The sequence below is a fragment of the Trichoderma evansii genome, assembly GCF_050947405.1.
Source record: "Trichoderma evansii strain SZMC 28006 chromosome Unknown GGI43scaffold_37, whole genome shotgun sequence".
In the NCBI taxonomy this organism is placed as follows: Eukaryota; Fungi; Ascomycota; class Sordariomycetes; order Hypocreales; family Hypocreaceae; genus Trichoderma; species Trichoderma evansii.
Genome location: NW_028145169.1, coordinates 1 through 134,806, shown reverse-complemented (window position 1 = coordinate 134,806; position 134,806 = coordinate 1). Strand labels below are relative to the sequence as shown.

General features: G+C 45.5%; 35 protein-coding genes across 35 annotated transcripts in view; 19 read left to right on the top strand and 16 right to left on the bottom strand.

Annotated features, from left to right (window-relative positions):
* Positions 1-1,574, top strand: part of GGI43DRAFT_388756 (glycosyltransferase) — a gene marked incomplete at both ends in the record, with an annotated part of 3,468 nt that extends 1,894 nt beyond the window's left edge. Inside the window, one exon of the mRNA XM_083204106.1 lies at positions 1-1,574. This exon is cut by the window's left edge and continues 1,894 nt beyond it. Within this exon, the coding sequence (XP_083055377.1) occupies positions 1-1,574 (1,574 nt within the window).
* A 4,374-nt stretch (positions 1,575-5,948) lies between these two features.
* GGI43DRAFT_418555 (uncharacterized protein) lies at positions 5,949-24,742 on the bottom strand. Its single transcript, XM_083207562.1, has one exon. It carries the CDS (start codon positions 24,644-24,646, stop codon positions 6,227-6,229), a length of 18,420 nt encoding a protein of 6,139 aa, XP_083055376.1. The 5' UTR covers positions 24,647-24,742; the 3' UTR covers positions 5,949-6,226.
* A 9,591-nt stretch (positions 24,743-34,333) lies between these two features.
* Positions 34,334-35,311, bottom strand: GGI43DRAFT_418546 (uncharacterized protein). Its single transcript, XM_083207561.1, has 4 exons — positions 35,239-35,311; positions 35,024-35,148; positions 34,690-34,798; positions 34,334-34,628 (listed from the first exon to the last, which is right to left on the bottom strand). Exons 2-4 carry the CDS (start codon positions 35,111-35,113, stop codon positions 34,582-34,584), a joined length of 246 nt encoding a protein of 81 aa, XP_083055375.1. The 5' UTR covers positions 35,114-35,148; positions 35,239-35,311; the 3' UTR covers positions 34,334-34,581.
* Positions 35,312-37,465: 2,154 nt separating this feature from the next.
* GGI43DRAFT_277946 (P-loop containing nucleoside triphosphate hydrolase protein) lies at positions 37,466-42,845 on the top strand. Its single transcript, XM_083201187.1, has 13 exons — positions 37,466-37,815; positions 37,921-38,440; positions 38,502-38,713; positions 38,776-39,055; positions 39,113-40,023; positions 40,076-40,238; positions 40,292-40,609; positions 40,676-40,871; positions 40,924-40,974; positions 41,037-41,708; positions 41,776-41,859; positions 41,926-42,306; positions 42,381-42,845. The coding sequence occupies exons 1-13, from the start codon at positions 37,600-37,602 to the stop codon at positions 42,613-42,615; spliced, it is 4,239 nt and encodes a 1,412-aa protein (XP_083055374.1). The 5' UTR covers positions 37,466-37,599; the 3' UTR covers positions 42,616-42,845.
* Positions 42,846-44,790: 1,945 nt separating this feature from the next.
* On the bottom strand, positions 44,791-47,986 carry GGI43DRAFT_426450 (major facilitator superfamily domain-containing protein; the record flags this gene model as incomplete). Its single annotated transcript, XM_083208653.1, has 4 exons — positions 44,791-44,861; positions 44,926-46,606; positions 47,260-47,696; positions 47,749-47,986. The coding sequence occupies 4 exons, from the start codon at positions 47,984-47,986 to the stop codon at positions 44,791-44,793; spliced, it is 2,427 nt and encodes an 808-aa protein (XP_083055373.1).
* A 1,339-nt stretch (positions 47,987-49,325) lies between these two features.
* On the top strand, positions 49,326-57,568 carry GGI43DRAFT_277933 (type I polyketide synthase). The gene is made up of 5 exons (XM_083201186.1): positions 49,326-50,799; positions 50,853-50,902; positions 50,954-56,108; positions 56,182-56,499; positions 56,563-57,568. The coding sequence occupies exons 1-5, from the start codon at positions 49,600-49,602 to the stop codon at positions 57,394-57,396; spliced, it is 7,557 nt and encodes a 2,518-aa protein (XP_083055372.1). The 5' UTR covers positions 49,326-49,599; the 3' UTR covers positions 57,397-57,568.
* A 1,305-nt stretch (positions 57,569-58,873) lies between these two features.
* GGI43DRAFT_388750 (MARVEL domain-containing protein) lies at positions 58,874-59,461 on the bottom strand (the record flags this gene model as incomplete). The annotated part of the gene is made up of 2 exons (XM_083204105.1): positions 58,874-59,301; positions 59,365-59,461. 2 exons carry the CDS (start codon positions 59,459-59,461, stop codon positions 58,874-58,876), a joined length of 525 nt encoding a protein of 174 aa, XP_083055371.1.
* A 411-nt stretch (positions 59,462-59,872) lies between these two features.
* On the bottom strand, positions 59,873-62,104 carry GGI43DRAFT_418535 (Aspartate/glutamate/uridylate kinase). The gene is made up of 2 exons (XM_083207560.1): positions 61,704-62,104; positions 59,873-61,652 (listed from the first exon to the last, which is right to left on the bottom strand). The coding sequence occupies exons 1-2, from the start codon at positions 61,835-61,837 to the stop codon at positions 60,230-60,232; spliced, it is 1,557 nt and encodes a 518-aa protein (XP_083055370.1). The 5' UTR covers positions 61,838-62,104; the 3' UTR covers positions 59,873-60,229.
* Positions 62,105-62,186: 82 nt separating this feature from the next.
* GGI43DRAFT_418533 (putative AMP dependent ligase/synthetase) lies at positions 62,187-64,855 on the top strand. The gene is made up of 6 exons (XM_083207559.1): positions 62,187-62,745; positions 62,798-63,178; positions 63,244-63,489; positions 63,569-63,731; positions 63,783-64,114; positions 64,178-64,855. The coding sequence occupies exons 1-6, from the start codon at positions 62,467-62,469 to the stop codon at positions 64,511-64,513; spliced, it is 1,737 nt and encodes a 578-aa protein (XP_083055369.1). The 5' UTR covers positions 62,187-62,466; the 3' UTR covers positions 64,514-64,855.
* Positions 64,856-64,967: 112 nt separating this feature from the next.
* On the top strand, positions 64,968-66,004 carry GGI43DRAFT_426446 (mitochondrial carrier; the record flags this gene model as incomplete). The annotated part of the gene is made up of 3 exons (XM_083208652.1): positions 64,968-65,042; positions 65,121-65,558; positions 65,603-66,004. 3 exons carry the CDS (start codon positions 64,968-64,970, stop codon positions 66,002-66,004), a joined length of 915 nt encoding a protein of 304 aa, XP_083055368.1.
* A 4,191-nt stretch (positions 66,005-70,195) lies between these two features.
* GGI43DRAFT_431921 (dihydroxy-acid dehydratase) lies at positions 70,196-72,159 on the bottom strand (the record flags this gene model as incomplete). Its single annotated transcript, XM_083209490.1, has 3 exons — positions 70,196-71,404; positions 71,455-71,666; positions 71,730-72,159. The coding sequence occupies 3 exons, from the start codon at positions 72,157-72,159 to the stop codon at positions 70,196-70,198; spliced, it is 1,851 nt and encodes a 616-aa protein (XP_083055367.1).
* Positions 72,160-72,425: 266 nt separating this feature from the next.
* On the top strand, positions 72,426-73,232 carry GGI43DRAFT_388746 (SDR family NAD(P)-dependent oxidoreductase; the record flags this gene model as incomplete). The annotated part of the gene is made up of 1 exon (XM_083204104.1): positions 72,426-73,232. One exon carries the CDS (start codon positions 72,426-72,428, stop codon positions 73,230-73,232), a length of 807 nt encoding a protein of 268 aa, XP_083055366.1.
* Positions 73,233-73,569: 337 nt separating this feature from the next.
* Positions 73,570-74,873, top strand: GGI43DRAFT_431919 (Ldh family oxidoreductase; the record flags this gene model as incomplete). Its single annotated transcript, XM_083209489.1, has 3 exons — positions 73,570-73,646; positions 73,703-74,019; positions 74,073-74,873. Coding segments are annotated over exons 1-3 (1,119 nt in total). The 5' UTR covers positions 73,570-73,645.
* A 244-nt stretch (positions 74,874-75,117) lies between these two features.
* GGI43DRAFT_418529 (Dabb family protein) lies at positions 75,118-75,884 on the bottom strand. Its single transcript, XM_083207558.1, has 3 exons — positions 75,676-75,884; positions 75,386-75,614; positions 75,118-75,333 (listed from the first exon to the last, which is right to left on the bottom strand). The coding sequence occupies exons 1-3, from the start codon at positions 75,692-75,694 to the stop codon at positions 75,162-75,164; spliced, it is 420 nt and encodes a 139-aa protein (XP_083055364.1). The 5' UTR covers positions 75,695-75,884; the 3' UTR covers positions 75,118-75,161.
* A 174-nt stretch (positions 75,885-76,058) lies between these two features.
* Positions 76,059-79,008, top strand: GGI43DRAFT_277865 (transcription factor domain-containing protein). Its single transcript, XM_083201185.1, has 4 exons — positions 76,059-76,329; positions 76,397-76,491; positions 76,552-77,590; positions 77,638-79,008. The coding sequence occupies exons 1-4, from the start codon at positions 76,189-76,191 to the stop codon at positions 78,694-78,696; spliced, it is 2,334 nt and encodes a 777-aa protein (XP_083055363.1). The 5' UTR covers positions 76,059-76,188; the 3' UTR covers positions 78,697-79,008.
* Positions 79,009-82,005: 2,997 nt separating this feature from the next.
* On the bottom strand, positions 82,006-83,560 carry GGI43DRAFT_418528 (uncharacterized protein). The gene is made up of 2 exons (XM_083207557.1): positions 83,117-83,560; positions 82,006-82,997 (listed from the first exon to the last, which is right to left on the bottom strand). Exons 1-2 carry the CDS (start codon positions 83,336-83,338, stop codon positions 82,179-82,181), a joined length of 1,041 nt encoding a protein of 346 aa, XP_083055362.1. The 5' UTR covers positions 83,339-83,560; the 3' UTR covers positions 82,006-82,178.
* An 876-nt stretch (positions 83,561-84,436) lies between these two features.
* Positions 84,437-84,940, top strand: GGI43DRAFT_388742 (cupin domain-containing protein; the record flags this gene model as incomplete). Its single annotated transcript, XM_083204103.1, has 1 exon — positions 84,437-84,940. One exon carries the CDS (start codon positions 84,437-84,439, stop codon positions 84,938-84,940), a length of 504 nt encoding a protein of 167 aa, XP_083055361.1.
* A 102-nt stretch (positions 84,941-85,042) lies between these two features.
* GGI43DRAFT_426440 (Zn(II)2Cys6 transcription factor domain-containing protein) lies at positions 85,043-86,757 on the bottom strand (the record flags this gene model as incomplete). Its single annotated transcript, XM_083208651.1, has 3 exons — positions 85,043-85,807; positions 85,856-85,990; positions 86,041-86,757. The coding sequence occupies 3 exons, from the start codon at positions 86,755-86,757 to the stop codon at positions 85,043-85,045; spliced, it is 1,617 nt and encodes a 538-aa protein (XP_083055360.1).
* Positions 86,758-86,874: 117 nt separating this feature from the next.
* Positions 86,875-88,620, bottom strand: GGI43DRAFT_418522 (uncharacterized protein). The gene is made up of 3 exons (XM_083207556.1): positions 87,564-88,620; positions 87,370-87,482; positions 86,875-87,308 (listed from the first exon to the last, which is right to left on the bottom strand). Exons 1-2 carry the CDS (start codon positions 87,880-87,882, stop codon positions 87,415-87,417), a joined length of 387 nt encoding a protein of 128 aa, XP_083055359.1. The 5' UTR covers positions 87,883-88,620; the 3' UTR covers positions 86,875-87,308; positions 87,370-87,414.
* GGI43DRAFT_277593 (uncharacterized protein) lies at positions 88,592-89,819 on the bottom strand. The gene has a single exon (XM_083201183.1). The coding sequence runs from the start codon at positions 89,618-89,620 to the stop codon at positions 89,267-89,269; it is 354 nt and encodes a 117-aa protein (XP_083055358.1). The 5' UTR covers positions 89,621-89,819; the 3' UTR covers positions 88,592-89,266.
* Positions 89,820-90,033: 214 nt separating this feature from the next.
* Positions 90,034-95,070, top strand: GGI43DRAFT_426439 (ABC multidrug transporter; the record flags this gene model as incomplete). The annotated part of the gene is made up of 14 exons (XM_083208650.1): positions 90,034-90,225; positions 90,288-90,992; positions 91,174-91,317; positions 91,401-91,626; positions 91,686-92,582; positions 92,641-92,997; positions 93,061-93,193; positions 93,468-93,538; positions 93,590-93,618; positions 93,654-94,207; positions 94,284-94,361; positions 94,474-94,600; positions 94,703-94,803; positions 94,872-95,070. The coding sequence occupies 14 exons, from the start codon at positions 90,034-90,036 to the stop codon at positions 95,068-95,070; spliced, it is 3,813 nt and encodes a 1,270-aa protein (XP_083055357.1).
* Positions 95,071-95,202: 132 nt separating this feature from the next.
* GGI43DRAFT_277815 (uncharacterized protein) lies at positions 95,203-95,896 on the top strand. The gene is made up of 3 exons (XM_083201184.1): positions 95,203-95,257; positions 95,331-95,489; positions 95,580-95,896. Exons 2-3 carry the CDS (start codon positions 95,407-95,409, stop codon positions 95,764-95,766), a joined length of 270 nt encoding a protein of 89 aa, XP_083055356.1. The 5' UTR covers positions 95,203-95,257; positions 95,331-95,406; the 3' UTR covers positions 95,767-95,896.
* Positions 95,897-96,664: 768 nt separating this feature from the next.
* GGI43DRAFT_388737 (uncharacterized protein) lies at positions 96,665-97,162 on the top strand (the record flags this gene model as incomplete). The annotated part of the gene is made up of 1 exon (XM_083204102.1): positions 96,665-97,162. One exon carries the CDS (start codon positions 96,665-96,667, stop codon positions 97,160-97,162), a length of 498 nt encoding a protein of 165 aa, XP_083055355.1.
* A 668-nt stretch (positions 97,163-97,830) lies between these two features.
* On the bottom strand, positions 97,831-100,040 carry GGI43DRAFT_431904 (HET domain-containing protein; the record flags this gene model as incomplete). Its single annotated transcript, XM_083209488.1, has 2 exons — positions 99,423-100,040; positions 97,831-99,365 (listed from the first exon to the last, which is right to left on the bottom strand). Exons 1-2 carry the CDS (start codon positions 99,970-99,972, stop codon positions 97,831-97,833), a joined length of 2,085 nt encoding a protein of 694 aa, XP_083055354.1. The 5' UTR covers positions 99,973-100,040.
* Positions 100,041-103,690: 3,650 nt separating this feature from the next.
* GGI43DRAFT_426437 (beta-glucosidase) lies at positions 103,691-106,517 on the top strand (the record flags this gene model as incomplete). Its single annotated transcript, XM_083208649.1, has 5 exons — positions 103,691-104,021; positions 104,083-104,479; positions 104,539-104,675; positions 104,725-106,232; positions 106,293-106,517. 5 exons carry the CDS (start codon positions 103,691-103,693, stop codon positions 106,515-106,517), a joined length of 2,598 nt encoding a protein of 865 aa, XP_083055353.1.
* A 1,146-nt stretch (positions 106,518-107,663) lies between these two features.
* GGI43DRAFT_277542 (uncharacterized protein) lies at positions 107,664-108,408 on the top strand. The gene is made up of 2 exons (XM_083201182.1): positions 107,664-108,003; positions 108,059-108,408. The coding sequence occupies exons 1-2, from the start codon at positions 107,817-107,819 to the stop codon at positions 108,289-108,291; spliced, it is 420 nt and encodes a 139-aa protein (XP_083055352.1). The 5' UTR covers positions 107,664-107,816; the 3' UTR covers positions 108,292-108,408.
* Positions 108,409-109,088: 680 nt separating this feature from the next.
* On the bottom strand, positions 109,089-109,642 carry GGI43DRAFT_418496 (uncharacterized protein). Its single transcript, XM_083207555.1, has one exon. It carries the CDS (start codon positions 109,396-109,398, stop codon positions 109,132-109,134), a length of 267 nt encoding a protein of 88 aa, XP_083055351.1. The 5' UTR covers positions 109,399-109,642; the 3' UTR covers positions 109,089-109,131.
* A 1,106-nt stretch (positions 109,643-110,748) lies between these two features.
* Positions 110,749-111,672, bottom strand: GGI43DRAFT_388733 (uncharacterized protein; the record flags this gene model as incomplete). Its single annotated transcript, XM_083204101.1, has 1 exon — positions 110,749-111,672. One exon carries the CDS (start codon positions 111,670-111,672, stop codon positions 110,749-110,751), a length of 924 nt encoding a protein of 307 aa, XP_083055350.1.
* A 548-nt stretch (positions 111,673-112,220) lies between these two features.
* On the top strand, positions 112,221-114,333 carry GGI43DRAFT_418494 (transcription factor domain-containing protein). The gene is made up of 5 exons (XM_083207554.1): positions 112,221-112,563; positions 112,620-112,937; positions 113,012-113,298; positions 113,367-113,627; positions 113,686-114,333. The coding sequence occupies exons 1-5, from the start codon at positions 112,530-112,532 to the stop codon at positions 114,256-114,258; spliced, it is 1,473 nt and encodes a 490-aa protein (XP_083055349.1). The 5' UTR covers positions 112,221-112,529; the 3' UTR covers positions 114,259-114,333.
* Positions 114,334-114,599: 266 nt separating this feature from the next.
* Positions 114,600-115,770, bottom strand: GGI43DRAFT_431895 (uncharacterized protein; the record flags this gene model as incomplete). The annotated part of the gene is made up of 2 exons (XM_083209487.1): positions 114,600-114,965; positions 115,018-115,770. The coding sequence occupies 2 exons, from the start codon at positions 115,768-115,770 to the stop codon at positions 114,600-114,602; spliced, it is 1,119 nt and encodes a 372-aa protein (XP_083055348.1).
* A 447-nt stretch (positions 115,771-116,217) lies between these two features.
* Positions 116,218-117,159, top strand: GGI43DRAFT_388730 (P-loop containing nucleoside triphosphate hydrolase protein; the record flags this gene model as incomplete). Its single annotated transcript, XM_083204100.1, has 1 exon — positions 116,218-117,159. One exon carries the CDS (start codon positions 116,218-116,220, stop codon positions 117,157-117,159), a length of 942 nt encoding a protein of 313 aa, XP_083055347.1.
* A 492-nt stretch (positions 117,160-117,651) lies between these two features.
* GGI43DRAFT_426433 (major facilitator superfamily domain-containing protein) lies at positions 117,652-119,184 on the top strand (the record flags this gene model as incomplete). The annotated part of the gene is made up of 3 exons (XM_083208648.1): positions 117,652-117,828; positions 117,882-117,985; positions 118,041-119,184. 3 exons carry the CDS (start codon positions 117,652-117,654, stop codon positions 119,182-119,184), a joined length of 1,425 nt encoding a protein of 474 aa, XP_083055346.1.
* A 701-nt stretch (positions 119,185-119,885) lies between these two features.
* On the bottom strand, positions 119,886-121,278 carry GGI43DRAFT_418492 (Zn(II)2Cys6 transcription factor domain-containing protein). Its single transcript, XM_083207553.1, has 5 exons — positions 121,245-121,278; positions 121,055-121,195; positions 120,980-120,993; positions 120,848-120,910; positions 119,886-120,793 (listed from the first exon to the last, which is right to left on the bottom strand). Exons 2-5 carry the CDS (start codon positions 121,124-121,126, stop codon positions 120,208-120,210), a joined length of 735 nt encoding a protein of 244 aa, XP_083055345.1. The 5' UTR covers positions 121,127-121,195; positions 121,245-121,278; the 3' UTR covers positions 119,886-120,207.
* A 21-nt stretch (positions 121,279-121,299) lies between these two features.
* On the top strand, positions 121,300-123,663 carry GGI43DRAFT_277489 (transcription factor domain-containing protein). The gene is made up of 2 exons (XM_083201181.1): positions 121,300-122,898; positions 122,969-123,663. The coding sequence occupies exons 1-2, from the start codon at positions 121,367-121,369 to the stop codon at positions 123,573-123,575; spliced, it is 2,139 nt and encodes a 712-aa protein (XP_083055344.1). The 5' UTR covers positions 121,300-121,366; the 3' UTR covers positions 123,576-123,663.
* Positions 123,664-124,933: 1,270 nt separating this feature from the next.
* GGI43DRAFT_431893 (uncharacterized protein) lies at positions 124,934-126,951 on the top strand (the record flags this gene model as incomplete). The annotated part of the gene is made up of 5 exons (XM_083209486.1): positions 124,934-124,995; positions 125,041-125,583; positions 125,636-125,824; positions 125,884-126,172; positions 126,283-126,951. 5 exons carry the CDS (start codon positions 124,934-124,936, stop codon positions 126,949-126,951), a joined length of 1,752 nt encoding a protein of 583 aa, XP_083055343.1.
* Positions 126,952-134,806: the final 7,855 nt, after the last annotated feature.

The window sequence follows — 134,806 nt, the reverse complement described above, 5'->3', positions numbered from 1 at the left end:
GTCCCTGGGATCCAATCTCCGGAGGCTTCACAGCATTCGTGAGGGCTTTCAGTGGGATGACGAAGGGGCTGGCTGATGTTCCGTCGGAGACATGGAGAGCTTTACAGATTCCCGGTGAGCGGAGCCGACAGCAGTCCCAAATATCGGCATCGACGACCGCGAGCGAGAATGAGTTGCCGCATGTGGCGGAAAGATCGAACAGGTCGATTTCATCTAGACGAAGTCAGCAGTCGTTTGTTAGAGACGACTCTCCCGCTCTTGCTCAGAACCCTTCCAACCTCTCTAATCGGTCAACTCCAGCTTCGGACATGCCCACACAAGGCAGGTCAGGCCCCAGACAAGACGACCCGAGCCGACGTCTATCCCGCAGTCGGACTGAGCTGTCGCATGTGGTGGAAAGATCGAACGGGTCAATTCGAAGTCGGCAGTCGTTTGTCATTGATGACTCTCCCGCTCTTGCTCGGAGCCCTTCCAACCTCTCTAGTCGGTCAGGTCTTGGAAAAGACGGCATGGGCCGAGTTCTATCCCGCAGTCGGACTGAACTTGAGGCCGGCAAACAACCTGACCTTCTCCGCCCGACTGGCGTGCATGTAAGCAGAGGCGCCGGGCGTTTCGTCAAGGCTGTTGTGCAAGGACCTGTGGATATGTCGGTGAATTTCGCGAAAGGGTTTCACAATATGCCTAGACTTTGGGGAGACGACACCGTACGCCCTCAAGAAAGGGTTAGCGATTTCAAATCAGGTGTCAAGGCAGTAGGGAAAGAGTTTGGCTATGGCTGGTACGATGGCATCACTGGCCTGGTCACTCAGCCCTGGAAAGGTGCCAAGAAAGAGGGTGCCAGCGGTTTCGTCAAGGGAGTTGGCAAAGGGGTCGGGGGATTTATCGCTAAGCCGAGCGCTGCTCTTTTTGGTATCCTTGGCCATACGATGCAGGGGGTCAGCAAAGAGGTGCAGAAGTTGTTTAGCACTGATGTGCAGAGCTACATCATCGCGTCCAGGGTAGCTCAAGGGTATGAGGAGTGGCTGCATGCCTCCGAAGCAGAAAAGCAAGACGTCATCTCTCGGTGGAAGCTGATCCAGAAAGATCTAAAAAAAAAGGAGATTCCTGACGAGATGACGCGAGAAGCCAGGCAAGCACAGCAAAGGATGGATTCAGACACCAGTGCAAGTGCTTGGACCCAAGATTTCACCAGTACCACGCTCGAGATGGGTCGTTCACACTCATCTCTGCATGCTGCTAGCACGTGGTCTGGAAGATCGCGGGAAGCGGTTGAATTGAGCGGAGACGCAGTACACGACGATGTGGAGCCTGTGTCTGAACTCTACCCCCGACAGCACGTTCACCAGACAGATAGCGGTTTGCGTGACGAGAAAACGCCACAAGAGAAGACAGAAGAAGAGATTGTGATGGAATACGTCAAGAAGCAGAGTCTCTTGGAAGTGCAACACCAAAATAAAGGCAAAGGTCGTGAAACAGCGATAGAGCATGAGGGCGATGAGAATGATGAGGACGATGAGGACTTGCAGAAAGCGTTGAAGTTGAGCATGCAAGAACACGAACATCGATATAGATAGATTTCGGGGACATGAGTAATGATTGCTTTCATACCTATACACAGAAGACCTGACCCATGTAACCGAAACTCAACCACGTGACCAGGCTTCTATTTTTCTCTATTGACCGTCTTTGTAATGTGCTGTCATCGAGAAGTTAGGCAATGTGTTGTAAAGATTTCAACAATGTGTGAACACCTAGGTGTAGAAGATGGAAGCGGGCGACATCTGGAACCCCGTGTCTGAAACCGTGGGCGAATTCCAAGTTGTAGGCGAGCTTCAAGCTATTTAGTTGCCTGGCATCTACAATTGACGACTGGAAAGAAAAGCAAGTTTCTCCTCGTACTTGCCCATAGGGGAACTGCATGACTACTTATAACTGTAGCTAGGCCGAGTAACTCCTACAATGACTTCGCCGCTGCTGGAAATCGCGCAATGTGCTAATTGGAGCTTTTGTATGTGCCATTAATAAAAAGCTTTATAATTGGCTACCGTGAGTTTTCATCTCGTTATTTACATTATGCTTTTAGTTTAGACTGCCTACTTATTAACCAACGTCACATCAGACAATTGTGTAGTTGTAACATTAGATTAAAGCTGCATCTCTGCGACCGGAAAAGAAAAAGCCAGAGGGCCAAGAGGTTACCAAAGACATCAGTTAAGTCTAACCAAGCAGGAAAATAGAAACAGTTTTCAAGCTTTACTAGAGCATCTACAGAATTAGGGATTGATTATAATACACGGCACCTACCTTCTAAGTCAATGGCACCCAGAACTGTGGCTGAGGTGGCTGATAACACTAGTTTCGGCCCTGCTTACATATTAATAAATCAGGGCATTGCTATCTAATAAAACCTAAAGCTTATATATTAATTTAAAATAAACTACCCCCACTAATAACTTTATTAATTTATTAATTATTTTTAAATTATTTTTATATAATAAAATTAAATTTTTAAAAAATTTTATAATTTAAAAAAAAACTATTAATTATATATTAAATAAATTTAATTATAATTTTTTTATTTATAAAATAAAATAAAAAATTTTATTTATAATTTTATATAATTATATTTTATTATATTTAAATATAATTATAAAATTTAATTAAATTAATTATTAATTTTTTTTAAAATAAAATTTTTAATTTATTTAAAAATAACAAAATTTAAAATATAATTTATATATTAAAATAAAATTTTATATTAATAATTTAAATATTATTATAATAATAAAAAAAATATTATTTATTTATTTTATTTTATAATTAATTATAATAAATAAAAATAATTTAAAAAAAATTAATTATAATATTTAAAATTAAAAAAATATAAAATGAAATAATAATTTAAATTAATATTAATTTTATAAATTTACTAATTAATTTTTTAAATAAATATATAAAAAAAAAAAATAATAATTAATTTAAATATATTAAAAAATAAATAAAAGTTTTTAATATAAAATAATTTTATAATTAATTATTAATATTAATTAAAATATTAAATAATAAAAATAAATTATTATATAATATTTTTTTTAAATATAAAAAAATAAATTATTTATTATAATTATTATTATTATTATTATAATTTATTAATATTATTTTATAAATATATATATATATATATATTTTAATTTTTTATTTAATATAATTATATAATTAATTAAATTTTTATTTTTTATTAATTTATTAAAAAAAATAAAATTAAATTTTTTAATTAATAATAAATAATTTAATTAATTTTTTTTTTTATATTTTATATATATATTTAAATTTTTTAAATTTATTAATTTTAATTTATTAATTTTAATTTAATTATTAATTTAATTATTAATTTATTTTTTAATTTTTATTTATAATAAATTAAAATTTTAAATTATTATTAATTTTTTAAAATTTTATTTAATTATTTTTATTAATTATAAAATAAAATTAATTATAAAATTATTTTAAATTATTATAAAATTATTTTATTATATTAAAAAATAAATTTAAATATTAAATTTTATTTATTTTTAAAAAAATTATTAATAATTTATATATTTATAATTTTTTTTATTAAATTTATTTTATTAAATTTTTTATTATTATTATAATATTTAAATTATTAATATAAAATTTTATTTTAATATATAAATTATATTTTAAATTTTATTATTTTTAAATGAATTAAATAATTTAATTTTAAAAGTTTTTAATAATTAATTTAATTAAATTTTATAATTATATTTAAATATTATTTTATTTATTTAATTATTAAATTAAAAGCTAAGTATAGCTTTTTATTATATTAACTTTTATAACTGATTTAAATTTATATAATTATATTTACAAATATAATCTAAATATAATATTTTTTTTTTAATTATTTATTAGGAGAGTAGTAGCAGTAGCAGCAGCCTGGTGCTAGTATACCTGGCCCCGAGCTCTATTAAAAAACTTACTCACAAACCCACTAACACCAGAACCCCCGGAGCCGGAATCACCCCGCTATTAAAGGAGCCTAGCAACCGACACTAGCAAACCAATTAATTACAGGGACTGGAGGCCTTATAATACCAATTGCAGAAGGGCAAACCCGCTAAGCTGGCTGCTATATTAAAGCACGCCGCAGCCAGCAAGCCGACCCTTGAAGGAATACAAGGATTAAAGCCCCTGATAAAGCCATGGAACCGACTAGAAGATATAAACACCTTGAGGCCCGAAAACACTAATTGAATTAACTATTAAAGGGACACAGTAGCCGAAGCCCCTGAGCAGATTGCTGCGTCAGGGTACACAGCAGCCTTCAGGCAGCCGATAGAGAGATACAGGACCGAAGCTTCTGAATATGCGGCTATGGCATGGCATATAATAGCAGGCCTGGAGCCAACCAACTGATAACCACAGGGCCTTAAGCTCTAAAGCAACCCACTAAACCAAAGAACATAGCTGGAGGTCCCAGCTTATCTAGCCCCGAGCCTAGCTACCAAGGACTATGCCCACTGACCCACTAACACCAGAGCCCCCGGGGCCGGAATCACCCAGCCATCGGAGGAGCCTGGCAGCTAATAACCAGCAAACTACATATAACTGCATGTAATTACAAGAACTAGAGGCCCTATAATACTAACTACCAAGATATGGAAGGGCAAGCCCCCCAAGCTTAGCTACCACATCAGGGCACGCAGCAGCCAGTGTACCAACTCATGGAGGAACACAGGAACCGAAGCCCCCGAAGAAGCCAATCGACCAAAAGACACAAAGCACGAAGGCATTGAGCAAGCCAACAATCCAAGGGACACAGGGACCGAAGCGCTTGAGCGAGCCGCTGCGGACGGCACGCAGCAGCAGCAGCAAGCAAACCTACTAACAAACTACAGGGCCATAGGCCCTAAAGCATTAAACCCACTGAACCAAGGAGCACAGGGCTTGAAGTCCCTGAACCGGCTGCTGCAGCAGAGCTTACAGCTGCCAGCACTCCAAAATGTTTAACTAGCCTAGGGGCCCCAGGCCCTGAAGCACCAACTATTACAGCGTCAGCTACAGGCGTGTTTCCCCTGTTCCCCTATGCTACCAGATCCGACTAGATCAGAAACATAGGGCCCTTCTGGATTGAATTCCAGGTAACCTCCGTACGGTTAGTACCCCAGGGCACTCAGAAGGGTTTATCAGAGGTTACGTACCGACCGCTAGCGAGGCCAGAGCCTGCAAGCCTGTTCAGAAAGACACTATAACTACTGCTGAAAAGATATGATATAGAAGGTTAAGCCTGCTAGGCGGCTGCCTCGCATCTGCTCCTCCTTACAGGTCCTCCGGGCATCAAGGCGGCCGAGGCTGCCAGATTTGGGTTCGTGGGCCAATCCCTATTTTCCGCAATATTAATTTATATGTAAAATCAGGCAAATCAACCCACGGCCATATAAAAATGAACTAAACTAGCCAGATTTTGCAAATTGGCTTGGAGGGAAAAGTAGCTACCCTGGAGCTACCTTGCAATTTGAGAAATATGCCCAAGGGTAAATAGGCCTATAACCCACCCTAGACTTAGTTCCAGTAAGACAATCCTGCCAGGGTTCTTACCCTACAGCTTGGGAAATAAGCCTATAAGCACAAGGGATATCCTTTTTCTAGGCTAAGAAAAGGTATAATTAGGAGTGGACTTATAAGATCTAGATAGAGCAAGTAAAAATATTGTATTTCTTTTATTAGCTATATATTATAATTAGCTAAGACTATGTGTATTATTTAAATAAAAACTAGCTATCTTTGACTAACTGTCAGGCCTTATTAGAGGATTTCAGCTAAGCCACGGTTACTAATTTAAAATAAACAAATAAACAAATAAACATATGCCTAAGGGTAGGGGGTTAAATCACGAGAAATGAAAAGTATTGGATTTCCTGTCAGATAAAGTAAACAATATTTTATTTGAGACATTTATAACGAAAGAAATCATATGTACTATAAATATAAATAAAAAGCTCCTATATACTATGCATTAACTTGCTGCTCTGGTATAATATTATATACTTAGCAAGCGAATCTCCTCTTGTCACTCGTCCCTAGTGCTTCCTGTCTCCTAATGCTGGCCATCTAACGAATTAACCCTATCTGCTTGTGACCTCCTTACTGCTTCCATCTCAGCTTCTTTTTTTTTGAAGCGTGCTCCTACACAATGGCAGTGCTCTTAAGAGCTCGCCGCCCCGCCCGTCACTTTCTCCATCAAGTGGCCGACACTACACTGTCGATTCGCCAGGATTATCTCCAAAGTGTCTCGGAATCGATCAAGCAGTGTTCTTGCTAGCTGCTCAGGGATCCTGTCGGCCGCAAATGCAGCGCCCATTGATAGCAAACCATCCTTCTCCTCTACTGTCTCGATGGCAAAGTCAATGGACGCGTAGGGTTGCTTTGGGCTGACTTCTGCCTGCTCGTAAATTGTACCACCTAGTGATAGCTCCTCCTTTAACGCCTTTAGATGATTCACCATGCTGGCTCGCAAATCTGCTGCGTCTCCTTCTGGCCATCCCATCCAACGCTGAGCAATTGTTGGGAATTCGAGACCTTCATGCCTCATACTGTGAACTTGTTGTTTCTTGAGCTGTTCGAGCAGCTTGTCCACTGTCCATTCAGGTTCATATGCGACACGGCATGGAACTGCTCTGGCACAGCATGCGACAGCACCTGCGGCTGATGGATGCACTGTGTTCCGTCCCGTATAGACGTCGGCAAACACAACATCACGAGTTGAAGTGTGCAGGCCCAATACTATGCCCCAAGCGGCTTTGACAGCCAGGGCAACTGGGAAGTCTGGTTGTCCGCTTCTTGATCCCAACACAATCGGCTCACCGGAAACAATACCCAGTCGTGAGACCTGGGGCTCGGTGTGTGCACTAATGGACGGAATGTGAGATCCATGAAGAAGCTCACGCCAGTAGTCTTCAGTTTCCTGTGTTGTCCGGGCTTGTAGACTCTGGAAATACGACCCAACAGGAATGAAATTGTCCGTAGGTTGACCCGCAATAATCTCTTCTAATGTTGTCCACACCCGATGTAAAGTCGCTCCATCGTAGAGCGCATGCGAGATACGGAACACGATGCGATGCTGATTCGTAGGGGCAACGACAATAGCAACATCGAACATTGGTTGTCCAAGACTTGGGGTTGCGAACATGCCGTTGTCCAGTGGGTCTCGACAGAAGGCATCGAGATCCATATCAGTGTGGAAGACACGGACTTCTGGCTGCCATTTGGCATAGACAACTTGGAAAAATTTCTGGCCGCCAGGTCTAGCGAATGCGGTGCGGAGTGATTCGATTTTCGTGACGAGATCAGAAACTGCCGACGTCACTCCGGATATGTCGCAAGGGCCGCTCGCATCAAAAGCAAAGTAATTCAATTGCCTGCGTTCCGGTGCCATATTTTCTCTGATAATCTGGGCTTGGAAGTCTGTTGTCGGCAGAATATCAACTACGTCTTGTGCCTGTTCAACCGGCACGCACTCAAGAACATTTGATCGTTCTTCAGGCGAGACCAGTGATAAGGGCTTGTAGTCTGCGACCTCGTCAGTGTCCATGGTGGCACATGCTGCCATGTCAGAAAGAACCGGGAAATTGAAAATATCGATGACAGAAAGCCGCAAGCTGTGTCCTCGTAGCTGTTGAACGAGGGTCATGGCGGTCATAGAGTCGCCACCAAGGTCGAAAAAGTTGTCCATTCGCGACACGAGCGTGTTGTCAAGTCCAATACAGGTCGCCCACAACTCGGAAAGAAGCTGTTCCTTGGGGCCGACAGGCGGCTGGTATAACTGAGACTTGGCCGTGTATTCAAGCCACTTGTCCGATGGTATGGAATCCAATAAAACGCCAACCGCTTTACGGTCCATCTTGCCACTGTCATTGAGAGGGAATTTGCTGATAGCCAAGAACGCGGAGGGTATCATGTACCTGGGGAGCGTTTCAAGGAGGGAGGCGTGGAGGGAATCGAAAGCCTTCTGTTGCTCGCGGTCGGGCATGAGTATCGAAGGCACAGTGGCGTGAGAAGTATGCAGGCCGGGTGAGGTTGATTCAATGATGCCGACCAGAGATTGTCCCTTTTTGGAGACGTAGGCGTGTGTCGCGTCCGGCAGCAGGCGGACAATCTCACTCTCGACCTCGCCAATTTCCACTCGCTGACCGCGGATCTTGATCTGCGTGTCACGACGGCCCACAAAGGTCAACGAGCCATCGGTGTTCTGCTGCACCATGTCTCCGGTGCGGTACATGCGCCGGCCGTGGCCAAGGCCCAATTCCTGCACAAACGCCGGGTCCGTCACAAAGACGGCCGCCGTCTTGACAGGGTCGTTCAAGTAGCCGCGTGAGAGCAGCGGGCCTTCGATGAGCAGCTCACCGGGCGCGCCAAGGGGAACTAGTCGGCCAATGTCGTCCGGATCGGCTACCCAAGCGCCTCCTGCGATGGGCTGTCCGACGTTTGCTGCAACTGCAGGATCCAGGATAGGAGGGCTGCAATGGAACACGATGGATGCTTCAGCAGGGCCATAGCCGTTGATTACTATAGCATCCTTGTTCCACCTATCTACAACGCCTGCATCAACAGGCTCTCCAATAAGCACAAGAGTCTTCAGGGTAGGAATTTGCTTTGGATCTAAGAGGCGGGCGACTGTTGGTGTCACATTGGCATAGGTTACGCGCAAATCGCTGGCTGACTGATTGAGTCTCGAGAGACGATCATCTTCGGAGAGCGCACAAATACAGCCGCCAAAAGCAAGGGTTGCCATAACATCAGAGATGCTAACATCGAAAGTAAAGGCAGCAAACTGGAGCGTGCGTGTTGAGGGAGAGAGCCCCCAGAGTGGCGCGTGTGCGAGAATGCTTGTTACGAGACCACCATGCTCAAGGACAACGCCCTTGGGCTTGCCGGTACTGCCAGAGGTGAAGATGACCCAGGCCACATTCTCGGACCGCACGGATGTGCAAGGCTCGTCGGACGGTGCCGGGTTCGAGGGGGGCGATTCGAAGAAGGAGTCGACGGCAAGCATCTGTGTATGGGCTGATAGCCCATCCAAACGTTGCTCGTGGCCGCGATCGACCAGCACAATCGGCGCGGCAATGTCCTGAACGATGCCGGCGATGCGGGCCAAGGGATGGCCCACACCGAGAGGAACCACGGCGCCTCCAGCCCGGAGGATGGATAGCATCGCCACAATCGTCCACTTTGACTTATCCATACATACGCCAATCTTCACCTCAGGGCCTACACCACGCCCGACTAGATGGTGAGCTAGCCGTCGGCTAGTGTGTTCCAGCTCTGCGTATGTCAACTCGCCGTCCCATGCGCAGACAGCCGGTGCCGCAGGCTGCGCGGCCACTTGGTCCAGCACTAATTCGTGGAGGCAACGTTCGACTCGTGGCGGCATGATCGAATTCCATGTAGCGAATTGCGCCTTGTCTTGTGATGACAGCAAATTGAGCTGTCGTAGCGACTGATTCGGATTCTCACATATAGCGCAGATGGCTTGTACAAAGCCCTGGGCGAACCTCGTGGCTGCTGCATCTGAGAAGACAGCTGTTGAATACTGCAGATCAATTACAAGCTTAGTTGGTGATGCGTCGACATTGATATTCAAATCATATTCCGTTGGGTCTTCCCAGGCCAGGCCCTCGAGGGAAATTGATGCTTGTTCGGAGCTCTCCGAGCCTTGCCGTTTGTATGATAGTGTGCTATTAAATAACGGCTGACTCCTTGAGAAACCTAGCTCATGCTGGATGGAAGCTAGCGAGGTTCGCTGATGCTCAAAAGCCTCAGCGGATTGGCTTTGTAGCTTAAGAGCTATATCTGACACGGTTGCATTCCAATCTACCTGGAGGTGACTGACCAGCATGTTAATCATAGGACCGACTAAATTCTCTACTCCTGGGATTGGTGCATCACGGCCGCTCGAAAGGTTACCGAAGCTGACATTGTTCAATCCCGTTCGTGTGGCGAGTACGAGGGCCCATGCTAGCTGACAGATACTGGCAATTGAGATGCCGTATGTATCCCGGAAGTCGTGCAGTGCACCAAGGTCATTGAGATGCGTGAACACCTTCGCAAGCTTTGTCTGTTCGTGTTCGGTATTGCGCGATGGCTCCTGCGGCTCTAGGATACATGGCTGGGCATCACTCAACAATGTCTTCCAGAATTGAAGGTCATCCTGTGGCTGTCTCCCCTCAAGGAATCCAACATAGGCACTGTAATGGGAACCGCCAGCCGGTAAGGCACCCTCGTAGGCGCCAATGAGGTCGCCAATTATTAGCGTCAGAGACGAGGCGTCAACCAGCGTATGGCTCACATCGAGACGGCAGTAGACCTCGCCTGTAGCTGTTTGTGCTACTGTCAAACGATGAGGAGGGCGGTGAAGGTCTGACAAGTCGAGTATCGGCCGTGAATCGAGCCATTCAACTACAGCTCCGTCTGCGATGTTGACCTCACTAACAATGCTGATATCTGGTTGTTTGAGGACGACTTGGATGAACCTCTCTTGGCCTGGTAGCGGCTCGAGCAGAATAGTCCGGAGGATAGAGTGCCGCATAACAACCTGATGCCACGCTTTTACAAGCCGCTCCATGCTGACAGGGTTGGCGGGGTCAGATGACTTGATGTGGCAAGTCTGTTGGATGCAGTAGGTTGAGGGCGATTGTACTTGGGTAAGCAGGATACCTTGCTGGATTGGCGAACAGGGCAGAATGTCTTCAATGTAGGTGGTTGAAGGAAGGCCGATGGTACGGAGGTATTGCCCTTCAATAACGCCCATATCCCTATCAGATAGACTCGCAAGTGGGAAGTCAGTTGCTGTAGCTCTCGGTGCCGCGACAAGCAGCTCATCCACAAGGCTCTTTACAGCTTTGCCATATGCTTGAAGCCACTCCTGGACAACCGCCTGTTGACGTACTTGACGGCTGAAGCGGAGGCTGAGACATAACTCATCATCCTCCACAGTGGCGGTGACATCAAGCACAGCAAATGTCTTGACCATGTCACCAACATCGGGTGTCGAATATTCGCCATCATCAATACGGAATAGTGTATCCTCTCGCTTTGTCTGCTGAAACCTTCCAGTATAATTAAAAAGGATTTCAGCAGGACCGTGACCCGCAAATTCTTCTCGTCCACGAGCGGTTAGGAAACGGCTACCGAAGTAGGGAACACCACGGCCAGGGATACGCCTGCGCTGGTCCTTTACACGTCTAAGAGTATCGATAGTGCTATCAGAATTAGCTTCCACGGGGACATAAAGTGGTGTCATTGTTGTGAACCAGCCGATGGTGTCAGACAGGTCCGTTTCATCATCCGTAGTCTCACGGCCATGCCCTTCAGTGAAGACGGCAGGGACAGGACGATCGGTAAAGACCTCTCGGAAGGAGAGGAATAGGGCTGCTAGCAGGATCTCTACTGGTTCGGTATTAAGAGTGGCGTTGGCGATGTCATATAGTAACGTCGTGGTGTCAGAGTCCAACTTCGTCTGGATGCTAGTGAGATTGCCCCATACATCCTGACCTGGGTTAAGGCCCCAGTACTCCCAATTTGTTGTGGGCACCGTTACCGGCAGGGTATCTGCCACGAAGGCTTCCGCTGGCGTACCGAGCTCGCCCACGAACTTGCTCAATGATTTGTATTGCCGCTCCAACCACACAGGGAACGATAGGCTGCTCGGGTTCGGCAGCTTGCGACGCCCGAGGAGTTCTTCGAGATCCCGTGCGAGAATACGCCAGGATACAAGATCGATAACAAGATGATGGGCAACCAAGTGGAGGACCTGCTTGCCCTGCAGTTCGATCAGGGTGGCCGCAAACACTGGCCCGTGCTCGAGGTTGAGTGAGCCCTGGGACTGCGCAATAATGTCCCGTACAGACTGTGCATCAGCGGCCGTATGAGAAGAGAGACGGTAAGAGCCAGTAAGCTCTCTCTCAATCCACTGTTGCCAACCATGCTCTTGGCTGTGCCGGAAGCGAGCGCGAAGCATAGCATGCTTCACAACAGCCGCATCCAGTGCCCATGCGAGTTGCGATAGCTCCATCTGCTTTGTGATATGCAGCGCAACTCCTTGGTTGAAATGGTACTCTCTCTCAGCACGAAGTCCGTCGGGAGCAATTTGGTCAAAGTACATGTGCTGAACGGGCGAGAGATTGAAGACTCCCTCTGGAACGTGTGATGCATCGCCTGTATCATTGCGTGTCTGCGCCTGGGCTGCCAGTTTGGGAATTGTCTGGCTCTCGAGAACCTTGCGAACTGTTATGAGGATACCACGAGCCCGGCCAGCTGATACTACCTGCATTGCTGTGATAGAATCTCCACCGAGACTGAAAAACTTGGCCGAGTATGTGACTTTGCGTAACGGAACACCAAGCACCTCGCTCCATATCTCTCGTAACGATCGCTCGATGGCTGTGGCTGTTTCCGGCAAGTCATCGTCTTCATTTTCTTCAGTGTCAGTGCTAGTTATGGCAGCAATATCATCTTGCGGTAATGATTGTATCCAGCGAGTGAGTGCCATCCGATCCGTCTTTCCTGACGCATTGATGGGAGCAGCCGCTAACGGCAGCCATATATTTGGGACCATATAGTGCATGACCTGCTGAGATAAATCTTCCTGGGCTTTAGATAAAAGTTTTTGAGCACTCTGCTTAAGATCATCAGAAACGGGTTCGACGGCGGTATTCTGATGGCGGCTCGCTACCGAGGCCTCACTGAGGATGACAGCAGCAATGAGCTGGCCACTAAGAGGTCCCTGGCGCATATAAAGTACAACCGCATCATGAACGCCGGAATTCTTCCCTATATGATACTCAATCTCGCCGACCTCCACGCGCTGGCCACGGATTTTAATCTGAGCATCGATTCGGCCAAGATAAGTCAGGGAGCCGTTTGGATTCTGCCGCACTAGATCGCCGGTGCGGTACATCCGCCGGCCAAGACTCAGGCCCAACTCTTCCACAAATGCTGGATCTTTGATAAAAGCAGCATCAGTTTTAACGGGGTCGTTTAGATAGCCGCGCGCCAATAATGGACCTTCAATAAGCAGCTCGCCAGGGGCACCGCGGGGGACCAGTTGTCCGACGCTGGCTGGGTTAACAACCCAGGTCCCACCGGCGATGGCCGTTCCAATATTCAGAGACAACGAAGTGTCTGGAATTTTCTGACATGTCGAGTGTATACAGCATTCCGAAGGCCCATAGGCGTTGATGACATTGGCGTGACCTATCCATTGATCGACAACCTTGGCTTGGACAGCTTCACCCATCAAGATCATTGTTCGTACTGATGGGGCGTCCTGCGGCCGAACTAATGCTGCCACAGTCGATGTCAACGTGGCTATCGTCACATTGGCTTCAGATAGGTAGGCTGAAAGCCGATCCATGCGATCCTCTTCAGAAGGAAGACAGGTACAGGCTCCGAACGCAAAAGCTGTGATAATCTCTTGGATAGCAGCATCGAATGTGAAAGCTGCAAACTGCAATAGACGGTCGTGAGGTTGTATATCTAGTCTGCGACCGTGGAAGAATATACTTGTCGCAAGGGCCCCATGTTGAAGCACAACGCCCTTGGGTTTGCCCGTACTACCAGAGGTGTAAATGACCCAAGCCACATGCTCGGGGCGGACGGTCGTGCAAGGCTCATCGGATGGTGTTGTCGCCATGGCTGATGGGGGTGCCTTGAAGAAAGAGTCGACGGCAAGGAACCGGGCATGGGCTTTAAGCGGCCCTAGGCGTTGTTCGTGAACACGGTCAACCAGAACCAGCGGCGTGGCTGCATCCTGCATAATGCCTTCGATACGGGCCAGCGGCTGTTGCACTCCCAGGGGAACGACAGCGCCACCAGCGCGGAGGATGGCCACCATGGCCACTGCTCCCAGTTTTGATTTATCCATGCACAGACCGACCATCACATCCGGACCGACACCTTGCTCGACTAGATGATATGCTAACCGACGGCTCGCTTCATCCACTTCGCCATATGTCATGTCACCATCACACGCGCTGATGGCTAATGCTTCTGGTTGTACGGCCATCCTTTCAACTACAAGGTCATGAACACAGCGCTCAAGGCGAGCCGGCATAGTTGAATTCCATTTGCAAAACTGTGCGCCATCGTTCGGAGATATCAGACTAAGCTGACCGAGCGAGCTACCCGCATTCTCGCAGATGGCGGATATGGCTCGCACTAACCTCTGTGCAAGTCTCGTAGCTGCTTCGTCTGAGAACATTGACGTCGAATACTGTAAGTCGATTGCAAGCTCAGTCGGTGCTGCATTGATATTAACGTTCAAATCGTACTCTGTCGGGTCCTCCCAGGCTAAGCCTTCCAGAATAATTGCTGATTGTTCAGAGCCAGCTACGGGTTGCCGCTTGTATGATAATGTGGAATTGAACAATGGCTGGTCTCTTGAAAAGTTTAGCTCGTGCTGAATAGAAGCTAACGATGTGCGTTGGTGTTCGAAAGCTTCGGCAACCTGACTCTGCAACTTGCGAGCTACGTCAGATACTCTTGCGGTCCAATCCAGCTGCGTGTGGCAAACAAGCATATTAATCATAGGGCCAACCAGCTCTTCTACTCCCGCAATAGGCGCATCGCGGCCGCTTGATAGGTTTCCAAAGCTGATATTTTGGGATCCCATCTGACTGGCAAGGACAAGCGTCCAAGCCAGCTGACAAATGCTGGCAATTGAGACGCCATATGTATCCCGGAAGCTATACAGTGTAGTGAGGTCTTCAATCTGTGCAAACACCTTCTCAAGCTTTGCTTCTTTGGAGTTGTGTGGAGGATGTTGAGGCGGCAGGAGACATGGCTCAGCATCTCTCAGCGATTCCTTCCAGAACTGAAGATCTTCCTGCGGCTCTCTCCCTTCAAGGAATGATACATAGGCACTGTAATGCGAGCCGCCACTAGCCGGCAAATTACCCTCATAGGCAGTAATAAGGTCATGGATTATCAGGGTTAACGAGGAGGCATCGACAAGGGCATGGCTCACATCAAGTCGGCAGTAGACCTCGCCCGTAGTTGTCGTCAGTAGCGTCAGACGATGGGGAGGATGTCGAAGGTCTGTTACATCAAGAACTGGCTGAGAGTTGAACCATTCAGCTACAGCTGCATTTGCAACGCCATTTTCATTAACAATGCCAATATTGGGCTGCCTTAAGACAATTTGGATAAACCTCTCCTGGCCTGGTAGCGGCTCAAGCAAGACGGTTCGGAGGATGGAGTGCCGCATAACGACCTGACGCCATGCTGTAATAAACTGATCCATGTTGAAGGGATGATTAACAGGATCATATGACTTGATGATGCATGTCTGTTGGATGCAGTAGGTTGATGGTGATTGTATTTGGGTAAGTAGAATGCCTTGCTGGATTGGTGAACAAGGGAGGATATCTTCAATTTCAGTGATTGAAGAAAGACCAATAAAACTGAGGTATTGACCTTCAATTACACCCATGTCGCTGTCAGACAGCTTTGCGAGTGGGAAGTCTGTTGCTCTACCTGTTCGTGCTGCGTCGGCCGACTCATCCATAATGTTGCCAGAAGACGTTTCTGTATCGTCTGTAGCCTCGATTCTCTGCGCTACAGCCGCCAGTTGGGGGATTGTCTGGCTCTCTAAAATCTTGCGTACAGTGACGAGAATGCCACGAGCCCGGCTGGCTGACACTACCTGCATTGCTGTGATGGAGTCTCCGCCCAGACTGAAAAAGGTAGTTGAGAAAGTCACTTCTTGTAACGGAATGGCTAGCACTTCGCTCCACACCTCCCGCAACGATCGCTCGAAAGGTGTGGCCATTGCCATCAGCTCTTCAGCATCTTCGTTATTCTCAGCGCTGCGAGTAAGAGCTACGATTTCGTCTTGAGGTAATGATTGCACCCAGCGAGTGAGCGCTAGTCGATCCGTCTTCCCTGATGCATTGATCGGCGCAGCCGCCAAGGGGATCCAGACACTCGGTACCATATAGTGCATGACCTGTTGCGACAAGTCATGCTGAGCTTTGCGTAGCAGGAATTGAGCGCTGTCCTTGTGTTCTTCGGCAACGTGTTTAACGTCTGCGTTCTGTTGGCGGCTTGCTGCAGAGTTCTCGGTTTCATCGAGGATAACAGCAGCAATGAGTTGACCAGCAAGGGGTCCTTGCCGCATGTAAAGCACAACAGCATCGTGAATGCCAGCCTGCTTCCCTATATGGTATTCAATCTCGCCGACTTCCACGCGCTGGCCACGAATTTTGATCTGAGTATCGCGTCGGCCGAGGTAGGTCATCGATCCATCCGCATTTTGTTGAACCAGATCACCGGTTCGATACATCCGTCGACCGGGGGCTAGGCCTAGCGCTTCCACAAATGGCGGATCTTGGATAAAAGAGGCGGCGGTCTTGACAGGGTCGTTAAGGTAGCCTCGAGCCAGTTGGGGGCCTTCAATGAGGAGCTCTCCCGGCGTACCACGTGGAACCAGTTGTCCAATGCTAGCTGGGTTTGCTACCCAGAATACGCTCGCCAGCGGCAATCCTATATTGCTTGCTTCTGATCTATGACTGATGTGATTTCCTGTGGCGTGTATACAGCACTCAGAGGGGCCATAGGCGTTAATCACAGTGGTATACCCAGCCCACTGATCAACGACTTTAGGTTGAACAGCTTCGCCCATCAAAACTAGGGTTCGTATAGTCGGGATATTCTGTGGCTGGATTAAAGCGGCTACTGTTGATGTTAAAGTAACGATAGTGATTTTGGCCTCTTCCAAGAATGGCGTTAACCGGTTCATTCGGTCCTCTTCTGACGGAATGCAAATGCATGCCCCCAGCGCCAGCGTCGTCATGATTTCCTGTATAGCAACATCAAATGTATATGCTGCAAATTGTGATAACCGGTCTTGGGGCTTGATATCAAATGCCCGCCCATGAGCAAGAATGCTGGTTGCGAGGGCCCTGTGTTCCAGCACAACGCCCTTAGGCTGGCCAGTACTGCCAGAGGTGTAGATGATCCAAGCTACATTGTTGGGGCGGACGGACTTGCAAAGCTCAGCGGATGACGTTATCGCTGGGGCTGACGAAGCTGCATCGAAGAAGGAGTCCACGGCAAGCAAATTGGTATGCGCCGCAAGCTTCGACAGCCGCTGCTCGTGAGCACGATCTACTAACACAATGGGCGCGGCCGTTTCGTTCACAATGCCCTCAATGCGGGCCACCGGATGTTGTACACCGAGAGGGACTACAGCGCCGCCGGCGCGGAGAATAGCCAGCATAGCAACTACTCCCAACTTTGACTTATCCATACACATGCCGACCATCACTTCGGGGCCGACATTATGCTGGATCAAGTAGTAGGCTAGCTGCTTACTTGCGCTGTCCAGCTCGCCATACGTCATCTCCCCGTCCCACGCGCTGATAGCAACCGCAGATGGCTGCTCAACCATCTTATCATTGACCAGGTCATGAATGCAGCGGTCAATCTGGGATGGCACTGTAGAGTTCCACTTAAATAGCTGGGCACTATCCTCCGCGGATAACAATTGCAATTGGCCAAGCGACTGCTCGGTCTCTGCGTTTTGTGCTAGCTGCTGCACAATGTGACCAAACTGGGTGAGCAGCCGTTGCACATCATTTGATGGAAGTACTGTACTATCGTAGCGTACTTCGACATCAACGTCCATGCCCTGTCCTATCGTACACTCGACTGTTAGAGCGTAGGCGTCAAATGCGCCCAGAGACGTATTTTCACGCTCTATATTCATATCAGACATTGGTGTTGCCTCTTCCTTTTCTGCTGCTGGCTGTACGACAAAGATATGACCAGGGTCAAACTCTGGTCCCAGCCCTGGAACCAGTCGCCGGATATTTTGGAGACCAGTATGTTCATACGGAATCATCTCAGCTGCCCGGTCATATATGTCAGTAAGGAAACCTTTCACAGACTGTTCCTTTGAAGCTGATACATGGAAGGGGACTGTGGTAACAGTTGGCGCTATAAGGTCCATAATGCCGTCTATCGGTGCCATACGACCCGAAAGCACCACATTAATGACTGCGTCATCAAGACCAGTATTGGTAGCGACAAGCAGGGCCCAGGCAGCGCGTAGGACTGTAGGTATGCCAGTTACCGAGGTCAGAGGAACCTGGAGGTGTTGCTGGAGTGCATCTCTTGGGCTGACGTCGTGCTGCGGGGACGGCAGGGCTGGATAACGAGCCCAGTTCGCGCCTTCAAGGTGTCCCTTCCAGAATGCTGCTATTTCCTCCTTCTTCTGCCGCTCCAGGTAACCAATAAATCGTGACACAGGTACTGTGACTGGCGGAGCTTCGCCTTTCAACATTCCAGCAAGCATTTCAATCGTCTTAGCAACACTCCAGCCGTCATATACGCTGTGATGCGTTGTCCATACAAAGAATCGATCCGCACTGCCCTCATTTGACACAATTGCTGCACGACTTAGGGCGCCGCCGTATGTGATGGGAGTGGCTTTATCTGTCGCAAGATAGTCTTCCAGTGACTTCCAGTCCTGCCAAGCTGACTCTGGCCGTATTACAACTTGCAATGCGTCAGTTCGGGCTGAGGGGATAATGCGGGTTCGTAATATAGGTAGAGCTTCAACCAGCCTTGTCCAGGCGGCTTTGAGATGTTCTGTAGAGAGGTTGGAATCCAGTCGGAAGACCCGCTGAATAACATAGGCCTCGGGACGCTGTGCAGTAATTGCCATAAGACCAGCTTGTAGAGGGGTACAGGGATAAATGTCTTCGATCTGGTCAATGGAAACGCTGCATTGAGCGGCAACATCTGATAATAATCGTGTCGTTGCGTCCGCATTATCGGCCTGGGCGGCGAGCTCCGGCCATAAACTCAGCGGAGCTGGATCTTCACTATTCACATGACCATTTTCAAGGCCGTGCTTCTCTTCCATGGCAACTGCTATATCCGCCAGACGCGGCCACCGGAAGATGTCAGCCACGGATAGGGGGATCTTTTCGGCTCGAGCCGCCGCCGTCAATTTCATAGCAAGGACTGAGTCTCCACCAAGACGGAAAAAGGAGTCGTTTATGCCAATAGCTTCAGGCTCTAATGCCAGAGCTATAGCCCAGAGACTCCGCAGGTTTTCTTCCATAGCAGTCGTTGGTGCCTGTTTTATGACGGATGAGCAAGAAAAGCTGGTCAGCTCCTCGCGAGACAGGAGGCGAAGCTGCTCCCGCACAGTACGGCGGTCTAGCTTGCCGGAGATGTTTATCGGGATCTTTGACGCAAGTAAAAACGCTGATGGGATCATGTATGCTGGAAGTATCTGGCCTAAATCCGTGTCTAATTTTTCAAGGGCCTTGCGCGCAGCTTCCGTAATCTTTGCCGGATTATAAAGCTCCAGTTCTCTGTCGCTAGATGGTCCAGCCTCGGGATATTCGATAACAGCGACTAACATCATGACTCCCTCATGTGCCTCACCAGCCGGCCGCACCACATCAACGACAGCTTCAGATGCACCTGGGAGTAGATGAACAATCTGACTTTCAATCTCTCCAATCTCAACTCGCTGTCCGCGGATCTTAACCTGCGTATCTCGTCGCCCAATATAGGTTAGTGAACCATCGGCATTTTGTTGAACTAAATCACCGGTTCGATACATCCGTCGACCGGGGGTTAGACCCAGAGCCTCCACAAACGGAGGATCTTGGATAAAAGAGGCGGCGGTCTTAACAGGGTCATTGAGGTAGCCTCGAGCCAGTTGGGGCCCTTCAATAAGCAGCTCGCCTGGCGCGCCGATTGGAACTAGCTGTGTACTGGCTGGGTTAACTACCCAGAATGTTGCAGCCAGCGGCTTACCAATACTAAGTGCCTCTGCTTTATCCTGAATCCTGTTTGCTGTGGTATGAATACAGCATTCGGATGGCCCGTAAGCGTTAATGATAGTAGCGTGCTGAGCCCATTGAGTAACCACTTTTGGTTGGACAGCTTCACCCATCAGTGCTAGCGATCGTACAGTCGGGACATCTTGTGGCTGGATTAAGGCGGCTACTGTTGATGTTAGGGTGAGGAAAGTAATACCAGCTTTTGCCAGGAAGGGTGTAAGTCGGTTAATACGGTCTTCCTCTGAAGGGATGCAAATACAGGCTCCAAAAGCAAGCGTTGTCATAGTCTCCTGAATAGCAACATCAAAAGTATATGCTGCAAACTGTGAGACTCGATCATATGGCTGGATATCAAATCCATGCCCATGAGCAAGGATACTAGTTGCAAGGGCCTGATGTTCAAGTACAACGCCCTTGGGTGTTCCAGTGCTGCCGGAGGTATAGATAACCCACGCCACATTTTCCGGTCGTACAGCCGTCAACGGCTCAAGCGACGTTGTTTCCAGAGTCGCTGGAGCCATATCGAAGAAAGAGTCGACGGCAAGCAGCCTCGTATGGGACGATAGCTCAGCTAAACGGTGTTCGTGGCCGCGGTCGACCAGAACAACTGGCGCAGCTGTATCTTTCACAATAGCCTCGATACGACCCACCGGATGCTGTACTCCAAGAGGCACCACGGCGCCGCCGGCGCGTAGGATAGCCAGCATGGCTACCACTCCTAACTTGGATTTATCCATACATAGTCCAACCATGACCTCTGGTCCTACGCCGGAGGTAGATAGATGGTGGGCTAGCTGACGGCTTGCTATATCCAGCTCGCTGTAGGTCATTTCGCCGTCCCATGAGCTGATAGCTGGCGCTGCCGGTCGAGCGACTATTTGTTCCTGCACCAATTCATGGATGCAGCGATCAGCCTTGGGTGGTGTTATTGAGTTCCACTGGGACAACTGCAGACCATCCTCCATGGATAGTACTTGTATTTGTCCAAGCGACTGTTCACCTTCGGTATTTTCTGCTAGCTGCTGCACAATATGGGCGAATTGGGCAAGAAGGCGCTGCGTAGCATCGACAGAGATGACTCCACTGTCATACAGCGCCTCAACTTCGATAAGACTGTTTCCCTGGCTCACTGTGCATTCGATATTGAGTGGGGTGGAGTGGAATGCGTCCGCAACAGTAAGTTCCTTCTTGAATAGCTTATCATATAAGAGTGGCGAGGACTTGGTTTCTTCGACCAGTTGGATAACAAACACATGGCCAGGGTCAAATTCTGAACCAAGGTCGGGAACCATACGACGGATATTCTGAAGACCAGTATGCTCAAATGGAATCATCTGAGTACTTTGCTCCTGTATAGCACTAAGGAAACCACGTATAGTCTGTTCCCTCAGAGTAGATACGCGGAAAGGCGCTGACGTGATTGTTGGTGCCATGATATCAACAATGCCATCAACAGGGGCCATGCGACCGGAGAGTACGATGTTGATAATAGCTTCGTCAGCACCGGTATTGGCGGCGATAAGGAGGCCCCAGGCGGCGCGCAGCAATGTCGGGGTCGTCACAGCACCACCTACTTTGCGTGAAATTCTGATCTCGCGGTTCAGAACATCGCGCGGCTCGACCTTATGGTGTAGGGATGGCAATGCCGGATAACGGGCCCAGTTGGCGCCTTCGAGGTGGTTCTTCCAGAATGATGTCGTCTGTTGCTGATCCTGCTGAGACAAGTAGGCAATGAAGCGCGATACGGGAACTGGGGCTGGAACCGCTTCATCGCGTAATAGCTGCACAAGTATGTTCATTGTCTGAGCCATGCTCCAGCCGTCGTATATGCTATGGTGTGCCGTCCACACAAAGAACCGTTCCGTTCCATCTTCACTCTCAACAACTGCAGTACGACTTAAAGCGCCACCATATATGATAGGGGTAGCTTTGTCTACTGCAAGATAATCCTCTAGTGATACCGAATCCTTCCAGATTGGCTGCTGCTCCCGGACTACCACTTGTAATGCATCAACTTGTACTGAAGGGATAATACGCGTTCGTAAGATGGGCAAAGTTTCCATCAGTCTCGCCCAGGCTGCCTTCAGCTTCCGAGTAGAAAGCTCGGCCTCTAGGCTAAATACACGCTGTATTATATAGGCCTCAGAATGCTGCGTGGTGATTGCCATTAGTCCGGCCTGCAATGGGCTGCAAGGATAAACGTCTTCAATCTGGCTAGTAGTTATGTCACACTGTGCGGCAACATCTGCCAATAGTTGTTCCCGATCTGCATCCTGGGCGAGCTCCGGCCACAAGCTTAGCGGGGCTGGATCTTCGCGTGCTAAGCCATTTGTTACATGGCCATTCGTGAGACCATGTTTCTCCTCTAAAGCGGCTGCTATGTCCGTCAGATGCGGCCATTGGAAGATATCGGCCACGGAGAGCGGGAGATTCTCGGCGCGGGCTGCTGCCGTCAGCTTCATAGCTATTACTGAGTCTCCTCCAAGACGGAAGAAGGAATCGTTAATTCCCACTTGCTCGGGGGCGAGTGATAAAACGGCAGCCCATAAATGTTGTAGTTTATATTCCATAGGAGTACTTGGAACCTTCTTTACACTCATTGAATAGGAAAATCTGCTCAGTGAATCGCGAGAGATCAGGCGTAGTTGATCTCGCACAGCGCGGCGATCTAGCTTGCCGGAATTATTGACCGGCATCTTTGGAGTAAGGAGATATGCCGAAGGTACCATATATGCCGGAAGGACTTGGCCAAGCTCCATATCCAGCCGCTGGAGGCTGTTTCGGGCAGGATCGGTGATGTTTGAATAATCATACAAGTCCAACTCGCCACTGGTGGATGATCCAGCTCCGGGGTATTCAATAACGGCAACGAGTATCAGAACTCCATCATGCGACTCCGCTGGCCGCACTACATCAACGATAGCCTCGGATGCCTCTGGGAGTAGCTTCATCATCTGACTCTCGATTTCTCCAATCTCAACTCGCTGGCCGCGGATCTTAACCTGGGTATCGCGTCGGCCGATATAGATAACGGAGCCGTCTGCATTTTGCTGTACCAGATCACCTGTGCGGTACATTCGTCGGCCACTAAGGCCTAAATCCTGTGCAAATGCCGGATCGTTGATAAAGGCAGCAGCAGTCTTATCAGAGTCATTTAAATAACCCCGCGCCAACTGCGGTCCTTCAATAAGTAGCTCTCCTGGAGCACCAATAGGAACCAATTGGTTAACATTAGTTGGGTTAACCACCCAGAATACACCAGCAAGCGGCTTTCCTACATTCAAAGCCTCTGATGTTTCTTTAATCTTATTTCCGGTGGTATGGATACAGCATTCCGAGGGCCCATAAGCATTAATAATAGTGGCATGGTCAGTCCACTGACTAACGACTTTGGGTTGCACAGCTTCGCCCATCAAAACTAGGGTTCGTACGTTTGTGTCTTGTGGTCGCACTAAGGCGGCGACTGTTGATGTCAAAGTAGCAATTGTGACATTGGACTCTAATAGGAATGGCGTAAGCCGGCTTACACGATCGTCTTCTGAAGGAATACAGATACAGGCTCCTAGAGATAGAGTTGTCATGATTTCCTGTATAGCAACGTCAAATGTATACGCTGCGAACTGTGATAGCCGGTCGTGCGGCTGGATATCAAATGCCTGTCCATGAGCGAGGATACTAGTTGCAAGGGCCCTATGCTCAAGGACGACACCCTTTGGCGTTCCAGTACTGCCGGAGGTGAAGATGATCCAGGCTACATTCTCCGGTTGCACGGATGTGCAAGGCTCGCCGGACGGTGCCGGGGTCGAGGGGGCCGATGCGAAGAAGGAGTCGACAGCAAGCAGCTGCGTATGGGATGCCAATGAATCCAAACGCTGCTTATGTGTGCGATCAACCAGCACGAGCGGCGCGGCAATGTCCTGGACAATCGCCTCGATACGGGGCAATGGATGCTGCACGCCGAGAGGGACCACGGCGCCGCCGGCGCGGAGAATAGCCAGCATAGCCACCACTCCCAACTTGGATTTATCCATACACATACCAACCATAACCTCTGGGCCTATGCCGTACTTGGCGGATAAATGGTGAGCCAGCCGACGGCTCGCTTCATTCAACTCGCCGTACGTCATCTCGCCATCCCACGCGCTGATGGCTGTTCTCTCCGGGTGGGCGGTCATCTCGTCCAGCACTAAGTCATGAATACAGCGGTCAGCTCGTGGTGGAACTGCTGAGTTCCACTTGGACAACTGCATCATGTCCTCCGAGGAGATTAGTTGCAGCTGTCCGAGCGGCTGATTATTATCTGCATTCTCTGACAATTGCTGCACAATATGACCAAATTGGGCAAGAAGACGCTGAGCCGCATCAACAGGGACGACGTCGTGATCATACCGCAGCTCAACCGCAACATCATTAGCATCCGCTGCCACAGTACACTCAACTGTCAGTGGATAAGCATCAAAATCATCCATAGAAGCAGCTTCCTCATCTACAACCATGCCCATGTTGAACGTTGGTATCGCTGACTCGCTCTCTCCGGCTGGCTGAACCACAAAGATATGGCCGGGGTCAAACTCTGGTCCGAGCCCAGGAACCATTCGACGAATACTCTGGAGACCAGTGTGTTCGAATGGAATCATCTCAGTCGACTGGTTTTGCACATCAGCCAGAAGGCTTTTCACAGACTGCTCCTTTAAAGCTGATATATAGAAAGGAACTGTAGTAACGGTTGGCGCTACAAGGTCCATAATGCCATCTATCGGTGCCATACGACCGGAGAGCACAACGTTGATAACAGCATCATTAAGTCCGGTTTTACTGGCAACAAGGAGGGCCCAAGCGACGCGCAGCACTATAGGGAGCGTGACGGCTTCTGATTTTAGAGAAACGTGGAGATGCTGCTGGAGTGTATCCCTCGGGTTAACATAGTGCTGTGGAGATGGCAAAGCTGGATAACGAGCCCAGTTGGCATCCTTTAAGTAATTTCGCCAGAATGACGTTGTCTTCTCCTCAGTTTGCTGGTTCAGATAGGCAATGAATCGTGATACCGGAACCGGGACTGGCGAAGCTGCGCCTTGTAATAGCTGGGCCAGCAATTCCATCATTTTAGCCACACTCCAACCGTCGTAGACGCTATGGTGCGTTGTCCATACAAAGTAGCGGTTAGATCCAGTCTGGATTATAGCAGTACGGCTGAGAGCGCCGCCATAGATGATTGGGTTGGCTCGGTCTGCTGCGAGGTAGTCGTCAAGCGACGTGCCATCCTGCCAAACAGGCTCCTTCTTCAATACAACCTGAAGTGCATTACAAAGGACTGAGGGGATGATGTGAGTACGCAAGATAGGCAGACTTTCAGCTAATTTTATCCAGGCAGCCTTGAGTTGATGGGTAGACAGGTTGGCCTGTAGTCGGAAAACGCGTTGAACAACGTAGGCTCCTGGGCGCTGGGCAGTAATTGCCATAAGACCGGCCTGGAGGGGACTGCAGGGGTAAACATCCTCAATAAGTTCAGATGTGACGCTACACTGCATTGCAACATCTGCCAACAATTTTTCTCGCTCATCGTCCGTCTGGGGGTCGAGCTGGGCGAGTTCGGGCCACATGCTGAGCGGGGCCGGATCTCCATCCACAAAGCCAAAGTCATTATTCCTATTTTCTATAGCCTCTGCCAGCTGTACAAGACGTGGCCAACGGAGTATATCTGCCACAGAGATGGGAATCTGCTCGGTCCGGGCAACCGCCGCCAGCTTCATAGCTACTACCGAATCACCACCGAGCCGGAAGAAGGAGTCGTCGATTCCTATTGCATCAGGTGAAAGTGATAAGGCTGCAGCCCAGAGGCTATGCAACTTTCGCTGCATAGCAGTAGTTGGAGCCTGCTTTGTGAGTATAGAATTGGAAAAGCGACTTAATGACTCGCGGGACAATAGGCGCAGTTGATCTCGTGTAGTACGGCGATCCAGCTTACCCGAATTATTCATCGGGATTTTTGAAGTAAGGAGGTATGCCGAAGGTACCATATATGACGGAAGGATTTGGCCAAGCTTAATGTCTAGCCCCTGGATGCTAGCACGGGCGGCATCGGTAATTTCATCGAACAAGCCTAACTCTCCATTGCTAGATGGTCCAGCTGTGGGATATTCAATGACAGCGACCAACATCAGAACTCCCTCATGCGCCTCACCAGCCGGCCGTACTATATCGACAATAGCTTCGGAAGCTTCTGGTACTAGAGATAATATTTGACTCTCAATCTCTCCAGTCTCAACTCGCTGTCCGCGGATCTTAACCTGTGTATCTCGTCGTCCAATATAAGTTAACGACCCATCTGGGCTCTGCTGTACCAAGTCGCCAGTTCGATACATGCGACGGCCAGGATTTAAGCCTAGTGCTTCAATAAATTCTGGGTCCGTAATAAATGCAGCATCGGTTTTGGCAGAGTCGTTCAAGTAACCCCGTGCCAACTGCGGTCCCTCGATAAGCAGCTCGCCCGGCGCGCCGATTGGGACTAATTGTCCAGCATTTACCGGGTTAACTACCCAAAAAACACCCGCAAGCGGCTTTCCTACATTTAAAGCCTCTGATCTTTCCATAATCTTATTTCCAGTGGTATGGATACAGCATTCCGAAGGGCCATAGGCGTTGATGATATCAGCATAATTACCCCATTGGTCAATAACCTTTGGTTGAACAGCTTCACCCATTAACACCAATGTGCGCACGCTTGGGGTGTTTTCTGGCTGGACTAAGCAAGCTACTGTCGATGTTAAAGTGGCGATAGTAACATTAAAGTCTGATAGGAATGATGTAAGTCGGTTCAGACGATCATCCTCCGAAGGAATGCAAATACAGGCTCCGAAAGCAAGCGTTGTCATAGTCTCTTGGATAGCAACATCGAAGGTATAGGCTGCAAATTGTGACAACCGGTCGCTGGGTTTAATATCAAACGCGCGGCCATGAGCAAGGATACTTGTTACAAGGGCCCTATGCTCAAGAACAACTCCCTTAGGCGTGCCAGTGCTGCCCGATGTATAGATAACCCAGGCCACATTCTCAGGTCGTACAGATATACAGGGCTTATCTAATAGTGTCGAAGTTGATGTATTCGTATTGAGGAAAGAGTCGACCACAACAAGCTGTATATGCTCTGCAAGCGTTGCCAGTGTCGCCAGCCGCTCTTCCTGATCACGGTCAACCAGTATGATCCTCATACCCGTGTCTTTAGCAATGCCCTCTATACGCGCCAGGGGATGTTGTATACCGAGAGGGACGACAGCACCACCGGCACGTAGGATAGCTAGCATAGCCACTGCTCCAAATTTCGACTTATCCATACACATGCCGACCATCGTCTCCGGGCCGACGCCTCGCTCTACTAGATGATAAGCCAGCCGGCGGCTTGCATCATCTAGCTCCTTGTATGTCATGTCTCCATCCCACGCACTGATAGCCACTGCGGACGGCTGATCTGCCATCTTGTCCAGCACTATATCATGAATGCAACGCTCTACCGGTAGGGGGGCTGTCGAGTTCCATCTAGTCAACTGCATACTATCCTCCTTTGATAGTAGTTGAAGTTGTCCCAGTGGCTTCTCGGTCTCTGCATTTTGTGCCAGCTGCTGGACAATATGATCAAACTGTGCCAGTAGGCGATTTGCATTGTCAACTGGAAGGACTTCGCGGTCATAGCGTATTTCGACCTCAACAGCATTTGTGCCTGTCGCCAGCGTGCACTCGACTGTGAGTGAGTATGCGTTAAAGGCATCGGCAGAGCTATCTGCATGCTCTCTCTGTATATAAGACATTGGTAAGGCCGACTCGCTCTCCTCAGCAGGCTGAACAATAAAACTGTGACCTGGGTCGAACTCTGGTCCCAGGCTAGAGACCATACGTCTAATGTTCTGGAGACCAGTGTGCTCATATGGGATCATTTCGGCTGCCTGCTTATGTGTGGTGTTAAGGAAGTCCCGGACAGACTGTGTTGGTGAAGCAGAAACGCGGAAGGGAACCGAAGTGATAGTCGGTGCTACCAGGCTAGTAATGCCCTCAACGGCTGCCATACGGCCGGATAGAACAACACTAATAATTGACTCTTCGGAGCCAGTGTTTGCAGATACCAGGAGCCCCCAGGCAGCTCGCAACAGCGTTGCCATTGATCCATCTCCCGGACCGTTCTGAATTTCGACACGTCGCTTGATCAAATCTCTCGGGTTGACGACGTGCTGTGGAGAGGGCAAGGCTGGATATTGAGCCCAATTAGAGCCTTCGAGCTGCTGCTTCCAGAATGTTGCAGCACGTTCTTTATCTTGCCGGCCTAAGTAAGCAATAAATCTGGAGACGGGTACCGAGGGCGAAGGAGTCTCATCTCTCAGCAACTGTTCCAGCAGCTTCGACATTTCTACCAAGCTCCATCCGTCATAAACGCTGTGATGTGTCGTCCATATAAAGTACCGGCCATCTCCATTCGCCACGATCGCCGCACGACTGAGTGCGCTACCGTACGTCATAGGAATACTATTATCAGCTTCGAGATACTCCTCGAGTGACGTCCAGTTTTCCCAGGCCGGCTGCTCCCTTACCACAACTTGTAGAGCGTCGGCGCGGGCCGAAGGAACAATACGCGTCCGTACTATAGGCAGGGCTTCCACCAACCTCGCCCAGGCCGCCTTCAGCTTCTGAATAGACAGATCAGCTTCTAGTCTAAACACACGCTGGGCAATGTAGGCCTCTGGACGCTGTGCGGTAATTGCCATTAATCCAGCTTGTAACGGGCTGCACGGATAGACATCCTCGACATCGTCAATAGATACGCCACAGTACGCAGCAACATCAGTCAATAGTCGTACTCGCTCTGCTTCGGAATTATCGGCATGGAGAAGCTCTGGCCAGAGACTTAGCGGCGCTGGGTTTTCATCCGCCAGACTGTTGTCTTCGACTTGTTTCTCTTCTATTGTGGCCGCTATATCGACCAGGCGGGGCCATTGGAAGATGTCCGCCACGGATAGTGGAATCTTCTCAGCTCGAGCCGCGGCCGTTAGCTTCATAGCTATGATAGAGTCTCCACCAAGGCGGAAGAAGGAGTCGTTGATTCCAATGGAGTTGGGGTCCAGCATGAGTGCTGTGGCCCAAAGGTTCTGTAGCCTCTGTTCCATAACAGTGGTCGGCGCCTGCTTTAAGCCTGCCGAGCAGGAAAAGCTGCTCAGCGACTCACGGGACATGAGGCGCAGATGATCTCGAACCGCGCGGCGGTCCAGCTTGCCAGATGCATTAACAGGGATACTCGGAGCTAATAGGAAAGTTGCGGGGACCATATAACTCGGCAGCAGCTGTCCGAGGTTGGCTTCCAAATCTTCAATCTCCTTGCGTGCAGCTTCGGTAATCTGTGCGCCACTGTAGAGTTTCATCGGTTCGAGGCTGCTCGAGGCAGGTCCAGCCTCAGAATACTCGATGACAGCGACAAGCATGAGTGGTGCGTCAAGCGCCTCACCAGCGGGACGCATTACATCCACCATAGCTTTATGTCCATGTAGCAGCAGATTAATCTGGTTCTCTATCTCACCTATTTCCACACGTTGGCCGCGGATCTTGACCTGCGTGTCCATTCGACCGAAATAAGATAGCGAGCCATCCGCATTCTGCTGCACGATGTCTCCTGTGCGGTACATTCGTCGGCCTGGAGCAAGACCCAATCCCTGTACAAAGGCTGGATCTTTGATGAAGGCGGCGGCAGTCTTATCAGGGTCATTAAGGTAACCGCGTGCCAGCAATGGACCTTCAATTAGGAGCTCACCCGGCACACCAATAGGGCAGAGAGAGTTGTAGTTTCCAGGATGTACAATCCAGAAAGCGCCTGCTAGAGCTTTTCCAAAATTTTTGGCATCCTTGGTTTCACTCAAGATATTGGCCGCACAGACGATTGCGCATTCAGAAGGACCATATGAGTTAATAAGTTGGACACTGCTGCTCCATTGGTCAATAAGTTGCGGCTCTATTGCCTCTCCACCGAGAGCGAGTTTCGTAAGAGCCGGCACCTGATCGGGTGAGAGTAGCTTGAGGGTTGTTGGCGTCAACTCGGCGTAAGTGGCATTGGTTCTTTGAAAACAACCAGCCAAATCATTCATACGTTCTTCCTCAGATATCAGACACACACAGCCACCAGTAGCCAGAGAGCAAAAGATATCTGTGATGCAAACATCAAAGGTGAATGCCGCAAATTGGAGGGTCCGAGATTCCGCCGTCAAAGAGAGGAATCGAGCATTAGCCAGCACTGCTGTAACGATTGTGCCGTGTTCAAGGACAACACCCTTAGGCTGGCCAGTACTTCCAGAAGTGTACTGTACCCATGCCACATTGCTAGCTGTGACTGTGGAGCACGCATCATATGCCGTAGGGGGAAGTGATTTGTGGAGGGTGGCATCGACGGTGATGATAGATGTAGCTGGCAGCACAGAGCCCAGTCGACTTTGCTGCGATGAGTCAACCAAGACTAGACGCATGCTTGTGTCTTGAACGATTCGCTCAATGCGCGTGAGAGGATGTTTCACTCCAAGGGGAACGACAGCACCGCCGGCGCGGAGAATGGCTAACATGGCCACCACCGCCCACTTGGATTTGTCCATGCACAGGCCGACCATCACCTCCGGGCCTACGCCTTGATCGGCTAAGTGGGAGGCCAGTCGGCGGCTGGAGTTGTCCAACTCGCTGTACGTCATCTCCCCGTCCCAAGCGCTAATAGCTGCCGCTGAAGATCTGTCATGCACGTTTTCATGCATAAGGTCGTGTAGACAGCGCTCAATGCGTGGAGATACGACAGAATTCCACTGGATCAACTGTGCACTGTCCCTCTCTGGCAACAGTTTGAGCTCCCCGAGCGGCAGCTCCACATCCGCATAGCGTGTTAGCTGCTTGGCAATGTGGCTGAATTGAGCAAGCAGGCGTTGTGCAGCATCAACCGGGACTACATCGCGGTCAAAGGACAGATCAATCATGACCTCATCGCTTTTCCCGCTAACAGTGCACTCGATATTTAACGCGTAGGCGTCAAAGGCATCCAAAGAAGCAGCCTCTTCATCCACATCCATACCCATATCAAACATCGGTTTTGCTGATTCACTCTCTGCGGCTGGCTGAACCAAAAAGATATGGCCGGGATCAAATTCTGAGCCAAGGTCGGGAACCATGCGGCGGATGTTTTGAAGACCAGTGTGCTCATATGGGATCATATCGGTGGCCTGCTCCTGTATATTGGAAAGCAAACCGCGTACGGTTTGTTCCCTCAAAGCGGATACACGGAATGGCACTGACGTGATAGTCGGCGCCACAAGATCTGTAATACCATCGACTGGTGCCATACGACCGGAAAGCACGACATTAATAACTGCTTCCTCGGCGCCGGTGTTAGTAGCGACCAGGAGGGCCCAGGTAGCACGCAACAATGTGGACATAGTCGCAGCTCCTGGTGTCAGAGAAATATTCAACTGGCTATTTAGCGTATCGCGAGGATTGACCTTATGTTGCACGGATGGCAAGGGTGGATAAGGCATCCAGTTAACATCTTGGAGGTGATTTTTCCAAAATGCCGCCTTATCTTTCTCATCCTGACGGGCCAGATAGGCAATGAACCGTGAGACTGGCACCGGAGCAGATAGTGGCGCCTCATCCCTCAGTAGCTGCCCAAGCATTTCTATCATTTTCGACTTGCTCCACCCATCATAGACACTGTGATGTGACGTCCACACGAACGTGCGGCTCCCATTGTCTTCGCTCTCTATGATGGCTGTGCGACTGAGCTTTCTGCCGTATATAATAGCATTGGCTTTATCCATAGCAAGATAGTCCTTAAGTGATGTTCCGTGATACCAGATTGGCTGTTCCCGTACCACGACCTGAAGCGCGTCGGCCTTGACTGAGGGAATAATGCGCGTCCGCAAGATAGGCAGGGCTTCAACCAGCCTTGTCCAGGCAGCTTTGAGTCGTTCTGTGGAGAGCTTAGAATTCAGTCGGAAGACTCGCTGGATAACATAGGCATCAGGATGCTGTGCGGTGATTGCCATCAGTCCAGCCTGCAGCGGGCTGCATGGATAGACATCTTCAATCTGGCTAGTAGTTATGTCACACTGCACGGCAACATCTGCCAATAGTTGTTCCCGGTCTACATCTGCGCTATCATCCTGGGCCAGCTCTGGCCAAAGACTCAGCGGGGCTGGATCCTTGTTATCCTCCAAGCTATTTTCTTGAATTTGTTTCTCCTCTATAGCGGCGGCTACATCGACCAGGCGGGGCCATTGGAAGATATCAGCTACGGAGAGGGGGATCCGCTCGGCCCGAGCCGCCGCCACCAACTTCATGGCCACTACCGAATCGCCACCAAGCCGGAAAAAGGAGTCGTTAATGCCCACTGTATTAGGTGAAAGTGACAAAGCTGTGGCCCAGAGACCATGTAGCCTTTTTTCCATGGCGGTTTTTGGCGCCTGCTTTATAACAGTCGAGCAGGAATAGCCGCTTAGTGATTCGCGGGATAATACACGCAGCTCTTCCTGTATAGTACGGCGATCTAACTTGCCAGAAATATTTATCGGAATTTTCGGAGTAAGCAAGAATACTGAGGGCACCATGTATAACGGTAGAGCTTGCACAAGGTCGCCATCTAATTTCTCAAGAGCCATGCGTACGGCTTTAGAAACCATATCAGGGCTGTATAGATCCAGCGCCCCGCAATTACTCAGAGCAGACCCAGCCTCAGCGTACTCGACGACAGCCACCAGCATCGATGTCCCATCATCATGAGCCTCGCCGGCTGGTAGGATCATATCGACCATAACCTCACGCGCATTGGGGAGAAGACGAGCAATTTGACTCTCAATCTCTCCAATTTCGACTCGCTGACCTCGGATCTTAATCTGTGTGTCGCGGCGGCCGAGGTACGTCAGGGAGCCGTCAGGATGCTGCTGTACCAAATCACCGGTACGGTACATCCGGCGGCCGGGATTTAGACCCAGCTCTTCCACAAATGCTGGATCCGTCACAAATGCGGCGGCTGTCTTGGCCGGATCGTTAAGATATTCGCGTGCCAACAGCGGGCCTTCGATTAAGAGCTCTCCAGTTGCACCGACCGGAACCAGTTCCGCGATATTCGCCGGGTTAACAACCCAGAATCCACCAGCAAGCGGTGTTCCTATATTATTAGCCTCTGAACTATCCCGGACGATCTTACCTGTTGTCCATATAGAGTTCTCCGAAGGGCCGTAAGCATTGATAACAATAGCTTGTTGTATCCATTGATCGACAACTTTTCGTTGGAGAGCTTCGCCTGTTAGAACAAGTGTTCGGATTTTCGGTGTGTCTTGCGGCTGGACCAGCGCTGCTACTGTTGATGTTAAAGTGGCGATTGTGACATTTGCCTCTGATAGGAAGGCTGTAAGGCGGCTTATGCGATCATCTTCGGATGGAACACAGATACATGCGCCAATCGAGAGTGGCGTCATAATCTCTGCAATAGAGACGTCAAACGTGTACGCCGCAAACTGAGATAGTCTGTCATTAGACTGTATACCAAGCGCAGGTCCGTGTGCAAGGATGCTTGTTGCGAGAGCCCCGTGCTCAAGCACAACACCCTTGGGTTTTCCAGTGCTACCGGAGGTGTACAGCACCCAGGCCGAGTTCTCAGGCCGTACGGAGGGACATGGCTCAGCGGACGGCGTTGGGGTCGACGAGGCCTCATCGAAGAAAGAGTCAACTGCGAGCAGTTGAGTATGAGCTCCTAGGTCTGCCAGCCGCCGCTCATGAACGCGATCGACCAGCATGACCAGCGCGGATGTATCTTCCATGATTCCCTCAATGCGTGCTACCGGATGCTGCACTCCGACAGGAACAGCTACACCACCAGCGCGGAGAATAGCCAGCATGGCAACTACTCCCAATTTCGACTTATCCATGCATAAACCAACCTTCACCTCCGGACGAACACCCAACTCTACCAGACGGTAGGCCAGCCGGCGGCTCGTCTCATTCAGTTCTCCATATGTCATCTCGCCATCCCAAGCGCTGACAGCCTGCGATTCTGGCTGGGCAACCATCTTGTCTCGGACAAGGTCATGAACGCATTGTTCCACGCGTGGCGGAATGGTGGAATTCCATTTCGAAATTGTGAGGCGGTCTTCAACGCCATAGCTCGGAAAGTCGCGGATGCTGCCTGCTCCTTCTAATAGAAATAAAACTGCGTCGTGGAACGCCGTCATCTGCGCCTTTGCAACCGGCCAGGCTACCCTAGAAGCCCAGTACTCAAGACTCAGGTCGATTCGTTCATCACTCAGTCTCACATTGGCTGTTATGTCAAACTACTGCTGCGTTAGTACTATTACAGTAAGTGCTGATTAAGAAAAGGTGGGGTGTCTCACATCTGATGCGCTTGTCCTCGCATCCAGGGTCATGGAGGTTCCTTCTGTGAGCACATGTATGTTTGATGCCTCTCGCTCAATCGAGAGCAGCGTGTTTCCAAGTCGCTTCAAGGATCGTGTTTTGGCGACGGCCAGGTCAGCTATAGCAACGTTCTGGAATGGGAGGCCCTCTTGCCAATCCTTCTTCATAAGGAGGAGTGCATCAGCCGCACTAGTCTCTGGGGTCAATGTCAGGGAGCATGGTAATGTGTTGATAAAAGGTCCCACAGTGCCGTCGGCGCCCTCGAGATCGCTGTTACGCCCAGAGACTATGTATGAAAATGTAATGGTGTCTGATAAGATGATGCGTCGAATGGCAAGCGCCCAAGCGACTTGGAACAGATTTGCCGGAGTAATCATCAGCTGACTGCAAACAGCGCGAAGTTTCCCGTCCGGCAGTGGCACAGAAGAACGAGCCGTTTCCAGGCGAAGCAACTGAGTATTGTTAGTGATAAGAGGCAAATGTGACTCAGTAGCGTTGTTTAGGTACGATGTCCAATATTCAGCGCCTGCAGGTGCCTCCTTTATGATAGCTTGCTGGTGAGATGCGAAACTTGTGTATGGAAGCCGGTTGTCCGAGAAGTAGTCAGATTGTAGATAGCTGGCACGGAAATCGTGCAACAGGATTCTACCAGAGTGTCCATCCACCAGGGCATGCGAAATTTCCACGTCAAGTCGAAGCTCATCTACGCTAACCTCGTAGACACAAAGACGCAGCGGAACTTCGAATTCCCGCATAGTAAAGGATGGGACGGTATCAACATCACTTTTTGAAGAGCATATGACAATACGGGGTGACATGTTAGGCTTGAAGACAAGCTGGTCAAATTTGCCAGGTCGGTCATTGCTCTCCACAAATGTCGTCCGTAGAATTGCATGACGTTTAACAAGGTCTCTCCATGCATTAACAACCCGATCTATTGTAGGGCGCTGACCATTGGTAGAGGTTGAAAGCAGCCTGATAGAAATATGGCTGATGTAGGAAGTAGGGTTGATCGCTTGACTGACAAAGAAGCCTTCTTGCACGGCGGAGCAAGGCGCTATAGATTCGATGTCGCTAAAGGCGATACTGTGCGTCTTCAAATTCGCAGCTAGGTCTTCTAGCGCGGAATCTTGCCAATTGACAAGAGGAAAACTGGTGTTCCCATTTTCATGGCCATTAATTCCATTTGTGTGGCCATTGACTCCATTTGCAGCGCCATTGAGTGTGGCCGCATTCTTTCGGTCTATCTGTTCGGCGATTACACCCAGGCTCTCAGCCGTCAACAGCTCCATCATATCCACGTGAATGCCTGCATCGCGGCATTTGACAATGAAATCAATTGCTAGGATAGAGTCACCACCGAGCAAAATGAAGGATTTGTCCCAATCTAGCGAGTCGACGTCGATATCGAGAATTTGAGCGGCAACCTTGCCAAGTGCGAGCTTCGATGGCTGAAGCCGCGCATCAATGCTGTTGGAAATTTCCATACTGATGAGGTTGGTAATATTAGTTACGAATTAGGTGCTCGCGATAATCTCATATCAAGGAGGGAGCATCAAGGTCAAGGAGTGTCGCAGCCTCGTCGTATAGCGAGATGCTGATAGTAGAGGTTGTTCCAGAGAAGGCCAAAAAGATAGCTTGAGGTCTACCAGCGGGTATGTCCCATTTGGATTAATAACAATTCAATAGCAATGGCCAACTTCACTGCATAAGCCGAGTAAAGTGGGTGTTGATCACAAGGCATCAGCGTTGTTATCAACTTGTCAATAAAAAGACCCAATAAAACCCGGTGGAAGCACGGCTGCTTACTGCCGTACCTAACCTATTCATCCAACCCTTTTGAGCATCCATGCCTTTCGTTAGTCTAAATCTGACTGGAATGACCATTCTCAACTACCCAAGAATCGGTCAATTACTGACTCATTTTGCCTCGTTGAAATGTGATGCAATATTCTAACTACAGAAGAAGAAGTTTACATGTATCCTACAGACTTTCCTGTTTCGTGCACAGACCAAGGTGTACGGAGGTCTCCCGCTGCAGTGGGTTTGGGAAACCCAGATGGATGCTCGCAGGACCCTGGAAGTTCATGGATATGTTCTAAAAAAAAAACTAGACCATAATCCATGCAGCGATAGGACTTCACGCTACGACAGTAGACGGACTTCCGGGCAATGATATCCCCCAAGTTCCGCTAGGTATTCAACCAGCGAAATAGACATACGCCTAGCTACCCTATTTTAGTTTCAGTTGTGGGCCCCAGAGAGAAGAATTTGGCCCTGAGGTTAATTGAAGATTTTGGAAAGGGAGAAAGGCAGAAACGCGAAATGGTCTCTATTCACGTCCTCTGTGTGGATTGTTAGCAGTATGGTGCATCCAGGGAAAAGTAACTTTGACATTGATGTAAATCTATAGGCACCGGATGTACCACGTCCAAAATAGGTCTCCCATTACGCACATTCAACCCCTGAAAATCATCCCGGGCGGCGCCTAAAGGCGTAAGTCTAAGCTTTTCGCCACCTGTCAACCGAATGATACGCAAAAAACAGGTAAAAGAAATGGGGACCCAAAATAAAAGATCTGTAGTACAGTCTCAGTGAAATCGTCGGCAAACGGCCACGTTACATGTAACCACCTGCATTAGCCTGCATTAGCGCTTCGTTTGGCTGATCAGGCTGGGGACTAAAGAAGCACTGCATGCTACACACTCATGCAGGCGGCTCTTACATCGACGAGACTCTACGGTATATCTTGAAGAGTACTTTCCTATTTTTTTCCCGAGGTATTTTCCCCCCTGTTGCGAAAAATTAGTAGGCATTCAATCCCAGTGGCGTCAGAGCCCCATTGGAGATTTTCCAGGGGGGTAGACTTGTCACTGTGAGAATATCTTTCCCAGGATCGTCAATAACTAGTTACGGCTAGAGTTCTGGGGCTGCGGGGATGCATGTAAATATCAAAAACAGAACCTAAGCTTACATGTCAATAACTGGCTGACACGCGCCAATAGCAGCAGGGTCATAATTACAAGCAGGCACTAGAGCGCTTACGATGTTGAAGGATTTGAGTTGAAGCTTTAACACTCCTAGGTCAATATTATTTATTATTGTATCAGTAGGCTGTGTCTAAAGCCTGACTAAGCGAAGAGCGACAAGTCATCCTTGTTGTCAAGACAATTTCGATCATCCAAGAACGCTGTTAGTCAGGCTTCGTTATATTCCAATCTTATCATTCCTCCTTGACACTTCCGATCCAAGCGTAGGTGGCCTTGCAACACTCCGGGATCTGCCTTTCTAAACAGCCGCAAAGATGCGCGGGGAGTGTGCGCGTGTGGACGAAGATGTCTTTGGCCCCGTGGTTCATGGATGCCAGGATGACTTCGACTTCACGCTGCTGTTCGAAGAGACGATCCTATTTCTGCTACCTGCCTTGTGCATGCTGCTGCTGGCGTTCGCATGGCGGGCACCTCAGCTCATCCGCGCCAATGTTGTCGTTCGTTCATCTCTGCTAGGACTCTTGAAGTCGGTAAGTTTTATGTCGTATCAGAATGCAATTCTAACAAACCTCCACCGCTGCCTACTCTCCCCCAAACCAAGAAGTTTGGTACGAGGCTGACGACTCAGCCGACAGGTCGTATACCCCCTTATTTTCATCTCACAAGTACAGTTCCTTGCCTTTGCCGCGAAGAATACTTCGGCCAACACACGAGTAACGATCCCCGTTACCGCAATTGGGCTGCTCGCGATTGTTGTTATGGGCGCCTTGTCATACTTAGAACATCGTAGATCTCCTCGTCCCTCGTCCCTCCTCACATTGTATCTTCTTGCTGCTGCGCCCTTGAATGCGGCCCGCGCTCGCACTCTATGGCATATGCCTAGTTCGAATGGCGTTGTAATAAGCTTCACTGTTACTGTGGTCCTAATGGTGATCGCCCTTGGACTAGAACTGACACCAAAGGATGCGCTCATGAAAAAAGAGATCACCGAAAAGCCCTCCCGAGAAGAGAGGCGCGGCATTGTGGAACGTTCGTTACTCCTTTGGTTTATACCGACTTTTGTCCATGGTTTCAGGAACAAATTCAGCTCTGCGACCCTGCCCTCAGTAGATCCTACGTTGACTACTTGCAGGCTAAAAGAAACTGCCATCACAGGTCTGAACCTCCCCAATCACTTGTCAAATGGGCGAAACGGCAAGCTGACTGTTCTTCACAGATATTGACCAATCACTGTTACACAACCTTGTCCAACTCCACTGGAAAGATTTGCTCAGTCCGATAATCCCACGGGCTTGCTTTCTAGCCCTGACTCTAGCGCAAGCTTTCCTTGTCGAGACGGCCACAGCATCCCTCTCCGATCCTGAGGCTACTCAACAGTCCCACTCAGGGTTAGTTGGTGCCTACGTGTTGGTCTACCTTGGATTGGCAGTCAGTCGCTCCCTGTTGTTCATTGATCGAAACTTCCATCCTTCTGACTCTTTAATTCACAGGTAACATATGTGCTTTATCGTCAGAATGCCGTGCGGGTTGCCACTGCCGTACGAGCCAGCATAACAGACTTTATATTCCAACGCCTTCCGCATCTGGATTCCGCGGTCGAGCTCGCGGGCTCAGCTACGACCTTGGTGAGTGCAGATATTGAGCGTATTCAGTTCGGGATTCGCGAAATTCATGAGATTTGGGCCAATTTCATCACTACAGCGATATCACTGTGGTTGATTGAGCGTGCCATCGGTATTGCCATGGTTCCCGCGCTTGGTGTCTCGATTGGTATGATGTTGACCCCCAGCTTAGAGGAAACGATGTGCTGATCTATAAAGGGAGTAGTCTGCCTGGCTGCTGTATTGATTATATCGATTAGCGGCAGCGAAGCTCAAAAGCACTGGTTTGAAGCCACCGAGATCCGCGTCGCTCAGGTAGTGAAAATCTTGGCTGAGTTTAAGAGCGCAAAGATGATGGGAATCACTGCTGGGCTCCTTAGCAGCCTCACCGCTGTAAGGGTCAATGAAGTGCAGCGTTCTCAAAGATTTCGAGCGTTCGTAATTGTGGTAGCCACTTTGTCACAAGGCGCCACCGCACTGGTCCCGGCTTTTGGATTCATAACATACGTGTGGCTGCGCAACTCTGGCGCTGGCGAGGTCTTGAATGCCAGCGTTGCTTTTGGGACATTGACGCTCTTCAGCATCCTCACTTCGAGTATAGGGCAACTAATCGATTCAATATTCGGCACAGTGACAGCCTTGGGTTGCATTTCGCGCGTACAAGAACTATGCACCAAGCACTACATGTTAGACCCTCGTCAAGCTAACAATTCAGCTGAGCCTCCGCAGCCGAGCGTGATCATGAATCACGCCAGTGCAAAATACGATAAGGGTGGCCAAGATGTCATCCAAAAGGCCAGCTTTGAAATCAAGCCCGGCATGATCGTTCGCGTTGTAGGCCCAGCAGCATCTGGGAAATCCACGCTTCTGAAAATGATACTTGGCGAGGTGCGGTACTGCTCGGGAGAGGTAGTTGTTGGCGACCACGTCATCGGCTATTGCGATCAGAACACCTGGTTGGATCATGTCAGCATCCGGGAAAACATTACTGGTCCCGCACCTTTTGACCCAGAACGATACGCTGACACGATTCGCATATGTGCGCTGGGACCTGACCTGGAGAGCATCCCTGGGGGAGACGCCTTGGTTTGTTTTGGCAACGGTATCACTCTGAGTGGAGGCCAGAAGGCTCGCATAGTTCGTCATTATCTGGGCTGCTGCATCGTGAAGTCTGCTAACAAGCCTGCAGTGTTTGGCTCGTGCCATCTACGCACGCCCGCGGATCTTGGTCTTGGACGATTGTCTGAGCGGACTAGATGCTAACACGGAGCATCAAGTGCTTGAGAATCTCGTCGGCGCCCATGGCTTTCTTCAAGAGCATTCCATCACTACTTTCTTGGTCTCGAGTTCGCGTACGTCCAGCCGATTGCTTACCAGATGATTGTCGCCATTGACATGAAAATAGGGAAACTTTTGCCCAGCAGCATCGCAACGCTTTCGCTAGGGCCTGAAGGGCCCTTGTTGACTGAAAGCGCGCCGTACCGGCAGCATATTCCATCTCCATTGCCCAGTGTTTCGAAAGCTGTTCGTGTAGCTCGTTCCGGAGAGTTCAGTGAAGACAGCGACACAGAAGCGCAACTCTTGATAGAGACGAGTCTTGAAGGGCATCAGGAGTCAGGGGAACTCTCTCTATACGTCGACTTCATCAAGATCTGTGGAAGATTCGGTTTGTTGATCTTCGTCTTCCTGCTTGCCATTTTTATAGTGGGAATAACTTATCCTCGTGAGTGATCTCTTTATCTACGACGATGGAGTTCGTTCAAGAAGTTGATAGAGAATGTCATGGCAGAAATCTACATGCAAACATGGGTCACGAAGAGTGCGGCAGAGCAGCACAGCACTATTTCTCTTTTTACGGGTCTTTACCTGGGTCTAAGCGGTCTGGGCTTGTTCGTATTCTCGATAGCCTGCATACAATTTACACTGGGAATCGCACCACGCATATCTATCGAATTTCACACATCGCTAGCCAAAGCGCTGCTTTCGTGAGTGTCCATCTTCGTCATATGCTTCTTCCACTGACATATTATACTCTAGTGCTCCTCTTTCTTTTCTCACTACAACTGATAGAGGTTCGATCACCAATAGGTATTATCACAACATATGTATCAAGTCATAGGATTATAATCGCTGACGTATCCCTTGATCAGATTTGCTCAAGACCTTGCTATAATTGATCAAGAAGTTCCCTTGGCCTTCATCGGTACGGTCCTTCTCTTGTTACAGCTGCTGTCTCAGTGCGTCACTCTCATCATTGGGTCGCACTATGCGGGAATAGCTATCCCCTTTCTACTGGCAGTGGTGTATTGCATCCAATATGTGTATCTACCAACATCCTCTCAATTACGGTTGCTGGATCTTGAGGCCAAAGCTCCCATTGTGTCGCTGTTTGTTCGATCTGTCGAAGGGCTCTCAACGATCCGGGCTTTCGGGTGGTTGAAACATACACAGATCCAGTCAAGGAGACATATACTCGCATCTCAAGTGCCGTTCTACCTCCTAGCGACAGCACAGAACATGCTCAGTCTTGTCCTCGATCTCGTGACTGCGGTACTGGCGATCGTCGTCATCTCAATCGCGATCGGAACGCAAGGGGAGGGCCTTGGACTGGCGTTGTTCAGCATAGTCGGATTGGGCACCTCTACCAAGCTCTTGATTGCGCAATGGACGGAACTGGAAACCTCCCTCGGTGCTATGAGGCGCATCAACATTTTTGCTAGAGATACTCCCTCCGAGGTCTCGCCCTCCAGAAGCGAGACGCCGCCCAACGACTGGCCGAGCAAAGGAACGGTAGAGTTCCGCGATGTTTCACTGGGATATAGGTGAGTCTCGCGACGCTGGTGACGTCGAGCGAGGCAGTGTATGAGCTGACGCATTTCGAATTGACAGTGATACTATGCCTCCCATCATATCTAATCTAACACTCAAGATCCAGCCCCGGTGGAAGGTTGGACTCTGTGGGCGCACAGGCAGGTATGAAAACCAGATCCCCGCTATCGCTGCATCCTCTCATCAGTTGTACTAATAATGGCGCTCCAGTGGCAAAAGCACCCTCGTCTCATCTATCCTCGGCCTCGTTCACATACAGGGGGGTAGCATAATCGTCGACGACAAGAACATATCTGTCCTCGAGCCGGACTCACTACGTTCGAGTATAACGGTGGTCCCGCAAAATCCCGTGTTGCTGCGCATGGATGTGCGGACAAATCTGTCTCTTGGTGCCGTAGTAGCTCCTAGTGACGAGAAGATGATCGCGCTCCTCGGAGAGTACGGGCTATGGGAAAGATTTCACGAGCGAGACGGCCTCGACACGCTCCTCGTTGATGATCTGCTTTCCCAAGGGGAGAAGCAGATCTTCTGCATCGTGCGAGCACTCCTTCACAAGAGTCGCTTGGTTCTGCTGGACGAACCTACGAGCAGGTAAGCTCCAGCCCCTCCGACGAATTTCTGTTCAGCATTTGATGCAAGAGAACTGACCTCTCAATTGCATTCAGATCCGATAGCAGCACACAGGAAATCATCGACTCTGCCGTCCTGAAAGGCTTCGAGGACTCGACGATACTCTATGTCGCGCACCGTCTCGAGATATTGTCGCAGTTTGACCGCGTCATGGTCATGGACAAGGGTCGGATCGCCGAGTTTGGTGATCCACGCGAGTTGTTGCAGAATCCTGACTCGCTCTTCACCAACATATTCAGCAAGGCAAACTTGCAGATCAGTACTGCATAGTATTGATTGTTACGTTGATATAGTAGACGTCACGAAGGCTCGATGTGATCGTCCTCGATTTCCGACCTCCCGTGATGTGAATAATATGGTGGGAAAGCTTCAAAACCGAATACTGCTTTCAGCCTAAAAAATGTTGAACATTATGCCCGCTCACATGGGGCAATTTATAGATTAGATTCCGAGCGTTATGAAATGTACTCGTGTACAATGACGACTTCGTCCAATATACTGCGTTGTTTTGCTGATGTCTCCATTGCTTTTGTGAGGTTGATGAACCACGTATGAGACACTGATACTTGACCCTGTAGTACGGCAAGCCCTTCCACATCCATAAAATCGCCCCCTGGGCAGCGGCGCAAACGGTTCCTCACACCAGCTCTATGGAATCACCATAGCTACGTTGAATACAAAATGCAGTTGTGAGATAAAGCTACGACATTTGACTTTGACATGTGGGCAAAATCACATTTATGACTTTTTGTAATTATAATCCCCCCATATACCATCGAAACCTTTCACAACTATCACAGCATATTATGCATTAGAATTGTTATGAAGCTAGCTGCAATAGTTGATGACTAATCGTTTGTCGCAGCTTGGTGTCGTGTCGTCGTGTTTGAAACTGTCGTGATAGCCTACAAAGTTCCTATGGTAGGTAGGGGTAGCCAAGAGATAGTGAAGGGGTATCCGGACCAGCAGGAGCCCTCGCTGTGTTAGAAACTTTACCATAAAGTGAACAGAGTGATAGGAGGAGGACATCCAAGCTGCCTACAAACTTGTGAATTACTCTCTAGGGTAGGACGACGATTAGAAGAGGGTTATAGCCGCTTCGCATAGTTTAACCGAATATATTATCTGGGGATACCAGAATCAGCAAAAGATGATGCGGTTTTTGTTCTCCTAGCAATAACGGGCTATATAGCCCCTGAGTTTACAACACCTAGGTAGCCTAGGATGAAGTCATGTCCTATAGGATTTTTAGCATCTTCTCCCCGCCACTTCAATACAATCATCATTTTACTAGCAGGGGTAAAGCAAAGATATCGGAGCTGGATAGGAGTCTGCTGAAGATCTAGAGTGGCTCCAGATGAAGGCTATGAAGCTGTTGCGGCGAATCGCTCCTCAACACGGCTCGAAAGACCGGATCCGATTGGGCAACAGGCCTCCGTAGTCGTGTATACCAGCACTGGTTAGACGTTCTTGCTAGGCCCAAACAAGTGGAAACGAATAAGACTATCCATGAATTACTCGGGTACTAGTCGCTCATCGCATGATGCATCGGATCTTTCATTAAACTACTGAATTATCTATAGTCAAGGCCTTCATTTTGTTGTTGAATGAATGGCTAGTAATTGTGATCGTTCGCACCAAGAGGATCAATATTAAATGCATTGCACTAAAGAATTCGCAGTTTATCAAAGTAGTCCATTTTGTAATGCTAGTATTGAAACTGATTTGTAATTATATATTCAAGTGCGATTATCATGCAGAGATCTATCTAGAAGCGTGGAGGTAACATTTACTGGCACTAATGAAGTCTTTTGTAATCTTTTCGGCTGCCCTCTGAAAGACTCTGAATTCTTGATGAAAAACTCCTCCACCTTTACCCTCAGATGAGCCAAGGACTCACTGAAAGACGGTTGAAGGAAAAAAGAAAAAAATTCTGTCCATTTGGGTATTCATTTATCTAAAAATAATATCCAATATTGATCTGGAGAAGGTAAAGCAACACCTGACATAACGAACCAAGAACATGACAAGAGTAATAGCTCTAGGAACTGTGGCAAAGATGCCCAGAGAGCGTTTTGATATGATTACTATTCGTGCGACAAATGCAGTCTAGAATCAACTTGACCAGGCTTCAATGAGAGTGAGAAATCGCATCGAATTCCAATTCTAGGGAACACAGCTATTGCTCCCAGTCACCTGCATACAACAGCTCTCGCCAGTAATTCATCGGAGCACTAACAACACATATACAAGAGTTAAAAGAGCTGTCTAGAGACGCATTGTACGCGTTGATATCAAATCATTTGCCTCACCATGTGTCTTGGAGTTGAATTGACGGCCATCGAGCTGCTAGTGTAGCAGCCAAACGAGACCAGCTGTCATGGATTCCTTTCGAAGATGGCTTATGGGCCTGACCGATACCGTGGATAACAGGAGACTCGTCCATCATTCCATTGACGCCGCGTTTGTCGTTAATGCCGGTATGGGGATAACTGCCTCGTCTGCCTCGTGGTATACTGTTGAATAGACTCGTTAGCTCCGTCAGCCTCCCGGGATAGATCTCCCCTGAACCATACTCACCATGAGGTTTTGCAAGCCAGCTAATGACGAAAGCCGATGCATACGCAATGGCCAGACACACAAAGACGGCCTGTGTAAACTTGCCCACGGTCGCCGCAAACATGGCATTGAAGACGATGGGCACGACGATCTGCGCCAAGGCATGAAGTAGTCCGTTAGCACCCAGGAGCTGTCCTGTCTGGTCCGAAGGAACGTGCTTGGTGAGTGCTGATTGCAAGGCCGGGGAAGTGACACTGCCTGCTGCTCCTACGACGCCGGAAAGAGTGAAAAGTTCACCTCGGCCTGCCAAGCTGCATCCGACCCAGCCCAAAGCCTCGAAGGCAATGCCGATACGCATGATGCTGAGGTCGAACAAGTCACTACCTTTGTCGGATGCAGCGTGGCCATACCATCGGCGGCGTACGAGGTGGGTGGCTGCAGGCAAGATGACCATCAGAAAGGCCACTCGTGTACTGCTCACGATAGTAAGGTATCGACCCGATTCGAAAGTTTCCCAGCCGAACTGGTAGTTAACGTAGATTAACAAGATATTGGCGCTCCCCATGGCGACCCCAAACATGATGGTGTCCATGGCAGCCATTACTACGAGGTTCCGCCGCAGGGCGGGAGAACTGCCCGGGCCCGTGGGATACAGGATCTTGAGTGGCTCCAGCAGAGTCAGTGGGTTGAGTTGTTGCATGAAGGAATCCCCTTTCCCACGGGCTGCCTTGGCCAGTGCTGCCTTCTGGCGTGCCTTTTCACGGCGACGCTTGGAGACGGACTCGGGGACGAAAAAGAGCACGAACAGAGCACAGCAGGCATGGACGCCCAACATTATCCAGAAAACGGTGACAATGTTACCCGACCACTTCACGACGTAGCCCGCCAAGATGGGGCCAATGGCGATGCCTATGTAAGCGCAGCCGTGGAAGTAGCTGAAAGCTGTGCTGCGACGGTGGGCAGGGACGCAGTCGGTGGCATAAGTGTTCACCATGGCCATGGCCAGAATAGCAGAGCCCGTTATGCCTTCCAGAAAAAAAGAGAGAAGCATCCAGTTGACGTTGATGGTGCCCCGGTAGGAAGCGGCCAGGATGGTGACGATTTCGCCGCCCATTGATCCAAGGCTGCCTATGATTAAAATGGGCTTGCGGCCGTGCAAATCCGACAACGCGCCCAAACGAGGACTTACTATGGCGGGGAGGATAGCACCGAGCAGGTCTCCCAGCAGCATGAAGAGGGAGACTCTTTGGGATACTTCGGGGATGCGGCATAGCTCATGGGCGCCGTCGTCGAAGGCTTGCAGGGTTGTACCCCCGGAGCTAGGGTCTGCAAGATGGTGGGCGGAATAGTATTGTTGACAGACTAGATCGACGATGAGATTGATCTTCGGGGAGATGATGCCGCCATAGATTAGGGCCAAGATGAGGTAGGGAACCAAGACCCATTCGATTGAGGGTCGGCGGTACCAAGGTAGATGGGCAAAGTCTTGTGCGTAATTGTCACCATCATCATTTTCATCGTCTTCTATAGAGGGCGGGCGGTAGTTGAGGAGAGGCGCCTGCTCGTGTTCATCATGGCTTGGATTGTGCTGGCAATCCTGTCTGGGACCCTCTTGCTGCACAGCTGGCTCCATGACGGCGATGGTCAAGGCGACGTTTGTCGGGCGGACGTCGCGGCCCACAATGAACGATGAATACCAGTACTATTGAAGGCTGGAAAACGTGAGTTGGGAGAGTTGCAAAACAACCTGGAAGCGAGTGGTACCGACCCTGTGCGTGTGGAGCTAAGACGTAGTGGGCAAAGGACGTCAGCTGGTCTAATAATAATACATCCATGGGTGTACCATCCGTTACGAAGCCGATAACAAGTCAATTACTGAATCTGGCAATTGAATAACTGTGGGTCTAGATGAAGAAATCGAGTTTTGCTATGCAACCTGCAAACTAATATGCCAGCTCACGACATTGCGCTGCCGCTTTACTATGTTGAGGCTACTTCACTTGGGATAGATGCGATGCTGTGTCATGCATGCATGCATGCACCTAAGAGTAAGAACGTGGATAGCCATCATGCCTGAGCGTTAAAGGACGAAGTAAAAATGATATACTACACGTAACTATGTACACTGAAAAAGGGTTTTAGAATTCTATTTGCCCCTAGCCTTATTCCCATACTCCATGCTTTGTAAGAAACCGAGAATTTGAAATTTCCTATTCTTCATTCGTCGTCGTCGGGACATGCCAACAGCTCCATGTCTTCGGCAACAATTCCCAATGCCTTTGTGACAGATGCGGCCTGCGTGGTGAGATCTCTTTTAGTACAGGTTTTGGATCGGGTGGACTAGATAAAACTTACGTTGCTGGCGTCAAAAAGGCTGAAGTGGTGACCTTGAATCGAATAATTCTTGTTCACAACTGCAAAACCAGCCCGCTCGTTCCACCCTAGGCTCGGACTGTCTCTGAATTGGTCGACAAAGGACAAAGCCGGGAGGGCTTCATGAATCACACGTTCGGTCGCACACAGCATGACAGTATACGGCTGTCGTTGTCGTCGCCACACAGGAGCCCGCCAATTGCGTAACATGCTTATCGTTCGCAAGATTGAATTCTCAAGTCTCTCCGTCGCGGTCATCGGGCCGTCCTCTGATATAGGAGAATCAAGATCGGGATTGACGACATGGCGATAGTCAGGGAAGGGACTGTCCACCATTATGATGCCGTCCACGTTTACTTTAGGATCTCGGCTGAATACCCATGCGACTTGCAGTGCAATCATGCCGCCCAATGACCAGCCTAAATCTTTGCATTAGTATCTTGTGGTCATGCGCGTCCAAATGTCTCTTACCACCGAGTAGGACCCTGCCTTCTGGGACGACAGATTTGATGGCAGCGTAGTATCGGCGACCCATCTCTTGAAGCGATCTGCATGCATCGCCTTTCATTTGCGATTCTGAGATGGCGTATACATCGCGCCCTATGGAACTAAGAGCGTAATAGCTGGAGATAGTGCCACTTGCATCGTGGAACAGAAACAGCGGTGTAGCAGTTGACCCCGGAGGACCCTTCTGAATTTGTCGAATCATGACGTTTGACACTGCACTTTCAAAGGTGAAGAGAATATGGCAGATCACAATGTGGGACTGAGTGGATTGCGAAGGTGTTCCTGTGGAATATAACAGGTTGAACAGCTGCTGCCTGTTGTTGAAATAAAATGTCCTGTTAAAAACTTGATTACATACATCACCTTCCTGAACGAAATATTAGTTATTAACGCTTACTCGTCTTACGTCTGACGATATTAGGTAATTACGGAGCAGGGGCATATAGCTGAGACGAGAGGGTATATATCATGTGGAAGGTACATGTATTGTTATTGCACTCCTTGGAAGATGGATGAATCAGCGTGGCAAAAGGAGGACAAGGTCTAAAAGACGTGATTTTAGTTGATTAAGGTAAGCTGATGCACATGTGCAGCCGAAGGTACAAAGGGTATAAGTCACGGAAATACTTGGATACATCTAATAATAACATCGTAAAAAACATAAGAACCTTGTAGTTGCACACTGAGGACTCAGACGAGGGATACTGTCAGGTAAATTGAGGGCTCTGAGACTGGAAAGCAGGAGAAACTTATTAGCTACATTATACATGAATGCTCACGAAGCTAATAGTTCGAAAGGTCGTTTTTGTTTGTGACAAACCTGTCGGTTGGTGGAAGATTGCTCGTATTCCCTCATGCTCTCTCGGATGGTCTTCTATAGATATGGGCCTTTACTAGTATAGCAAACACAACTAAAGTCACCGAAGCAAAATTTTCACTCGATAAACTATACTTCGCGCAAATAGTACGCATGAGGCACTTACACGATATGATCATTGACAGTACATTCCCCTGTAGTGTAAGAAATGCCAGGAACTACAGTGTATTCGTTCTCGCAGCCTGCAGCAGTTCGGAGATGGGCCGAATTAGGACGCACGTGGAGTAATGCAGTTGTGCCAGCATGTCTTGCCTGTAGACAGGGGCTGGGTAAATCTACAAACATGCTTGTATTATGACCTTTTCGCTGTTGAAGTTACACTGTCCCTGAAGATTATTGTGACTCCACAACTACTGCTACAGTGCCATAGCTGGGTCCAGTACATATAGTATATTCTTGTTAGGGTTTAGTTATTAAAAATCAGATTATTATTTATACAGATATCCACTTAAATTCAAAAGCAGTGAGATCGGACTTTTGGTAAGGTCCACTGTATAAAGCTCGTTGTTATTATAATTCTTTCAGTGGCTTGTTGAAAAAATACAGTGTAAATACAGTATTATTACTACTGTCTAACTAGTGGATCAACCCTGGTCGAAGAGGAGCCCTTCTTCCCGGACCAGCCCTTCGTGCCTTGCAACAACGTTAAAATGACCCGCCATTATGGTGGATATGCATCGATAATGGGTGTATACGTATCAAGAACGGGCGGATAGCTAGCGTCCGCCTTATCCCACTTCTCTCGATCCTGGACGATGATTATGTTGCCTGTGTAAGATGAATTATTTTCAAGGAGATCAAGGATGCTGACATTGTCGAGATCAAAATGAAGAGGTTCTTCTAGAGCCGGACCCGACGAGATACAATATGTGCTGTACTTCAACACACTGTTTCCACTCGTTCTTCAACACTCCAAACGAAAAGATCTGTTTAACAAGATGACTGCCGACACGATGCCCGAGCCCATTGCCATCATCGGCATGAGCTGTCGCTTTCCTGGCGATGCGTCTGAGCCATCCCGTCTGTGGGACGTTCTCGCGGCCGGGAAATCAGCGTGGAGTGAAGTGCCAGAAGACCGATTCAATATGAAGGCATTCTACCACAGTAGGGATCCTCATAATACCACGACCAACACCCCCGGAGGACATTTCTTGAGCTCAGATGTGGCCGCATTTGATTGCAGCTTCTTTGAGATCAAACCGACAGAAGCTCAAGCCGTTGACCCTCAACAACGTATCACGTTGGAGCTGGCTTACGAAGCTTTTGAGAATGCTGGCTTGACACTACCCCAGCTATGGGGATCTTCTACGAGTGTTTATGTTGGCCAGTGGAGTTCCGACTACAGCGAGGTCTTGGCTCGAGACCCCGAATCTCAGGAACGCTACCATACTCTCGGAATTGGTCCTGCAATCACATCCAACCGCCTCTCTTATTTTTTCAACCTGCGCGGCCCAAGTTTTACAGTCGATACGGGTTGCTCCGCCAGTCTTGTCGCATTACATAACGCTGTCCAGAGCTTACGAAGTGGAGAAAGCACAATGAGTCTTGTGGGCGGCGTCAACATTTTGTTGGACCCTCAGCGTTTCACTTACCAGAGCAAACTGAAGATGTTCTCGCCTGATGGTCGTTGCTTCTCATTCGACGATCGCGCCAATGGCTATGGTAGAGGAGAGGGTTGTGGCTGTGTCGTGTTGAAACCACTTTCGGCGGCTATCAAAGATGGTGACCGAATCCGAGCCGTTATCCGCAATTCGGCACTGAACCAAGACGGCCGAACGCCTCAGGGTATCAGTGTGCCAAGTGGCGAGGCACAGGAAGAGTTGATCCGCCGAGCATATGCCGAGGTCGGACTGATTCCGACTGAAACAGACTATGCTGAGGCCCACGGAACAGGCACGGCAGTTGGCGATCCTATCGAGGCCGAGGCTATTGCCAACGTATTGGCTCGCCCCAGATCCTCGAATCAAGGACCATTGATAATCGGTTCTATGAAGGGTAATATTGGCCATACGGAGAGTGCGGCTGGTATTGCCGGGCTGATCAAGGCTGTCTTGATGCTCGAGAACCAAGCTATAGCTCCTCAGGTCAATTACATAAGGCCAAATCCAAAGATCCCGCTTGACATCTGGAATCTGCAGGTATGAATGGCAATAAATAGCATAGAGCGGACGGTTTAGCTAAGTGATTACAGATACCTCTCGATTTTGAGAAGAAAGATCTTCGCCGTATCTCTGTTAACAGGTAAGACAATTCATTCTCCAGATAGATCCCGACTAATCCTGAGGTTGGTAGTTTTGGATATGGCGGCACCAATGCGCATGTCATCGTTGATCGTGTGGACGAGCATATTCGCCCTCAAAACGGCGTCAACGGTACTAACGGTGTCAATGATTCCCACACCGAGGCAGAGCGGCCCCGTGCTTTCATTATTAGCGGTGCTGACGAGCAGAGCTGCCATAAGAATGCTGAGCGTCTGGCGCAGTATCTGATAAAATCCCAGGATGATTCATCGGAAGACCCCAATGAGCTTCTGGATCGCTTGGCTATCACAGTAAACAAGCGTACTGTGCACGAATACAACGCTTCCGTCGTCGCTTATGACCCAGAAGATTTGGTGGAACAGCTCGAAGTCCTCCAGCAGACGACTATTGCTGTCCGAACACCAACCAAGGGAGGAGCTCGTGTTGGTTATGTGTTCGGAGGCCAGGGAGCCCAATATTATAACATGGGCCGAGAGATGATGAAGGATTGGCCAATTTTTCGCCAATCTCTGGACCGCGCCAACACCCATCTACAGACTCTGGGCTGTAAGTGGGATACTTTGACTGAGTTGAGTCATGAGAAAGCTGAAGACTCGCATGTGGATGAGCCAGAATATGGCCAGACGCTTTCAACTGTCATTCAGTTGGCTTTGGTAGACACGCTGGCCGCTCTGGGTTTGAGCCCATCATCCGTTGTGGGACACTCCAGCGGAGAGATCGCTGCCGGTTATGCCGTGGGTGCTCTCTCGTTTGAAGACGCATTGACTGTGGCATATCATCGTGGCCGTCTGACATCCAAGTTGATCGCTTCCGGAGTTTCTGGAGGCATGCTTGCCGTGGGCTCGTCGCCCGAAGTCGCGCAGGCTTATATCGACCAGGTCAAGGCCACTAATACGGCCGAATTGAAGATTGCCTGCTACAATAGCGTGGGGAGTGTGACGCTCTCGGGAGATAACGACAGTATCTCGGCAGTCGCAGCTCTATTGCAAGACAACGATGTTTTCCATCGCAAACTCAAGACGCAGGGAGCTGCGTACCATTCCCAAATGATGCAGAAAATCGAGGAGGAGTACCGATCTGCCCTCGCCCACATCCAACCACGTCCAGTGGCCGGAAACATGATGTCTTCGTTGAATGGGAAGAAGTTGTCGTCCGAGTTGTTGGATGGAGATTACTGGGCCCGCAATCTTGTCTCCCCTGTTCGCTTCTCGGGAGCTCTGAGAGGCATGATAGTTAGCGAGAAGCATGACGGGCAACATGATCTCGGCGTTGATATTCTCCTGGAAGTTGGCCCTCACGCGCAGATGCAGGGTGCAGTTAAGGACACGATAAAAGATTCGGGATATTCGAGTCGTATCCATTACTTGTCCTGTCTCAAGCGGAAGGCCAACGCAGCTGAAAACATGCTGAGCACTCTGGCCGATCTCTTCGCCCTTGGCGCGCCTGTGAAGAGCTTTCATCAGGCAAATGCCGGCTTCATCACACAGTTGCCAGCTATGTTGAATGATGTGCCGCCCTACGCGTTCAACCATGATCAGCGTCATTGGCACGACAGCCGCATTTCTCGCGAGTACACTCATCGCCAGTTCTTGCCTCATGAGCTATTGGGCAATCTGTCCTCTGATGTGAATCATACGGAGCCTAGATGGCGCCGTATCATGAACCTTAAGGAGATGCCATGGTTGCAACACCACATGGTGCAGGGGCAAATTGTTTTCCCAGCAGCCGGATATCTGGCGATAGCTATGGAGGCGATGCGTCGCTTCGCGTCCCTCAAGGCTGAGAACCAATCGAAAGCGACTGTTGGCTATTCGCTTAGTAATTGTAGCTTTGTTAAAGCGCTGGTACTTCGGGAAGGCGATACAGACACTGAGATGTGTTTGTCGCTTCGACCCGAGACTCAGAGTGCAAAGGGCTCGTGGCAGGATTGGAAAGAGTTCAGAATCTTCTCTACATCCCCTGGAAAAGGATGGAGCGAGCATTGTCGGGGTCGTATCCGTGCCGTTACAGACGATGGAATGCTTGCGGATCGTCTTAGTGACACCATCGAAGTTAAACAGCGCAACCTTGCATCTATCCAACACCACGCCACGCCGACTCGTTTCTACTCTGCTGCACGTCAGATCGGGATGGAGTGGTACGCGCCGTTTGATAACATCGTCAGCCTGGAAGCTCTTGCTGACTCAAGCGTGGCAACGAACAAGATGCCAAGCTTGGACGCCTCAGCCCACCCTTTTGGAGAGGAGTGCTACATCGTGCATCCTGGAATGCTTGATTCGACTCTCTTTCATGGCATATGCGCCAGTCTCTTGGTAGAGCGGGAATCTAAGTCGGCTATGGTGCCAGTTTTCATCGAACAACTGACCGTTTCGACTGCTCTGAAAGTCCCAGAAGGAACCGAATTGCGCACATATTCTCTGGCCCAAGACAAGGGAACTAGCTGGAGCGGCCAGGTTGAGTTGAACGAACGGCCCATGATGAGCTTTCATGGCTTAAGGATTGCTCAGCTACCTGGAAGTGACATGTCCACAGCGCCTCGGCAGCTGGCAACCAGCCCGGAGTGGGTTGGCCATTACCCGAGCATGACAAGGGAGCAGATTATTGCTAATTGCATGAATTCTCTCCCTGCTGGTTCTTCTCGTTATCGTAACATCGTACTCAACGCAGATGTACGTGCTCACGTGGAGAGGGCTCTCAAACAAATCAAACCAGACCAAGTTGCCACCGGCTTTCAGCAGTCATGGTACAAGTGGATGCAATCCTTTGCAGCCACAAAGGCCGACTCTCCTGAATTGGTATCGAAAGCCCGGTTGGCCGTAGCGTCAGATCCGAGCATCTCTTTCGAGGCAGTGAAGCGTATTGGCGAGGACCTTGAAAATCTTCTGACCGGCGCTACAAATTCCCTCTCCATCTTGACCTTGAATGATATGCTGGGTAAGTTGTACAGTGAGGAACGAAACGGCCGCTGTTATCATCAGATTAATGAGTACTGCAAGACTCTCGGCAAATACAACCCATCTCTACGAATAGTCGAGGTGGGCGGCGGTACAGCTTCGGCCACTCTGCCTTTGTTGGAAGCCCTGACTCATCATGGCCAGCCGTTGGTGGCACAGTATGATTTCACAGATCTGTCGACAGCTTTCTTCCCCGCTGCCCGCGAACGATTGAATCAGTATGGCAACATTGTCAATTATAAAGCATTTGATCTTGCATCCCCTCCCGATCTTCAAGAGTTCGAGCCCGGAACCTACGACGTTGTTATCGCCTGCAATGTTGTACACGCTACCCCGAACATTGCTTCTTCCCTGGAAAATATCCACCAGCTCCTTCGTCCAGGAGGAACACTGATTCTCATGGAAATTACTAACCCGGAGCCCTATTACCAGCTGATCTTCGGCTCTCTTTCTGGGTGGTGGTCTGGCGTTGACGAAGGACGAGTGTCCTCGGCCGTTCTCTCTGTGAGTGACTGGAAACGAGAACTATCGAAGCAGGGTTACGAGTCAGACCCGGTCATTGTATCCGACTATGCTGAGGGTGAAGGAGAGACAATCAGCGTTATTTTTGCCAAGACTCCTATTGAATCTCAACGGGATCTAAGCGAGATCTCTCTTCACTTTACGAGCGGCGGAAGTCTTGGCAAGGTGGCTGAAAATCTTCGCCAGAGTCCTGGACTCGGTCTGCGCCAGATCACGACAGGCAATCTCGACAGCATCCCAAACATTGCTAACACAGTGCTTGTGATCGATCCGGAGATGAGCGAGGCGCTCGCGGGCCGTATGGACGCTTCGGTGTGGCAGACATTTCAGAAATGCGCCTTGTCATGCAAAGGTCTTATCTTGATCTCGCGAGGCGCTACTGGCGACTCGCCTGTGCCTGAGGGAGCGCTGACCATAGGCTTCGCTCGGACCTTGAGGTTGGAACAGCGCGGTATTCGCTACGTTACGCTCGATCTCGACCCAGATAACTCTCATGCCACTGATGAGCGTTTGAGCCAGTGCCTAACTAAACTTTTAACGTCCGAGGCATTCGACTTCGACCGTGACTGCATTGGGCTCGACTTTCAGTTCGCCGAGCGTAGCGGACAACTCTACGTCAACCGAATGTTCCAGAACGACCAGCTCGATCAGCATATCGTCCGCAGTACGGCGAGAGCCAAACCAGAGCAGACAGCATTCCTGCAGCGCTCACGTCCTCTTAAGGTCGGGCTTGGCGTGCCCGGACTGATGGAAACCTTTAGATGGGCGGACGATGTCGAACACGCGCGCGCCCTGGCACCGGACGAGATTCGTATCGAGTGTCGTGCCGCCAGTATCAATTTCCGTGACGTGCTTGTTGCCTCAGGTGAGCTCGGCGCTTCTGCGACCATGATGAACGATTGTGCTGGCACAGTGGTGGAGGTTGGCAGCAATATGAAGTCGCGCTATTCGGTTGGCGATCGGGTCTGTAGCTACTATGCTCAGTCCTACAACAACTATCCGATCGTCGACGGACACCACTGTGCTCGAATTCCGGACAACGTCTCCTTCGCGCTGGGCGCATCTCTTCCGATTGTGTGGGCAACCACCTACCACTCTTTGGTTAACGTGGCCAAGCTTCAAGCGGGAGAATCCATTTTGGTACATGCCGCTGCTGGAGCTGTAGGTCAGGCCGCCGTCATCCTGGCCAAGCATCTTGGTGCCGTAGTCTATGCAACTTGCGGATCAGAGGAGAAACGCGCGCGTCTGGAGAGCCTTGGCGTCCCGCAAGAGAACATTTTCACCAGCCGATCTGCAGCGTTCGGTCCTGCGCTTCTTGCCGCGACCAAGAACAAGGGTGTCAATGTCATATTGAATTCTCTGGCTGGTGAGCTGTTCCGAGAATCTCTGGGATGCCTTGCGTCATTCGGTCGCTTCATTGAGATTGGCAAAAAGGACTTCCTGGACGATGCGCTGATGCCGACAAAGTTCTTGCTTCGCAATATCACCTTTGCTTGTGTTGACCTGGTACAGATGATCAATGAAGACAAAATGCTTGTTAATCGCCTGCTCCAGGATGTGGTTGAGTTGATCGCGAGCAACAAATTAACTGATCAAGTGAATCTCCGGCTATTCAAGATTGGCGAGATTGAATCTGCTTTCCGCCTGATTCAAGCCGGTAAGCACATGGGTAAAGTGATCCTGACAGCGGACTCAGACGAAACGGTCCCGGTACGTAAAATCCAATTTTATCATGTTCTGAAAGTGAACCAAAGGTAACATACTAACGTGGTGATACTCACAGGCACTGCCAGAGACTCCGGCCCTTACAAAGTTGCTGCCCGAGGCTACCTATATCTTGGTCGGTGGTTTTGGAGGCCTAGGAGTGTATCTCATCCGATGGCTTGCCTCTAAAGGCGCGCGGACTATCGTCGTCTTGTCGCGATCAGGAGCCAAAACTGCCGTTGCAAAGGCATGCATCGCGGAAATGCATAGCCAAGGCGTCGAAGTTCTTCCCAAGGCTTGTGACATTGCTTCTAAAGAGTCTGTGGAAGCTGTGGTCAAAAGTCTACAGGGGACAAGCAAGATTCGAGGTGTCATCAACGCCGCGATGGCGCTCGAGGTAAGTAATAGCATTTATACTGCAAACTGAAAAGCAAGTAACTGACCGCGCATAAACAAACAGGACGTATTGTTTGACCAGATGACCCATCAGCAATGGGATGCGTCGTTGGCACCCAAGGTTGCTGGAACCAGGAACCTGCACGAGATTCTGCCAGCTGATATGGACTTTTTCGTCGTCCTGTCGTCTATCGCCGGAATCATCGGTCACCCGGCCCAAGCGAACTATACATCTGCGTGTGCATTCCAAGACGCCTTTATGCACTATCGACGAGCCCACGGCCAGCCCGCGTTTGCCATCGATGTTGGAGTCGTTAGCGATGCTGGCTTTGTCAGTGAGAACCCATCCGTCTACGCCAACATGAAACGCCAGGGCTTTGCCTTCATAACAGTTGCCGAGCTCCTCGCAACTCTTGACTACGCTCTGGCCGGCAGCGGACTGGAGTGCCAAGCTGCCCTCGGCGTGGCCCCGGACGCCGGCAAGCCCGACTGGGTAGAACAGCGACACCTCTCACACCTGGTCCGAGACTCCGATCTCTTCGCGGGTGCAGACCTGAACGACGGTAGCGGTAACTCAGACCATATCGACAAGATCAGGCGTGCCCAGACTGTGGAAGAGGTAGTCGAGGCCGTTGGAGGCGCGGTACTGTCCGAGTTGAGTAAGTTGATTGTTACGCCAGTGGACCGTATCCTGCCTCACCGAACGCTCGACTCGTACGGTGTCGACTCGTTGGTGGCGGTCGAACTTCGCAACTGGATCGTGGCGATGCTGGCTGCTGACGTCTCGCTTCTTCTTATCCGCGAGTCTAGGAGCATTGAGAATCTTATCCATTTGGTTTCAGGAAAATCAAGATTGGTCCCGGCCAAGCTCCAGGAAGCCGTATCGAAGTTGGGTTGAAAAGGGCTATAAATATGGATACATATTTTGCTTGTATTGCACGCTACATATAATCTAGAATTACATTCGAGGTCACGAATATGAAAACGCGAATTAGTATGACCGCATCAGTATCAAATATCAGAAACCATTGAGGACTAAATTGCTACAAGCCTCCTGAATGCCCTGTCATCAAACTTTCCGATGCTGTGCCCCCGAGCAAGTGTGTGCAACCATGAATATTTGCCTATTCCACTTAGGATGTTCACTGGCGCAAGATAGGCGGCTTATCTACATCAACATACCACTCAAGTTGCAGCTGAGGTGAATTACCTACATATATCAAACGACTACGCTACACTATCTGGTAACAACGTTGTAAGTGCCTAAATAAATGTAAACTACACATATAAAGCAAGGGCAGATGCCTAGCCGTCCCAGTACCAACGATACAACACAGCTACGAGCTCTACAAGGTCAGGGAATAGTTGAAATCAGAGATATTTGATAGGCTGAATGTCTTTCATCACGTCAGAAAAAATGACTACAACACTGTCTACAGAGACGGCGATGGGGGAAATTACCCACATTTACGTAGCTAGGTGACAACATATTTACGCGGAAGTCTTGTCGCATAAAACATACCCGAGCCCAACGGTACACAAACTAAAGCTCTTCTATCCGTGATTTCTTGCTTCACCTGTCCTCCTCTTTTGTCATGCCCTTTCTGGCAGCCGTATGTATGTAAATTCTTATTAACTTTCCATACGTATTAGTAGTTGTAGAACACCCGAAGGTAGCGAGGATATGGGCGACGAGTTTCATTGCATATTCTTGATTATCGATGAGTATACCAGTGTCTACTGTGACAAGAAAATATGAGATAGGCCCCATTTTTAGTTACTTTTTGTCATACGTCGTTAGGAAGAACGTAAAAACTATAGGGATCATATATGTTAATTATAGCGACCGTGATACATGTAATCAACCATTCCAAAACCTCTGCCGTGCTCCAAAGAGCACCTATTTTATAATGTGACTCCTGAGCTAGGTTGGACTATTGTGAGTACACCAATAGCATGTTAATCTCCAGCTACGGTACAATCTTTCTTTTTGAGCTGAATGGCCCCCCATAGGACTAATCCGATTAGACGCGAAGCAATATAGTCCTCCTACAATAACCCGAAAATCTTTCATGTCTGTCAGAGCAGGCACATGTTCGTATTTAGCGCATGAATTGGAAAAAGAATTGCTGTGACTCTATTCTGGCGACGACTCGCTCAACCGATTATGACATATTTGATCGTGGTCCAGAGCAGAAGCTTCAACTTCGGGCTACCTTGCTAATACTGTAGCGGTTTGATAGCGCATAACTCAAGGATTAAAGACTGCAAACAGGTCTTCTTAAAAAAAGAAATCACTAGTCCCACATCTCTTCATGGAGCATCCTCAGGTTCTGATGTTCATGAAGATTCCGCAGCGTGGATTATATTTTCAATTAGGCTCTGCTCACAGGTTCCTTTGTGTCGCGGGAACGGTTAATGAAGGACAAGACAGCCGGAGTTGCGGTAATCATGAACAGCAGCCATTCGAATGCACCAAAAGCCGCCGCTGCCTTGAGCTCCGAGCAGGAATTTTGTCCCGATGCGCAGGCATTGGTCGTCGAAACGTTCACAGCTACGGCAATAAACCCAGCGAACCACGAGAGGACAGCCACGGCCTCGGCACCGATACGAACGTATCCAGTCATCGGGTGGCTTGCGAAGCCGGGCTCGACGAAGTGGAAGATGACGACCACGAAAGTCCAGGCGGCACAGAACATCAGGAATCCCCACGCAGCAGGGACTCCGACGTGAAGGTCGGCCTCGCCGCCAGGGAAGACGGGTGAGTCGACCTCCTCATCATGACCACGAAACACGTGAATAGCTAGGCGACGGGGTTAGTACTCCGAAGTGGACCATAGAGGGAGGGTGCATCGGCGGTGCGTACCATAAGCGTCTGTTCCTATGACGATGATGGCGAAGAGCAGCTGGAGCCCTCGCACGAGGTAGTCGAGGGGTTTCTTTTCGGTCATGTCTGCGGCCATGTCTACAGTCGCGATGTGCAGGATCTAGTGTTGGAGTTTGGGGGGTTATGGGCAGGACCAGTGAGTGATAAATAATAAAAAAAAGTGAAGAACGCGCGGCCTCGAAGGAAATAGAAAGTGTGGGAGGTAACCAAATTCGTCTTTACACCACTGTTGGGTGGTAATGAAGCAAGGGATGTGGGGCTATGACACAGGTAAATAATACGAAACAAAGAAACGGTGACGCTGTACCAGTCGATTAGGAGTTTTTTCCCCCACACACGTGTTTGGGAAGTAAGAAACCATATGATGGAGAGCTGAGGGGAACATTAACAGGAGTGGGGGTTGTTGTCTTGGATGAATACGTTACTCACATCTGTTGGCACGGTTGGCAGCATGCATTCTACAGTTATAGATTATCTAGGGTTACATTTAGACATGAAAGCAACAAACGCATACAGTTTACTAATCAGGCGGCGAAAAGAATCTGATCATCTAGCCTTCCTATAACCATGGCTATAATACCAATAGTACCCTAACAGGGGCATTGGCTACCAGGCACTTACACGGCAGTTGTATCTTAGAAGGCACGAGCTGCATCCTAAAAATTCAACTTTAACTAGGTCCCACTTGGTATAGTCAGGGTCTGATAATGGATACCTTAGCCACAAACTTAGGTGTGTGTTACTATACGGCGTTCTGCTAAGGAGATTGGTTACAAAATCTATCTCTTCAATCTTCGCCTTACTAATACTAAAGCTTAAATTTATTCACTCTCCCTTGTCTCTGTCAGTCAAGAAAGCCAAAAAGATTGGCATGTACGATATTTAGCGCACGAGCCGTTTCCCTTTCATTGATCACGCAGCCGATACTGATTTCGCTGGCCCCCTGGCTGATCATCTCGATGTTGATGCCGTTCTCGCCCAGAGTACTAAAGAAGTGCCCTGAGACGCCTTTCATACCTCGCATCTGGCGCCCGACTAAAGATATTATGGCCTGGTTCGGCACAAGGTCCACGTCTCCCCAGGTCTTGAGGCCATTGACGGCGCGCTGCAGCGCTTGAGATCGAATCTGCAGCTCATCCTCGCCCCCAGAGGAGGCAAGGAGGCCGTCCTCCAAATGTATGGCCATGGATATGTGCACTTCGGACGACGAGATAAGATCGACTGACAGGCCGTTCTGATCGAGTATAGAGAAGATGGAGGCGAGGAAGCCGTGGGCTCGGGCACGCTTCTTGGCGTGGATGTTGAGCACCGTGATGTTGGGTTTGGCCGTGACCGCCGTGGGCCGTTTGGGTTCGGGATCGAGTACGGAACGGGTGCGGAAGAGGCCCAGCGGCGCTTTTTCGGAGATGACATCGGCGGGGTCAGAGCAGATGACGGTGCCCGCCGAGCGAGGGTTTATGACATTCTTAATGCGAATGGGGATGCTTGCACGGACGACTTGGTCCATAGCGAAGGGGTGGACCACCTCGGAACCGTAGAAAGTCAGCTCAGCAGCTTCGGCAGGCGTGACGGTTTTCAGGAGGCGGGCCGTGGGGACCTTGGACGGATCGGCGGTAAAGACGCCGTTGACCTCCTTCCAGATCTGCAGCTCGCGAGCCCGGAGGCCAACGGCAGTGAGAGCGGCGCAGAGATCAGTGTAGCCTCGACCGACCTCCTTCAGTAAGCCCCCAGGAACTTTGCCAAAAAAGCCTGTGATGACGGGGACCACGTCGGGGCCGAGCGCAAGAATTTTGGTGCTAATATTATGCGCGAGGACCCTGTAGAACCCATCACCAACGCTGATAATGGGCGAGCTAAGATCGATGATCTCTCCGAGGTCGACGAAGACGGCATTGGCACCCTTGGTCCGCAGGAGGGCAGTCATGAGCAGGCAGCTTAGTTTCTCGCCTGCGCTGATAATCATGTCCTTGGTCTGATTGGTGACGGCCTTGAGGAAACGGGCGCTCTCCAGAACCTTGAATAAATGGTCACATTCCTTGTCCACATGAGCAATATACTGCTCCAACATGCCTTTGTCATCGATTACTGCTTGACCTGCCGTCACATGATTTATTCGCACTCCCTCGACGATATCGGCATATTTGCACGAGTCGGCCACAAGGACATCTCCAGCGGCGTGAAGGAGACGGTTGGTGGTGCCTTCACTCTTGGTCTTGGTGCTCCTTGCAGAACAGACGACAGCAATCCGGTGCTGCTGGAGGCCTGTCCTGTTGTGTTCAGCCCCTTGACAGTCAGATGGTGTCCGGCAGCAAACCTACAAGATGATATTCTCGGCGATGGTCACGATAGACTTGCCGAGACTAGTACCTCCGAATTTCTGGACGACCCAGCCTGTGCCGCCGGGGGAATTTCTTGCTTGGGCGTCAGGGATCGCGTCCCTTTGATGCTGCATGGCGGCCTTGGTCTGACGATCTAGGCAAACCGTAGCCGCGCCTTTGTCTCTCCCGAGCGAGGAGGCGGGGTGCGGGGATATGGGCGATTGGATCTCATATTTTACATTACGTCCTAGTGTAATGATGGTGATTGAGACTAGGGTTTATTTTCGAGCCTAGCGGGTGGATTACCATGTAAATAATAAATATGCTAGGTCAGGGGTAATCAACCCGTCAATTTCCATAAATGGCAGGCGCTAGAGACGCTCCTGGGCGTCCAATTAGAATCTCGCTCCCGCCCCCCCAGTAGGTACATGTAGTTCGCGACGAATTGTGTAGTACTAAGCTTACATACAACAATTCCCATGAAGAAGGAACGCAAGCCTGGGCGACTCCATGTAAGTGCTGATATTACGATGATAACTATTATGCCCATATATATCTAAATATACACATAAGCAACCTTAGACCGTGGATTTTTTTTGTGTTTGATAACCCAGTCATTCCTTATATCGATCGACCTGGTCTGGAGGCTAACCACAACCACAAAAGACACAACTAAAACATCGCGGAGGCACTTACATCACATTAAAGTGGTGCTTTTCCTAGCAAGCGTCTTTACGTGATTCTCTGCAGTTGGTAGATCATCATGATTTTCACACCGCCGACTTTCCTTCCTACTTTGCCTTCTGTCCCGCTCCAAGAGCCGGTCGGGGATTTTTGTCTAGCAAAAAGTCTCTCTAGGACCACCGGACCCGACTCAACACACAAGCAACACCCCTTCGTAGAGGCAGCTATCAATCGGGCATGGACACCGGACGAAGTGAGGGTTCGCGTCGCTCAGGTAGCGGCCGCCTTGTGCTCGTCATGGCAGATTGTTCCCGGGCAAAAATGGCATAAAATAGTCGCTATCTTGGCTTCCAACAGCGTAGGTCTCCTCGACAGCTCATCCTCATAACAGAAATCTGAGTGGTCTCTAGGTCGACACTCTCATTCTTTCGTGGGCTATCCACCGCATTGGCGGTGCCTGCCTCATGATGCAGCCTACAAGCTCGGCTGAGGAGATTGCAGGCCACTTCGACCGTGTGCCGCCGTTCGCCATGTTTGCGTCACAAGATTTACTCCCTCTAGCAAAAGAAGCCGTTCAACGGAGCTCACTATCAGAACTGCCACTCTACAGGCTTTCCGTGGCCGAAGGAGCTACTGAGCCAGACGAGGACCTGTCTAAAATTACTACCCTTGATGACTTAATCGCAGCAGCCAAGGGTCTACCTCAGGTTCAGAAGGTCCCTTTGTCCGCCAACGAAGCGACCCGGCGTGTGGCATACTACTGTACCACAAGCGGCACTTCTGGTTTCCAGGTAAATACCGAGCGATTCCCCACATGTCTTATGATACTGATCAGATTTTCCTTGTGGCACGGTAGCGTATCGTGGCCATCACACACGAAAACCTCATTGCCAGCATCTTACAGGCTTCAGAGTTTCTAACGACGACCAGAGAGACAGCCTCTGAGGTAGCTCTAGGTTTTCTGCCTTTCAACCACATCTATGGTCTTTGGACGGCTCATGTGATCATGTATCTGGGTGACAGCATGATCATCCATCGTGGCTTTAACTTCATGGAGATCATGACCTCTATCGCCAAACACCGTATCAATACACTTTATCTGGTCAGTGTGTTTAATGAGAACCTTCTCCGGCTCTGAGTCAAGTTTACAGAAACCTACGGAATGAAGCTGATTTGTTCAGGTGCCGCCTATTATCAACGCTCTGTCGCGGAATGGACCTATGTTGAATCGATTCGACTTGAGCTCCGTCCGCACAATTATATCGGGTGGCGGACCACTTAGTAAAGAAGCCTTTGCCAAAATGCAAACTGTACGCCCCGATGTGCGAATTCTCAGTGGCTGGGGTAGGAGTTTCCTAAGAATATAGTTTAAGTAAACATCTAACACTCGATCAGGTCTTACCGAAACCTGCGGTGTCGGATCCCTGTCTTCTTCCAGCGATATCTTCCCGGGCTCGAGTGGAATTTTGCTTCCGGGAGTTCGCATCCGATTGAGAGACGACAACGGCCGTGAGGTTGAAACACTAGAGGAGATGGGCGAGATCGAGATTGCCTCTCCTAGCCTCGTGCGCGGGTACATTGACTCTGCGAGCGATGCTTTTCTCCCGCACACAGACGACACGGACTTCTGGTGGGCAACAGGCGACGTCGGCCTTTTCCGCAAGGCCACCAGCGGTGAGAACCATTTGTTCATTGTAGATCGCATCCGCGACATGATCAAAGTTAAGGTGAGTGAACATATCAGAATAAAGTGTGAATCCGTGCACTCTGGCCAACCTTTTACTTTGTAGGGCAATCAAGTCGCTCCTGGTCAAATCGAGGCATATTTGATCCAACACGCCGCCGTCGCCGAGACTGCCGTTATTGGTATCCCTGACGAAGTAGCTGGAGAACGAGCTCTGGCCTTCGTGGTCCGGGAGCCGTCGTATAAGCCCGATATGAGTGAGGCCGATCTTCGACGCGCAATCAGAGATTACAATGACCAGGAACTGCCTGAGGTTTGTCGTCTACAGGACCGAATCGTCTTCATTGATCAAATACCGAAAAGCGCAAGCGGCAAAATGCTCAAACGAGAACTAAGGGCACAGTTGTCTAAGTTTGGTTTCTCCAGTCCCCCCCGTCCTTAATAAATAAGTAAGAAGTTACACGGTAGCCTTACAACAATTGCCCGGATCCTTGAGGCATAGACGACGTCAACCACCCACTTGACCAAATATAAAGCTCACTATTCCTATGATTCTTTCAGTGGCTGGTTGAAAAATACAGTGTTATACAGTGCTATTATTACTCACTTAACAGGGGATCAACCTGGTCGAAGAGAAGCCTTTCTTTCTGAACCAACCTTCGTAGCTGTTCTAGTCTATACTCAAGGAGAGGACTTAGTAAAATATTCTTTATCCTAATCTAAAATACTTCTCTTGTAAGATCAAACTCTATAAATATATATACAGCTGTTATATCCCCCTTTTTTCATTCACATATTTCCCTAGAAATTTACTTTAACAAAATTATAATTTTCATTTCTTTTCTTTTTCCTAGATAAAAGCTTAAGTTTAGTTTAATAAATCTTACGCTCTACTTATGACTACACTACAACTCAGTCCATTAGAAAAGCCATGGTTTGTCCATAATGCTGAAGATATTGTTCATGGATTGGTGTGTTATAACAAGCCACCCAATATTGGTTGACAGTGAAGAAACAGCCAGCTAAGATATTGCTTATCATACTCGCAGCTAGCAGGCATTGTGGGCAAATGTGTCGAGCACCCGTTTGACACCATCAAGGTTCGACTTCAAAGTCAATTAACAAATGCACCTCTAATCTATAGCGGCCCGTGGGACTGTTTCAGGCAGCTCGTCAGGTCTGATGGTGTGCTAGGGCTCTACCGAGGCCTCAGCATGCCGCTGGTCGCTTCGGCTGCGGAACATGGTGCTTTGTTTGTCTTTGAGCGATTGGGGCAGCGAGTCTTGTTCAACCTCGGTTGGGCTCGCCCCGACAGAGAACTTCCTTTAGGCATACTGTGGCTTGCCGGCGCCTTTTCAGGCTTCTTCACATCATTCTTCCTTACTCCCTTAGAGTTGGTAAAGTGCAAGATCCAGGCACCAGCTAGCGGTACCGTCGTCCCTGCGCGCGCAATACCCATCATCCGAAGTGTTTACCAATACGAGGGCGTCGCAGGTTTTGGCGAGGTCAAGTAGGTACTCTCTTCCGGGAGACTGCGGGCCGCGCTGCTTGGTTTGGCGTTAAGGAGTTTGTTACGCGTGCCTTTCACCAAAGGCAATCTGCATTGCTGCCCACGCAGCTAGGCGAAGCTCTTCCACCCGTCATGCCTCTTGCTCTATGGCAGCAGGCCATTGCTGGCGCATCTGGCGGGGTCGCGTACAACTTCATCTTGTACCCTGCTGACACTATCAAGTCAAGAATGCAAACTATGCCTGTGGGTCATCAGGCTAAGGAAGGTAGGGCATTTTGGAATGAGGGGATTCAAATCTGGAGATATCATGGCTTGCGAGGATTTTATCACGGTTGCGGCATTACTTGCCTTCGGTCTGCACCAAGTTCAGCTTTAATCTTTATTGTATACGACGAACTAAAAAGACATGTTCCATTTTCCTAAGATAGTAAGTGTTTTTTTCTTTTACTGACTAAATATATAATTAATATACATTTTCTTATATAATTCTACTTACCTTTGCTCTCTAGTCTATAGCCTCTCGAACTTACTATTATTTTGTGTTAGCGGCTCTTTAAGTTAGCCTGACTCTACCACAGCCCTTTCCTTCACGAAAAGTACATGGTCAAAATCTTGCACAATAACATCTGTGCAAATTCTTGCTTAATAATAGGCTACATCTTCTCATCCGTCTCCTTATCAACAGATGGATCAATGTCATCTAGTAATAAGAGACCACCCTTGGTCTGACAATCCTTTCTTTCTCGAATCCGAACGCGGTGGCGCAGAGTCGCGTGGACTAGACTACACAGCTGTTTCTGGCCCTGCGACAACGTCTCCATTGACATAGACACGTGCAGGCCTCTTTTGACCTCCACCAACAATTAGAGTTGAACCGCCAGAAATACACTGCGGCACTAATGGTCGGTCTCGGAATGAGATAAATATAAATTTCCCTTGACGGTGGAGGTGCTAGGCATGAATACTGAGACCTGAGGTAGTAAAATTATTCGCTGCCTTTGCGTATCGTAATCTGCTCGATCAAGCGCGATATTCCATCAATCACGATGCTGTCTTTAATAGATACTTTCACAGTGTCTATTAGCTTTACTAGAAAAAGAGTAGCTAATAATATATTTATTTATTTATTTATTTATTTATTTAAATACCCTAAAACTCGCCTATAAGTAAATACAAGTAGTTTATCTAGTCCTCTTATATATTCCTTATAAGGGAAAAGCCCTTATGTAACTACTAGAAAGAAACCCCTTATATTGTAATTCCACTACAGGCACAGCTCTTAGTTATATTATTTCTAGCACTTATATTAAAAGATATACTATTATACTTTAAAGTTATCTAGTATTTAATATTACTGCTATAAGCTGTAATATTAGGAATTCTTTTTTATAAATAACCCCTTATTACAGGGTAACTTAGCAGCCTAGTTTCTTAGAGTTACCCTAGGTAGCGCTGCTTGTTATAGTAAATAACAGACTTAGTTTTTAACTGTAAGCCTAAGTCTCTGTTATTATACAAGAAAGCGGCCTAAGAGTATATTAGCCTTAAATAGCAGTTATAAGTCTAGCTCAAGGACCTAGGTTTACAGTAATCTTAACTATTTAATAAGCAAGATAATTAGGTCTGCTAGCAAGGGGTTCTTTAGCTAGATTTAAATTAACTGCCTTGTAATACTTGCTTTAAAATAGTAAAAATAAGATTATTTAAGTATTATACTATTGTATTATAAGAGCAGCTAATAATATATTATTTTATAATTTATTAACTTTTTTTTTATATATTATTTTTTTATTAAAATTTAATATATATATTTATAAAATATTTATTATTAGTATTTTTATAATTTTTTATAAATTAAAAATATATAAATTATTTATTTATATTATTATTATTATTACTATAACTTATTAATATATATTTTTATATTTTATTTGTATTTAATAATTTATAAATTTATTATATAAAAAACCTTTTTATTATTTTTATTCTTATTAAAAAATATTATAAAATTGTTAGAGTTTTTTTTATAATTAATAATTAAATTATTATAAAATTATTATATTATATTATATTAAATCTTTTTTTAAGAAAAAGAATATAAATTTCAATAGCCAGTGGAAAATACAGTGTATATAAAGTACTATTATTACTATATAGTCAGGGGATCAAACTGGCTAAGCTTTTCTAGACAAATCTCTATATGTACTTGCAACAATGTCAAAATAACCCACTACAATAACAATAGTGGATATACACTGATAATGGGTGTATGCGTATCAAGCATAAGCGGGTAGCTAGCGTCCGCCTTCTTTGTACCTGCAGGCAGATCTCTTTATCTTCGACGATGTGTTTAGTGGCCTTGATGCCAAGACGAGACACGAGGTGTTTGCAAGGGTGTTTGGTTTGGACAGACTTGTTCAACATCGTCGCGTCACGGCCATCCTGTGCATGTACTCGGTCCAGTACCTTGACCAGTCGAACCAAATTATTGTTTTAAGCTCAAAGGTTCATGTTGCAAAGCAAGGAACTTTTGCAGAGTTTGACCAAAAGGGAAGGTTATATAGTAGGGGCCCTTGTAAGATCCAGGGATACGACGATGATGACATCTACAGATTACTATTGATACTATTGCTGCTGATATTACGGAGTAGTGTTAATAGCAGTTGTGCCTCTACGGAGCAGGTGTGTCTGTGATACTACTCCGTAGTATAGGTACTAATGCTGACATTGGCCGCGATATAGGCGCGGATATTAATATATATCAGCACTAGCGGGCTGGCAGTCCTAGCGGAGGAGCTAGTAGAGCCCTCTTGGCAGGTTAGGGACTAGAAAATATATAAGCACTATACAGGGTTATTATATTAATTAGTAATCTTTTATTTTTTTTTTTTATTTTTATTTAATTAATTTTGTCTTATATTAAGAAAAGAGATAAATATATTTTTTTTTTAATTTATTAAAAAAATAATTTATTTGTATTTTATATAATATTAATTAATTAAATAAATTATTATTAAATAATAACTTTAGTATTATACCCAGAGTATAAAAACTATAACTCTAGTTTCTATATTAATATATTATATTACTTTAGGGTTTTCTTAGAATTACCCCCTGGTATAGCTTAATTTTTAATTTATAGACTTGGTAATATTATACTATACTAGGCTAGTATTTAAGTATTCCTGTAAATAAGATACTTGTCTTGTATTAGCGCTGCAGTATTTATTATTTATATAATTATTAATACTTAGTTAAGTACTGCGCTGTATTATAAAATTTTATAATAATTTAATTACTTACTTAAATAATTTATATTTTTATTTAATATTTTTTTATAAAAATGAGAAATTATTATAAATATAATTATTAAAACAAGAGTATATTATTAAAAGTTTCTAGTTATTTAAAACTTTTAAATTAAAGCTAGTTTAATTAAATTTTAATACTCTAGTAATAATAAAAAAACTTTAGAAAATAATTATACTTAGATTTTAGAAAAATTATATTAAATAAATATTATATATTTTTTAAATAAAATAATTTAAAATATAAGTAAATTAAAATATTAAATTTTAGAATAAATATATATATATATATATATTTATAATTCTTAAATAATATTTTTTTCCCTGACTTGTTATTAAAATACAAAAGATATTTACTAGTATAATACTAGCCTACTGTAATATATTATATTATAAAATACTTTAAGAAAAATATTAATAATATTAAGTATTTAATATTTAAAGTTGTATATAAATAATAAATTAATAATATATAAATATTTCTTTTCAATAGTAAATATTTTTATTATCTTTATTTCTTTTTAAAAAGTTATTCTACTCTCCTAGAGTATATTCCTAACCTGATTCTTTACCTCTATTTTCTTATTAATAATTATTACTATGGTTACTGTTAACCTTCTATCTCTTTTAAGCATTTTTATTAACTATATGCGAGTTTAGTTAACTATAAAATTATTTTTTATTACGACGCTGCTTTAATATATTATAAGTGATACCAGTTCTAATATCTCTAGTGGTATTAATTTATTAATAGCTCTTTTAAAAAGGTATCTTTAACTTCTTTAAGAAATAGTGGAGAACTTTCCTAGTAGTTTGATGTCATGTATGTTATTTGATCTTTGAGTTTTCTCTGTGTGCTTGAGAGTTGAAGCAACCATCGAGGGTTTATATGCTTGTAACTTAAAATTGGCTTCTTTTGTTAGGTTCCTTCCCCTTGTTAGATTCCCTATTGTTTGTTATGTTCGAGTCATTGGGGTGGAACTTTGTTTTCTGTGTAAATCGTATCTAGAACTTTATTATTGTTAAGCTATCTAAACAATCTGGGGCTGGTCAAACCTTGATTTAGCTAGCCTGGCTGAACTTTATCACAGCTATATAAGCTTTTGGATATCATATTTATCCAGTCCTTGAACTAGAGGCTGGGTACAGCCTTTTACTGCACCGGTATTTGTGGTCTATTGGAACTATATTTATAAACAAAGGTTATATATAAAACTGATAATCAAAGTAATATATAAGTTAACAGAAAAAGAAAGTTGATCTTTTTATTCGAATTAATGTAATTTTATATGTGGGGAATTTTATGTTAATAATTTGTATATGCTAAACCAACAGCAGTCAAGAAGTCAAAATCGGCTCCTTCCTCAGCCTGATTTACACAGCGTTCATATAATCCCCGATATCCTCGTCTAGACTCCCGTTGTTTCCCTACTCCTGTCTCTCTACTTTTCCTTTTCCCCAATTCAACAAGTGCATGGTTTGGTTCAATTCTTTGTGCGATAACTTCCTCATCGACCTCGAGTTTTAGAAGTCGTTTTTCAATATCGCATGTGATAATATCCCCGTCCCTCACTACTCCAAAAACTGACGAAGGAATCGCCGACTCAGGTGAGATATGGAGCACAATCGTCCCTCCTGCCGTCCCTGACATCCGTCCATCAGAAAGACGCAACATATCTGATACACCCGCCGCCGCTAGTTTCCTTGGTATTGGGATAAGTCCTGCTTCCGGCATACCCGGGTTACCAATTGGTCCGATTCCTTGGAGCACTAGGACGGAGTCTTTAGTAACTGAGAGATTTGGATCGTCAATGCGTTTTGCTAGATCAGTGGAATTCTTGAAAACAACGGCAGGACCTGAGTGTTGGAGAAGACGCCGGTCTTTTGATGCGGATGCCTTCATGACTGCTCCTTTTGGCGCGAGATTTCCACGGAGAATAACTAATGATGAGCAGGGGTAGAGAGGGTTTGATAGTGGACGGATGATCTCAGAAGAGAATGAGAAGGTACCGAAGGGTGAAGTATCAAGCACTTCTCCTAAAGTCTTGCCAGTAATTGTCATTGCTGAAAGATGAAGCAAGGGCCGCAAGGTATGCAGTAGGCTAAGCATGCCGCCCGCATTATGAAAATCGGTCATATAGTTATCTCCACTAGGCTTTAAATCAATCAATAGAGGAACTTTCCTTCCTATTTCGTCAAAGGTCTCTAGAGTAATTTCGCTGTGGAGATTGGGGTGCCTGTTAACGATTGCCATGAGATGCACCACAGCGTTTGTCGAGCCTCCAATAGCTTGGAGAACAGTAATAGCGTTGAGAAAGGACTCCTTCGAGAGCATTTGTTGCGGAGTGCGCCCGGAAGCTGCAGCTGCTACCGCGTTTGCTCCCGTCTCTTCCGCGATCCTGAGGCGAGTTGATGACACTGCTGGTGCTGAAGCACCGCGAAGTGGCATGAAGCCCAGTGCCGCTGTGATACAGGCCATTGTGCTTGCTGTTCCCATTACACCACAAGTTCCAGCCTGTGAATTGTCAGTGAATTCATGTGGCCTACGCTCAGTTCAATACTTACAGTTGGTGCTAATTCTTCGTTGAGCATGCTAATATCTTCCATGTCAATGGTGCCAGCTCTGTAAGCAGCCCAATTGTTCCGGCAATCGGTGCACGCCCCAAGACGCTTGCCTTTGTAACTTCCTGGCATCATAGGTCCAGTCACCAAAGGTAAAACTGGCTTGTTTGCTGATATTCCACCCATTAACTGAGCAGGGACCGTCTTGTCACAGCCTGAAGATGTCAGGATGCAATAAAAACGTCGTTGAAACTGCTATAAGATCTGACTAAACATACCTCCAATCATAACGCATGCGTCTAGTGGTTGCGCTTTGATCATTTCCTCAGTATCCATACTCATGAGATTTCTGAGAAACATGCTGGTGGGAGAAGAGAATGACTCATGCACAGAAATAGTGGGAAAGTCCACAGCAAGACCGCCATTGAGCTGGACACCTCGTTTGACTGCCTCAATAAGTTGTGGAACATTTGCATGACAGGGATTGAGAGCAGAGTAGGTGTTTATGATGCCAATAATGGGCCTAGAAAGGGCATCTTCACTGTATCCGAGTGCTTTGATGAAGACCTTGCGTAGGAAAAGTGAAAAATGAGCGTCGCCGTAAGATGTCAGCCCCTGACGGAGACCTGAAGCAGAATCAATAGGTTTCGATAGATCATAATCGTCACTGAGCGTCGAATTCGCTGCTTTGTTCGAAGATTGAGCCATATTGAAAAAGATGAGATAATATTTGAGGCGAATGTGATAATGAAATGATATGTGGAAGGGTATTTAAGATCAACCTCAGAAGTATAGAAAAAGCAAAGCGGAGGCTCCGCGATTTGGGCGGGAACTCCGCCAAAGTTGAGTAAATATATAAAGTCAAAAAAGCGAGAAGTGAGTTGAAAAGGCTCATTCTCATTTTTTGTCATAGCCTAATATTGAATTTCTTCTTACTCACTATTATACCTCTTAAATCAGTGGAGCCGGCAAATATGTTGAGTCTTGACGGCAAAATCGTTCTCATTACAGGCCTTGGTCAAAGCCAGCCTGGCGGCTGGGGAATTGGCGCTGCTACGGCGGTTCTTTTCGCTCGACAAGGAGCTAAAATATTTGGTGGCAACCGCACTCTATCGTCAACCATCTCGACAAAGAAAACAATTGAAGAGGAAGGTGGAGTTTGCGACATATTAGAGACAGACGTCACCTCATCAGAGTCCGTTAAAGGACTGGTCGATGCTTGTATGGCAAAGCATGGCCGAATCGACATCCTCGTCAACAATGTTGGTCGTTCTGAACCAGGATGTCCAGCCACCATGTCCGAGGAAGTCTGGGATTCACAGGTTGAGATAAATCTGAGAAGTGTCTTCCTAACTTGCCATCATGTCCTACCAATTATGGAGAAGCAAGGAGCAGGGGCGATAGTCAGCATTGCAAGCATTGCTGGCCTGCGATATATTGGGAAACCTCAAATAGCGTACTCAGCAACGAAAGCTGCAGTGATTCAGTTTATGAAAGCGACTGCAGTCATTTATGCGTCCAAAGGAGTGAGGCTGAACACAGTCGTGCCTGGGCTAATGGATACTCCTTACACCAAGAAACTTATGGGCAGGTTTTCAGAGGACGGCGAGCAGGAGAAATACATGAATATGAGGAGTGCGCAGGTTCCGACTGGGAAGATGGGAGACGCTTGGGATGTTGCGAACGCAGCTCTGTTTCTGGTATCGGATGAGGCAAAATACATTGTGGGACAGAAGATTGTTGTAGATGGAGGAATCACGTCTTTCACGGGAAGAACGTGATTAGTTCATAGTGTATCTCCCACCGGTTTGTAGAAATAAAGTCAACATGCCGCAGAATAACTTCCTAGAAGACGTAGAATTCCTAGCCGTATTGGCGTCCTGACAGCCTAACATTCATTCCCCTCTGCTCCTTTAATCATCGATTTCCTAAATATAATTAGACCGCCAAAAATTACTTGTAGGCAAGCGGTTACTCCAGGTTTCCCAAGTCCACGGGCTGCTCCATCTCTGGGACGGAAGGTCCTTCCGCTGTTTGAGGAGGCTATCCAATCCCGATCGGCGACACCGGTATGGCCGACGTGAACTCCACAAATATCCCTTTCCCCAGAATCAATAAATGCAACAACTGCACCTAACCTTTCCGACAGGAACTTGCCTATTTAAACAGTATTTGAGAATAGTTTCAGATCTCAAGTTGGGATAGCCCCTAACTTTCTGTTTCTATTGTTCTACACTAACTCCGTACCCAGTGAGTCACTTACTGCATCACCTACAACCTCGAGCCCACATTCAGTTCATCAGCATGGATGTTTCTCAGAGCGAATCCAAGTACATTAAAGTCACTGCATCGAATGCCCAATCATTAGTGGAGGGTATCCTGACAGGAAATGGCGTATCGAAAGAAGATGCGACAATCATTGCAAAGTGTCTTGTGCTAGCTGATTTACGTGGCGTGGATACTCATGGCATAAATCGAATCCCATCATACATGGCTCGAGTCCGCCAAGGCGTTCTTGACCCAAAGGCGACACCCTCATTGACTATGGTAACACCTGTTGTTGCTCAAGTAAGTAGCCGAACCCTTCTCCTTGACTGCGAGAGAGCTGACAATTTTGTAAGGTAGACGGACAAAATGGCTTTGGGTTCCTGGCCGCTCACCAGGGCATGGCATGCGCGATTAAGATGGCAAAAGAATTCGGTATCGGCATGGTATCCGTCAAGCACTCAAATCACTTTGGCATGTCTGCATGGGTCGTACAACAAGCCCTCGACGCAGGAATGATGAGCATGGTCTTCACTAACTCGTCACCTGCTCTTCCAGTGTGGGGAGGGAAATCTAAGCTTATGGGAGTCTCACCAATTGCTTGTGGAGCCCCAGGAGGCAGAAAGCCGCCGTTCATCTTGGATTTGGCTCCATCCATTGCGGCGCGCGGCAAAATCTACAAGGCCAAACGACGGGACGAAAAGATTCCACTGGATTGGGCTCTGGACAGCGAAGGGAATCCAACAGACGACCCTGCAAGAGCACTCGAAGGTGTGATGTTACCAATGGGAGGCCCCAAGGGGTCGGCTCTTGCAGTAATGATGGATGTTTTTTCGGGCGTCTTGTCGGGATCTGCCTTCGCCGGACATGTGACAAATCCCTACGATCCCTCAAAACCAGCAGATGTCGGGCACTTTCTCATAGCCATCAAACCAGATCTGTTCATGAGCCTAGATGACTTCAAAGAACGAATGGATTACTTGTACCAACGCGCAGTTGGCTCAGAGAAAATGCATGGTGTCGATCGGATTTACTTTCCAGGTGAGATTGAGCAGTTGAGACATGAAGAGAGACTGCGTGATGGAATACCACTCGTAGACGCCGAGATTGTAGCGCTGAATACTGAAGCCCAGCGCGTTGGAATTGCATTGATTTGAGGGCACGAGAAGACTTGATGTAGTTTATATAATTGGTATGAAAAATCAGAAGTAACATTCAGGGTATTGAGGCCTTTAACTGCAAGCAGTGTGAGATTCTCGTACTGAAATTCAGTGACTGCGAGCCTGGTAACATTGTGATTGAGAGCCTGTAAGTTTGACTATGTGCTGAGTTTACTAGAAGCCTACATAGAAGCATTTCGATGCTTCTTCCAAACTATGAATGCCTAGGCACCGAGAGGGACGAGAGGGAACATTACAATTGTCTAGGCCAGTAATATTTATTCTCTATTCTCTCTCTCCGTTCTCATTTTTCCCTTCCTGCTCTGACGGCGGCGTCATCAGTCCTTTCAGAAGTGCATTCCCAATCCCTTGACACATATATTCATCCTCACTGTCAACTTCAAAGTCGAACCGAAACAGATCTTCCTTGTACGGGAACATATATGTACTCGTCACCCTATACTTCGTTAGCACTGCCTCAGCCACTAACCTTCAGGAATCAGATATGCCTATGATGTTCCTTGCTGGCCTGATACTCTGCCAGGGCTTCACGACTGCGATGATAACTGAGAAGAGCAAACTCAAATCCTTTACTCCTTTCGATCGGATCCGTAATTGAGGGCCCCCCGACTATCAAACGACCATCTTGGACGCAGGGTAAGGTTTTGAGAGTTTTTAATTCGGAAACAAATTTGGACTTGTGCGCCGAGGAGACCTCTGGACGGAACTTGAAGAGAACTGTAGTTACATGATCATTAGCGTAAAGCCAGATTTAAGAGATATTAAACTGTATACATACCAATGTGAATAACAGTCATTTCGAAGAGGCGAAGTTTGGAGGGGTGTGGTGCGAGGAGAAGTTATCAGAGTATCAGAATAGAAGGGTTTTGCGCCGTAGCTCTAGGTCATTACATGTTTTCGAATCAGTCGACTGGTTAACTACGTTGATCTGCGAAGGCGGACGGCTTTAAAATCCATCTGCGGACTAATAAGTTGACACAAAGCCGGCATCGCTCGTGCCCTGTAGATTTAGCGACCAGCCCACTATAATGCTCCATAGCTATAAGCCCTAAAAATGACGGAGGTGCCCACGGATCGCTTAGTCAGCGGACGGGAAGCCGTCGGCGGTTCCGTCTATCGGCCCCCCGCCCATCGGAGTTTCCGCGACGACATCAGGAAGAGGGTAAACAATCTTCACCATAACCTCACTCTCCTTGGTCTTGCTTCTGTTCCCCGTCTTTATTCTTTCTCTTCCTCCGTCTTCTCATGTTAGACTCTCGATATACGGAGCAAGCGCAAATTCCGTCGAATAATGGTACTATCGCCTGGCTCATCTCCCGCGCTCACGGCAGCGAATCCTGCCAATCCCGTCCAAAACGCTCCACAGCGCAGAACCCGTAGAACCCTCCGCATTCGAGTGGCCTGTTTGCGTTGCCAGCGCCGAAAAATACGGGTACGACCGCTTCTTCCTTCTGATTCTGCTATCAGCCCATTGATCGAGCTGACCGGGGCGTAATCAGTGCGACGGAGCCGTCCCTTCATGTGGGTCTTGCTCAAAGACAGGTGTTGAATGTATCGACGGAGGGAAATTTGATGGCATTGAATCACCACGCGCGTGAGTTCTTGTAGTCGTAATTTTCTGCGCTTTTAGATCAAATTTGACGTGCTTGTCTAGGTACATTTCGAGTCTGGAACGTCAGGTCCAATGGCTTAAGTCTGTCGTTCGGGCCAATTGCCCAGATATTGATTTAGAGCAAGGGCCTCCGGTTATGAATGAATCCGGTCAAGACGATCCAGTGACTGAACGAGAAAGTTCCCAAGACGGGCTGTCACTGGATCATCCGAATCCAACACCTGGGAATGGCAGCACTCCTGCACCTTCTAATCCGTCCGCGCCAGGTCAGAACGTGCAATCGATACGTGACATCTCAACGGTTCAGCATGAGCAGCAAACCGGGCTTGCACATGAGATTGGCCTTGTCTCCTCATGTGCCGGGGCTGATCCAAAGTATATCGGCCCTTCAAGTGGCTACTTCTTTGCGAAGTTGGTCCTCGCATGTGCTCAACAAGGGAAACGAGACCCACCCCCGAAAGAGCTTCAGCAAAGTGCAAAAAGTCGTACAGCCAGTCTACTCCCAAAAGGAGGGTTATCAATCCCTCCTACACCATTGCCATCAGACATGGACTATGCTGTCAAGATATCAGAAGCGTATTTTGAAACGATCCATCCCCAGTATCCTTTCCTTCATCAGCCATCCTACATGAAACTTATTGAGCACGTCTATGCTGAACTGGAGCCCAATCCAACGGCTGCATTCCAAGTTTATCTCGTCTTGGCTCTTGGAGCAACAGTCCTCTCCCGACGCCTGAAGATTCCTCTCTCTGGAGAAGGTTTCTGTGCAAGTGCAATGAAATATTTCGATAAATTGTGTATCGAAAATTCTCTCAAAGGTTTACAAAGTCTCCTATTGTTACTCGTATACACACTAAATAGTCCTTCTATGGGTTTGAATGTGTGGTATCTCAACTATCAGTGTATAGCAGCGTTGCTAGATCTGGGGCTGCAACGAGATGTAAAATCTGGGAAGACAATGTCAGTGCTTGACCAAGAACTGAGAACGCGAGCCTTTTGGGTTATCTATAGTCTTGATAGGTCTGTTGCGACAATGATGGGCCGGCCGATTGGATTGAGAGATGAAGCCTGCGAGCTGCGAGTGAGTCATATCTTCAGGTTGTGATGCAAAATTTCTGACATTCAAAGCTGCCTACGGATGTCGAAGACGGCAAACTGACCGCAACGGGCATTCAACCGCGGCTTGAAAACGAACAGCCAACACAGATGAGCAGCGCGATCCATCTCTTCAAGCTTGCACGGCTGAATTCCGAAATTAAATATGTTCTCCACAGCATTTCTCATGAGGTGCCACCATATGCCTACCCACGCATTCCCGATGTACTCCAGTGGCAAAGAGGAATCATGGCAAGACTTCAAGCATGGTTAACCCAAATACCCCAATTTACCGGCGAGCGGATATACATGACCCATCTCTGCGAGATCAAGTATCATGGCGTCATGATGCTTCTTTTACGTCCCAGCCCAGCAATTCCAAATCCATCAGTCAATTCACTCAAGTCTTGCTATGAGAGCGCCGTTGCAAGTATACGACTCTATAACCAGCTTTATAAGAGAGATCTCTTGGTTTATAGTTGGGTTACTGTTCATTCTGTTTTCCTGAGCACAATCACCATGCTTCATTGCATATGGACCGTACCCGAAGTATCTGCGCAGATCAAGCTAGAAATCCTAATGGCAGATTTAAAAGCGGGTTCGAATGTGCTTAGTGCTACAGGCGAACACTGGTCAGAGGCAAAGCGCAGTAGGGACGTTTTGGACGAGCTCTCAGGCACTACTATCCGCTGGATCATAGAATCTAGAGCACGCAATTCGGAAATCGGAACTCGCAGTGCTATTAGTACAAAGGACGTTGGATCCTCTAATGATAACAATAGTCTGAGCAAAGCTCAACCTGCGACTTTATCATTGCAACAAAACGAGAATTCCACATTATGGAACGATGGACAGGACCAGCAAATCAGCTTCAATCAGTCACAATCACTTGACCTGAACGCTGACGGCCAATCCTTCGAGCCCAGCTTTTATGCTTCCCTGTTCGGTTCTGGTACTCTGACCGATCAAATTGATTTTACTAACCCCGCTGCTGTCAATGCTATCATGCATGGCGTCTTCACAGGCTTCCAACCCATCTATGATTTCGAACAAGATTTTGGAGGGGATCAGATTATTGGTGGCCAGCTTTGATATTATACACCTAACAAATAAAGTTCGTTCTTTTATGCATCGCTAAGATTACGGATGAACTCCTCTCAACCAACTTGAAAATGCCAATCGATGCTCAAAACTATACCCGACTCACTTTCAGTAATGAAAAGGACATTATTTGTCGGTCCGCCCCGGGTCAGATTCGTCGCACCCTTCCCTTCGCTGCTCACGATCTTTGCAAACGGTTTGCCAGTGTTTTTATGTACATATATAACACCCAAAGCTGAATGTGCAACAAAGGCATTACCTGCATCATGCGTGGTCATTCCATCGGGCTCACCAAGTCCGTAGTAATTGGAGAAGCGCTCAGTCCGCTGCACTGAAGAGTCTAGATATAGAGGAACATTCTAGATGCTATTGTCGCGAGTCATTGCCACAAACAGAGTCGTCTCGTCCTTAGTGAGAGCTAGGCCGTTTGGTGAAGGGCAATTACGCAACAAAACCTCCATACGTCCATCTTGATGGAGGCGATAAATGCGACCAGTCGGGTCTGAAAGGCCCGTCATTCCCTGATCAGAAAAGAGGATAGATCCATTGCTGTCGACAATGACATCGTTAGGACCCTTGAAGTGTTCGCCGTTGAAACGTGTTATGACTGGCTGAATGGTTTTGGTGGTGGGATTCAGTGCAAGAATACCACTTTTAAAATCCACGATGATAAGCTTCTTTCGTTTGGGGTGTCATACTAGCCCATTTGTCTCCCCGTCATACTCAATAACAGAGGACCATTTCTTGGTGCTTAAGTTAATCGCGAAGGGCGGACTGTAAGGGATGTCTGTAATATATGGCTATTTTGTTTCTTTGACAATAAATCGGGCCTTCAATGAAGGAGTTGAGTAGATATCTGCGCTTCTGGTTATTTGAATGCTCCGATGTGCCAAGCTTTCGAAACTCAGCAGGAAAAGACGTGAAGTCTTTTTCCTTTGGAACAAGGGTCATTAGAGGAGCATCAGACGGCCAGTCCGCGATTTGTGGAAATTGCTAATATGAAGTTGAACATGGGGCTTTGTGATGGAGATTTAAGGACATTGTAGGAGCCCGTGCTTTATTCCAGGTTTGTGACCTCAAAAATTGATATATATTGCGGGAAGTTGGCCCGCCCCTAGAGTTGCGGAGAATCCGCACCAAAAGATTCCACACTGCCACCCCCAGTGGGGTCTCCGAACCAGAAATTGTTCCGTAGTAATGCAGCAGACCATATAAGCTATTTTATAATCAGGTATCTGCCTATACCTCTGACGGGAACCCCTGCGAAGCATATATTTATGCTGGATCTTCCTTTAATAGAATCTAAATAATGGAAGTGCTCACGACCTCTAAACTTTATTTGGCAACCTGTACTCCCAACACTTTTAAAGATAAGAATATATCTAAACATGTTAAAGAGATTGTCATTTAGTCTTGAGGTCGGATGTATATTGATAAAGAAGTAGATAAGAAGGCTAATACTAGGGTCCCGAATACCTCAACCGTAGAGAGTGAGAACCGCCTTCTTCAAAAGCTAGACATGACAATTATGTCATGGATTATGCTTATGTATTTTTTATCATTTATAGACCGGCTAGTTTTGTTTTTTGCTGAAATGTAAGATCATAGCGGACATATTATCTCAGAAACAACATCGGGAATTCCTATAACATCGGCTTTGCTGAAGACCTTTCACCCTACCGATGCCTGATATTCTATAGCCTCTTTAAGCTACTCTATCGGCGCCTTTTGCTTTGGCACTATTGATGGCTTAATGCTCAAGGTGGTCAAGTCTTTAACTTAGCTTAGCTGGCAGTTTGCATGATTCGCTGGGGTACTATAAGCACTCTGAAGTCTCCCCTTTACATCCACAGGTAACCCGCCTTTTAATACCGCCTCATTAAAACCTTAATAGTATATAGGAGGAAGAGGAAGAGGGAAAAAGACATAATAAAAAAAGAAAAGAATAAAAAGAGGTAATGTAAGTGAACAGATAAAAAGGAGGAAGAGAAAATAAAGAAAATAAACCAGTCCCTCTCTTTTATTTATAATAATATTATATAAGGTAATTTTTAATATTAATTTTTGTCTTTTGTAGTCACTTTATACCTTTTTTTTTAATTAAGTTGTAATATAACTGCATGCGGAATAATTTGATAAAGGTTATATGTAAGGGACTGTCAGCATAAAATAATGGTTAGCCGAAAGTACAATCTCCAGAGCAGTACTGGCCCGTCTCGGTATAGCCGCAGCATCTGAACGAACTAATGACATCTTGAATCCCTCCCGTAATTGATTGGCACGACAGACGTAGTTGAAGTCGACGCCACCGGACTGTCGGTCAGAATGATCGCCTTGACAGCCGTTGTTCCTATTCCACATATCGGCTTCCTTAGCGCAGACTCTTTCTCTTGTGGGCAACAGCAGTAGGGAGAGATAGTTTTCATCTCAGTTCGACTGCTCGCGTCTCCCTTACCTCCAGAAAATGCAAGTCCCTCCCTCGATGATCGCTGAGCGTACCTTCTCGTTCATATTCGGGGGCACAGTGTCTTCCGGGTCCTGGTCAGTTCTTCATCACACGAAAGTTGTGCTGGACACGTACAACACGCCCTGTTGGCAAGTTCAGCATCGCCTACGGTTTTGCAATTGCCTTTATAGCCTGTCTGGTCGCAGAACTCAACACTGATAGCCTGCGCCGCTGGATAGGCGCCAGCAGCCAGGAGAATGGTAGCGAGAGAGACCTTCATCTTTGCGAGTTCAAACTTGGAGATTGGAGAAAATAGAATTGTGCGGATGATGAAGAAAATTTGGATTCATAGAAGGAGAGGGTGGCTCCTTATATAGTTGATCTGGAGGTCAATCTTACACCGAATTCGACTCGGCATAGATTGCTAAGCTATGAATCTCACCGGCTCATCTAATCAACAAGGCTCTGGACAACAAAACCCCATGCCAGTACTTATTATTAGCGCTCGCATCAATGCAAGTAAGTTTGCTAAGATATACCACGTGCTAATGTCAAACCTCTCATAGGAACAAGATGGTGATGTTCTATATAGGGTACAAGGGGGGGTCTCAAAAACAGCCCATCCATCCCCTGTAGTAGTTCTACATGGGTTATTTTTGAGACCCCCCAGCATTGCTAGGGAATACGGGGTTGTTCTATTAAAACATGGTGTGTCTCTTTAGGAAGATCTTAGCCATCATTGTAACTCTTGAAAAAGGAATAGTAGGAAGCAATTTGCTAATTGTCTGTAGGGTTAGGCCGAATCCATACTGATTCTTGAAATCAGCTTAATAGTATGTAAGACACTCGTCATGTTATTATGCAGTAGAATGTTTATTGGCTATGGAGTACAAGTGGAATATTATATAATATACTTTTGTGTTGCCTACTAATGAATACCTATTTATTGGCCCGACGCTATGCTAACATCTCATGCTGGTAGCTTCCTCATAGCTTGGTGCCTCACTTGGGATTGTAGTGCTTAAATTTATCGTTCATACTTTGGCAATTGCGTTCGAATAGATGTGTGTTCCGATGGCCTCCTCTCTACTGCCGCTTGAGTTGTCCTTGGCTGTCGATTGCCATCGTATCTAATGCCTGCTAATGCTAGCACAATCTCCCACTCGGTCGTTGCCCTCCACCGTCGGTTTAGCCACAAGCGCGAACAACTCGTCAGGCTCCCCAGTACTGTGGCGGTAAACCCTAGCCATACAAGTCTCATGAAACCACTCCCTATCGACAAATTCCATACTAGATCTGCAAGCTCAGGTATGTTGTGGAGATAATTTAGCACCTGTGTTGCCACTGCCGTTACACATGCGGCAGCCACTAGATGTATGCCGGGTATAATGGTGTATATTGCTAGCAAACTGGGTTCTGATGTCAACAGCCATAAAGTGTGTCGGCGTCTGTTTGTATAGGCAGGGGTGTAAGGAAAAATCAAGTTGACCGTTAGTATAAATGATGTTAATGCAGCGGTCAATACATAGAAGGTGAAAGCCGGGGCAGTAGGTGCATCATATCTCGGTGCCGCGTCAAAACCTGCAATGCTTTTGTTGTCGTATTTGAGCACGCAGGTGGGTTCTGCGTGGGCGGAGAATGTACAAGATTCCCAAAAGTCTGTGTTGACCGTAGAGTTAAACCCACGGAAGAAGCTATTCATAACACTTGGGAAGCGGAGGGTTTTTCCAACTCCACGATAGGTCCACGCGGCGCTATGTGCTTGGCCATCTGTCATTAATTGCCAGCCAAACGCATCAAGGAACCAATATAATGTCGGCGAACTTGACGAGATATTTGTAGAAAACTGTGATAAGAGGCAATACGTCAGTCACCGTGTATATTGGGACATTGTAGAAGCGCAAATCCTGAGTGACAGCGTGGCTGTTTATTTCTGTTGTACCCCCATGATAGTCGCGAACGTACTTGAACTAGTGCAAATTCTCGGTATATTAAGGCTTCACTTCCAAATTCCCACAGAGCAGGCCCTTGACAGCCCCAGGCTGTGTACGCCGTGCCTGCTGTTGCCAGCAATATAATACAGATCAGAACGACCAGGTTAAAGCAGCACGAGGTGTAGGACAGTAAATACAAAACTCTGCGTCGCTGAATTGCCTCGCGGATTCTTTGCTGTTCTTCAGTAACCATCTTAGCCCGGTGAGGAGAATTAAATTCAGTAATGTCAGAGCTTGAATTCCGCAGTACTCTCAATATTTTTATTATTATTAGCCAGACACCGCCAGCGGCATTGTTTATCTTAATATATCAGCCAGATCAGCCTTCTACTAGCTCAATTAAGTTGCGTGCGAATGGCATTGCTCAATTTAGTGCCGTATTCGTGACTATATCGGAGATAGAAGTGGGGCCAATATGCCTCCAGAGGTAGAAATGGGGGGAAACAGCTGTTATATGATAATTTAACCTTGCCTAGCAAATCAAGACCCTGAGGTGTAATGCTTAGATATGGTCTGACAACAGTGCGCCGGCCTTTTTTTTTACGGTCTTAATTTATAATTGAACTCTTCTTCTATCACGCTACACTGCAACTACCTGCTACTAAACCTTTCTTAGCTATCTTTTTATTCCTCTTAAGACTGTCATGACTAACGCCAACTCTTTCTACTATTAACGACTCTAAACCCGAATTCCGAACGCGAGATCCGTCGTGCCTGATTATTCGCCAGCTAATCTGTAGACGTCATCCGACACGGGACAGCAGTGCTCGTGATACATCTTTGAGCCGTTGTTCGTTCAACTTTCCATCTGCGGTTAGCGGCGCGAGCTCGGGCCCTGAGCTCTCGTCCAAGTTTCCATATTCAGAAATCGCTGCGAATATGATCGCGAGCTTTGCGTTTAAGGTTACTTTCGGTAGGCTGGAAAAGCTTTGGATTTGGCATGGTGGAGGCACATTTTGTCTATATAAGTGAACTGGATTTCCGGTAAAGAAGGTGAATTTGGCTCAGCACCATTTCCCATTGCTGACCCAGCAAACCAACCTTCAGTTGTGCGATATTATTAACTTCTAAATATTTTACTTTTAGTTCAGAAACGCTGAGAGAATTAACTGCCAAAATATCCAAGCTCGCCACCTATCTCAAAGCCCAAGGCTACCTAGCAATCAGCCAACGCAGCCAGAGTTAGACAAGGACCCCTCAGCATACGCCTACCTCCAACCCCTTCAAGCACTTTAGCTGCTTCCACGAGTTTTCTATACTAGTATTCGGGACTTCTTCCATCACCTTCGCCATGTCATCCTTCAACTCCAATCCCCGTATAGTTATCACGACGCATGACGCAGCAGGAACCGCCATTTTTGGCTCCGACAGTGAAGTTCCCCTATTTCGCCCCATGGGGCCGGCGGGTTCATCCTTTGCAGTATTTGACGTGCGCAACTCGATACCGGTCAACAACATCGAGCCTGCACAAAACTACCCAAACACGATACCTCGCTGTCCGCCTAATGGCGCCATATTCTGTATCAGCAACATCGCGCCTCACTTCAGCGTGCCGATGCACCGGACGCTGAGCCTAGATTATGGGGTCGTGATTAGCGGCGAGATAGTCATGAAGCTCGATAGCGGGGAGGAGAAAACCGTCAAAGCGGGAGAGTTCCTCATCCAAGGAGGTGTAAATCACCAGTGGATTAACAGGACGGATGAGATATGCCGGATTTGCTTTGTGACGCTAAGTGCAGAGAAGATCAAGTTGGCGGATGGGACAGAACTGAATGAAATTGCCACCAAGAAATGAGATGTCAGAGGATCGTTGCATATCGGGTCACACATTAATGTTGGCCTATCTTTGTAGTTAGGTATGCGCGCTTTTGTGTTTAGGTAGAGTGGGCTCGGTACATCAAATGATACTCTTGTCACCCAGAAGATCTTTCATTCCAGTACATTCGCGGATCTTTTCAAACACCCTCCACGCGCGTTCTTTTTGATCCACGCTTGTCGCAGAAGTTTCAGCCTTGACGATGCGGGTTGGCCAAAGAAGCAGGTACCCGCCGACGGCGCGACAGCGAGGTGGGCCGTCCTTGCAGTCGTGGAGCCGACCCATGTGATTAATATCCCCGAAAGACTGAGGAACGGTAGCGAGGAACTCGTCAGCTAGCCATTGAATCGTCGAAATGCACTCTGCAATCGTATTGTTTAGCGTCTGCCCATCGACCTCTTCTAGATCCGGGGTTTCCAGAGCAGCTTTCGAACATTGCAGTAGTTGTTGTAGAAAGATGATACGCGCTGCCCTGTGATAGTTCCATTCGTAGGCCATCCATACATCCGAATGCAGCTGGATAGTCTCCGTAATGCCACGCGCCGCTGAAGAAAGATCCGGTCGTTCCGAGACAGTTAAGCTGGTAAAATACCACTGTGATGTCTGCCGCCAACTCACTGCTTCTTGGTCCGACGAATGCAACTCCTTGATCATGTCGACAATTGTCGATGCCAGTAGCCTACCTGCAGTAATAAGGTCTAACAAGACCCGCGCCCGCTTGCATATCTCGCTAATGTCGTCGGCATTCTTCTCGAGGCGTACGGAGGGCTCGCTGTCATTCAAGTCCTTGAGCAAGTATGATGTCTCAGGGATCTGCCACATGCCATACGCTAATCGATGCTTTTGCTTCGCGGTGTTAGTGAGGAAAGGCCAATGGGAAACTTGAGTCCTTACAATTCGATGGTGTGCAAGTCGAAAGAGACTCCAGCCGCGCGAGTTGTAGACCAGATCACTGCCACGCAAACGAAGCAATTGCGCCATTCCTTGGACGTGTGATCCTTTGCTAACTTTGTTGGGTGTATATAATGTCTGAAAATATCAGTAAAGAACTGTATGCGTATATCGAATTATATATCTACCTCGAAAATATCCAGCACAACCACTGTCATTAGATCATAATCGTCTGGCTCTTTGCTCGGTGTAGAGAGCGACTCGCCCAAAGCGCTGAGTGCCATGCCATAGCACTGTAGGGCCTTGCTTGCAACCGCGTTGCTATCTTGGTTTTTTGAGATGTCTGCATATGCTGCCGCTTGCACAGCCCAGCGTAGCGCGTACCGGCCTTCGACGTTGACCTCGTTGAACATGCAAGGCAAATGCTCGAGGAAGCCGGGACAAGACGTCTGATTGCAGGGATAAATGACATATTTATCTATGAATTGATCTACAGCCTGTTCTTCCAATGGTGGCTGTAATCGCGCCGGCAGCCCTTTCAGCCAAGGTTGGGGGTTGCGCAACGTGATGCCCGAAGCTTTCTCTGGACCGAGTGACGAGAGATCCGCGCTCGGGCCTGAGATAGAAGACCGCCGTCGAGAAGCTGAGCCCGCATAAATAAATTTGCTTTGCTTCTGCAGGGAAGAATGCGAGGAATCCTTGTAACTTGATGGAAACACCATTTGTTTTGCGCGCGAGTATTCAATTACTTTTTCTGTCTCATAGCGAAATATGAGTGAAGATTCATCGCGGTAACCCTCGCAAACCTCGTCGCGATGGATGCAGCGCTGGCAAGACGGCCGTCCCTCATCGCAGCGGACACGACGCTGCCGGCAGCGCAGACATCCACGACTAAGGCGCCCCATATAAATTCAATAGTCGGGAGATTAGCAAAAAGCTGTAGCACGGCTGTTGATGTGGAAGTAGGAGACAAGATTGAACTGTAGCTACATTGTAGATATCACAAGGAGTATATGGATTATAATTACAGTAATTACATTTACTGCTCTTTACTGTTACAACCCCAACCTCTTATGGTCGTAAAGAATGGTACGTACCTCGGAAAAGGTACGGGCCGACCAGCCAATCAGGCAAATGTCGACAGAAGCCGACCACAGCTTGATACTATATAAGGCTGCGCTTAGGCGTGTAGTAGACAGATAAATATCCAGTTGTTAACACAGAATCAAGATCGAAAGACCCCTTTACTCTTATACACTGGTGACTCACATTGCGATATTGCCCATAAGGTTAACTCAACCATCCGCTATTAACATAAACCCAGATTAGGCTTGTCCCTTGGAGATGCTACCCTATACTAGGCTCTGGGGAACCAGATCGTCACATGCCGGGATTAGCGCTTCTGTGTGCTATGTGGCCCATAGTGCGTGAATGGAGAACTTTTCTGGCCAAAAACCTTTGTACGCTTGTCAGAGAATGGCTGGTAAATTGTAGCTTGGGGAAGCGGTTGGTCTTACAGATGATTCTTACACACGCACCAGTCATGGCTATGCCGAAAGTACTCAACAGGAGAAACGGTTTCTGTCCGTAACGGTCGGCAAGTATTCCATATGCAGCACGGTGAGAAGTCCTTCGGTGGTTGTCAATAAACTGTTAATGCAGATAGAGCTTAAAAGATAAAATTGTGGGGGAGGGCCGATAATTGACAAACCTGGCAGTATCATGACAGTATGATACCATCCCATCAGGATGGCTAGGGAGCTTTGCACATCGTCATCCGCGCCACAGTCTAGTGCTCCACGCATCTCGCGGCAAAGAGCCTTTTCAACAGCTTGAACCAAAGAATTGGCGGGCACAGAGTTGCCCAATTCCATTACTAGAAAAAGACAGATATAAAGAAGAAGGGACGTGACGGGGATATGATATGTAAGCAGTGACTGAAACCCGCGACTGGAGCGGTCGCCTAGCAATGGAGTGGCCTCGACAGCCTCGACATCTTCCTGAGATCGATCACTGTCGGGATTTTCCATGTCAGACAAATCGTATCGATGAGAAGGCACTGGATCTTGGAAAGTCAACCACACGCGAACATCTGTCTGGATAGAAACGAAGTCAGAAATTGCGCCCGTGCAATAGCCACAACCAACAAGAGTTAGCTGCAGGGAACTTTTGCACTCCCAAAGAGGCACTGTCCTGAGTTACATATTATTATTTATGAATTTATAAGCTAATCGGCATAACATACATAAAATCATAAGAAAAATGAAACGCTCACGGGCGGGGAACTAATTGTCTCTTTAGCAGCTTATACAGATTGGGCTGTTTCTCCTCCTGATTCCTCCTGCTGCTCCATGGTCTCCGACAGTGGATGGTACATAACTTGCTAACAGGACCACTGAATGACCGAACTTGCTATAGCTATGCAGCTGGCATATAGCACTTCCTCAACTGCGACACATGCAAGCGTGAAGGAAAAAGCCTGTATAAGCATATTCCAAAATACCCATTGTGCAAACACTGCCAAACAGCAGCTTTTATGGATTTTGCCAGGGTTTAAAGGGCGGAGCATATGAAGTATCTGGCACTTGGGTAAGGCAAATAACATTTTACTGCGGCATTTCGATCGCAGCTCGACGACCCCGCTTACACTAGGTGGCGGGCGTCCATGGCCGCATAGTAGTTTTATGAATTCTACACTTTTTATCGATATATCAGCAGTATAACATCCTCATACTTATGTCTTGATCCTCAAATCTATACTATTCTAGCGGAAAATTATTTTGTTCAGAACTCGACCAGTATACAACATCTATTCTTCAAGGGTCTTTAGTCTTTAGGGTGACCATAAGACTAATGCACTAACCTGCCGCCGTGACACATGCAAAGCAAGATAGCGCTATCCGACGTCTTTATCCTACCACACACCCTTCGTGGCAAGCGCTACTTTACGCTGTAGAAAAGAAAGAGACTAACAAAAGTGCTTCTACGGCTCTAACCGCAGATAGTCTCTAGGCTCAAAGCGAAAATATCTCTTGCTTGGCGCGGTTGCATATAACCTATATTAAACGGTATTTTACACATTTGAACTAATTATTAAGTAGAGTAGAGTCAAAATAAAATGCAGTAAAAATAAAATACATATATATTCACTAGACGACGGCTGAGTTTGTAAACGTTTGCGCAACCTAGCCTAAAAGTTTGATTTATCCATCTCCTACTGGCAATATTGCATCTGTATGCTCGAAACAAGACCAAAGGTTTTATAGAAACTTTCACCGATTTCGTAGGTTCAAAAACAACAATTTTATAACTAAAAATAAAAATAAAATAGAGAACTGAGAAGGAAGAGATATAGCTCCGCATAAAGCCCCCTTTTCGATCTGTCTAACGAATATATACTGGTGCAGGTCCAACTCATTTCAAAACAACATCCGGCTGCGGATCATCCTCTCCATCCCAGGGAAACCCATTTTTGGACATGAGCTCATCTCTCGATAACTCTGTCGAAATAATAACAGCAAGCATATGTTCGCTCGCGTTCAAGCTCACAACTTTGTACAATCCGCGTGAAATGTGCTTCGCAACCTGCAAAATTGCATCCTGAACGGATTTGTCAGTTCCCGATCGTATGAAACGAAAATCTGAGCCGTAATTGATATTTGTGAAGATGACATCGACGTTGTATACGGCTTGGTAGGTGCCGTCGGGAAGTCGTTTAAAGCCCGGTGGAGCGTCTTCGGTGGCGCTTACAGAAGCAGCGACCAACATGATTCCAAAGCCGCGAGAGCTCTGTCAAGAGCCTTGTGTGATTTGATTGAAAAGGACGGGTACCAGTTTGACACACACTGCGAGAAATATTTAAAGCTGGAAAGTGGCAGAGCAGGGTGCGGGGTGGCGGGGTGTTGATGCTTCGAAATCACTCTCAAGCGACCAACAGGCAGGGGCCAAGTTCTGGAGCTAAGCAGATCGAGCAGATCAGGCGAGGGCACGAACGAGTGACAACAGATCTCTCCTGGACTGTATGGCGGCCTGCAGTCAAACGGGTCTTTGCAAACATTTTCTACATACACTAGATTTCTCACTTAAAGTCGGAATTTACCTACATGTACTCAGTAGGTGCCCATGATGGAACGTGGGTTATTACTGACGTAGAGAGAGCGAGAGCGTCACTGCTGAAAAAAATGGCGAATAAGATTTTCAGGCTGTCGCCAAATGGGCAATTCGACTTTTCTCTGGAATTTGAGAATGTCATATTTGCAACTGTGCCCACAAGCTGTGCGCTGCTTGCAGTGATCCTTGATGGCGTTTGCCGCATGCCATGGCGGCACGGTCGTGGCCAACGTCCACTTCTGAGAGCAGCAATTCAATACATGGTATGGTAATCGTTGTTTCAGTGATTTCTGACCTCCTAGAGACTGATCAGTAATTTTTCTAGACCGTTCTGGCGATACTTACCGTCCTGCATGCGATTTCTCTAGCTTCATATTATCGGCATTCGGATGCCTCTGCCCTACACTCGGCCACCGGCGCTGCAGCTTATGTACTTCGGCTGATTGCTTCCTTTCTCGTCTTTCTCAGCTCTATTCCCCCATTGACAAGTTCTGAACTTCGAACGGACATATATTTGCTGGCAACATGCGTTCCTGATGGCTTTCGCCTTCACACGCTTTGGGTCATGGCCCGGCAGCCGGGCGAACCTATCGGGATCGCTCTTCCTGCGCTACAGGCAGCTGTGGTTGCCGTGAGTGGTGCTGCCTTGATCCTTTTTGAAGTATTCTCGAATTTCAAGGCGCGCGCCTCTAGAAAGCAAGCCGGCCTAGTGCATGTGGATGAGCCAGGAAGTGGCATCTTTAGCATGCTCTTCTTCGGCTGGCTCTGGCCGTTGCTCCGGTACGGACACAAAAACACCATTACCACCAGCGATTTAGAGTCCGTTATCGCTCGCTCCACGGCGACTTTTAAGCTCGGCAGCGATTGTATGTCTACCATAGAGGATGAGAGGAAGTTCATATCCGGAATCGCCCTTCCTTTTCTCGGCGCGGTTATTATCCAAATTCTCAGCGCTAGAGCTACTTTAGCACAGCCGTTCATCGTTCAAGGGATTGTATCCTATTTACAAAGTGAACAAAAAAATCAGTTGGTCTCTAGCTCGTTATTGCCATGGTATTTGAGTACGTTGAAAACTAGAACTCTGTGCCCAAGTCTGCCCATTTCATTCTAACCCCGTCTTCTGGTCAGCTTGCCATCAGCATTCTGGAGGCCCATGGAAGTCATGCGTTTAATCAACTCTCTTTCAAGACGAGATCATTTCTCATACACAGAATGCACTTCGAAGTCTTGGTGGCTTACCTCCCACTGGCGGCTGGAACGTGGTCAGCGACAGAGTCGTTGTTCACGTTTCACAAGTCTCGGTGGCGATTGCTGGCGCAGTGCAATTGTTGGGCATGATCATTCCCAACATTTTTGTGATTGGAATTGGCTCGTATATGCTCTTTTGACTCATCAATCTTGCATTTTTAGGCCCATTAATAGCTACAATTGCCTGCAGTTACTTCCTACTCTACTAACAGGGCCGCTCTCGCGGAGCGAGCACCGTCTGTTACAAGCTACTGAACATCGCATTGCAAGTGTAAAGCATCTTATCTCAGAAGTTAGAAGCCTTCGCTTCAGTAATATGCAGCATACTATAGAAAGTCAGGCGACTGATAACAGGAGGCAAGAGATTGAGGCGGCAGCTACGTTTCGCCGCATCCTTACTATGGTTATTGTTGCAGGTATATTTATATGTCTCATTTCATACACTATATGCTTTGCCATTGACTGTTTCATCCAGCCGTATTTCTCTCGAGCCTTGCTACGTTGGCCGCCTTTAGTGGCTTTTCCCTGTTGCCGCGACATAGCTTAGACAATGGTGTCCTCTTCACTTCCTTGTCTACCATGCAGATTATGCTCACTCCTCTTCTCTCAATCATCCAAATGTTACCAGAATTTGTTAGCTCTCTTGTCAGTTGGAAGCGTCTTGTATCCTATATCAAAATAAACGAAGAAGATCTGCCATCTTCCAAGTCTCCTCAGAGTCTCTCTTTCATTTCTGAAAAATCAGCATCACCACATGATACTTTAATCGAGATGGTGAACCTCACTGCCAAGACCGGAGATACTCTACTGGTAATGGAAGATGTGACTGCTGAGTGGGCATCTGGCTCAGTATTCATTGAGAATGCTAGTTTATCATTGGGGATGGGATGTATGGCAATAGTGACTGGGGCCGCAGGCTCTGGAAAGTCAAGCTTTTTGAAGGCCATCTTGAGGGAAAATACTGTGGTTAAAGGCCGCCTTACAATCGGCGCACATAAATTGTCGCTATGTGATCAAATGCTCTGGTTTTTTCCCGAAATGTCGATCAAGGAAAACATCGTTTTCGGAAAGCCCTTTGATCAATGTCTCTATAACAAAGTTATCGCTTGCTGTTGTTTGGATCGAGACTTAAGGGTGCTTGATGACGGAGACGGCATGAGGCTCAGCATCACCGGCTCACCACTCAGTAGTGGGCAACAGCACCAAGTGTCATTGGCACAAACCCTCTATGATTCTGGAGATCTGTTTTTGTTTGATGATATATTTACTAAACTGGATGCCAAGACAAGAGTCAAGGTTGTTATGAATGTTTTTGGCACAAATGGATTTATTCAAAAGGCAAACACTGCTGCCATTCTCGTTTGTACTGAGCGTATGTTGCCAACATCATTAGCTCGTTTCGGTTTCTCTTTTCTGACGACTATTGTCAGCGCCCGGTATCATCTCATCATTTGTTCGCACCGAATTCTACACGATACAAAACAGCCGCCTCAATGTTGTGGAAAAAAGCGCATTTGTGGAAAATGAGATCCAGGATGCAAGGCACCAAAGCTCCAAGTCGACTAAAACAGCCACAATAACGGAGGTCTCTTCATCCGACAATGTAGAGAGACGGCAGTCTACCCTGACTGAAGAAGAAGAAGCTGTCGTAGATCATTTTTCATTGCGCGAAAGGTCAAAGACTTGGGAAGCCCACTGCATATACTTCAAGTCTTTGGGCTCTCCGATTATTGTGGCCATAGCCGGCGTATTTCTATTTGCTTGGGCTGGTATTGACAGAGCTGGGTGTGAGTATTGAGGGGAATTATGTGATTCTTAACTGCCATTGAGCAAAATACTGACGTGGCTAGATTTCTGGTTGACGCATTGGGCAAGCCGGTATTCGAACCTGAACCATGATATCGAGAATAGTTACTACATCGGAATATATATAGCATTTTCGGTGGCAAGTGTTTTAGCGATCTTTATTTCGGTTTGGTATGCGTCCAGCAACTTTGGTCCGCTGATTGACGCATCTAACTAAAGATACTAGGATCATTTTTATGCGCATCGTCCCTGAAAGTAGCAGCCGCCTCCACCGAGACATGCTTTCGGTTCTAGTCAAGTATTACACTTTAGTTAAATAATCCGCTGTCGATTTTCTAACTTTTTATGCTTACAGAAGCCCCTTTTACACTATTGAACAGCACCAATCCGAAAATCTCAATAGGTATATTCTATAAGCTCTCAGCTGGCAGTTCTGCGTCATACTAACAAGATGGATGTTCACGAATGATATCGAATCCGTCGATCTACATCTTCCACAGTCGCTTCAGAATCTTATAGCCGGTATATAATAATGGCGCGCTCCATTGATAGATGCTTCTGATATAAATCTAGCGATCGCATCCTGCATCGGCCCTATAGTCGTCATCGGCGTCGGCTCACCTCATACAATGATTAGTCTTCCTATCTTTCTCCTATGATCTTCATTCTTCAAAATTTTTATTTAAAGACATCATTTCAGCTTCGCTCGCTCCAAGTTGAGGCACAGGCGCCTATGCTCCAAATGGTGAGCGCTATCCTAGAAGGTCGCGTCACCATTCGCGCTTTCAATCAAAACCAATATAGGGCTCGTCTCATGTCAGATTGTATCAATCGAGCCTTAATAATGGGATATTTGTTTAAGTCGGTGCAGATATGGATTACGTTGATGCTGTGCTTCCTTAATGGATGCTTGGCCAGCGCACTCGCAAGTCTGTTGATCGGTCTTGGTGGGTCAAATAGCGTTACTTGGGGGTGCCTCGCGCTGGTCAATATCATTCGGCTAGGACAAGATGCCATGCTGCTTCTTATGTGGTGGACAAGGTTTGAGACGACTATGGCTTGCATGGGTCGCATCTGCGATTACACTCATCGTACGCCGCAAGAACATGTTCAAATTCCCGAAGCTCCTATTGACTGTATTTGGCCCAAGCATCGCAGAATACAACTCAAAGATTTATCACTTGCTCATCAGTATGTTTTTTCTTTTCTCTTTTCCCTTTGTCTTTTCGTTGTTTAAATCATGGTTTAAGCTAAAGAGCAACTATAGGTCACGCTGCGTTATCAAGGACTTGAGTATCAATATTCCCGCTGGAACTAAAGTGGCGATCCTGGGTAGAACTGGCAGGTAAGACTCACTTAGGATAACGAGTGCAGAGGCATTAATAAACACTAATTGATATTTTCAGTGGTAAAACATCTTTACTGCAGTCTTTCCTTGGACTAATTCGGCGTACAAGCGGCACCCTTGAAGTAGACAGCATCGACATCTGTTCCGTTAGAAGTGATGTGGTGCAATCACGTCTAGTCGGGCACTCGCAGAGATTTGTGGCGGACTCCAGCGCAACTATCAGGAAAAATCTCGATGTTGAATCCAGAATTGCCGATTCCGACATCCAGCACTTGTTGTCTTCCCTTGCCACTCCGCAGATGACTGCAGACATCATGTCCAGACTGGATTCAACATAGAACAAGTGCAATTTCTCAGAGGGATGGCAGCGCATTATAGGCCTCTCTCGAACTTTGCTACGTGATTCGACTGTGTATGTGATGGACGAGCCCACGAGCGGGTATGTATCGAAATTTGGTCTGATTAATACGACCTCCCCGGCGCACTGACTTGATAGAATGGATGAAGTAACATCTCCGCTATGAGGGCTATATTTAACATCTTGTCTAACAAAACTGTTATAAATACGACTCATACACTAGTCGGTATTACTATGTTTGACCAAATTATTGTCATCGACGATGGATGTCTCGTCGAGCAAGGTTCGCCAGCACCCTTGCTAACCGACGAAAGCAGCATGTTGAGTCAGCTCCTTCACGCAGAGTAGATGCCTTCGTTTATTTTCTTCTCTTTCTTCTCTTTACTCTCTTTCAACCTCCTTCGTCTTTGTAATATTTTCATTTGTTTCTATTTCATTCAATATGTGCTAGAGTATCACTGGTTTTTTTGGTGACAACTTCTGATAGTAGGACAATAACTTACTAGCTGCATAAAATTTCTGTCCGCTATTTAAGGTAAAAATGCCTCCAACCGTTCCCAATGATGGTACACATGACTAGGAGCTAAGGGAACTGACTGTACATAAAGACTTGCATCTATTCCGGCCAAGAAGAGCTGATCAATATCAGGCTTCTCACCTTAAGAGACAGCTAACGGCCACGTTATGCTGGGAATTTTACGACTGCACGGCTGTCTGTTTCTCCACACTTTGCTAAGAGCCATGATTACATTACTCTTTATTGTTAAGTCAGTCATTAATACCCCTCGAATCATAAACAACAACCCAAGTTAAGACTTTCCATGTTCAGTAAGCGCTAATCCAATAATAGAGTCTAGATCACGGACCCTCAACCTGTCGAAAATAGAAATATCTAGGGTCTATCGGGTCCATCTCTCTTTTTTTTGTCACGCCTTGATGCTGCTACCCTACCCATGCACTTGTCAGGAGCCACCTCAAAATCCTCCACCAGCCCGTGTTTTTTTAGTCCTAGTCAGCTCAGGCAGAAAATGCAAAGACGCGTAGCAAATCAGCTTTTGTCTACGTCAACTGCTACTACTAATCATGTTTACTCATGCCCTCCCCCTTGCACCAAACCAGATCATACTTGCAGGCAAACTGCATTGCATCGCAACTAATAATACTACTAATAACTAAGAATAATGATAATAATACTAATAGACACAACGTAGTTGCGCTCTTGTGGCTTGGCGATTGAGGGCCTAAGTGTGCCTAAGTGTATTTTCCCACAACTACCTTTTCCAAGGCATGCCCACGTTGGTTTTCACAACGGCTCACCGAGCCTTCCTCCCAAGTTCTGAACTCGCCATTCCACGCCACTAAGCCCTGTCCGTGCCTTTTTACCCCAACCTAGCGAGACCGATTCCAGCCTTCCAAAACGTGTGAGAGACTCTGCTTTTCTTTTGCTTCTTTCAGCACCCCCTCGATCCACAATAAGCTGTGTCCCCAAGCTAAAAGCTGCGCTAGACGTACTGCTAGTTGAAATTCTCTCAAATTTAGCCCGCCAACTCTTTTTGTGCTCCAGGGGAAGCGCGATATTAAACAGGGTCGAAGGCATTGCGCGATGCCTGCATTCGGGAAGTGAAGCACAGATGGAGCCAATTGGGCTGAGCAAGGAGTTGAGATTCATTCGGCTAGAGTGTTGTTGGACTAATGATTTAGTTTATAAGCATATGAACATAAGATGCGACCTGCATAGCATAGGGATGTGTGAATATATATACGCCGCCAAACCCGAGATTCACCAAAGAGAATATTCGCATTCAGCACCAGCCACTCGCTCCAACTCGTGCTATCAAGGAACAAACACATACGCTCACTTATTTTTACCAACTTGATATATACTCCTTCGTCGGTGGAAGTAATTATACGCAACACACACAATCTAATTCCTACCGTCAACATGCATTCCAACACCGCCATCCTCGCCCTCGTTGCCTCTGCTTCGGCCGTCGACTTGCTTCCCCGAGCCACTCCCAACGCCAAGTGTGCCACTGAAGTTCTGAGCCTGGTCGCGAACCTCCCTACGGCCGCTCCTGCGCTCGCCTCCGCGCTCATCGCACACCCTCCAACCGACTCATGCAAGGTCGACCTCCCCTCAAGCCTCAGCGCCGACTACTCATCCTACACTGATCAGCTCGTCTCTTGGTACACCAGCAACTCGGCTGAGATCTTTTCCCTCGCCTCCGACTGCTCCGTTGGCTCTCTCACCAACATCATCCCCAGCTGCAGCAGCACTGCCGCTCCCGCCGCTGCTCCGACCGGAAAGGGCGGTAACTCTACCGTTCCTACTGCCCCTAGTGCCCCCAAGTCTACCAAGAGCAGTACGGCTGGCAGTGCTCGCGAGACTGGAATGGGCTTTGCTGCCCTGGCCGCTGCTGGTCTGGCTGCTATTCTGTAAACGAGCGGTTTATTATGAAATTATACACACTGGATATTTTTCAATCTGATGGAATGGGATATATCTGATCCATGCTTGTTGCTGCGTACGGATATGGTCTTCAAAGTAGATTAATTAATTATTTTAATTAGTAAGTAAAACTGACCACGAGAATCCGTCGTCAATTCCGATAAGTTTTGTCTTTTTTTCTTTCTCCCAATTGAAACTAAAATTCGCTTGTAAAGGGGTTACCGTTATTGTACGGGAATTGACTTCCTACCGTGAGACGTTCCTGCCTTGAGAAGTGGTGCAAGCGTTAGTCAAAGTCGGGCATGGTTAGAAAATGGCGGTCCGAGTGTCTCTACGCGTACAGAATACAAATCGTTCTGCAAGGTAATAAGCACACGTTGCAACTCCTGTCAAGTTATTATGCGAAATACCTAAGCACTAAACAAATACGAGCAACTTACTATTATTAAGTAATACACGTAGGCAGCAGAATAACAGTTACACGTGCTCAGCACAATATCCAAACGCTCACGGCTTCATTAGCTTTTAAAATGAAAAATGACCGTAAGAGCAAAATATTCTCAAAAATGAAACAAAAAGCCAAGAGTCTATTACTTCAAAAGCAAACAAAAACCCAAAATGAATTTCTTTTAAAATCAAGACCTCAAACTATGATATATTTATACTACATCAATGACATATATTTCATTGCCCTCGTCATCTTCCTCGACAGTCGAAAATGCGTCAAGACGTCTTTGCTCAATACAATTTGCAAATGCTAATGATTCTATAAAAGAGCTCTCGAAAGTGAAAAACGACCCTATCCGCCTATACTGTCCGGTTGCCTGAGCTGTAGACTCTAGAAGTATTCCATGATTTTCATCTACAACTAAAACATACACAGGAATGGTCTGAGCTTTGTTGGCGGTGTCAGGATTGTCGATCTTCAAGTAAACTTCGTCAAATTTTTGTTCTCCGAATCTGGCCTTGTAATAAACGTCGGGCGAGTTTCCAATTGGCTCAAGAACTGCCTGGAGAAGGTGGCTGCAGCGAAGGTGAATCAAAGAGCTTTTGATGTCCCGAAAGGTATTCTTTGTGAAGTATTCCACTTGTAGATCATGAAGTGTAATATGTGTGGGTGAGTTGGGTTTACCATCAAACCAAATTAACGGGAGGCTCACACGACCAGTACCAGAGGCCCATGACCAAGAAGGGCTTGATGTATTGGGAATGGGCCTGAATTCTTCGGAAGGAGACCAAGCCAGCTGCCTCTCGATCCGTTCCTTCCACATTCCGGCGACATATTGGTCGTTCGTAGTCACTTGTATAGATCTTGCGAGACCTTCTATAGCAATGAGTCTGTCACTGGATTGCGTGAGATGGGCTCCTGAGTACTGACTAACAAGGTTGTCCCAATTGGATCGGTCTATGCCTCTTCGTTTGAGCTCATAGGGGCAAAAGTCGGTCGCCCTTCTTGGGTACCCACCAGGGCAGGTCTCACATGCTGACTCTCCGTCGCATTCCCAGAATACTTGCTTAGTGGTAAAGTGAAGAGTCCGTCTTGACAGGTAGCGCTCTTGTACAACCCAACCGCGGTTATTCAATACGTCCATCTGCGGATTTATCAAAGGCGATGGCAGAAAGTCATATATCAAGTTATCTTTTCCAAGGTGCGGCCGTATTTGAACTGCCCAGTCTTTTGGCCGGTCAAAAAAGCACCCAACGCTGCCGTCTTCAGCAGAAGTAGCTGCAATATTTAAATCACATTGCCCATATATCTGGGCCATCAAAGCTGACTGTAGTGCCCAGTCCTCTGGGCTGTCCTGGATTATGCATAAAGAGTCTATCCATAAGTACGGAAGATCAAGATATCTGCAAATGTCAATAGCATCGCGGAAAGTTTTTGTTAGAGCTTCCGATGGAATTCGTTTTCGAAATTTATTGATATTGTCTTTTTTGAGGGTCATAAAATCAAGGGAGCCCCAGCGGTGGCTAAGGGCTGCATAAGGGCTATTAGGGCTCAGCTCCTCAGGGAGACAAAGCCGAGGGTCTCCGTTGGAGACTGCAATAAGTCGTGCAGCAGTAGGGCTAGCCTCAGCTAAATTTGCATGTGGAAGGCCACATTTAATATGCGAACCCCGGCAAATTTGGAACCAGATTCTACAGATTGCTAAAGCATCCCGAGTGTTTGGCAATGCAGAATCGTAATCTAGACCTATTAATTGAATAGAAAGTTTCAGCGATAGCCGTCACAACAGATAGAGTATCATACTCTGTGAGCCTGCCACAAATGATTCTGTACCAGCCGTGAAACAATAATGATCCTCTGGATCACAATGTTCCAGATGGGTGACTCCTGGAGTTGGATCGCCATCAATCCAAGGAATCGCCACATTCCACGAAAAGGAAGACCCAGAGGCATGTAGCGATGCAGTTTTCATCATTTTATGAGACTTGTCTCTGTCTTTCAGCTGAATTCGGAACTCGCGGAGAAACATTGAACAGATCCCACATCCATTCTCGGCGGATAATTTCACAGCTGCGTAGGTTTCGTAATATTTGCTGTCAAAGCCGCTACCTGTTGCTTGGACATTCGAGTTAAGCTGTATCACGCGTCGACAAAGTTTGCAGATCTCTGATGGAGCCCGGTATTTTAACAAAGGTATTGAACCATGGGGAAGATCCAGTTTCTTTACCGATGCATTGTCGGCTCGATCAAAGAAACTCCACCCAATTGCCGGCTCTGAGAGGTCTGAGCTCTCTGAGCTCTCTGATTCGTATTGCTCATCAGGATATGGCTCGGAATTATGATTGGAATCCATAAGAAAACTGCGGCACTAAGGGATAGATAGGCCAGGAGAATGTAAACCTCCAGTGATCTCAAGGTAGCCAGCAAGGTGGTTATTTGTTGCTGGGTATAAAATTTTGGTGGAAATTTCGGCTTTAGTATTATAGCCTAATTACATAGCAGCAGGGTTGCCAAATTAATTAGTAATCTTTCGTTATTCGTCTCGCTACTACGATTAATTTCATATTTCTTTAACAAAAGACGAAATTACTGTAATTAGGTAGTTTTATAACAGTTGATGTGCTTGTGTTCTGAGCGTAGATCTGTCGTGACCAGTTATATTAAATATGATAAATAGCGGTGGCAAACCATGTATAGATAGCTATTAACATTTTTGGCAGCTTTGGCCCTTGGTTCCACGACAAATCCAGGCATATTTAGAGGGATGCTGGTTACCCTTTTGCCAATTAGTGAACATGTTATTGGTGATAAATTTAGCGAAAAGTTATTATCCACACCACATTTCTGTTATGTCCCAAATTTTACTACTGAATGGGAATAACTATAGGTACTTGAATGTAATAGGTAATTTCACATTCTTTACATTAAAAAGAGGCATATAATATAAAAATGTTTTATCTTGTATTTTATATATTATGAAGCTTGGAATATTAAATTTTAAATGTAAATATTCTTCAATAGAAAACGCTATTTATGCTACTAACTAAAATGTAAACCAAGTACTGACTGATAGATAAAAGTGCTTTGTCATCCGCTTTCTTACTCAGTCATTTCAGTAACGGGTACTTCCTTCTTCCATGGTCTTACCATAGTGTAGGTAAGTACTTGTAGTGCTGGATAACATAAATGAGGTGCTGGATAACTTTTCCCTAAATTTAACTGCCTAGCTTATAAGAATCGTTTACCGTGGCTAAGCTGTAATCAAGGCGGGCGGAATGGTCTGAGCTCAGAGGCCATGGCTCTGACACAGTATCATGCACCCTCCAGTTACTGTTCCCGAGTAATGCAATCCCCCATTATATAGGTATGTATATATATTATGTGAGGGCCAAAGTAGTCAACAGTGCAAACGTACCGATAACGGTGCTTGTGACAGGTGTCTCGAGGTACCTCAGAATACGCGCTTTCTATGTTTACACGCTGACCTTCCTGTAACCCAGTTTCCTGACGCCTTTATAGCTAGGCTTTTCGTGAAACTGAGAGCTGATACTACGCGAGATCAGCGTCGCGATATTAAGCTGATGTACCGGCTGGGTTACACACAAAATGCGATCGGTCTTGGACTACACCTCTCACGCAACCAAGTGCAATACGCTATTGCCCACGATGAGACTCCGCAAAAGCGATCCGGCCGGCCTAGCAAGTTAACTCAAGCCCACCTAGACCAATTGGTGGCGTTTGTCTCAGACAGCAGAGAGAACCGGCTAATGCCATACAAGAAGATTCCAGAAGCTTTAGGCTGGGAAGATATAGGGGAATACGCAATCCGTCACGCGTTCCGGAAGCTAGGTTACCATCGCTGCGTTGCCCGAACCAAGCCACCTATCAGTGAGAAAAATCGCGTTGCCCGGCTGGCTTGGGCGCAAGAACATCGCGACTGGACTCTCGCACAATGGGCAACGGTCTTGTGGTCTGACGAGACCTGGGTTAATCCAGGGCATCACTCACGGGTCTGGGTGACAAGAAAGGTCGGCGAAGAGCTTGATCCAATGTGTATCGTAGAGCAAATCTGAAGGAAGATGGGCTAGATGTTCTGGGTTTGTTTTTCTGGCGTTAGAGGCAAAGGACCTTCTGTATTCTAGGAAAAGGAATGGGACAGCATTACAGGCGCCGGATACCGCGAGAGAATTGTGCCTCTAATCCACGGCTGGATACGACTCAACCCGGGCCACAAGCTCATGCAAGATAACGCGTCTCCTCACGTCAATAAAGATACTATCCAAGAGCTGAAAGATTGCGGCGTCTGCTACATCAAAGACTGGCCCGCCAACAGCCCTGACCTCAATCCTATAGAACACGTGTGGAACTGGATGAAGGACTGGATTCAAAAGCATTACCTGCAGGAGTTAATAGTTACGATCAATTACGGGTTGTTATGCAAGAGGCCTGGGACGCGGTGCCTATAGAATTCTTACACAATCTCATAGCTTCTATGCCAGCCCGTTGCGAGGCTGTAATCGCCGCAAACGGGCTACACACAAAATACTAGGCGTTTTTGTCCCTCTATACCTAAAGAAAACTAGCTCAGATACATCAGACCTCCCTGCCTAAGCCCTTGTCAGAATCCCTGTCGATACCTCTATGCTGATGCCTACATACCGCTATATACCAGCAGCATAACGACACAGACCATTCAGATAGGTAATATTTGCCGTAGCACTTGACGTGTACAAAATAATGCGTCGAGTTTGGCCACTGTACCAGAACACTGTCTTTATCCTCTACATAAAGACTTGGCCGCGCTCTATGTTGTCGGAAATGACTGTACTATATGCTGCTTATATCCAATTACGGATCTACCCGGCCAGGCACGAAACCCTCCATGAAACCCTGGGGCGCACACATTGAACCCCAAAACCATTGTAATGCTGCTCAAAAGTCGGGGAAGAACCGAGACTAGAGGGGCTGAATGGTCAAGGCGACAACATAAACCACGTGGGGGGATAGATTAGATATCCATTAAAAGTTAACGAGCTCCCCAATCACATACTAAAAATATTATAAACGATCGTTAACTATTTCTTTCTTTGTTTCTTTTTTTATTCCTCTTGGTACCTCATTGGCAGTGCTGGTTATTATCACTTATAGTCAGTTCGGCATATGGCTTAGTTATTTAACAGCAAATAACGAACTGTGTCTTTTTATCTAAACATGGGGATATGCCGATCCAGAGTGTTGTAGTATGTACTTCTACGGTAGCTTTGCAATATGTTCTAACAACAGCACGGACCAATTCCCCAGATTCTGACCCTAATAAAACCCTTGGCCTAGTGAAAAGGGAGCCAATTTAAATCGTTATAGTATATAACGCTCCTTATTCCCCAACTACCCCGCAATAATTCTGCGGTCGGCAATCCGGCAGTGGTATTATGTACTATATCCCCGGCCTTATTTCGGAGACCTTTGTAAATTTGCTGTGCACGATCCCTGAATTGGCTCTGGAATCGGACAAACTCATGTTCAAAACATCCACTAATGAGATCTCTCCTTCTGCATATATCCTAGTGGCTAGAGTGCCAACCGCAGATATTTTACTAAACAACTAGGCCTAGTACCTTGCAACCTGGGGTATACTGGCAAGCTAAAGTGCTGTCGAACTATGTATGCTGTAGCTTGTAAGAAAAGAGTAGCGCCGCGGAAGCTCGCCTATAACTGCTCGCAACAGTTACTATTTATCTGCACATACCCTACTTGTCGGCCTGAATATATTATTTCGGCGTGTTTATGAACAGCATCGGTCCGATTACCATGGATGGTATTGAAAAGCAGATGTGTAAATCATGGTTGGACTCCTGGATTCCTGGACTCCTGTTTGCACTTCGTAGAAGCTGACAGCCAGGGTAGCATTACTTGCACGGCTGTTCGGCATGTAACCATACCTTCGGTGGAATTACCCTATTATTCAAGGGTATATATTCAGCTGGTGTCTCGGATGTGAGGACAAGTTTTCGGTAGCAGCAGTGCCAAGTCTCTTCCTCTTGGCACAATCTACTGATAGCCGGGTCTCAGTCATGTTGCCAAAATCCATCGTCGCCGTTGGCACTCTCCTGACGGGTGTTGCCTCTGGCCAAGCGACCTCCCCGCCCAAGTATCCTTCACCATGGATCAATGCGGATTTTAACTGGGAAGATCCTTCCCCCGTTCCAACCAACGGTCGAACTTGGGCGCAGGCCTATGATAAGGCTGTCCACTTTGTTAGCCAACTCACTCTTCTGGAGAAGGTTAACCTCACGACTGGTGTAGGATGGGAGGGTGGAAGGTGCGTAGGAAATACTGGATCAATTCCTCGACTTGGATTTCCAGGTCTATGCAACCAAGATTCGCCTCTCGGTGTTCGTGACAGTAAGACTAGCCCCTCTCCAATTGGCCTATGTGAGAACAATTCTAAGATGACTTGGTTTAGCGGACGAAAACTCCGCTTTCCCAGCCGGAGTCAATGCGGCGTCAACCTGGAGCCGGAGCCTGATGTACGCGCGAGGTGCGGCTATGGGAGCTGAGCACCGGGGAAAAGGCGTCGACACTCAATTGGGACCTGTAGCAGGACCCATTGGCCGTACGCCTGAGGGTGGTCGAAATTGGGAAGGCTTTAGCCCTGACCCTGTGCTTACGGGGGTTGGTATGGCTCAGACAGTTCAGGGAATTCAAGACTCTGGTGTAATTGCCTGTGCAAAGCATTTCATTGGTAACGAGCAAGAACATTATCGTCAAGGTGGCGCTTCCCCAAAATCGAACGGGCAGAGCAACGCGCAAGCGGAATCCTCCAACATTGATGACGTTACACTACATGAGCTATATCTCTGGTCAGAAAAATCCCCATGAATACTGTTGAACAGTTGCTGACTTTTTCTATTCTTTCCAGGCCCTTTGCGGATGCGGTTCGTGCTGGAGTAGGATCCATCATGTGCTCATACAACCAGGTCAATAACAGTTATGCATGCCAAAACAGCTATATGCTGAATTACATTCTTAAAGAGGAACTGGATTTCCAGGGTTTTGGTAAGTTGCGCCAATGCTTTCTAACAACACAAAACCTTACACATCTTAGTCATGAGCGATTGGTGGGCACAACAGTCTGGTGTTGCCAGCGCCTTGGCGGGCCTTGACATGACCATGGCTGGAGATCAGGGTCTCGCGTCTGGCAATACTTACTGGGGAAGCAATCTTACTGCCGCCGTTATTAATGGAACCATTCCCCAGTGGAGACTCGATGACATGGCTGTGCGAATTATGACTTCTTATTACAAGATTGGTCGTGACGTTACCAAAATCCCTGTCAATTTCGACTCCTGGAGTTTGGAGACCACTGGGCCCATGTATGCACAGGATCCAAACAGCAAAATGACGACCATCAACCAGCATGTCAATGTGCAAGCCGATCATAAGAGTCTCATTCGCCAGATTGGTGCTTCTTCAACGGTCCTTCTCAAGAATACTAAGAAGGCGCTCCCCTTGAAGAAACCCAAGAGCATTGCCGTCATTGGGAACGACGCCCATGATAACCCAGCTGGCCCCAATGCATGCAGTGACCGAGGCTGCCAAAACGTCCCGAATGGCTATCCCATCTGGACCCTCGCTATGGGCTGGGGAAGTGGCACTGCCAACTTCCCATACTTGATCAGTCCCGTTACTGCTCTTGCCGCCCAGGCCCAGCAGGACAAGACCAGCTTCAGGAACGTGAGCGATAACTTTGATACAAACGCTATCATCAAGGCAGCTTCGGGTGTTGATGCTGCTATTGTTTTTGTCAACGCTGATAGCGGTGAAGGCTATATCACTGTCGACGGCAATCAGGGTGATCGAAACAACCTCACCGCCTGGGGCAATGGCGACGCAGTGGTCTCATTGGTTGCACAACATAACCCAAATACCATTGTTGTCATGCACACTGTAGGACCCATCATTGTGGAGGCCTATAAGAATAACCCCAATGTGACTGCCATTCTCTGGGCTGGTCTTCCTGGCCAAGAGTCCGGTAACTCCATCACCGACGTTCTGTATGGCAAGGTCAACCCTCAGGCAAAGTCTGTTTTTACCTGGGGCAAGCAACGCACTGACTGGAGTACTGATGTCATTTACACAACTGCCGAAGATCCCGTGCAGATCCCGTATACCGAGGGAACCTTCATTGACTATCGTCATTTTGATGCCGCTGGTATTGAACCAAGCTACGAGTTCGGCTTTGGCCTCAGTTACACCACGTTCACCTATTCTGATCTTAAGGTTACTAAACATAGAGCCCCCAAGTATACTCCCAATACGGGCAAGACGCCATTTGCACCCACATTTGGGGATATCAACAAGAATCCTGCAGCAAACGAGTTCCCCAAGAACATTGATCCAATTCACCTCTACGTCTATCCATATCTTGAAGGCCCCGTTCCTGAAGGACAACCCGAAGACGTCCCTGCAGGATCTCAGGATGGATCGCCTCAGAAGGTTGCCCCGGCTGGTGGTGCTCCTGGCGGAAACCCTGGCTTGTACGATGTTCTCTATACTATTACGGCCCAAATCGAAAACACTGGAAAATTGACGGGTACCGAAATTCCGCAACTAGTGAGTATTTTGAAAGCCATCAATATCTGAGCATATAAAATTGCTAACTCATTATCTTAGTATGTGAGCCTCGGTGGTCCAACTGATCCCGTCCGTGTTCTGCGAGGATTTGACGATATTGAGATCCTTCCTGGCCGATCTGCAACTGTCACTTTCCAGTTGACCAGACGTGATCTAAGTAACTGGGACTCGGCAAGCCAGAACTGGGTTATCTCTAACTATGCCAAGACTGTGTATGTGGGAAGCTCTTCAAGGACTTTACCCCTGAGCCAGATTCTTCCGTAGACATCGTAAGGCCTCAAAGATATTAAAGGGTAGCAGTTGCATAGTCATAGGAGAGGCACCGGAGGTGTCTGGGTGGGGCCAGAACTTAATCCAATTCCAGCAGTCTTCAAGAACAAAATTTATCTATAATCCTAAGGCAGTTATCTAAATTACTTCTAAAAATATAATAATTCCCAGAGGTTATCCGCCCAAGCCCATCCAAGAATTTGATAAGAGTGGGGCAATAATACTCGACTGTGAATCGTTTTAGATCTGACGTCCGACGGTACCAAAATTAAGAATACTCGCTCTCTGGGAGCATGTGCAATAAAATAAATTTTACTCCATAATCATGCTAGTCCCTCTGTTCCATCTAGATTACCACTACCGTTTGTTCAGCGTCGAATCACGACAGATTAAACGTTTGGCTGACTCCACTTGTCGAAATGGAACACTGTTACGAGAACCTTTTTCTCTTTAGTCTGGTTGTTTTGCCAGTGCTATAACTCGTTCGCCTAGCGTCTAATAGTACGCCTTTCGGAATGGGATATGTACATGTGAGCTCTTCATGTTGGAATCAGGCACGAAGTTGAGTTAACCACCCAGATTGATCATTAAAAGACCCACCGAAAATTGAATCAACACGGTATTAAGCGTTAGCACAAAGCCATTCTTGGCGCTGCGGACGGGAAAGGTCCTCATTGTACGCATGTGGGGGGTGCACAGGAACTGAGCTACTGCAGGTGTAAAATCGCTTCCAACAAATCCGGCTCAATCACTTTTCGCCTCATGCGAATCAATCATCACGGCGCCCATCTTTTTACCTCCTGAAATCATTGAGCATGTCATATATTTTCTCACTCATAATCACCCTCCGAGCTCCCGCTCTGGTTATTGGGAGCGCCCCCCCGGATGCCGGCCAGTATGCCTGCGTCAACCGCGCCTGGCAAGATATAATTGAACGAGAGACTTTTGCCCGCTTGCGTCTCAACTGGCCTAGGCTCTCACACTGAACGTCATCGTAGCGCCACGGCGCCGTCAATTTGTTCGCACTTTGAATCTTTATATTCAGCTGCGGCCTGGGCCACGGGACGACCCAGAGACTGAGGATGAGAAGCTGTGGAATAACCAGGTGCTCCAAGCCACGCTTGAAGCGTTTTTGCTTTCTTTGAGCCAGTGGACTGCGGACGAGGTGCATCAAGGTGGCGCCGAGCTCATATATTGCGCATATCTACCACGTGAGGAGTGGCCCTTTCCCCAGGGCAGTGGGCTAGAGCAGTGGCATGGGAGCGCATATATAGGGAGTCGGTGCTGCAGTTAATGGATCCCGAGCGTATTGCGCAGCTACCCCCTGCTTTAGTTATAACTAAGCTCATGAGATCTTATCCGTCGCACCAGAGGAATACCTCTGTATTGGCCATTTCTGCCTTTATAGCGAAGCTACCAGCTGTAAAAGATGTGGAATTTGATTGGTGGGAAGCTTTGCGGTTTACGAGAATACGAAATGGTATTGTTTTAGCCTCAAAGCCCAACTCACATGACACTAATAGGCAGTATGACAGATATAGCCGATGCTCTGCCCCAGGTCAAATATCCAATCGATAAATTTACCTTACGCGAGACCATATACAGAAACGCCGGAGAGTATCCTTTGACTTCTGAGACATTATGGGAAGAGGAAGATAAGCTATTAAAATCCATTCACACCTTTTCTCAGCGCGTTGAGGAAGTTAAAATCGATCATATCGCGATCAATGAGAAATTTTCTATCCTCAGGTGCTCACTGCCAGTGTGAAAGAACCGCGATGGAATTAACTCGTCAAATTCATCGTGTTCTACCTGCCGATTGACCCTTCGTGGGAATTACTCTACCTACGAGACCCCAGTGAACCCGAACATTCTGATATGAAGGCTCAGTAGATTTTTTGGGCGCCTAGTGACATCACAGAGCCTTTCGACTATACATTAAACATTGCGACTCCGGCCATACAGAAGCTTTACCTCTATGCAGCACGCGCGGCCCTACAGATGCCTGCACTGAAGGAAATGGAAATTGTTGCTGCTCTGGGGCGTGGTGACTATTTGTACCAATTCTTGTATCTGGCAACAAAAGTTTCAGCAAAAGCAACATGGACGAATAGCTCTGGCTTTGTCCCGGAAGATGATGTGTTGGAATGCTGGCGGAGGGTACCGAGGAAGCATATGAACCTCGAGCTTGAGGTGTAGCTTTTGGATAACAAATATGCTATTTATGGCCTCCAGTATCAACAATGATTAATGATTTTCTATTAAGAAAAATCTGAAACTAACTGCCGTGTTAATCGTTGACCTGGAACCTATAATATACCTGTTATTGCGTACTCTCACTGGCTTCTCACGCAGAGACAAAGCAGGTATACATCCATTACCTCAAACTTACTCTCCTCTGCACAAACTATCTAAGCAGGGTCGCTGATATAATACGCATCCTTAGCCCAGAGGCTGCAGCAGAGCCAAATAAGTTAGCAGTTTACTTGATTTTGGCGAGAAGTGAATATTTTAGTTACTTCTTACATGCATTCTCTGAAACAGGATTCTAGGAATCTATATTAAGGCAGATACTGGTTAGTCCGCTTTTATAGCCCCTTGGTACTGATTAAGGCAATATACATAGCTGGGCTAGCGTAATTTTGTTCCCAGTCGTCAAAGTCTCGCATCCATCTCCATCTTGCATAAGAGCACACTTGTTACACTTAGGAGGCATTCTTGATTGCGTAGGTCCAGGTGGGGTGACCTTGATAGTTGTTGTTGAAGGCTTTGACGTGGTCGAAGTCGACTTTGAGGTGCTCGAAGTGGTTGGTCCCTTGATGCAGTAACCGTAACCAGGCCAGAAGCCATCGCAAGTAGTAAATGGTATATCCATCAGTTATTCTGCATTGCCATCACTTATGAGGGAATTTTTCTTCATATGTTTCACGTCCGTATTCCAGGCTACAAATCGGGCGATGATGGTGCCATTTTGGTGGCTACGTCGCCGCAGCTATCGCCTGATTTAACAACATACTCCACTTCTGGCGGCTGGTCTTATTGAAGCTGGGGCGCACCGCTTGTTGTTTTTTGTTTGAAGGTGTACGAGCAGTAGTTGAGCTTGTTATGATCTGTTGGGGTCTCTGGCCGACGCACAATACTATTGTATCGAATATCCATAGGCTAAAGTCTTGGTTCACCATTGCAAGTGATGCGCAAGTCTGAAGAAGCAGTCTAGGGATAAATACATCTATCAGCTAACTTACTGAAGTGCCAAGCCAAGGGTTCTAGCAATTATTCCCTCGGTGCCGAGAGTTAGACACAGGCTTGCCAAATAAGGATAAATCTCCACTAAGAAACTCATCAAGAGCACGATTACAGGCGTAGAATTGATCGATTATGATCCCTCAATATTTCATGAATGTGATACACATCCTCAGCAGTAGCTAGGGTTAGATTTCAGATATAGCATTCATCTGTAGCGCCCTGCAGTAGCATCTGATGGCTTGGGTGAGCAGGGGATTCCATGATATTTCAGGGCGGCGCAACTGGTAGTAGAGGGGAAACATTAGTATGTTGCTTACTCGACAGTGGATTTCTTTTATTATTGACCTACGAGTAGGACCCCAGAAGAGGCCGCAATATGTAAAAGCAACCCGAGAGTAATCCATTTGCCATCCATTCGCTAGCTCATATTTTAGCGTATAGGAGGGATCGCCCGTCGTGGACGTCTCTGTTGCCAGCAGCTCGTTAGTGCAGACTGTGAAGACATGCAGCAAATCATCGAATCCCACTACATTCCCTGGTACAAACTCTTGCCGTTTTAGGACCTACTCTCGTTTTTCCTGAAGGTGTGTACATCAGAAGATTGTTTACGCAAATTACATATCTCACCATGCGCGCAACATCTCAATTTTAGCCTTGCAGTCTGAACATGGCAATCCACAACATAAACTTCACATCAACGATGGCTGCCTTCTTCACAATGGACAAATATATGTCAACTTTGCTGACTGTGCATGTATTGCAAGGTTTTACAATGTAGTGCATTATATATATTGGGTTGATATCTAAGCTAAGGCCTAGTCCACGAGACAAGCTACAAGGTACATGTATGTAATAATTGTGAAAGCTTCCGTGTTCAGATTGCCTCTTTCGTTGCTTGTGCTTGGTCCACATACCTCAGCCTTGCATACTACTCCGGAAAGGGAGCGCTTATGCAAAGCCACTACTATGCACAATTTGGCTATTTCGCTGGCAAACACTCCAAAAGGCGAACTTTGTCCCTTTGCAATGCCATTTCTAGTGAAGTAAATTCTATACCAAACTTTGCTTGGGTTTCCTTAACAACACTTAGATAAGGGCTTAGATCCTTTGTGTTTGCCCAAAGGTGAAATAGCATGCCGTGGAAAGCAGTCCTCATCTCCTCTATTTCCTCGGGGTTCTGTCGTCTCACTCGCACATCTCTGCCGCTAACCTTGACAATGATGTCGCGTACTTCTTCAATAGTAAGAAGTTCATGGCCCAGATCGATCTCTTGGCTAGCGAATCTAGCTGGATCCTCCAAGGCTGCTGCGGCGTACTTTCCAACGTCGTGCACGTCTGTATAAAAGATTCGAACGCCATCATTGAAGGCATGGTCTAGCTCTCCAAGTTTCGGAAGCCCAGGAAAGTTCATATGGACGCCTGGCAGCAAAAGATCCGTATGAAGGACTGCAGGCCGGACGATAGTGTAGGCTTTGAAATTACCACCGCGGACGGCCTTCTCGACCTCTGCCTTGGATAGGAAATACTCGCGTAATCCAACTTCCTCTGTTGCAGCATCATCCCACATTGCTTTATTGCCGACAGTAATCGTGGTGGCGGCAACAATACTCTCTATTCCTGCCTTCTTACATGCCTCAACAATTGTTTTGGCTTGCTGGGCTTCCAATCCTGGCACTGGGAAAGTGTTCAGGAAAGCTCCTTGGCAGCCTTGTGCTGCCTGGAAGATCTCTTCAAAATTCGTGCTCTCACCCTTGAAGATTGTAATACCTTGTTTTTCTAAGGCAGACGGAATTTTCAGAGGATCGCGTACTACTGCATGAACCTTGGCCCCTGCTGCAAGCAGATAGGCGATAACCGCCTGGCTTTGCTGGCCGGTTGCCTGTGTAACTAGGTAGGTAGCCATTTCAAAAGCGTCTTGCTCAAAGAAGAGAAAAAGAAAATCTCTTGTTAATACAAAGAAGGAGAGTACAACGATGGTCTAAAACGGGCGCTGTGTCATTGAATTTAAATTTTATATTTTATGGTACTAAAGGGGGGTTATATATAGACTGACAGGTGCAGGCTGTCAGCCATCATCACACAAAGAATCAAATTATTGCTTGAATAGATTCTTCATTATAGGCTATTAGAAATGCGCCATTCTGTCGATGCTGGCTGAGTAACCAGCGTACAAGTCTAGTGAAGATGACAGGAATTGGTAGGCTCGATAATACTTGCTTCTGGTGGGGCCAGCGTGAGGAGTTAAAGCCAAAAGGAACATAACCTATCGCCGTATCAGGCTGTAGCTGATGTTTATTTGTACGCTGCTTTAGTACTGGCCGTCTTCCTATCAAACCCCAGATGACAAATCCGTTTTGTGTCTCGATAAAACTTGCTCCAGGTGGGTCCGGCGTCAAGGGTTAAAGCCGAAAGGTCTCTGAGCTCGGTGTACAAGCCATAACCGCCAGCCGTATCAGGTTGCAGCTAATGTTCATTGGTATGCTGCTCTAGTAATGATTATCTTCTCGCACAGACCCCATGTTATTTAGATGACAAATCGCCGCTTCCCCTCGAGAAAACTTGCTTAAGGTGGGCCGCTTGAAAGGCGGAACAGTTAGACAAATATAAGGATAGGCAAGCTAGGCAAGCTTCGTGCATGTACTCGACTACGTCGCGGGAACTGATTACCAAGGCCAGGGCATCGCATCGCCATATCTGTATTCGCGACCTAGATACCGCGCCTGCCGCTACCAACAAAATTTACATGAAAAATAGGCAAAAATGATTTCCCGAAAAGGCTGCTGGACATGTACAGGTTCGTAAACATGTGCGTGAAGTTAAACGATCTTGCCTAATCGCGTTGCCCTTCAGCCCGGAGAATCCAGTGCGACGGGAGCCTGCCTGTCTGTCGGAAATGTGCTCGAGCTCAGCGAAAATGCGAAGGGTATGAGATGCGCCTGTCGTGGCCCAAGTACTATGACAGGAAGCGAGCTATTCTGGGAAATTCTCCACCAGCAGTTCTGTACCCTAGCCGGCGGGCCAAGCTCTTCGTCAATACAACTTGGCAGGATATAAAAACATACCGTAACATATCCCTGCAGGTGCAACCACTTCACCTAGCTCAGACTGCTCCAAGGCTGTGGATGCAGCCCCAGCCATATTTGAAGCATGCAGACTTGATCCAGTATTGTAAGCCTGAAAAGAGGTACCGTGTGTGATGTATTGTCTACAATGCAATTAGCTTACCATAACGTCCACACTAGTTTACAATACTGCCTATCTCTCACTGGTCACATTCACTACCAGCAATTCTCAGATTCGAGATGCACTCCTACGTATAGCCCTAGCCCGAAACACAGCCTCAAGCCTCGCCCTTTTCTTCGCATTACTCTCCTTCTCTTCGCTCCATCGCAGCGGACTCCATCAGCAAGCTATTCAACTCAAGATATCAGCACTCCAGTGCCTATCTGCTCCTATCAGAGGTGGGCAGTTAAGCTTGACCGAAGCAGCTCAGCATGTAGCTGCGTCGATGCTTCTCAGCGCCTTTGAGGTGAGTCGCAACCAAATGTGCACACCTGCCAAGAAAGTCAACCATTGTGCTCAAATACATTTGCATAGATTCTACTGCCCTCAGGAAGCTCAGGCGAGTGGTTGTGGTATGTCTGGGGAGCCATAGATATTGCCCAGGCGACCAGCCTCAAAGATCTGGCACACGAAAGCGATATCGAACACATTCTTGATTGGGCCTACTATCACAATGCGCTTTCTCGGTTTCCCATATATCACTGGCGCCAGAAGTCATTACCTCCGAAGACCACAGCTACAACGTATCCTGATACTGCAGATTTTCAGCATCTGTCTTTGGCGAGATACAGATCTGTAAAGATCACTAATCAGAATCCTTATTTGCGGCTTACCTACTAATATGTATCTATAGGCGTTGCCGTCTCCAAATCCTATGCATGCAATATTAAATTTGCTCTCCGAGTTATGCGACAGATTGCCTGACCCATGGGACCCCAAACATCTTAGCGAGAACTACCACAATAGCCTCAGGGCACTTGAAAGAAGAGCTGAAAACGTTCTTTCCATGCCAAATCTGGCCCAGTCGAGCGCTGACACTATATTTGGTGTAAAAATATGGCAGCTGGCGACACGAGTCTATCTCGCACGAGCTTCGCAAGGTCAGTGGCAGCCCTCTATAAACGTAGAATCTGAGATGGAAGAGGTATTTGATGGAATTGTCACGTTTTGTTTCTGTAAACACGCTTTCCCCCTACTTATTGTGGCTTGCGAGGCACACACGGATGAGCGACGAGCAGCTATCATCGACCTGATCGATAGGACTGAGAGGGGAGGCCTTATAAGAAATTTTAAAATGCTGAGAGCTATGATCCAGTCTATTTGGGTACAGCAGGATCTCCACGCTGACAGCGATTTATTGGTGAACTATCTTGGCATAATAAGCACTGTAATCAGCTCGAATACTACACTTCCTTTCTTTGTATAGGTTTTCTCCAGGAAAATTTAATGTGGAGAGAGATCAGAGAATCGTGCCTAGGCTGATAAGCAGTGCTAAAGATCGATGGGGATGCATTACTCTATACAAAGTCCTTAGAATACCTTTATTACGGAGCAGCATTCACGCCAACAATCTGGAATATCCCCAGTAAGATTGTTCATTTTCTGCCCGTCAATTTCCTAGGTCAAGGTGTATGTAAGTGGGACAATTCTCCAAAACAGTAACTCCAAGTTATCTATATCGTGAATTAAACAAAATATATTTAAGTAGTAGTTTTTGTGTCTGCCTTTTATCCATAATACATTATAAGCTTAAAACGTAGTTTTCCTCTATGATTGCTTATAAACTTTGGAGCTTGAACTCTTTGTAATCTCATCTATAACAGCAGCAGTAACATCCTTAGTAGTAGCCTCACCACCAAGATCAGGCGTTAAAATTCCCTTCTCACAAACAGTCTCAACATACGCCAAAAGCTTCTGTGCGGCCTCTTCTTCTCCCAACCAGGCCAACATCTCTGCTGCAGTCCAGAAAGTTGCTACTGGGTTTGCAATTCCTTTCCCGGTGATATCAAATGCCGAGCCATGAATAGGTTCGAACATGGAGGGATTCTCCCGCGTAGGATCCAAGTTGGATGTTGGTGCGATACCAATAGAGCCAGCCAGGGCAGCTGCTAAATCAGACAATATATCCGCATGCTATTCGAGAGTCAGCCTGGTGATACTATTTAACAATCACAAATGAACGTACCAGGTTCGTAGCGACGATAGTATCAATGCTTTTTGGCTTCAAGACCATCTTGGTCGTCATGGCATCCACGAGCATCTTCTCAACCGTCACATCCGGAAACTCCAGCGCCACTTCAGCAGCAACCTCGTCCCAGAGCACCATACCGTTCCGTTGTGCATTACTCTTGGTCACAACCGTCAAATGCTTCCGTGGCCTTTTCTGCGCTGTCTCGAACGCAAACCTCATCAATCGTGTCACACCGTGGCGAGTGAAAATTGATACTTCAGTGGCAGTCTCCCACGCCTTTCCTACATGGCTTCGGCCGCCTTGGCCGGCATATTCGCCCTCACTGTTCTCTCTTATAATGACCCAGTCCAAATCTCCCGTCTCGCAGTTACGCAGAGGTGACTGAGTTCCCTTCAAAACCCGCGTTGGCCGCACATTGGCGTACATTTGCAGCGGCTGACATATAGCTAGTCGTAAGCCCCAAAGGGACACATGGTCAGGCACGTCAGGAGCTCCAACCGCGCCAAAGAAGATGGCATCATGCTTCTTGAGCTTTTCTAGCCCACCATCAGGGATGTATTGTCCCGTGCGTTTGTAGAGGTCTGAGCTCCAGTCGTAGTTAGTGATGTTTAAGCTGAAGGTACCAAGACTTTGGGACAGAGTTTGCAGGACCTCGATTCCCGCGGCAATCACCTCCGGTCCAATACCGTCAGCCGGAATGGAAGCGATACTGTATGTGCGCTTTGTAGAGAGGGCACTTGGAGACATGGTTGAAACAATGAGATCTGATGTTGTCGAATATGTAGATTTGTTTACTTTGGGAGGACCTCGCTTGCGATAAGTCTAATGTATAGAGGCTGTTAATGAGTTGAAATGAATCAACCAAATGCTGAATAAATACCATTTTCCGAGTATGCTAAGTCCGTAGCCAAATGTGGAGTTCGAATGGCTGCAGCCAGCAGCGATGGAGTTTTGCAAGTACGGCGCACTTTCTCAAGTCCGCTCATGGAACCATTGGCCGCACGCTAAGTCGAGTGCCAGTATTCGATATTGCATTGCCATATGGTCTCCGACTCCACTGAAATTGCATATTGATGGCAAATTTATAATTGTACTCTAGCTATTGAATGCATGTCTATTTAAGTGAGGGTTGAAGAGTTGGCGGGCACATGCACGGTGCAAGAGTCACAGCCAAGGGAAGGAAATAATTTCAACATGATTGATCGAGCCGCAGTTCTCGGCGTGTTGGAACACATTCTTCCTGCTTTCCAATCTCATAAACGGAGTAACCCCGACCAGGTCTTTATTCTAGGTCTCTCGGGTTTACAAGGAAGTGGCAAGTCAGTATGGGCGGATGCGCTTTGCAAGGCTCTGAATGAAACACTGGGCATTCACGCGAGGGCTTTATCCCTTGACGATTTATATCATTGCCACCAAAGACTTGTCAGCCTTCGCGAACAGAACCCCGGAAATCCATTACTACGGAATCGTGGCCAGCCAGGAACTCATGATGAATTGCTAGCGGCGAGTTTCTTTGCCTCGCTACGGCAAAGACCTAACAACTCGGAGCTCAGAAAACCAATTCGTTTTCCTGCTTTTGACAAGGGACTATTCAACGGAGAAGGCGACAGGGTTGATGAAGAATCTTGGAAGGAAATCCCTCCCAGCCCTGCACTAGACATATTGATTTTTGAAGGCTGGTGTCTAGGGTTTCAACCTCTTTCAAGGGATCAATTGGAGGCGAAATGGAAATCATCAAGGGCAATCGCAAGCCAAAACAGACAAGATGGTACACCAGGAACAGCACTGGCCCAGCATGATCTTGCGAATCTACTCACCATCAACGACAACCTCGCGCGATATTGTTCTGTCTTCATGGGCCCAAGCCATTTCGATGCTTTGGTTCACCTTACCACTGATGACCTAGCCAATGTCTACCGGTGGCGTCTTGATCAGGAAAAGGCTCTACGAGAGGCTCGTGGGTCCGGCATGACTGATGCTGAAGTTGTTCGCTTCATCGACATCTACATGCCGAGTTACGAACTGTATCTCGATAGCTTGAACAAGGGTCTGTTTACCCCATCTTCCAGCGGAAAGCCGCATATCCGAGTTGTGTTGGATCCAAATAGAGTAGTCCGTGAAATCAAAATCTGCTAAATTGTTGGCTCATGTTCTCGTATACAAAATGCTGGTGCTTGTCAATCGTGGCGTTATGGCTGCTGATAATCTCCATCCGCGGACTTGTCTTTGCCCGCACATCCAGATCCTACCCCACAATCCCGGATAGTCATGCTTAACGAGTTTCTCAGCGTGGCGTCGCGAGAGTTCGCCCAACGTTCTTTTAGAGTATAGTCCTTAGTCTCAGCGGTGTTGATATCCTCCGACGCTATTGAGCTTGTCATCTATCTACCCCATGGGGAATCAGTCTGGGGTAACGAGATGAATGCTGGGCTGGAAACGCGAGGCCCATAAGAGTCAACGATAACTCAGAAAGGATGTCATGAGATTCTGCATCCCAAAGCACAGCGTCTTTTCTCATCGTACAAAGTCATATCAATTTAAGGTATTTTCTTAATATTGGCTGGTTCAGTGAGCGAGATGGCGGCGACGCGCACTTCAGCCGGCTTTACAAACAATTCATCACAAGTCATGGACGAGAAGGCCAAAGACAGCTTCGTTGAACTGTCGACGGCAAAACTATCTGTTGTTGAGGCTGGTGACTATTCTGGTGCAGTTGCAAAGACTGATCCTAAGGAAATCGCTCTCGTGAAGAAACTCGACCGACGAATTATGCCAACGCTCTGGTGCATGTACTTTCTCAATTATGTAAGTAGAACCAAAGGATATGGATTAATTACGACCATCTAACATTGCTATAGCTTGATAGAAATGCTATTGCTCAGGCGAGGCTGAACGGGCTCGAGAAAGATCTTGCGCTCGTTGGAAACCAATACAACACCTGCATCTCTATTCTCTTCGTTGGGTAAGACTCGCTGGCTCTGCTACCCTACAAGATACATGCTGACAGTTGAAATAAGATATCTTCTAATGCAAGTGCCGTCCAACATGCTCATGTCGCACAAAAAGATCCGACCGTCAGTATACATGGCAGTGTGCATGGCAGTCTGGGCAGTTGTATCAGCCTGCACGGCTCTCGCAAAGAACTACGCTCATCTCGTAATTATTCGATTCTTCCTGGGTATAGCTGAAGCTCCATTCTACCCAGGCGCAATCTACATGTTGTCCATCTTCTACACGCGCAAAGAGATTGCAACCAGACTATCCATTCTATACTCCGGCAACATCTTAGCCACGGCGGTTGCTGGTCTCATTGCCGCCGCGACATTCGAGACCATTGATGGGGCACATGGAATCAGTGGTTGGAAGTGGCTGTTTATCATCCAAGGCTGCGTTACCTTTTGTATCGCCGTCCTGAGCGCGTTCACCTTGGCCGACAACCCATTAACGACGAGGTGGCTCACAGAAGAAGAGCGACAGATCGCCCACGACCGCATGGTCAAAGATACTGTCGGCGCTAAAGAAAGCAAAGGAACACGGGCTGGGCTTGCACAGGCCCTTCGTGACCCCAGACTCTATTTGTTCTGCTTCATCCAGAACACGCATCTATCAGCCTGCTCGTTCAACAACTTTTTTCCGACCGTTGTTGGTTCTCTAGGATTTAACAGCACAATTACCTTAGTCCTGACTTGTCCGCCGTATCTCGTCTCCGGTGTTGTCGGTTACCTAGCTGGCCTGTCCTCTGGTCGTTTAAACGAGCGAACGTGGCACATAACGGTCTGCATGGGCGCCGCCATGGTGGGATTTATTATCTCTTGCACGACAATAAACATTGGAGCGCGGTACTTTTCCTGTTTCCTCTTTGCCAGTGGCGCATATGCTGTTAACTCCATGATCCTGGGTTGGGTCTCTGCGACGCTTGGACAAACGCCTGAGAAGAAGGCTGTCAGTCTTTCCATTGTCAATGTCATTGCCAATGCCTCATACATTTACACTGCATATTTGTATCCCGACAGCGACAATCCTTGGTATTTGACCGCCATGGAGAGTAACACTGCCTTTGCATTTTCTTGCATCGCCGCTTCTTGGGGCATGAAATTTTGGCTGAAACAGACCAACAAGAAATTGGAAGCTCAAAGGGAGGTTTTGAGATATGTGTATTGATTATAATTGTGTGTTGATAGTAGCACAATAGTTTGGGGCTCCTTGATGTTGGAAAGAAAGTACAAAACTCAATGTAAATCTCAATTTAGTTGAATAATTTCAAACATGTTTTGGACATGCCGTGCTGAGCATAGCTCAACAATCATAAAAATGACACAATTATATTCGCGGCAAAGCAGGAGATTAGTGCATACCAGCATGTCAATGTCAACGGTAGATTATATACTTTATCCAATGAGCCATGTTTGAGAGCCAAGATACGTTGGTGTGGCTATCAACGCCGAGAGAGCTGCCAGTAGAGAATTTGGCGGTTGGCTGCATGTAACTATCCTCTTAATTTTACAATCCACAATATTTATGAATATATCTGAACAAGTCCAATTATTGAATAGTTCTTTGGTTCAATGACCAATTGTACTATCAATTACAACTATTGTTGGATACAACGCGATAGTGATCTATATTCTATAAGTGATTTGTCTGAATGTCCAACATTAGCGGAGTATTTGGATACTGATCAGATAAACGAAAGTATGAGGTTGGAATTTACTGATGTGGCACCAACAATAAGGCTCCCTGCTTTGCGTAGCAGGATGCAGGATTTTTCGTAGAGTTGATTCGTTGAATATCTTGAATAGCATATTTTATTAAATAGAATGATAAAGATACAACAAGGTGTACAATCTTTTAACGGCCTATGATTAGAGAATTACACAAAATAAGGTCAATTTCAACATAATATGACCCTGATAGACGTTCCGGATTTATACAAGATGTATTCTAGATCTACAGACTCAAGTGTTGTTTCTATCTTCATAGTTGTCCCTTGATGCCTCTGGCATAGGTATACTAGCAAGGTCTGTAACCACTTTTGGTATATTTTTGGTTCACCATAAAAATAGAAACAAGAATATAAAAGCATTTGCGCCAAGTTAACTCGGAAACACTGTCCGAATCTTAGGGCTGTACGACGCTTCTATGTTATTGTCTGCTTCTTGGCTATATTGAAGTGCCGACTAAATTTTAAAAGTATAAGAAAGACTTTTGCGCAGCCAATTGTTTCGCTTTGCTGTTTGTTGAATCGCTTCCCGGCTGCGTTGCAGACGCTGAGCTTGCGTGTGGCCTGTTTGTACAAACGCTCTCCATTTGGTTGACAAGTTTCCAATCGTAATCCCTCTCTCTGCCGTCTTGATGTAATGGAGTCCATCTTGTATCTGATGGCTGCACTTGGCTAGGAGCAGAAGGTTCAAGTGATGGCAGAGGGCCTAGTTTTGACCCATAACCTGATACCGTCGCACCACTATCTGCCAACTGAATGGGTCTATTGGGAGTAGCATGAGCTAGTTCAAGGTTCACCCCTATGCCCTGGTCTACCTTCTCACTCCACCATTTTTTGACATCCAGCATGGTTTTTAGTGGCACGGTTTCCCACTCCTTCATCCTTTCGGATTTACTGGTATCGCCAGAAACTCGATCTGGGCAAGGCTTGAGTACCTCATTTGGGTCTATAGAAACTCCCGCATAATATTGGCAAGCAAGCTGGCAAAGGGCATTTTCAGTGTCTGCAAGCCGGCTCTCGAGCTTGCTCAAGTATCCTACAGGAAGGCCCCTAATGCATATCAATCTCTGATATGTAAGGACATAGGGGGTGTAGTTTGAATACCTCTTGTTAATTTGGGGATAGTGACAACTACTGGAGTCATGTGCACATTGAGAGCAGACAGGCCTAAGAAGAAGCAGATTAGCATATTTTTTTGGATCATCGTAGCCATGGGGCAGGAAAGCTGATACATACGAGACCCGGTCACACTGTGCTGTTTGGTCAGCTTTCTTGCCAGCACAAGAGCAGTGGCTAGACACTTGGGCTCACCTTGCGCTTCTTTGACCGGCAAGCCTCACATGCAACCCCATGTGAGACAACAACACATTCCTCATCTATCATTGCGCAAGTACAGACTCTTCCGAGCACACACGTCGGTGGTAGTTTGTTAAAACAGCGGGGTCGGACTTGGTGAGAAATGCTCGGTCTTTACTTTCTCCGCAAACTAACCACGCCCCAGCCGGACATTGTTTTCCCCGCAGGTTTAACAACGCCATGTCTCTCCTTTTGGGGTCGGAGAAATCCAGCAGCGTCCAAAACGCTTTGCGTGATTATGGCTCTCGGTACACTAGGAAATCCAACATGAATGGCCGCCCACTTACCGTTTCCGAGGCTGATGACCGTAGTCCTCGCTACTTTGCGCAGCAGCGGAAGCGGAGGCGGTCCATGTCGACTAGCCAAGCAACAAGAGAGCTTGGTTTAATGCGGGAAAATGGCAATGGTGAGCAGGACGCTCCACGTTTTGTCGGCAGTGGTAGCGGGATACACTTCATTCACAGTGTATACTCGAAACTGTCGCAGCTGTCAACGTCACGGGTTTCAACGGGAGGTCACACCGATGATTTGGTTCCAGGCGAGGATGACCAACTGCTTCGACATGCTGCAGTCCGTGGCAGGAATGAAGATAATATTTGGCGCCATGATGAAGTTAATATGGATGATAACAACGACCGAATAGCTCCACATCATCCGTCCTTTTCCATGTTGGTAGGTTGGAGCAAACCATATTTTGACACTTGGCATACTGCCCTGCCGTTCCTCAACGCACCCGAAGTCCTTGAAGCTTTCGAGCAAGTTGAAAAATCCGGTATTGACTCACTTGTCGATTCCAAAAAGCTCGTGGTTAAATCAGTTCTATCCATCTCCCTTGCTGATGGACGCCAAGGCCGACAGGTTGACGTTCCCCTGCCAGCATCCCTCGTATTTAAGTCAATTGACGAGGCTTTGGAGGGGATACATATCGCGCTAAGAAGACCAGCTTCAATGTTGATTTTGCAGGCAGCTGTTTGTGTGCAGCTATTCCTACTGTCCATGTTGAAGTTGAACGCGGCATCCAGGCTAGGTGGCTTGATTTCCAGAACCGCTTTCCATCTCGGTCTGCATCGCTGCCCTGCAAGATATCAAGTATTCAGCCATGATGACGCAGAGATTCGCCGAAGGCTTTTCTGGTCTATCTACTGCGCGGAAAGATTTCTATGTCAGTCTTTAGGTTTGCCCCTTGATATAAGGGATGACGATGTTGACGTCTGCTATCCTGGGGAAGAGTTACATGCGGTTCCTGGCTCAAGTGGTGTCATCGACTGCCAGGGCTCCAAAAGACTTCAGATGCTAACATTTCTAGCCAAACACGCCAGAATACGGGGCTTGATACTAGAACTCAGGAACAAATCGATTCATATCCGACAGGATACTGCAGATCATGCAGATTCTGTTCACGCAGAGCTGGCAAAGTGGGTGAATGAAATTGAGGACAGCTTTGATGCAGACCTTGAAAATGATGTGGAATCGTCAAACTCGCTGTGCGCATCGCACAAACTTTTACTAATGTTGCTGAAAAACGAATCCATTATCTCACTAAATCGTCCTCTCATGGCATCAAACCATCAGAGCTCATCCTACGCAGCTGCACTTCAGCATTGCATTGGTGCTGCAAGGTCAATAATTGTCAGTCTGAAGTGTCATTTTTCACAAAACCGCTGCTCAAGAGCGGCTGGAGACACGAAGCTTTCTGTTCCATTAGTATGGCCGTCATATACATGGAGTGTATGGATCAGTACCTTTGTCTTGATATTCTCTGCTTTCGAGCGCCAGCTACCTATACAGAGTGCGTTGCGGTAGGTGAATGTTCAATTTTCACTTGATATACTTACTACATGGATATATTGACTTATCTCACAACAACAGGTTGGCGGAACAAGCCAAACAGGTGCTAGCACATATTGCGACACGAGATACATTCTGGCCAGAATACTGTATGTCAGCTGTAGATGGCATGGCATCCGCATTGGTTGAGATATCAAATGCGTCTGATGCAATAAGCGACTTGGATACGGTCAGGCCAACTTCTCAGCTATCAATGAGCCGAAATGCCCGACCCGAAATTGCTGTGCATAGCCAGGGCGGTGTTTCGCCAAATTCTACCCGAGCAGGAACTGAAGTTTCGCCCGGAAATTCGAATCAGGAGCTTGAGAGTGCAGGCGATATTATAAGGAATGGAGATGTTAGGTATGGACAAACGCCGTATAACCCGCAACACGACGCCTTTGCTGGCGCAGATGAAGCGATTACAATGTCAACTGATGCACCGACTGACAACAACGGACATCATCCAACATTTTTGTCAACATCTAGAACTGATGGTCTCCATACTGCCACCCAATTTGAAGATCCAAGCAGAACATTCTGGCAGAATCAGTTTCTTCAAGATTCATTTGATGCAATCGGGTACCCGTTCCTAGCCGCCACCAGCCTCGACCCAGCGACGGATTGTATGCCTTTTTTCCTCGGATAGTGTATGGGAAGTGCACTAAATAAATGGCCAAACAAATTAAGAAGCGCTTGTAATTTATTACTAGGAAAAGCAGTGCTTCTAGCGAAAATATTTATTAACCCCTTGTTATCAATATAAAGATTATCCCACATGCATCAACGGCTCTGAGGCGCCGGATTCCGCAAGACATTCAACCCATGGTCAACGCTGCCAGCACTCCGCAACCTCAGACATGCGATGAGTTGCCAGGAAGATATCGTGACTTGGATACCTCACCAATTTATCTGCTGCCCGAGTCAGCTGGCTGGAAATCTTATAACCAGGCCACATTATCAATAGTTGGATTCGACAATCTTCTGTGTAAATGATACTCCGCCGATCATTATCTCGATGTCCGCCTCATTGAAAAGGTAACTAAGGTCAGTCTCAGTATGCGTATTATTAGGGTATGAAGGATTAATGAGCGGCGCGCCCCCAGAATATGAAGGGCTGATAACGGGCGGTTGACTTTAACCTAAACTGGGCAGGCAATTAAGTTTATGATTAGTAACTAACTCTGCACGGGACTCTTCGCAGCCTTCGCAGCCTAGTTACGTCTGGAAGTTGAGAGGTGTCACTCCTTTAGAATCTAAAAGAAAATTCCGTGGCGTCATGAAACAATTACCTAATCATGTATTTGCTAAGAGGACTTTGGGATAAGCGCAGAGAATATATTCCATTTACAATCTCAACAATTCCAAGCCGAAGCGTCCAATGCACATTAAGCGCCGAAGGCCATCGGGTATTACATTCTATCTTTTCCATAAAAGGAAATCCCCACTCGTTATCTAAACAAACATAGTCTAATGCAAGGCCTATGCGCATATATGTATTGAAGCTGTGGAGAAGACAATGGCATGAATCAAGTGATCTAAGGGTGGTTTATGGAAATCATTGGTCAAATTCTGGAACCACTGGCTAGTCTTTTGCCCGGACCCATGATCTCTGATATTTTGAGTCTTTCATCTCTCTATCCTAGACAGACGCTCTTCAATTCTACGTCGTTATATCGAAGATCATTGAGCTCCGCTAAATCCCGAGAGGATCTCTCTATCTGCCCAAGGGCATTGCGACGCAGTATCATTCGGCAATCTCGACCGTATTCACAGTAATACGTACCCCTCCCGATGGATATAGGTGGTGTCTCTCCTGTTGGAGAGACTAGCATCTTCACACAAAAGATGGCGTCCATAGCATGTGAGGCATGTAGAGCGGCCAAGGTCAAATGTCAGCCGAGCGAACAGCCCAGAGTTTGCCGCAAGTAAGGATAGAGAAAACATGCCGATGGCAAATAGATGCACTAACGGGTCCACGTCTAGATGTCTTGAATCCAAGAGAGAATGTATATCACGAACAGGCCCACGCACTCGCCGAAGAAGAAGAAAGCTGTATGTCTTGTTTGGTAATCTAGGGTCAAGTTAGACATGAATACTGACCCGATAATCAGCCCGGATGATGCAGCACAACCTCAACCGCCACCCGCAAGCCGCCAATCCAAGACATTCACCATTGACTTTGATGTACAGTCTCTACCTGACGTTGACGAGAACTTTGACGCCTTGCGCGATAGTCATATACAATTCCTCGAAAACATATTTCCTTCCGAGCCGGACTCCGACGTCAATGACCTCACTTCCTCGCCAATGACATACTTCCCTACTCCGTCGTCTTCTCACAGCCACTCCATCCAATCTCTCCATGCAAAGCCCCAATTCAACCTCGACTCTGCCGAATCCCTATTAACTTCATTCTGCAGAATGCTGTCTCATTTCCCTTGCATTAACCTTCAACCTGAAGATACAGTTTTGAGCCTTGCTGCCTCTCGGCCCTTCGTTTTATTGGCGATCTTGGCCGCCGCATCTGGTTCGCGGACTCTTCAGGGACATAGCCTTTACGATGAAGAGTTTCGAAAGGTTTTGGGCCTCAAGTTTGTGGCTGGCGGCGAAAGAAGCATTGAACTTCTGCAGGGCACACTCATCTACTGTGCTTGGTAATAGATGTCTCACTATTTCATCCAATGAACAAAAAGCTTACAACTATAGGTATCCGTTCCATCTCAGGCCTAAAAATAAGCAAGCCTTTCAGTACGTCCGCATGGCGGGGGATATGGTTCGCGATATGGGACTCGATCAAGAGTTGGCCGAGCTGAAAGGCGGTTTCAATTCTGAGGTGACAAAGGAGCAGCTTGACAAAATCCGCGCATATCTCTCCTGGTTCTACGCGGCATCAAAGTATATCTTCTACTATAACTATATCTGCTGTTAAAATCTTGACTTACAGTGAATCCTAGCTTTATGGTCCCCTGGAAGAAGATAGACGTGACGCCTCCATTCACTACTTGGACAGCCACTTGCTGTGACATTCTGCAGAGGTGCGCAGAGTCTGATGGCGATTATGTCTTGAGTTATCTCGTACAATATACAAACTACACCAATGCCGCTACAGACGCAATGAATGAGAATACGGCGACAAGTAAGCAACAGAGCCAGCTTGTGCTGTTAGGGTTGGCAGCCCAAATTCGAGAGCTTCAACAGAGCATGCTCACTCGAATTGCCAATGACGGTAAGCATTCTCGAATTGTGCTTTCTAAAATAAATCTAAAAGTCTAGAAGTACCAGTGAAGTTTTCGGAATTATTTCTTCGTATCTATCTTATTGGCTACCCTCTACTTCCCCTGGGGCAACCTAAGAACAGGCTCTCTGGGTATATCTTCCCTTCAGTACCAAAGCTTAAAAGTTGTGTCACCGAAGTCAAGATGATATTAGAATTTCTCTCTCATCTAAGTCAATCTGCATTCATTGCCTTCTCTTGCAATGACTGGATGAAGGTTGTTATCACCGTCATCGTCGCCTTTCGTCTCTCGTTCCCTCTTACTGAGCTCCCTGACTGGGACGACGCCTGGGCAAGAAGCGAATTGCGCTTTGGTGAGTTCTTGGCGCATATGTGCGAAGGTTCTGACTTAATCACGGTCAATACCCGAGTCGATGCGGTGTCTGCCAGTCGGGTCGTGTTGCGTGTGGTTAAGGGCAAGTACGACCGTCGTATCACGCTGCATACCAACAGAGTAGCAACCACTGCAGAAGCACCAGTGGCAATTACATCGTCATCGAGTATTCGGGGATGCCCGATGCTTGATCGTAGAATGGAGCCTTACATTTCTGCGTGGGATACGAGGGTTGAGGTTGGCAATGTAATTCAGCCTCCCACACGGCACGCGGAAGACGAGCAACCTATGCTTCGCGATTTGTGGGCAACGATGACTATGGATTGGGCTAATGATACTATTGGGAATAACGAATGGTACACTTGGCCTTGGGAATATACACCATCCCAGGATGCTTCGTCTAGTTTAGAGTAAGGCTAATCACCTGGCAATAATGCATACAAAAAGACGATGAAAACATTTCAACACAACACTGAGCAGCTTTTCTCGAATATCTCAGTAAGCGAGTATTCATTAATTTTTGAGAGAATCTTATCCTATTGACACGTCTGGATCAGCACCCAAGCTACTCACTTAGTTTAACATTTCTGACGAACCTTGAAAGTTGATTTTCAGTGAACCAGGGGCTATTCCGCCCATTATGTACAGGAAACTAAGTCCTCTCGAGATTTACGTTATGTATTGGCGTTATCTCATTGTGCTGAAGTCGCTCGTACACAGTTTTCACAGTTGAGCTCATATTACAATGAGACTGGTTACACGGTACCCACCTTTTGAGTCAGCGGCACCCAGGCACACTGAGCAATGTACATACCATTTAGTCCAGTATATCGGTGAACCCAATCCGTAAAAAAAGCCAGAGCCATACCTTTCTACTCTATGGAAACTGTTTTGCCTTCGGTTTAGGGCATGGCACCAAAGTGTACAAGAGCAATTTCGAGTCTCTCGCCTAGGATTTACACGAAATCGTAACTGCTGCAAGCAGTTCTATATCGCACTTGAAATGCACAGTATGTTACGCGGCATAGCCAAGTGTGATAGAGCGAGATGTAAGTCTGAAATCGCTAGCGCGTGGACAAAGACGGAAAGAGATTAATTTAGGCGCCACAGCACCACCAATCAAAACTTCCAGCGAATGAACTAAACATTTCCCAGGCCTGTACGCACGATCATTTCTAGCACGGTTATTCCATTATATAATAGCTCCGAGGAATTATGCCTTGTATTTGTAACAGCCACTCTCCAGACTCGATGATTCCATTGATCCCCGCACCAGCTCGGGCATAGTTATGTCATGATGGCTACGCGTTACTCTACACCGGCATTATAACAGTTGCTGATTGAGTGCCATGTTTGGCATCGATCGAGAACAAATTTTAAACGCCATTCGTTTATACCCAAATCTCGGCCAGCTTTAGTAGGCCAGTCCGACGACCTACATCCGATAGCAAATATAAACTCTATAGTTATCGGAATTAGTATAGTCTTGGTATTATATAGTAATGAGTAATAGATCTGCTAACAAAGTCGTGGAATGAGGCGCGTCAGTTGGCATAGGGCTACATATTGCCCCGACCAAATTTGACTACATACAGAGTATGCGCTGCATGATATCATGATTTCTACAAATCTAGCTTGTATGAATTTCGTCTAATCTCATCGTTAAATTAATTGGACTATCTTGCTTCCATGATGACTATGTTGTGATTACTGTAACTATTGTAACTATTAGGCCTAATACTCATGGAAGAGAGCTAATGCAAGAGTCTATTGCTATTGGTTGAGATTAGGGCGTGTCTAATCCGCATCTTTTTCCTTCAGCGTAGTGATGTGAAGATGGAAGAGGGTTAGACGGGACACCCAAAAACGGAGACCGAAATTATCTCCACGTCTATACCATATTCGCCTTGCCTATATCTAATTGATTTCTTCTTGCTTATTACTGGAGAGTGGCTCTGCGACAAATATTGATAGTCCTGGTTTGCTGATTATGCAAATGTGGACCCTGTGATCAAGGAACTTAGCTAACTTCCGACCACCTCCGGAGTTGACATGACTCAGGTAAGACCGCGATAATCTGCTTTAGCAACCCATGTAAGCTAACCAGAATGGCAAAAGTGCAGTCAGCTGTCGTAGAAGAAGAAGTGCACGCGATGATTCACGCTCTTGGTTAGTTATATCTATAGAGCCATTGAGCCTTGAGCTGGCGAGAGAGGTCTGCGCTCAAGCAAATAAATTATTTCAGAGCTATAATCAGAGGAGATTTTAACTGAGAACCCTCTAATTCGACGTGAAATAAGCTACTCCTGAATCATTGAACTACCCGTTGGCTCCACTTCTAGTGGCCAACTGTAAGTCTTCGTCTCACAGTTGGGCCGAAAATCTCTGAAACGCCTGAAAAATTGATACACTTTGGTTTATAAGGGAAATATACTAAATTTAATATCATTTTTTTTATTATTAATTTATAAATTATTTTTTTCTATAATTAAATAATTATATTAATTAGATTTTTATAAATTTCATGTTTTTCTATAATCTTCTATTATTATCATGATCTTTCTTATATAATGTTTTTCATGGCTTTTTTAACAGCGTTTTTAACGCAGGCAGGGTTAGCGATAATAAAGGCAGGCTATAAAAGTTATCCTTGTTATTATCGCCGGCAAGGCTAAGAAATGCCTCTTATACATAAACCTGCATTATTTTTTATATTATTTCTTATATAGCCTTATTTTTTTTATTATTTTTATTATTAAAAGAACCTATTTTAATATTTACTAAGCTATTTATTAAATTACCTCAAGAACACTTAAATATTTATTTTAAAATATGCAGCTTAATTAGGGCTTATTATATAACTTTTTTTATATATTATAATTATAATTCTAATATATTAAAAAAAAAGGGATTATTTTTATAATTAATTAAGTTAATATATTTTTTATTTTAAATTTTTAAAATAAGAAATTCCTTATATTTTTTTATATATTAAAGCTATATTTTAAATATTATTTTTTATTACCTAGTAGTAAGTTTTTTATTTTAATTTTTTTACTATAACTTTTTAAGTTATTTTATCTTAAATTTAATAATCTAGCAGCCCTTTTATAATTATACTTTTATTATTTTAACTTTACTAGCCTGTTTTAATTTATTATTTTATTATTAAATTTAATTAAAATTTATAGTTATATAAAACTTATTATTTAATTAAATAAGGCTACTGTATTTCTTATAAGCTAATAACTTCTTAATATATTAATTTTAATTTATTATAAAATTATTAATATATTTTTTTAATATATAAGCTTTTATAATTATAAGGCTAGCTTAATAAAAGCTTTTACAAGTTAAAAAACTTATAAAATTATTATATTTCTTATAAGCGCTGTAAATTAAAATTAAGGCTTAATAAAATTAAATTTCTTTAAGTAAAAAAGAAAAAAATATTAAATTAATAGCCTTATATTTTTTTTATTATTTTAAAAAAACTCTTATTATTAAAACTTATATATTTAAAAAAAAGATTTTAGTTTTTTTAAAGCTTAATATAATATTATATTTTATAAAACCTTTTTTATATATAATTTAAAATATTTTAATAAAATCTTTTTATATAAAAGCTAGGTTATTTTTAAAAAACAAGGTTTAAAAGATTTTTTAATATATAAGCTTAAGTAATTAAAATATATTAATATTAAAAAATTAAAAAATATAAGTTAAATATAATAAAAATATAATAAAAATAATATTAAATTTAATATAATATTTAATAAAATTAAGCCTTATATATCTTATAAAGCTATTAATAATAAAAAAATATATTATTTTTTTATTATTAAGTTATTAAATTAGCAGGATTTTATATAATAGTAATTAAAACTTTTTAAAATTTTAAAGTTAAATATTATAATTAAAGTATTCTTTAAATATAAGTTTTAAATATTATATTTATATTAATTTCTTTTAAAATTACAGGTTAAAATAATAAAGTTATTTAAATAAGATCTTGCTATTAAAAAAGCCTGTCTTTAATTATATAAAATATATAGCCTTATTAGCTTTAACTTTTACCTAGAACTTAATTAAAAAAGTTTTAAAAACTAGCTAAGGAGAAATAAACTTACTAGCAGTATTAATTAAACTTATAACTATAAAAAACTTGTAATTATTTAAATTAAAGATTTAAGGGTATTATAATTAAGTTATATATATAATAATAATTTAAATATACTTATAAAAATAATTAAATTATATATTATACTTATTTTTATTTTAATACTTTAATATATTAATATAATAATTTATAATAATCTTTTTAATTTATTAAAAAAAATTATTAAATTTTTTATATTTAAAACTTTAAATAATTTCTTAGCTTTTTTTATAATTTTAATATAAGATTTTTAAACCTCTAGGTAATTTAAAAACTATTAAAAATACTAATTCTTTCTTAAATCTGTAATAGTAAAATCTTTTTATTATTAAAAATTATTTACAGTAATAATAAACTATACTTTAATTACAGGAAATCTTTTTTATTATAGCTATATTATATAAGTTATAAAAGCCTTATCTTTTTTACTTATTAATAATTACAGCTAACCTGGCTATTTAAAAATAAAATTAAAATATTAAAGCAAGGAAATTATATATTAAACTAATACTAGGCTTATGTTAAAGTATATAGCAGCAGTGCATACAGAGTATACTTTTTAAAACCTTAAAGGTTAATTATAATTAGCTAAAATAGCAGCTGCAGCTTTAAAAGCAGGAGGAAATTCCACTATTAAATTTAATATTAATTTTAATTATTTATTATATATTATTATTCTTATTTACTAGTAAATTATATAAGGTCTAAAACTAGGCTAGGTATATATTAATTTTTCAGGTATTTTAAAGATTTTTAGCCTAACTGTAAGACAAAGACTTACAGTTAGCTACTAGAAGTGGAGCTAACAGGTATAGGTAGCTTTAGGATGTTGTAAATAGGGGCACCCACATAGGAAGTATCAGTACCTAGGTGTGCAGGGGTTATCTTAGCTATAATATATAAGTAAGGCAGCTATATTATATTATAATAATATAAGGCTAAGCTAATTAAATTTATATTTTTAACAGGTTATAAGCCCAGCTTTTATTAAAAATTATTAAGTACTTATACTATTAAATTAATTAATAATTAATTTTATTAATTATTAATTATTTTATTTTAAATATAATTAAATAATTTTAATATATTTTATTATATTTTATTATAAATATAAATAAATATAAAAATAATTAATAATTAAAAAATTAATTTATTTAATTAAAAGTTTTATTAATTAAAATTATTATTATTTAATAATTTAATTATAAAATTAAAATTTTAATAATAATTTTAAAAATAAAATTAAAAATTTAAAATAAATTAAAAAAATAAAAATTAAATAAAAATTAATAATAATTTAAATATAATAAAATAATAAACTTTTAAATTAATAAATAAAAATTTTAAAAATAATAAAATAATTAATATTTTATTATTATTAAATAATATTAATATTTATAATTATAAAATTTATATATTATAAATAAATTTAATTTTAATTTTATAAAATTTAATATATAATATATTATAATAAAAAAATAATATTAAAAATAATATTATTATTAAAAAATAAAATATTTTAATAAGCTTAATAATTAATTTAATTTTTATTAATATATTAAATTTTTATTTTTTTTTATATTTAAATAAAAAAAAATATTTAATTTAAAAATAATAATTAAAACTAGTTATTAATTTAATAAAAAATTTTTTTTTAAATATTTATAATATAAAAAATAAAATTTTAAAAAATTAATTAAAAATTTAAAAAAATAAATAATAATAATATATTAAAATTTTAAAAATAATATTTTTAATTTTATTAAATAAAATAATAATTAAAAAAAATATAATTAAAAAAATATTTTAATAAATTAAAAAAATATTTTAATAAATTAAAAAAATATTTTAATAAATTAAAAAAATATTTTAATAAATTAAAAAAAAAAAAAAATTTAAAAATTTAAATTTAAAATATTATAAATAATATATAAAAAATAAAAAAAAAAATATTTATATTATTAAAATTTATTTAAAAATTTATATAAAATATTAAAATTATATAAAAAAAATTCTTATAAATAAATAATAAATATAAGTTTTTAAATAATTATTTTATTTTAAAATTTATTAATAATTTAAATAAATAATATTTTATTTAATATATAAATTTTTAAATAAATTATAATATAAAAATATTTTTAATATTAAATAATATAATATAAAATATTAAAATAAAAAAAGTAAAATAAAAAAATAATATATTTAATATATAAGTTTTAATAATTTAAAAAAAACTTATATTAATTAATAATAAAAATTTAATTTTAATAAAAATATTTAAATATATTTAATATAATAAAATAAATTATATATAAAATAATTATTATAATTTATTTTTAAAAAAAAAATAATAAAAAATTTATAAAAATAAATAAAATTAATAATTATATATAAATATAAAATAAAAAAATTAAAAAAGTTTTATATTAATTATACTAGTAATAATTATAATAAAAAAAAGATTTTATAATATTTTTTAAATATAATAAAATATATTTTAAATATTATTTAAATTTTTAATTTTAATTATAATTAATATATTATATATTATTAAAATAAATTTATTTTAAAATTATTTTAATTATATAATAATATATTTAATAATATTATAAAAAATATTTAAATAATAATATTATTACTTATTTAATATTTTTATAAATTTTATTTTTAAAAAAAAATTAAAAAAATAAAAAAAATATTATATAATAATTAATTATAAGTTATTAAATATATAAAAAATATAATTTATATAAATATTTATAAGTTTTTTTATATTATTAATTATAATTAAAAAAAATATTAAATTATATTAATTAATAATTATAATAAATTTAATAAAAATAAAATAATTAAAAATTTAAAAAAATATTTAAAAATTTATTAAATATTTTATATAATTATTTATTTTTAAAAAATTATAAAAATATTATTAGTAAATAATATATTTAAATAAAATTAAAAAATTAATAATTAAAATATTAAATAATAAGTATTATAATAAAATATAAAATTAAAAGTTTTTTTAATAAAATAATATTAATTAATAAAATAATATAAAATTTTAATATTATTATTTATAATAATAAAAAAAAAATATTTTTAAAAAATATTTTTAAAAAATATTAATTTAAAATTTTTAAAATTATTAATTATTTTTAAAATTAAAATTTATATAAAATATTTAATAAAATATTATTTAAATTTATATTTAATTAATATTTAAATATTTTAAATATTAAAATAATAAATATAATTATTTAATATTTTATTTTATAAGCTTAATAAAAAAAATTAAATAATAAAAAAATAAAATATATTTTTTTTAAATTTATTAAAAATATTAATTTTTAATTTTTAATTTTTAAAAAAAAAATAATTATTTTTTTAAATATATATTTTAAATTTAATTTTTTTTTTTAATTTTAAATTATAATTATATATAATATTAAAATATAAATATAAAATTAATTATTAAAAAAAAATAATATAAAAAATTAAATTTAATTTAATTTATAATTAAAATATTAATTTTAAAACTTTTATAAAAAACTAATTTTAAAAAAGTTAAATAATAACTAGTATAATAGCTTTTAAAGCCTGTTAAAGCCTTATTTAATTATATTATAAGTAAAAGAATATATATTAAATAAGTTCTTATAAACTTATTTAATTAGCTATATAAGGCCTTATAATTATAAGCAGGCAAAGCTTAAATTTATAATAACTTTTAATAATTAATTTTAAATAATTAAAATTTTAAAATAAAATTTTAAAATATTTTAATTTTAAATATTTATTTTATAATTAATATTTATTATTTAATATTTTTTATATTTATAAATTTTTTTAAATTATTAATTAAAAATATATAATTATAAATATTTTAAAAATTAAATATAATTTTTTTAAAAATAAATAATATAAAAAAATAATAAAAAAAATATAAATATTATAAAAAATTAATATTTAAAATTTAATTAAATTTAATTTATAAATAAATATATTATAAAAATATATATATATATATAAATTAAAAAAAAAATTAAAATATTAAATTATTAAATATAAATATATTAAATAATTTAAAATTTTAAATAAATTATAAAA

Coding starts and splice junctions, on each gene's coding strand:
- GGI43DRAFT_418492 (XM_083207553.1), bottom strand. CDS start 121,126: ATGATAGATGAGGAATGTGTTGTTGTCTCACATGGGGTTGCATGTGAG. Junction 120,794..120,847: donor TATCCCCAAATTAACAAGAG/GTATTCAAACTA, acceptor GATATGCATTAG/GGGCCTTCCTGTAGGATACT.
- GGI43DRAFT_277815 (XM_083201184.1), top strand. CDS start 95,407: ATGCTGGGAATTTTACGACTGCACGGCTGTCTGTTTCTCCACACTTTG. Junction 95,490..95,579: donor ACATTACTCTTTATTGTTAA/GTCAGTCATTAA, acceptor AATAGAGTCTAG/ATCACGGACCCTCAACCTGT.
- GGI43DRAFT_418496 (XM_083207555.1), bottom strand. CDS start 109,398: ATGGATATACCATTTACTACTTGCGATGGCTTCTGGCCTGGTTACGGT.
- GGI43DRAFT_277933 (XM_083201186.1), top strand. CDS start 49,600: ATGACTGCCGACACGATGCCCGAGCCCATTGCCATCATCGGCATGAGC. Junction 50,800..50,852: donor TTGACATCTGGAATCTGCAG/GTATGAATGGCA, acceptor AAGTGATTACAG/ATACCTCTCGATTTTGAGAA. Junction 50,903..50,953: donor CGCCGTATCTCTGTTAACAG/GTAAGACAATTC, acceptor TGAGGTTGGTAG/TTTTGGATATGGCGGCACCA.
- GGI43DRAFT_277489 (XM_083201181.1), top strand. CDS start 121,367: ATGAATGGCCGCCCACTTACCGTTTCCGAGGCTGATGACCGTAGTCCT. Junction 122,899..122,968: donor CCTATACAGAGTGCGTTGCG/GTAGGTGAATGT, acceptor TCACAACAACAG/GTTGGCGGAACAAGCCAAAC.
- GGI43DRAFT_418533 (XM_083207559.1), top strand. CDS start 62,467: ATGATTTTCACACCGCCGACTTTCCTTCCTACTTTGCCTTCTGTCCCG. Junction 62,746..62,797: donor CTATCTTGGCTTCCAACAGC/GTAGGTCTCCTC, acceptor AGTGGTCTCTAG/GTCGACACTCTCATTCTTTC. Junction 63,179..63,243: donor GCGGCACTTCTGGTTTCCAG/GTAAATACCGAG, acceptor GTGGCACGGTAG/CGTATCGTGGCCATCACACA.
- GGI43DRAFT_277946 (XM_083201187.1), top strand. CDS start 37,600: ATGCGCGGGGAGTGTGCGCGTGTGGACGAAGATGTCTTTGGCCCCGTG. Junction 40,024..40,075: donor GAGGCCAGAAGGCTCGCATA/GTTCGTCATTAT, acceptor ACAAGCCTGCAG/TGTTTGGCTCGTGCCATCTA. Junction 40,872..40,923: donor CTAGCCAAAGCGCTGCTTTC/GTGAGTGTCCAT, acceptor ATTATACTCTAG/TGCTCCTCTTTCTTTTCTCA.
- GGI43DRAFT_418535 (XM_083207560.1), bottom strand. CDS start 61,837: ATGCAGCATCAAAGGGACGCGATCCCTGACGCCCAAGCAAGAAATTCC. Junction 61,653..61,703: donor ATCGCCGAGAATATCATCTT/GTAGGTTTGCTG, acceptor TGAACACAACAG/GACAGGCCTCCAGCAGCACC.
- GGI43DRAFT_418522 (XM_083207556.1), bottom strand. CDS start 87,882: ATGGAAAATCCCGACAGTGATCGATCTCAGGAAGATGTCGAGGCTGTC. Junction 87,483..87,563: donor TACTGTCATGATACTGCCAG/GTTTGTCAATTA, acceptor CAACCACCGAAG/GACTTCTCACCGTGCTGCAT.
- GGI43DRAFT_277542 (XM_083201182.1), top strand. CDS start 107,817: ATGGATCCCGAGCGTATTGCGCAGCTACCCCCTGCTTTAGTTATAACT. Junction 108,004..108,058: donor GTTTACGAGAATACGAAATG/GTATTGTTTTAG, acceptor GCAGTATGACAG/ATATAGCCGATGCTCTGCCC.
- GGI43DRAFT_418494 (XM_083207554.1), top strand. CDS start 112,530: ATGATTTCCCGAAAAGGCTGCTGGACATGTACAG. Junction 112,938..113,011: donor TGCAGACTTGATCCAGTATT/GTAAGCCTGAAA, acceptor CGTCCACACTAG/TTTACAATACTGCCTATCTC. Junction 113,628..113,685: donor CTTTGGCGAGATACAGATCT/GTAAAGATCACT, acceptor ATGTATCTATAG/GCGTTGCCGTCTCCAAATCC.
- GGI43DRAFT_418529 (XM_083207558.1), bottom strand. Junction 75,334..75,385: donor GCCAGCAAGGAACATCATAG/GCATATCTGATT, acceptor AACGAAGTATAG/GGTGACGAGTACATATATGT.
- GGI43DRAFT_418555 (XM_083207562.1), bottom strand. CDS start 24,646: ATGGCACCGATAGATGGCATTATGGACCTTGTAGCGCCAACCGTTACT.
- GGI43DRAFT_418528 (XM_083207557.1), bottom strand. CDS start 83,338: ATGGTTACTGAAGAACAGCAAAGAATCCGCGAGGCAATTCAGCGACGC. Junction 82,998..83,116: donor GAGAATTTGCACTAGTTCAA/GTACGTTCGCGA, acceptor CTCTTATCACAG/TTTTCTACAAATATCTCGTC.
- GGI43DRAFT_277593 (XM_083201183.1), bottom strand. CDS start 89,620: ATGTTGGTCGCTGCTTCTGTAAGCGCCACCGAAGACGCTCCACCGGGC.
- GGI43DRAFT_277865 (XM_083201185.1), top strand. CDS start 76,189: ATGGTACTATCGCCTGGCTCATCTCCCGCGCTCACGGCAGCGAATCCT. Junction 76,330..76,396: donor GCCAGCGCCGAAAAATACGG/GTACGACCGCTT, acceptor GGGCGTAATCAG/TGCGACGGAGCCGTCCCTTC. Junction 77,591..77,637: donor ATGAAGCCTGCGAGCTGCGA/GTGAGTCATATC, acceptor TGACATTCAAAG/CTGCCTACGGATGTCGAAGA.
- GGI43DRAFT_418546 (XM_083207561.1), bottom strand. CDS start 35,113: ATGTCACCCCGTATTGTCATATGCTCTTCAAAAAGTGATGTTGATACC. Junction 34,799..35,023: donor AATTCGAAGTTCCGCTGCGT/CTTTGTGTCTAC, acceptor TGGACATCGTAC/CTAAACAACGCTACTGAGTC. Junction 34,629..34,689: donor GCCGGACGGGAAACTTCGCG/CTGTTTGCAGTC, acceptor TTGGGCGCTTGC/CATTCGACGCATCATCTTAT.